At 44.3% G+C, this 103,587-nt stretch overlaps 2 protein-coding genes across 8 annotated transcripts; one reads left to right on the top strand and one right to left on the bottom strand.

The window, feature by feature from the left end:
• Positions 1-16,858: 16,858 nt before the first annotated feature.
• On the top strand, positions 16,859-92,171 carry pcsk5b (proprotein convertase subtilisin/kexin type 5b). Of its 6 annotated transcripts, none has more exons than XM_072708099.1 (37): positions 16,859-17,398; positions 21,634-21,738; positions 31,704-31,817; positions 36,055-36,198; positions 37,715-37,791; positions 43,694-43,782; positions 43,934-44,106; positions 50,313-50,525; positions 52,159-52,259; positions 54,899-55,002; positions 56,787-56,904; positions 58,235-58,423; positions 59,733-59,869; positions 60,446-60,571; positions 60,833-60,935; positions 62,648-62,841; positions 63,039-63,123; positions 65,131-65,234; positions 65,457-65,595; positions 66,204-66,319; positions 75,865-75,967; positions 76,447-76,583; positions 77,414-77,614; positions 78,920-78,988; positions 81,513-81,555; positions 82,150-82,292; positions 83,412-83,612; positions 83,783-83,866; positions 84,949-85,147; positions 86,159-86,373; positions 87,015-87,257; positions 87,374-87,607; positions 88,263-88,440; positions 89,015-89,232; positions 89,716-89,816; positions 90,078-90,267; positions 91,077-92,171. In XM_072708099.1, the coding sequence occupies exons 1-37, from the start codon at positions 17,219-17,221 to the stop codon at positions 91,490-91,492; spliced, it is 5,586 nt and encodes a 1,861-aa protein (XP_072564200.1). In that variant the 5' UTR covers positions 16,859-17,218; the 3' UTR covers positions 91,493-92,171. The 6 variants fall into 6 exon arrangements, with proteins under 6 accessions (XP_072564200.1, XP_072564201.1, XP_072564199.1 ...); XM_072708100.1 differs by having other exon boundaries at positions 60,446-60,592; positions 89,051-89,232; XM_072708098.1 differs by having other exon boundaries at positions 60,446-60,592.
• A 2,325-nt stretch (positions 92,172-94,496) lies between these two features.
• On the bottom strand, positions 94,497-101,033 carry rfk (riboflavin kinase). Of its 2 annotated transcripts, XR_002837077.2 has the most exons (5): positions 100,807-101,033; positions 99,823-99,974; positions 96,936-97,038; positions 96,028-96,224; positions 94,497-95,976 (listed from the first exon to the last, which is right to left on the bottom strand). XR_002837077.2 is itself a non-coding variant. In XM_023803165.2 (4 exons), the coding sequence occupies exons 1-4, from the start codon at positions 100,889-100,891 to the stop codon at positions 96,094-96,096; spliced, it is 471 nt and encodes a 156-aa protein (XP_023658933.1). In that variant the 5' UTR covers positions 100,892-101,032; the 3' UTR covers positions 94,497-96,093. The 2 variants fall into 2 exon arrangements, 1 of the variants encoding a protein (XP_023658933.1); XM_023803165.2 differs by having other exon boundaries at positions 94,497-96,224; positions 100,807-101,032.
• Between the last annotated feature and the right edge of the window lie 2,554 nt (positions 101,034-103,587).

Raw genomic sequence — 103,587 nt, 5'->3', positions numbered from 1 at the left:
CAACCCGACTGATGGGGCAGGGGGTGTGGAGGCCGGGGGGGGGGGGTCTCCAAGGCCTTAAACACATCCAGATGATGGCCCTGTGCGCATGGTGTTGAAAAACGGCAGCAGCAGGTACGGCATGCGTTAAACACACAGCTCAGAGGAGAAGAATGGCGTCGACAGAGCGGAGGTCCACAGATAAGGCGGCTCACACTTTGTCGGACTGAAGGACGCAAGCTGAGCCCTTGTACTCTCATTGCATCATCTGCGAAGCAGACGGCAAGAATTTCCTCAAGGCAGGGAAAATGTTTTTTCTTCGCTAGGTCACCCGCCAAAACCACAGATAGGTTGAAATAACAACTGTAAAGACTGATATCACGTCCTTCAGAGCAGCAGATGTCAGGCTTTGTCGGAGTTCTGTTCATCGGGGGGATTTGGCGATGTAATGAGATGAAACACAGAAAACGCGTGATCCATTTACGTGTTGAAAGAAAGGGATTCACTTAGGAATGACAATCTGTAATTTTAAAGAGGTCCGTTCTCAGCTGTGAAGTGAATTGTCTCTTCCCTGTAGAGTAGATCAGATAATTTACTTTAAGTGCATTTTGTTATCCTCAGTGGTGATAAGTTACCATGATCTGGCTAAACCTCTATCCACATCTAGCAGAAAGAGATCTCCAATATAGATAGAGATGGTTATATACAGGCAGTTCACTTAGGCCATGTGGATGTAGGTCTCTCAGTACTTGGTAAGGTGGAATGTTTGGCGATGTAAATAGGAAGCTGTGGAATATTTTGAAGAAAGACAGTCTAGTGGACAGCTGGATTCCAGGAGGAGATGGAAGTTGATGATGGCAGCAGGATGGAAGGGTGAAGGAGGTTTAGAGTGTCGCCAGCTGTCAGCTCAACCCTGGGGAGGATCCCTGAGGAACTCACCCTGACTCTCCCACCCCCCCCGGAGAAGCGGAAAAGTTATAGGAACGTGGGTTACAGGTGAACATGTGCCCCCCAGGTGGACTTTGAATGACTGATAGGTGGGGGTGGGGTGACACTCCAGATCACGACCTCTGCTGTCTCATAGAGGGGGCTCTGTGTGTGGGATGGGGGTCTCTGTGTGAGGTGTGCTCAACAGGAATTCTTTCTCCAGTCATAAACGCACAACTACACCCCCCCCCCCCCACCCCGGGAGGACATCATCATAAACCCTAGGCCTAATCTATTTTAATACATTACTTTCGTACTCATAAACCAGTTGGAAAACATTATGAGATGTGGTACAATATGTTTTGTTTTTTTTTTCTCGTATTTCAACTGTTTTAAAAGGGAAATTGGTTTAACAGAGTTTTCCAGCTTTTAATGCCGAAAGCCGCATTTAGTACTGGTAATAAAGAGAGAGTTTTACACTAAAGGGTGTGAGCAATAGTCCCTGATTTGGAGTAACTGGACTCTTTTTTTTCACATCAGAGTCCATGCCAGGTGCCTCGTCCAGTTATTTGAAGGTACGGTTTTAGCGCTTCTCCAAGGGCCCTGACACCAAAGGCTTATTTTCCGCACAAAGAGCCTGCAAAACTACTCGTCTTCCTTTGGCTGTTAAAATTATTATTCCACCCCACCCACAGTCAAAGTGTATTAGCATATTTTTCATTTGCATAGCTATTCATTGTGATTACTGTCGCTATATGAATTGTAATCCTAAGAAACTTTCCTTTTCAAAATTTCCCCACACACTCATTTTGCCCTTAGGGCAATAAGGAATTACATTTTTCATGCAGGTTAATTAACAATGTAAGAAAAAAAACCTTCAAAGGATTGTCCTTATACAGATAACTTAATGCACACTGACAGCTTCACACAGGGGTGTGTTTGTTTTTAATTTGGAGCAACAATATATTATATTGCATGAAGTCACGTGTCCTTGCCGTAAGGCCCCGTATCTGCACAAATTCTCAGAACACCTGGCAAGATACATTTATGCAATATGTATTAATCTCCTCAAATAATTTGAGTGTTAATTAAGCAGATGTTTCTCTCGAGTTTGACATAAACAGCTAATGGAAGTGACAAGAAAATGCATGACATCATGCCATAACATTCCAAAAACACCACAGCAATGCGTGGAACAAAAACTTCTCATCCCTTCAAAATCACGAGCGTTAATTTTATTTTATATATTTTTTTTCTTCTTAAACTAGAGCAGTGAAGAATCTTCTCAACGTAGAAAAGTGTGTATTAGTGTCATATCCAAAATGAAGAAGATAGATCTGACCCCTTTTCCTCTTTTGTGCTCGACATTATCAGAATGATCATAGTAGACAGATACGTACAAGTTTTGTTTTTTTTCTCCTTTTTGATCTTAAAGATTATATACGCTTATAGGTTCAGGTTACACAGAGATGGTTTGGCTGATAGGAGCTCCTGGATCAATTGAGCCCTGGTATGTGATCACAAACGATGGGCTGACTGATGGTTTGTACACAGCGACCGCAGAGAAAATGTTAATATTATCATCCTGCCAGAGAGAGAAGAACAGCAGGTGTCCCAAATGGGATTGAGGTTTGGGAGACCGCAAATGGCACGAGCCAGTGACCAGAGCCGAGTATGAGACAGTCTTCTGGTTGCAGACCAGCTGTGCACAGAGCCAAACATCTGGCAGAGGAGTGCTAACATCTGGCAGGAAGGGTCAGTGGCCTGTCTCAGTTAACAGCCATCATCATGACTGACAGTTAGATAAATAACTTTCAAAACCAAGATCAATCAATAAGTCCCCCCTACCTTCCGTCTGACTTGCCTGTTTACAGGAATACATGTGGTTTATGGATTGTTGGCTCTCGGAATTACTGCGGTTTATGGATTTAAAACTTGTTCTTTTTCAGTATCCTCCTTTTTTACAAAGCGCTCATCCCAAGAACGGCTGGAAATGCCATGACTTGACTTCCTTGTATTGCTGTCACCCCAGTCTGATTCCAGATGAGTCTTGTGTTCTGTGTTTTTCAAATCTGTGCATATATCTGTGTGTGTGTGTGTGTGTGTGTGTGTGTGTGTGTGTGTGTGTGTGTTTGTGAGCCACAGCGAAAATCCCAAAAGCCTTTTTTTCCAGTAAGGACTGCGATTCTCTCTTGCGTGCCGGGTGTGTGAGGTTTGAGTGCTGAACCTTCGTTTTGCATGGGTCTGAAACCCAGACATGTACATGCATTTAAATAACAGCCTCTTAAATTTCGAAGGGTTGGAATGGAATGTCTGAAGTATTGTCAAAATATTCTTCAAATCCCCAGTCCATTATTAAGTGAACTGGACCCGAGGGACATTTGTCCTAGATATTTTTTTCTTTTTCTTTGTTTATCTAACTATTCTGTGAGTGACTTTGAGCCCCTTCCTGGGAAAACTGCATTTTTACATAGGTTTCACCTCAAAAGTGACTCTGAACGCTGCTATGGGAAATGTTCAGGCATCGTTGATTCTGTCATGGCTCTCAAAATGATCAGCACCTAAGGTACGCTGCTCTTTCCTCCACCTTAGTGTGCGACACAGAATCAAGGGCCCTCCTAGCGGATTCCACCCCCGCCCACTGCACGCTTTCCCCGCCTTCTTAAGGAAATGCTATTATGCTGCACTAACTTTGACCGAATTCTCCGCCACAGAGTAGACCCTGTTTTCAATTACTTTCGTGAAGCAAATTGGAACATTATGCTTCCATAATTCCAGCTCACTAACTCCAGGAAGCATAACAGACGAGACTGGCTCACGAGGAAAAATAATATAGACGTTCAAGAATACAGTTATTCTGCAACACCATAATGATTCAGCGGCATTCTATGGCGTTCTATGGTTGGAAAGGGAGTTTCTGCAAATGTACTTCACATTATGATGAAATTAGGCCTTTACTGAAGGAAAGGGTGAAATTCAAACATGGCCAAAGGGCTGATACAAGTTGATTTTCCCTTAATGTTTCCACCTGGATCTCCTGTCTGTTTTTTTTCCAAAACTCCTGATTGTGCAGCTTAATATGAAAAGTATGTGTGGTACATAAGTTGAAAAGCAGCAAAATGTGAAACGGGCGATTTCTGCCAATTTTTCACTGCGACTCTCTAAGCGAATTGGCTTGCTTTAAGCTGTCGCTCACATGTATGATGTAAGGTTTAATAATCACAAAAGGAAAAAAAGAAAATAACTGTACCAAAAAGCGCCAGTGTGATACACCACACCGCAGCCGATTTAGGACATGTGTGGGGAGGAAGATCAGAGGAGGTGTGCGAGTTCATGGTAGTGGGTATGATGCTAGCAGGTGTTTACTCTGGAGACTAGATTTCCTACTTCATAACAATTAAATGGAATGTGAGTAACCAATTCAAACCTTATGCTAAACATAAGGAGTCCAAAATGTCGTGGCCCTATTGAAAATGTTTTTGAAATGGCAATAGTAAGACTTCATATTTGGTATGGGCCTTTTGTTGTTTTATTTTTTTTGTCCCAATTGCTCCTGATTAGAAATGAACAATTGTAGGTATGTGAAGAGCGCGACCAACATGGCCGCCTTTTTTGTTCCAGATTCCTGTTCCACCATCGGGTTATCTGAGCGCTGGGTATACCCCGGAAAATACGCATTCTTATTGTATCGCATTGCGGAATTCCGCGGTATTCCCACTGATAACATGGATGGGGAACCCCTCTTCGTCCTCCGTTTTGAATTTTTCAATTCTGTGTACATTTAGACCTTTTCCGGAAACGTTGAAAAATGCACTCGATTTCAACATACAAAAAACACTTCAAAGGATTAAGTGACGCTTTTGAAAGCTAAATTGACATATTGTTTATCATTTCATCTTTCTAATCCTGCAGTTTCATAGCTTTCTATGGATCAGAAAAAAAGTTTACTGACCCGGACCGGCAGCATACAGGATCGTCACGGGCCAAACATCCTGAAATCTGCTGTATGTTCATCAGTGATTTGTTGCATCAATATGCCATGATATTAGGGAAATATCTTAAGATGTGAAAAAGATGATTATATCCACTGAGTCGCATTTAATTAAGCAGAAGTTAAGAGATATTCACATGGTCACGTGACCTAAACCAACAGCGGCGCCTGTTGATACACCATTCCAGTCTTCACCTTCTATCAATTTTATTTCAGACTAAGGACATACTTGGAATATATATTATTCTTTCAGATTGAAGAATGTAAAGAGATACACCTTCCCTGAAAGTTTCATTGAGATATCTTGATTATTAAGGAAACTACAAGCATTTTATATAAAAAGTTAGGTATTTGGTCACAGTTTTCTACACACATTCCATTTTAAAAAATAGGGCTAATTAGCGAACTACTTTTGCCAATAATTTCCTTATTTGTTAAGATATCTGAGTGATTTTGGTGTCATTGTCTTTGTTTATTGAAGCTCTTTGCAATGGTACCATTGGCATTTAATTTGGTTGAGTTTGAAATTTTTCTTCACATACCTAACAATTGGCCCAATCAGAGGTCTCCCTCTCATCACATGACCCCCATGCAAACTTGGGTGTCATATGGACCAGTACTGCTCTGCAGGCCTCATCAGGTAGTGTAACACGCATGGTGTTTAGTCCTCTGAAGCTCCATTCCAATCATAGCTCCATAAGCATTCAGCCTACCTACTGTACAGCAGACACCGAGAGGCCTTTCAAGGGGATCCTGTCTGTCTAACTGTACAATATGGGAGCCTGTAGCCGCAAACTGTTAATTTCTGAGCCTCCTCACCACAGACAGCTGCTGTGGTGAAGCATGAATCCATGCCAGGCTCTCACTGCTGGACTGGTGAAGTCCTGAAGGCCTTTTTGGCATACAGTATATAACAATTTGTTATATCTCAGCACAAAATTCTAGAGTTTGTTGCCTTATAATGCTTTCTTGAATAGTTAAATAAGTCCTAGCTGTGATGTGTTTTTTGTAATTGGTTACTGATTTAGGGGTGGCCCAGTAGTTAATGCTCTTTCCTTGCACCAATAGGGTTGTGGTTTGAATCCCACCCCAGCTTTGTGTATGTAACTGGTGTCTCTACATCGCCATAGTGTTTCTGCCCTGTGATGCCCTGGCATCCTTCCCATGCAGTACCCCTGTCTAATGCTGCCTAGGATCTGCTCCAGTGACCCTAAGCAGGATATGCAGAGATGCCAGTTAAATATGTACATTTTGATGTTTCGGGGCTATTTAAAAAGCTGCATTTCAGAGCAAGATGAATGGCCCCTTGACCCTGACCAGCGTAAGAGGTTGGAAAATGGCAGCCGGAATTTAGCTTAGCAGGTCAAAGTGACACGTAGCTCAGAATTGTGTAGGTTTAACAATGTCCTTGGTCTGGGCAGATTCTAGACAAATCTTCCACTGGAAAGTTATTGGTATGGTCATATTTGGGTATAATATGAGATAAGGCTGGGTTAGAATATGCTCTTTGTCTAAATTGGCTGAATTCTCATTCATTAAAAGTTCATTTTGACTGCTAAAAAGCTGTACCATGCTTACAAAATCAATTTTGACACTCTCTCTCCTCATATTTTTGAATTTGTCCAGGAGAAAAAAACTGAAGTGGATCTGAAAGGCAGCACAAATTGGAGATGCTGTGTCAGTTTCATTTTCCCAAAATGGCCATGAGATGTTCCCTCACTAAACGCCTGTCTTTATGTTTGAAGGACACAGGGCTTTGTTTCCCTGATACTGTCATAGCGGCCTTGATGGAGAATATAAGAGATAAAACTATTAGGGCTTAACCTATGATGATAAATGTCACAGAGAAAGGACAGCATTGTAATACTTATATAAAAGTTATTATGTATCCATCCATCCATCCATCTATCTTCCAGTTGCTTATACTGGTTAGGGTGGATGGTGTAACTAAAGTTACATAGACCCCATGAAAACACGTTAAGGTGGGATCATTGTTTAATTATAAATTAAACAAATAGTTTGCATCATGTCCTGGGTGCATCTCTGCCATGTGCTGTGTACTGTCTGAGAGAGCCCCTCCAAACCCCCCCTCCCACCCCTTCGCTGAAGGATTAACAGTTATAAATTGGATGGATGGACAAATGGCCCACTGGGAGGAGGCCCCGAGGAAGACCCAGGACACGCTGGAGGGACTATGTCTCTCGGCTGGCCTGGGAACGCCTTGGGATCCCCCCAGAGGAGCTGGAGGAAGTGGCCGGGGAGAGGGAAGTCTGGGTTTCCCTGCTGAGACTGCTGCCCCCGCGACCCGACCTCGGATAAGCGGAAGTAAATGGATGGATGGATGGATGGATGGACAAATGGCCTGCCTCATTGCCTTTTATTTTGGACAGTGTAACTATTCCTTCGCTTTCCTTTATGACATGCTGCAGCTGGCATCGTGGTTACAGATTCTGTGGTAAATTGCACCACTTTTCACATTAGAATTCTGTAGAAAATGTACCCATACAATTTGGCTTTTTTCTTTACTTACCAGAATTTACTCACTCGAAAAAGTGCATGATCAATTATTATTTGATACAGCACAATGACTAAGCATGAAAAACCCCAGTGTTACATCAACAAACTGAGGTTTTATATGTTATCAATGATCAGATCCATAGGGAAAAATCAGAGAAGGAAATGAGCCCTTTTGTTCCCTTACATTGTAATGTAGCCCTGGTTATGTTGCGGCCCTGGTTATGTTGCGGCCCTGGTTACGTTGCGGCCCTGGTTACGTTGCGGCCCTGGTTACGTTACGGCCCTGGTTACGTTGCGGCCCTGGTTACGTTACGGCCCTGGTTACGTTGCGGCCCTGGTTACGTTGCGGCCCTGGTTAAGTTGCGGCCCTGGTTACGTTACGGTCCTGGTTACGTTGCGGCCCTGGTTACGTTGCGGCCCTGGTTACATTGCGGCCCTGGCATACATTCCCTCATGCTCTATTGTGTGTGTATCGTACCTTTCACAGTTTTCAAGTGTTGTTTCCATTCAAACATAAAACATCAATGTTATTTCTCTCTGACCAAACACAAACAAACCTTCCCTGTATTTTCCTCTATGCCACAGAAGACAATATTATTTTTATAATTTCTTGTAAACTGCTCTGAAGAAATGTTCTAAGAAAAAACATTGCTCCGAAAAATTATCCAAAGAATGTGGGCGGGTGATGGGGGAAGCATATTTATGGTTTAGTTTGAGAAGATCTGTAATCAAGGCTGTGTCTGCTCACACATCCTGGGAAGGCAGCCTGAAATAAATTGCTTTTGGCCACAATTTAAGACATTAGTAATGTTTTTCTAGAACAATTCTTGATATTTTTTGGAGTTTTCACTTCTCCTTAAACTCTAATACATAAGATGTAATACATTTACTGGAGTCTCTTTTACTACGAAAGTCACACGTGGATCTGTGGTTTGAAGCTGCATCTTTGGAGTCTGGAGCTTTGGCATAACTAATTGCGTGCAATGTTATGCGTGTCGTTTATATCCAAGCTCGACTTCAGACATCGGGAGAACACACACGTAGTACTCTGTCAAACTGAACAAGAGACGTGTGTAATGACATTACTAATCTCATGCAGAAAAAAATTGCACCCCAGCTATGTAACGATCTTTCGGGACAGCAGAAATAACCCCTGGGGGGTGGGGGGTAATTGAGGATATCTACTAAGTGCCATTTTGAAAAGAACAGGCTGTAGATTCAGCTTGTTTAAATATGTATGTGGATGGGAGGAGCTAAATGGCCAAAGTGACACCAGCCCTGTTCTTTTTTCAGGGTTTTCCCTTGCTGGCTTTTTCTCTCAGCAACAGCGTCAGATTTCATCTGCCAAATAACAAATACCCAGCTTTTGACGAACTGGCTCACCTGTAATTCAGTACCTGTTACACTCTGCCTTTAAAGGGACCCAGCGGTTATTCGGGTATTGCCTGGCGTATATTTAACTGGATCTTTCTTCTCACTATTTCTTTCGGCAAATAATCATTAGTTTTTTTTTCCCAGCGCAGTTTCGTTTCAGTGAAATACAGGGCATGATTCAAGATACTATAGCCATGTTGAACATGTCATCGTAGAGCTTTCTGTTTCCAAAAGAGCACAGCTTGACTTTGAGCCTATTTCTCAAAGGGTGCTAACACGTTAAGTCATGTCACCCTTGGTCGTGGTGTTCCTCGTCCTCCTACACACCACCAGGGATGGGATACAGGGTCCACTGTTTCCTTTTAAGGACGCTGTTGGCCAAGAAGCTGCAAAAAAGTATGAAATATAAAACTATAAACACGGTAGCGGGCTAAACCTCTATGCATGTCATCGAAAGATAAGCCTTGTCCTCAGGAGAAGCATTACAGCCCATGTCTGTGGACCCTTGAGCGAGGCGCTTAACCCCCAGCTCCAGGGGTGCTGCATGCTGGCTGACCCTGAGCTGTCACCCCCCAAGCGTGCTCTCACCCGCATATGTGTCTGTGTGTCTCACGGAGAGCGAGACGGGGCGGGCGAAGAGAAGCATTCCAATGTACCAGTACTTGTGCAAATGGAAATTAACGGATCATTTCATTTTAAGGCCACAGCCCCCACAGACCCTCTGCCCATAAAGCCACCTTGCCCTCTTCTCCTCTCTTCAGGTTTCTCTGTCCCTGCCCAAGGTCTCAGAAAGCTAACAGAGAAGGACAAAATGGGAGAAACATTGTCTAATGTTAATGTACATATTCGGTTACTTTTGAATGGCCTCAGTCTCAAACCATCTGTCCGCCGGCCCTCCATTAAAGGAAGGGAACTAAAGGGAAATGGGATGGTTTTGGCACACCAACCCCGTTAAAAAGGATGTTGGGGAAAAAAATAGTCCAATTAGCAGGAATAGGTGCAGAAGGTTGTAAGGTTTATTAACAAAAATAATAATGAAACAATAGCCCAAAAAAAACAGTCTCCCGGGAAAACCATCTACACTAAAGAAAACCAAACACAGGTTTAAAATCACAGCCTCACAGCAAGCTGCCCCCCCCTTTCTCTCTCCTGGCCTTCACCTTTACCACCTCACCTAACTGGAACCTACCACCTGTTCAGGTAAGCATGGGGTGAGCTGTGCAAAGATAAAACACAAAATTAACTCATACCAAACCAAACAAGCCATGGCAGCTATGTTTGACCTCCCACCATGCCTCTGCATTTGGCTGCAGTCTCATAAGGGCTACATAATTACTAACTGGTAATCTTTGATATTCTTCCCCCCCCTAGTATAACTCAAGTAAGCAGCACCCAACCTCCCACTGCTAAGAGGACCTAATAATCACCCAAACCTGTCTTCACTCTCCCTAATGAGCAGCTGACTTCCCTGCCTTCCCAGCAGCAGCACAACCAACCACCACATACACAGCAAACTCCCCTAGATAAAGAAAATACAAAACAATTATATTTCATAAACAAACCATATAAATAAGGGAATTGAATCCAGTGAAAAGGAAAAAAAAGTACCCTTTTCACACCATCCTTTTTCTGAAACTGCTTGTTTTATTGAGGGGGGAGGGGGTCTGGATCCTATCCCAGAGGCTACAGGCACAAGGCAGGGATCATCTTCTGTAGTATGTATTTCTTTGACTCTGACGTATGTGTATAATTTAGTTATGTAAATAAGTGGTCAATTAGGTTCAATTTAGGTTGATCTCTGTCTTGGTTTTGATTGTGATTGGTGTATGTTGTTTTTACCCAGCAAAAACTGTGTTCTGATTACTTCTTGGTTGTCTGAAACTGCTAACTTCGGTACATTCCATGGGGATGGTGTATCAGCATTCCTGGCTGGGACTAAGTACACACTAGACCATGAGGTAATAATGTAGTGCATTGCCACAAAATCACTCTAGATTCCAGATCCATCATTTGGCTCAGGTAGATTGGAGTTTCTATGGTTATGGTACATTATATAGTGAGAAACTGCTGTGCAGCCTCTAAGGCGAGTCAGTTGTAAACCCTACGGCCACTGACCTCCAGTGATCACATAAGCTAAGTCTGCATAGACTCTGGCCTGAGCCTCAGAGTCGAGTCAGCTGGAAATCCTACAGCCCCTGACCTCAAGTGATCAGATAAGCTGAGTCTGTCTAGACCAGGGGTCTCCAACTCCGGTCCTGGAGAGCTACTATCCAGTAGGTTTTCTGTCCCACTTGGCTTCTGATGAGCCACACCTGCTCCTGGTATTTACCTGAGAACAGCTGTGGCTCATCAGAAGCCGGGTATGATAGAAAACCTACTGGACGGTAGCTCTCCAGGACCGGAGTTGGAGACCCCTGGTCTAGACTCTGGAATGAGCCTCTGAGGCGAGTCAGTTGGAAACCCTACAGCCCCTGACCTCAAGTGATCACATAAGCTGAGTCTGCATAGACTCTGGCCTGAGCCTCTGAGGTGAGTCAGTTGGAAACTCTATGGCCTCTGACCTTGAGTGATCACATGAGCTGAGTCTGCGTAGACTCTGTCTTGAGCCTCTGAGGCGAGTCAGTTGGAAACCCTATGGCCACTGACCTCGAGTGATCACATAAGCTGAGTCTGTGTAGACTCTAGCCTGAGCCTCTGAGGTGAGTGTTCATTCTTATTTCGAAATGATATTTCCTCATACATTGTATCCCTTCTCATTTATGTATTATGGAATTATTCATTTTCCATCATCATTGTTCTTGCTGTATATTACAAGTGTGGTGTGTTAGGGCACTGTGCCTGTGATCGAACCAGGTTACCAGACTAGGGTGCTTACTTTAAAACATAAGATTAAAAATTAAAAAGTTATGCAACAAACTTTAACTCCATAACACAGAGTCCAGTCACCCCAGTCAAGGCCTTTAATGCAAACACTAGCAAACAAGCTATTTTCCCCCATCCTTCCTGCCTCAGTCAGAAACAGTCCTCACGTCCGTAATTGTTCATTATCTCAACTAATATGGGTTGAATTTACCATTTCTTAATTATAAACATTGTGAAGCATTTAATCTCACCCTTTAATGATTAGCCATAAATCATTTCAGAGCTTGGTGGGGTCGAATGCTGAAAGACCCAGGAATAACAGTGGAAACCAACTTTTTTAGATAGTCTGCCTCACATAATCCCTATTAGTTCTTAAGAAATGGTATGAAACCAAGTGCAAACTAAAACAAACTCTTACTCGAGAGGCAGAAATAAATCAAAAAGGGAGAGCGCTGAAAGAGATTAGAATGTAAATCTATTTGTTCTAACTGAGAACTTTAAGTCTGGCAGAAACTAGAAACCATAAATAAGAGAGGCATGGTTTTCCATCCAAATGTAGATGGGGAAAGGAGAAATAACTGAAATTACAAATAAAGTCGCTGAACGTCTGCGAGCAATATAAGAGCTTTCATCTTCTCTGACTCAATTGTTTCATATCTCACTCCAGACCTGTCATGATTCATATATTTGCAATTAAGATGACAACATCTCAGAAAAAAACAGCCCCGAGGCAACCTGCTTGTCTGGAGAAGCATTTATTTTTTCCTAATGCAGAGCAAAATGTCTGTTTTCACTTTTTAATAAAATATTTCATGTAAAAAGTAAGCAGGACATGTGGAATTCAGGGTTGGCGTAGGTCCCTGGGTGACGTTAAACACACGCTGGATTCTGGCGGTCCTGCATATCCCAACTTATCGGGAAAGTAAAACATTTTCAGACTAAGGCATGAACTCCACATTTGTACACATTTTATTCCAGTGATGTATTTGCATAAATATTAGTTATCAGGCTACAATTAATCACATTTTCAGGCTTCTCAAAAGGCTCAGTGTTATACCTCCTAGTCCAGTTCTTTCTGGTGCTAAAGTGTTTGACAAAAGATGCTTCCTGTAGGGCAGATGATTTAGGAAGATGCTGCTTCTCTGTGCTGCAAGTCACAGGTGGTATGGTGGGTGGAAGAAGAAGAGGATTCCTGAAAGACTAAATGGTTAAACAGGAACTGCTGCTGTACCTGCAGCCCAGTACATGACCAAGATGGTTAAACATTGCGGACATGTTGGTAATTAAATATAACTTTTCTTTGTTGAATTCTCTGCCACCCTCGGGATAAGTTGCTGGACGAATGGGTTATTATACATCGCATTAAATATGGACCTCCACAGAAAGTGGTTATTGAGGTGTGCAGTACAGAAGGAAAACGCAATTTACAAATTTTGAAGATTGCGTTGTGAAAACTCCTGCAGTATCAGCTTTAATAAACACTTTCAGGCGAGATGCCAGCAGAGATAGAGCAGCAGGTTAACACAGACTGACATGTAGGAATGCAGAAATATTTCACAGCCAACCACACATTTGAGTCTCTTTTTGCTGTTCCTGTTGCCGCAGGATTGTCTCGTACGGGCAACACAGTGATTAAAAAAGAAGCCTTTGTCATGCCATCGTCTCTTTCTCCTCTTCACGTGGAGGAAAGAACAGCTGTGCTGTCATGGCAGCCAGCCCAGGCGGATGGGGGTGTGGCTGAGGGGGTGGTCTAGTCCATTCTCCAGCAGCATGGGCTCCCACACTAATGTGAGGTCGGGGGTCAGGAACTCATTGGATTTGATCTCTCACCTCCCTCTGCCCACCCACCTGACTGAATGACAACTGAGAAACACATTATTAATGGAGCTGTGTATATTAGCATTATCAGTAAAAGCAGCGATACTTATTAGCATTACTGATGTCTATATGCAAGGTCTGTGGTTTCCCAGACTGTTAGCACACCATTGCTTCCAGATAGTATGGCTGTATTTTCCTATTTCAGGGTTGGTATGTTGCTTTTTATAAAATATTTTGTTTCAAAATCTTTTATGACATATTTAAGACAGTGGAAAGTCTGCCTTTCCCCAGACATAAGCACATGTGAAACTATACTCAGCTGTACATTTGTGACTGCTACATGTCATTTATCAATTGAAAAAATACAATATTTATATAGGCTTAAATAAAATCTCTCTCTTATTTTCCTCATATGAAAACTCACTCATTTCTATCAACCAGGCACCATGTCACAATATTTTTATTTACTGCATATTACAAAAAATGTTTCATAATTCTGTAAACTAATATGTGCAAATTATTGTCATTCTAAGGCAGCACAGTGGTTCAGTGTGTAGAATTATCGCCACAAATCTCCTGCTCTAGATCCCCGCAATCCTGACAGGGATAAGATGGATGAACAGAATTTTAATTCTTTTGTGAAATATTTGCGTTTGGAGCATCTTTTCAATTAATATAATCTTATAATACCGTTCATTATTCGTCAGCACTCCTATGGTACTGTTAATTAATCGTCAGCAATGCCTAAATTTATCCCCAAATAGGTAACTAGGCTATAGCGTTTGCTGCTGTGCTTATTCGGTTCGGGTGCAGTAATGTTCAGAGATGTTCTCCTTCCGCTCTTCTTTACAGTCGCTTGGAAAGTCTCCCACCGCCTGGGGGAGCTTCGCCATTGTTCTCTGACACCTCTATGTGTTGCTCGACTTACGGTAGGCTAGATGGCGAGATATCCAACAGGACTCAGCATGTTTGACAGCTTCACCCGTCAAAAAATAAATAAATTTTAATAATAAAAAAAGACATATCCCCGAGGCAGAGAAAGTTTGTCGATCGACGTCCCCAAAATTTCGGACGTAAAGCACTTGCAAAAATGTCCGCAATACCAGCTGATTTCGGTTTAACGAGAGAGTGATTGTCACCTTCAGATCGTGTTAACGCTCAATGTGTTCAAGTTCTTCGCATGTTATGTTGATGCCAAAGTAATGCATCATTTCTCTCGCAGCTGTTTCCCCCACTTTTATCTATTGCTTAATTCAGATCACTCTTCCCCAGGGGAACCACGTAAGTTTAACGATGTTCTTAGTTTTTGTCCGCAAGGGTTGTTCTTGGTTCTCCACATACGCAGCCAGCGTACGTCGCCTCAATATTTGCGTTAAGTATTGCTCCACCAGGAAAATCGTCTCTTTTTACAATATTGTAAGAACCATTAGGCCTACATTGCATCAGTAGTTTTACCACTTCAGAACAGCATTGGGAATGTTTCGGCGGACTATGAAAGTGAACTAGAAACTGACGTGGTCCCCGAGACGTAGGCCTACGTGTAAATGTCAGGCTAGGGCTACTGTGAAACAAATCATTGGCCCACAATATAAAAGTATTTTTGAAATAGATGTATTAAAATAATCTTCGCGTCTAGTTCAAAAACACATTTCATTAACAAAAAAACACGACTATGAAAAAACCATGTGGTCAATTTGTCTTCGAATAAACTAATAAAATTCACAAGCGGGTTTGCAATAACGTAGATAGAATCTATACCAGTCATATATGAACAAATATTACATAAGATCACATCTTGGGCTGTATATCTTAGAGCTTTTATATTAAAATAGAGCCTAACTATTTTTGTGTTTATATGTTCACAAGACTTTCTGTAGATTGTCAGTGTGCACTAAATTGCATTAACCAGTGCAAACTTCAAAGTGCAGCTATTTAAAAAAACATTGAAGAAGGAACTTATGAATGGATGGATTGATATTGTCACCTCCGATCGTTTCCAGATACCGTCAACAAAGATGTCAAAGGAAGAAGTTCACTCGGTTCGTTGTCGAATGGGGGCTGTCATGGGGGATTTCTCCCCCAAGCACTGAAACCTCAGATGAATGAAGCTCGCCCACTCCGTGAGCTGGGTAGTTGATTTAATTCTCAAATCATCGTCTGTTTTTCTACAATGCTTTAAATTACAAGCCAGTCCCTGGCATGAATAGACGTGGTCACGGGGTGTTTTCGTCTCTTTCATCTCGCTTTAAAGGACCGTGAGATATTCTTGTCCCTGACTTGTTGTTAGATTTGACAGCAGACCCATTCAGTGTGGAATTGGCCGCAATTAGAGCAATTATGCTGATTCGCACTTGTGTTAGTGATGGAACAGAGTTTTCGCTGTGTGTTAGTGTGTGTGTGTTCCATATTGGGCCTGCTTTAGGGTTACTACAGGCAACAGGAGAAAAAAACACACACAGTCAATTTATGAACGAAACGAACACATGCAGAGTAAGAGGATGGCTAATATATTATTACAGCGGTAGTTTCACTTATTTAGTCTACCGGCGATACTGAAAATCAGCACTAGTAGGATATTTTGACTAACTGCAGCTGTCTGCAGTTGGCTGGCAGATGCTTTATACCCATAGAGCTATTCCGGTTTGTTTATTATTCATCAAGTCATGTATAAAAGTAATTTAACACGTCGTCTTTGAAAGTCTAGTTTTATATATAGAAGGCTTTGCACAAATAACTCATCTGCAGATAAATCGGATGACACAGAAATACACACTGAAAGGACATAAAAGGTAATCGACTTACACTAAGACCAGCAACAGTAATCGACTACGATTTTCTTCAAAGCTAACTAATCCATAAGCATACAATCGGCAAAATATTACATTTATTACGCCTCCTATGTTATTCGTAAAGTATATCTATAGCATTTTCACAAAAAACAGCTTATAAATGAACATATAAAATATAGATAAATTGCCATATGTAATCCATTGCAGTGAATGGCCAATATATATGAAATCCGCATTTCTATTTTGGAATGTAACATTATTATTCATTCAAAAAAAAAAAAACAAGCATGTGAATACAAATTCTGCTGTATTTTACATAAGTTAATTCACTAACGAAAGTTAATCGAATATAAGTAGCGGAAGGATTTTAACAACACTGATCGTTTGCAAGGATGCAAAGCTCATGTTTTTGAAACGCGTCGCCTTGTTTTGCACCCAAACATCAATCGCAAACTTCACCGTCATTGAAGAATCCGGTCACCGAAAGGCCGAGGAGCGCAGCGCTGTAGATCTCTGGTGGAACTGGTATGCCTCTAAGACCCTGCGGAGCCCCGCGGAACTCCGCTTTAGTTGTCTATACTCTCCTGAGTGTTGCTAGTTATTTGGGAGGAGGCGCTGTAGCCATTTCATCACTTTAAAGGGAAAAGGAGCAGGGATCAGAGTCCCGGAGAAACAGTGTAACCAGAGAGCCGCAAACAATTGCACCACTCTCCGCTAAAACTGAGCACGGCTGAGGCGAAGGATAACTTCCAGCAGTGCATGCGGGGCGCATTGAAAACGCAGAACAAGCAGCGTCTGACGGCGGTTTACTATTGCATTTTGGTGCTTTTTTGTCAATGTGTAACGACCGGAGAACAGGTCTATGAGATTCTTGATCTGCCGTGAGAAGTTTGGTTGTTTGCCTAACTGGAGGTGGAAGAGAGAGGTTTGTTAGGGGGAGAACCTCAAAGCTCTGCAAAAGATGGTGTGGAGCATTGCTTTGAACAGAGTGTTTATGTGCGTTGTCGCGCTATGGCTGGGATTTATATCGCCCCTGTGCAAAGCTCGGATTTACACCAACCATTGGGCTGTGAGGATAACTGGGGGTCCGGGCTTCGCAGATAGGATAGCGGAAAAATATGGCTATAAAAACATGGGACAGGTACGTCTTTTCCGACTCGCACGAATTAAGTTCTTTGATCGTGTTGTGCACATGTATTTGCAAACCGCTTGCTTTGACGTTTTATTGTGGCTGCATTTTAAGTTTGCCGACCCCCCCAATTGTCAGACTTTATACTGTATGCTTGCCAATGCGATTCACTTTTGAGTGCTTTCCAAAGAATATGAATGATGTACTTCCCAGCTGTGCATATCTCGCTGCCCTTCGTCTTCTGTACGTATACGTACGTATTTCTTTTCGCTGGAATTTAGCTCTTTTATATATAATTATTGATCACTCTGTCGGTAGCGTGGAAAACAAGAAAATGCCAAGTACATGCACAACAGGTGTTCTACAGAAGTTCTAAGATCTTCCAGTGCCATGTATGACTATGAAATTAACGTGATCTGATATCGGCGGTCAACCTGTAGTTTAACGAATAATCGCGCAACAAAGTTACGCTAATCCGACGTGAGTCGCCTTGTCCTGAGATCTTGCATTATTATTGGGTTTAGATGATAATCTCTAAATTGCCTATTGTGTTTTCATGTCACGTATCATAATAGCGATTATGGGTTGCAATACTCGCAGTGTCTTACAGGTTGTTGGTGGGGATCCGGGTCTCTTTGCTGGATGTTTGTGTAATTGACAGGCGTGCATATTTATACGAGGACTGCTATCTAAAACTGTCCCCAGCGTGGTGGAGATAATGTCCCGCAGAAGGAGGTCACCGTCTCTTAATGCAGTCTCTCAGCTTCCTTTTTTGTGTCCGTGAAATGATGATCCTACAGAGAATACCAACTCCCCGTTTCAAAAATAACAATTTAAATTAAGTTCAGTTTTTATTATGCACTTCTCTCTTTGCCGCCTTAATATTATTTTTGACAAAGTTGTTTTATTTTTATGTCAGAAAGTTGACCCTATCTGTTGATTTGTTATGTTTTATTTGAGGCATCTGATGGAGTGTAAATTACCTTTCCTTTCTACCCATTAAGCCGGTGCCAGATAATGTCTGCAAAGCCAGACCAAGGTTGTTTTTTGTGATATCATATTAAATGGCTGGGGATTTTTTCAAATGTGTTTTGTCATAATTTATGGCTGTTGCCTTGATTTCATCAGACTGGTCTCCTACATCTCCTGCTTTTGTCAGGCCACAAAGGGCTATTTTTCATGCTACACTAAGAACGGAACAATAGATGACTTTTGAAGTTTCTCTATTCCCAGTGCTTGGCTCCTGTTTTGGTTCTTGGCCTGTTGGTAGACGTAATGTAGTCAGCTGAAGACGGGGTAGCCAGAAGCTACGTCGGAGGACACTCCTGCACCTTGACCAAGAGAAGGGAATTGAAGTCGAGACCCAAAGCTATTCTCTTCCGATCTGGTTGCGTGTGGTACCTGGAATACCCAGCGGGCTCTATAGAGTTACTCTACATGGTCTGTGGCTGACTGCCGGCACCCCGTCACTGATGAGAGAGCCCATAATTAATACATGCACGTTTCTCATGACCAAGCTCAGACTCCACACCCTCCAGTAATACCAGTCTTCGGCATCCGGTGCATTTCCGTGTTTTTGCTCTCAACTGGAACAAGAAGCGGGAGAGGCAAGGTGTGGGAGTCCCCACAGAGCCTCTCTGTCCCTCCTGTATACTCCCAGGTCCAATGCACATCTGATACTGAACCTAAATTATTATTATTTTTTCTAAAAAGGTTCTTTTTCCTCCAGCTTTGAAATGTAGATGCTGCCTGAAGACTCAGCACTACTATTTTAATGGGGCGTGGGGGGGGGGGGGGTGGGAAGCAATTAAGGAACAAAGGGTTGAGATAAAACTTTTGTTTTGTAATAGTAGTACCAGTGGTGGTATTATTATTATTATTATTATTATTATTATTATTATTATTTTATTATTTTGTTGAACAATGACTGTTCTGTTTAACATTCTAGCCCATGTTGTTTGTGATGATTTAGTTAAAGGAAATATGCATATTTGAGCATAATTTGCCTGATGTCAGCTTCTGCTAACAGTATGTTGCTATATGTGGCCAAGGGGAGAGAAACGTGGAACATTTAAATACCTCCCAGTAATATTTTTTAATTGTCGATTCTAATTATTTTTGATTAGCTTTTAATGTGTGAATTTTAGAAAAGAGTAAACTATTCCAAGCAGCCCCCTCTCTGTACTCTGGCGCATTGTTTAGAAAGATTTGAGCAATTGTACCGCACATTGAAATGTGGACCTCCACTGAGTCCAATTGAGCAAATCCCGGGCCTTTTATGAGGTTAAGTGCTAACCCCGGTGTGATTTGCATCTGAATGTTTTCGCTCGTTGTACTTTGACACTTAATAGGGAAGGGATTCCTTCACTTCCTGCTTGTGTCAACTTGTTCAGAGTGTTTTCCCGTGGGGTGATAGCTCCCTGTCACCCTCTTTGACCTTTGACCCCCTTGCCAAGTGTTTGCTGTTGGGGAAAACAATAAGTATGAATCGCATTGATAAAATGGACGTGTTTCATGGTCGCCTGGTGTCTAAGTATGACTAGAAAAGGAAATGTATGAAACGTTGTCACGCAAGTCGGCCCATGGACGTTAAGAATGGGGATTTTCGCATACTTTTGATGATTATTTATTGTGTGAGATGAGATTTGCTTCTTGTTATGGATCTGCAACCACAATCAATCTGTGGCTAGGCGATGTGGCACTGGAGGAAGCTCCTGGCCTTCTGGGATGAAGGGGCCGCTTTAGCTAGCTCCCTGGGGATTCTTCCCCCGATAGCGATCGCTGCTTTAATGTGTGGGCCGGGGCTGATCTCCGACGATAAAGCGAGCCGGAGGGGGCGTCAGCTTCAGAAGCGCGCTTTCATCTGGGGATAGCTTCATTAGAAGGTCCCAGCAGCTGTGGCATTCCTCACCTCCTCGGAGAAGCCCCTTCCTCTAGGTCTGGCAGGGCGCAGAAATGGCTTGGGCCGCGTTTGCCCGATTGGCCAGATAGGGGCTTCCAGACTAAATTTAAATCATTATGCGGTGTATTGAGTTATATACACAGACCAGTTTGACCTGTTTTAAAACGGTGATTGATATTCAGATGTTTTTCAAAGTTGGGTGTGAAGGGATGTTGATAAAATGCCGTTGTGAGAGGGGCACTTTGGGTCGTATGCAAATAGGCATTGAGTGGGATGATAGTCGGGGTCCCATTTCAGCAAGCTGGGAGGAACGTCTGACCAGGTTGGAAGCCTAGTGTGAAAACGTCACATGTGTCTCCCAGTTTGTTGGAAAGGTCCTCTTGTAAAGCCTAGAGCTTGCTTTGTAGGGCAGACCTGCCATTTCTCTCTGAACTAAAATGCCACTGATCATAACCCATTTGGCTCAACATATCTGGTTCTTTCCAGTCTAGTCTTTTTTTCCCCCACTTTCTTTAGTCTCTGCCAGAACTAAATGCTTCTGTGTACGGACTCAAAGAATGTAATGAAATTTAAAATCCCTGCCTGCCTCTTTAAATTTCAGGTTTTATACTGTGACCTCAGCATCATAAAACCCAACAAGTAGCTTCAGCTGCCATACGGTTTCACAAGGTGCTTGAGTGACATTAGATCCATAGAGACACGATCAATCACTCTTATTATCCGCAGTTGGTAATGATCAGGCCAGCGTGTCTTCTGTATGGTCACATCCATCAGAGACCTTCCTTTGTGCTGATAAAACCATGGAACCTTGAACATACCCCCCCAAAACACTGTAAATATTGCTAAAAAATTAAGAAGCAGAATTTCAATTTCAAAGAACATTCCAGATCTGTATGAAGCAAATCTTAAGGCGGTTTTGTTTGTGTGCCGAATGACAGTTTATTTGGCTGCACGCTTTGACATATTTATAGCGGTGATGTGTGAGCTGGAGTTTGTCCTGGAACTGGCTTGTTTTTTCGTCGTCAGGCTCTGCCGGCTCGGTAAAAAGAGCTGAGGCGCGGGATTGGTTAATTATCCAATGAGTCGGCTTCTCGTGTTTCGCCTGCTTGAAAAATGATCAGGATTCTAATGTGGCATCTTCAATGGCTTGCTTCAGTGGCGGATACATAATTTATGCAGCCTCATCAGAGACTTAACGTCTTCACAAAGTCTTATTACATGATAGTTTGATAACTGTCAAAGTTTAAGGAAGTCTCACAGGGCAGAATGTAGAGAAATGTGTTCCATTTTGTTGTCAATATAGATGTTTTTTTAAAATATGGTTTTCCCCTTTTTCTTTTTGTAGATCGGCGATTTGAAGGACTACTACCACTTTTTCCATAGCAGGACAATAAAAAGGTCAACACTGTCTAGCCGTGGTCGCCATAGCTTCATCTCAATGGAACCACAGGTAAGGAGATCCAGTCAGCCTGGCTGGTGAGATCTGCATTATTGATATGATATAGGACACACTAGAAGGCTGCATGGAACTAAATAATCTCTATCCCAGTCTCTGTGTTCCCCTGTCTCTACCTAAGTAGAGCCCTCAACTTGATTAGACGACCGACATCTCCCCCATGCATCTCCACCTTTCCCCCAAAGGTATGGGCAGAGTCGCCCATATCCCACATCGGCACGCCGCTTTGGCGTGATGAGGATGCAGCTCTGCTTTCTCTCTGGTACTCGAAGATATCTGCTGCTCTGTTTGCCTTTTCCTGGCTCGCTGCTCCTCCCATGCCAGGAGTTGACAGTATTGTGCTTCAGTCTTCCGAAATAATATCCAGCTGGAGTGACGACCCGGTTTTTGGATTTCATCGTGGAATGTGCGCAGGAAGTTAATAAAGTTTGCCAGCTTCAGCGCTAGGTCCTGGAGCCTTCACAGACCAACCCACCTTGGTTAGCTGTCAGTGTGTGTGGTTGATTTTAAAGACCTTTTTTTTTTGTTTGCTTCTATGGTATCATACTGCTTTAAGTACTGTCTGCCCAGTTATCTGAGTTAGGGGATTTTAGTCCTCTGTATTGAACCTGATTCTAGATTTGTAACATTGGGAGAGAACATTATTTTAATTACCATCAACAAACAAGATTTTTTTTTTCTTTGCTAAATGGATTACGTCAAGACGTGCATGATTCATCAGTAATCTTGACCCACCCAGAATTCCTCTTGTTTTAACGAGCTGATAGTTTTGCAGAGGGCAGGCTTAGGAAATTGTCCTTTGCCCTTGGTGATGCTGCATTGTCACACTTCAGCATTTTTCCCCCTGTTTCCTTGACCCTACTGCATTGACCTGCTGGCTGTAAATTTTGTTCATACAGTGCAAACTATTTTGAATAAAGGCCGTGTAAAAAGTTGTCGCTAGGGAGGCAGTTAGTCACGCTTTATGGGTCTTTATGACTGTCCTGGTCATGGGCTCAGGGCTGGGCAGGTTTCACAAGGAAGGCCTTTACTACAGGTGAACCGGCGATATCGTCACCCGTAATCTAGAGAGGCAGAGGGGTGCCGATTGTGACACGGTGGTTAGAGGTGTGGAGTAACGACAGTGTAGGGTTTTAGTATGAGGTACGCTTAGCATTTGTTCTCTTTTGGGGTTCGTCTCCTGATATCGGGATCAAAGCCAGTAGCTTGCAGTGTTGTAAATAGCAGCTGAGAGACTCTGTCACCTTGACTGCTATTCGGAGCCCCCTGCACTCACGGGACATGGAGTGTTTATAAGGCAGGAAGGGGAAGGGGGTGTCTCCTCATAGGGGAAGTTCTTGAAATATCACAATATTGGAACTTGTTAGAGCAAGTTCATTGGGGGGGGTGGTGACTGGACTGTTTGTAGCTGGTATTTATTTTGAGATATGAAGCTAATTCTGCTCTCTATAAACCAGTGTGCACTCTCTATAAATGATTTTACTGGCAAGTAATTTCATAAGGTTAATTTCACTTTTTGATGTGATGATAATTGCATTGATGTGCTTTTCACAAGGTTAATTACAATGTTTTTGGTCTGGCTGCATATGGTCTATCATTAGGAATGGAATAAAGCCTTGCTTTTGAATGGAGCACAATCCAAAACCAGGAATAGTTCCCAGAAATTCAGCCATTTTAATAGATAACTCAAAAATAAAAGAGACCGTTGTAAATAGTTTAGCACGGGGGGTCGCCAGCCTTTTTGAAACTGAGAGCTACTTCACGGGTACTGAGCCATACGAAGGGCTACCAGTTTGAAATGCCCTCCTAAACTTAATGTATAATAAACATGTTTTAAATGGTTTTTTAAGATATTATCATTTTCAAATCTATATGAATGTAAAATGTGATTAAAGAAGTATAGCAACAGGATAAAATTAAATTTTAGACTCTGCTCACTGGTGAGTTGTGCTATTTTTAGAACGGGTCTGTGGGCGACTAGTGTGGTCATTGGGGGCATCCTGGTGCCCACGGGCACCATGTTGGTGACCCCAGGTTTAGGGGAATGAGCAAGCACTTAGAAAATATAATAACAAATATTAAAAAGTAACAATATACTTTGGTAAGCTTCCTTCATCTGGTTCACCTACCAAGCTGGCAGAACCAGGTGTGTGACATCACGTCCTCGTTATTGGTACGAGCTTAACGTCAGCAGCATGTAGCAACTAGTAGCATAACCATTCTTGCAAGCAATAACTCCTGATTGTTTTCTTCCTAAAAGCATTAGCTGTCGGAGAGGCTAACCTACTGTTGGTTTGTGGAGTGTGGGCTCTTCGTGGCAGGAGACTGTGTGGTTTGTCTTGGAGCAGGACCTGTGTTTGTGGATCATTTTCTAAACCCACTATTGGATAGATAGGACAGTGTTCTGTTCATAGACTCTGATGGCATGCTCAGCTAGTAATGGCATGCCCCCGACATTCTCACACGCTAACCTATTTGCGTGGTTTCCTTTTGTCGTTTGTTGTCAAAGCGATAACAAACCACACCCTTGTACTTGAGTGGGATATGATGTGCGGTGTGACTCCTTGGTAACTCTGTCCACGTCGGTGTAAGCTGTGGGAGTTCTTGCGGGAAGAAATGCACTGCTATAGGTCACCACCATGCAGAAAATGGCATTCAGACTCAGCTAATGAAATCAGGTGTTACAGATCACAGGTTTTCAATGTTTCTGAAGCAAAATGAAAACCGACCAGAGCTTGTGACCCCCCACCACTAATACATGATTACATAAGTCAGAGCTGGGGATGCTTCAGTATTTCTTCAGAATTGCTTTCAAAGGTGTACCTTGAACATTTTTGCTCTGAAACGTTTTTTTTTTTTTTTGGTTTTCCTTGAATATTGAGCATAAATCAAATGATAACGCCAACATTTGACACATCTCTGTGGACCTCCTGCAACTGCTCTGCAGCCAGGCTGAAAACCCCACTATAGATCAACAAGAAAATCATTACCAGAAACACTTGTGTGTTTCATGCAGCACAGAAAGTGGAATTTTGTATCCTCTGCTAGATGGTAACCCCAGTACTTCCAACAAAGTTACTTAAAGCAGAGATGATAAATGACTTCACCGTTTTCTCATCAAAGACCATGTTAATACTTTAAGAAGTGAACCTGAGCCTGGAATTAATTAGGTGTTAATAATCCAATTAATGTCAGTTCTGTATTTTTCAAGTACCAGTAATGGCTGGGATGAAGTGACACCCTGCGGCAGGTCAGTGGAGATGGGTCATAAGCTCCTGGTCCGCGACTCGCACGCTCAGCCCCCGTTGGAGTGCTGGATAAACTTGCCTTATCTTTCCCCCCCACACCCGCACAGGCTAACCTTTGAAGACTGTCATTCACTTCACTCCAGCCAGTCTCTGCTGTGTGGCAAATGGCCGCCAAATTAAGCAGCGTGAGTGACAGGTGAAAATGTCTCTTGTTCCCGTATGGCATTAAATCGAGTGTGAGATTGTACACCATGGCACATTCTTCAGTGGCCTCTGGCGGGACGCGCTCAGCATTGTGATTTAATTCGGGCTCCGTCTCCGTTCCTCAGGAGACAGTCCTGTAGCAGTTGTGCTTCGGGAGGTTTGAGGTCTGTAATTTGGAGTCTGGGTGAGCTGACCCAGGTGACGTGTAAATGACAATAACGAGAGCCCTCAAGGCGGCATCTGAGGGCCCCCACCTCCCCGACTGGCCCCCCTGCCCTGAGGCACATGTCAGGCTGAAAGCCTCAGTACCTACTGTTTGCAGCGTTTTCCTCTGTGAGTGCAGAGGGGGGGCTGGGTGGACGTTGAAAGTTATGATGATGACTAGTTTATTCTCTTTTAATTGTAATGGATTCCTCTGCCTGAAGGCAGCATTGTCTTATAAATTCAGCAAATGTGCATTTTCTCATACATCCATGGTAGAGGATCATGAGATCTGGCATGCAAAACAAACAAACAAACAAACAAACAAAAAACAGGCACTGCTGGTTTGGTTGAATGTATTTGGTTTTCCTCCCAAACTTGGGTTTGTTTTTTATTTATTTATTTTAAAGCTGCATATTTTTTGGGGGGGCCGGGGGTTGTGTGTGCGTGTGTGTGTGTGTTTGCATGCTCATGATTATTTGGTGTCGCTTAATTCCTTGGAATGGAGTGGCGTGTTAATTGCTGCAGTAGCATTAAATTAAGTAGTCTGGTTTGTCAATGAACCTGAAGTATTTTTAAGGAGGGATTTAGAAAAATGACACTATCTGCATTTCAAAGTGTTGTCCCTTTTGTTGCGTGTCATCTCTTTTGCTAGTTGGATTCTTTTCAGAATGCTAAGACCTCCTTTTATGTAGACCATGGCTAAGAGAATGGGATGGGAGATTTCCTGGGTATATTCTGGCCATGAGTCAATATGCTCTAAGCTGAGTGTGAAAACAGTCTTGATTCAAAAGCCATCAAACTCGCCGGGGTTTTGGAGCACTGCACGATTAATGTATTCATTGTTGTAATGGCACACTGTCAAGCTTAAGTTGTGTGGCACAGATAAGGAGTGAATCTCTCCATGCTGCCTTTTCCATTTGTGAACTCAGTTGTAAAACGTTCTGTGGAGACTTGTCTCTTCCTTTGAGGTGTAATGGGCCTTTTCGCTGGTCCCTGTTTTGTTCAGCTGTCCCAGTGTGACTCAGAAGGGTCGTTTTTGCATTGTTGTTACATATAAAAATTTCAATTCTCCTGATAATACCTGCTGAGTCTGCAAGATAGATATAACTGTGAATCAAACTTGTGTTCACAAGTTTTATTTCATTAAATAAATGCAGGCAACCTGGGTTTTCCCAGTGTTTGCTAATGCGACGGTAATTGGACACAGGAAGCTCCACGTCAATGGCTGTCAGGGCCTTTCCGCACTCGTGTGTCCTGCGGTACGGCGTCTTGCTCGTGGTGGACCTCAGGGCCTTTCCGCACTCGTGTGTCCTGCGGTACGGCGTCTTGCTCGTGGTGGACCTCAGGGCCTTTCCGCACTCGTGTGTCCTGCGGTACGGCGTCTTGCTCGTGGTGGACCTCAGGGCCTTTCCGCACTCGTGTGTCCTGCGGTACCGCGTCTTGCTCGTGGTGGATCTCAGGGCCTTTCCGCACTCGTGTGTCCTGCGGTACCGCGTATTGCTCGTGGTGGACCTCAGGGCCTTTCTGCACTCGTGTGTCCTGCGGTACCGCGTCTTGCTCGTGGTGGACCTCAGGGCCTTTCCGCACTCGTGTGTCCTGCGGTACCGCGTCTTGCTCGTGGTGGACCTCAGGGCCTTTCCGCACTCGTGTGTCCTGCGGTACCGCGTCTTGCTCGTGGTGGACCTCAGGGCCTTTCCGCACTCGTGTGTCCTGCGGTACCGCGTCTTGCTCGTGGTGGACCTCAGGGCCTTTCCGCACTCGTGTGTCCTGCGGTACCGCGTCTTGCTCGTGGTGGACCTCAGGGCCTTTCCGCACTCGTGTGTCCTGCGGTACGACGTCTTGCTCGTGGTGGACCTCAGGGCCTTTCCGCACTCGTGTGTCCTGCGGTACCGCGTCTTGCTCGTGGTGGATCTCAGGGCCTTTCCGCACTCGTGTGTCCTGCGGTACCGCGTATTGCTCGTGGTGGACCTCAGGGCCTTTCCGCACTCGTGTGTCCTGCGGTACCGCGTCTTGCTCGTGGTGGACCTCAGGGCCTTTCCGCACTCGTGTGTCCTGCGGTACGGCGTCTTGCTCGTGGTGGACCTCAGGGCCTTTCCGCACTCGTGTGTCCTGCGGTACCGCGTCTTGCTCGTGGTGGACCTCAGGGCCTTTCCGCACTCGTGTGTCCTGCGGTACCGCGTCTTGCTCGTGGTGGAACTCAGGGCCTTTCCGCACTCGTGTGTCCTGCGGTACCGCGTCTTGCTCGTGGTGGACCTCGTAGCCGGTAGGGTAGGCTGGCTTGAAGAGCGCACAGCATGTGGTGTGTAGCTACCTGGGCACCGCTACTCACCCCTTTTTTACCAAGGATTCTTCTTCCTGATGAACGCCGATCTTCCATCCCTGATTTTGAGGGCAGAGGTGGGGTTGGGCGAGGCAGCAAGCTGAAGGGCAGGTTCTGTATTGATATATCTACATATTCATTATTCACAAACATATTATTGTGTTCCCCAACACGCTGCACTCTAAGGTTTATAAATGAGGAAATGTGAACTTTGCCATAGCTATTGCATACAACAGTAACCTTAAGAAATCTAGTTTCCCTGTTGTGTCTTGTATGCAAGACCACTGGGGAGAGTTTGATATGGGATGGGGGGGACAGCTTAATGATTTAAATGTAAAGGGCTATTATCTAGAGGGAACAAATGAAGTCAAATTAAATTTTTGGGGGTATACTTCTCCCCCCGTTACCCTGGTTCCTATGTCCCTGCCTATCTGTTTTAATTTAGTAAATTCAACACCTAAAATGCTGTGTTGCTCTTCATTCTTATGCCTAAAACATGTGGCTTTGTAGCTGTAATCGTAATGCTTGTTAGACACCAGAAAATCATGATGAATGTGTGTCATTAGTTTGATCCTTAGAAGCTCTCATTAATGCCTGCTTTGAAATGAAATAACTGGCTTTCCGGTCCCCTTGATGTCATTCGTTTCCTTATTTAAGGATCCGTGTTCCTGAAATTGATGGCAGTTAATGCCTTCATTTTGTTTCATTCCCTTTTCCCTGACTTGTCTTATCTCTAATGCAGACATAGCTGTTTATGGCCCTCTGAGTCAAGGGCCAGTAATCACAGCCCAAGTTTACAAAACTAGTTTAGCGTGTGTGTGTTTCTTTTACAATATTACTACTCCCTTGATATCTAGTGTATAATGTTAATGATCTTCATTCTTTATAGTGGCAGTGCAGCATTCTTCTTATACATTACAGACTATTTTTCTATAGAGGTGGGGGCAGGGTGTGAAATATAAAATATATGGATCCCAACCAAAACAAACATACAAAAATACCAATAACCTTGGCCGCAGCCTCAGAAGTTTGTGAAATGCTGCAGTTTAACCTCAGTTCTCTGAGTTCAAAGGCATCAGTGCATAGGTTTTGTGTAGCCTGACATAGGACTGGGCACATCTGTGACTGGCTTTTTAAAAACTCTGTGCCAAATCAGAATTTCTTCACGAGAGGGTAGGAAACCACACCCACACCATTGTCATTTCCATTTGGAGACAATAGTCCAGAAAGTCATTTTCCATAGTTTTTGTTCTGAAGAAAAACTCAAATTCGTTTTTTTTTTCCTTGTTTCATTTGCTCTTCTAGACTCATTAATTTTATGATTTGGGGGCTTGTAAAACCACCCAGTTCAACCCTAGAAGAGAATAGTATCTTAAACTTAATGCCTGTGATCTAAAACTATTGTGACTGACTGATTTGGTATTGTTTGTACATCCCAAATCACCCTTTATAGTCTTTATAGTAATAAGCTTGCAGTACAATGTGTTTCACACTAAAACATTATTATATTATCCCTTTGTCTTTTTTATTGACTTGTTGTACGTTGCATTGTTCTTGACATAAGAACATAAGAAATTTAGAAATGAGAGGAGGCCCGTCAAGCTCGTTTGGGGAGAACTTAACTAATAGCTCAGGGTTGTTAAAATGTATGACCAGGCTCCGCGCTCACATCTCTGATTTATACGTTAGAAGAATTTGGTATCCTCACCTTTTTGTCAGCTTCCTTTGTGTTGCATTTAGAATAATTTTCATTAAATAAATGCAGGCAACCTGAGTTGTCCCAGTGTTTGCTAATGCGACGGTAATCACCCTGAGCTCGGCTCAAAACCGATCGCGTTTATCAAAGGGTTATGGCAGCTTAAATACCAGCGTCTGAGTAAAACAATTATAGCGTTTCCACACAAAGAGTCGATGCCAGCAAAATCCTAAATCAAGGCCCTTCATTCTGTCATGCCTGCACCCTCTGAGCTTATGTTTATGTTTGTTTGTTATGTTGGAAACCAGCCACGGCGTAGACACTCTGTTGTGCCAGTTTTTATAAATTCACAGGCACGGGACAATGACCATCAGCTCCTGGGAATCAGAATCCATATCTGGTGTGTGAGGTCTGATTCGGGAGGCTGGCTGGCCACAGCATGGAATCGCAGTGATCTCTGAGGGTTTGCCTGTGTTCTGCTTGCCCCTGGTACTAAAGTATGGTCACTGCATCGCCGACTCATCCAGCATGGCTCTCTTGCCTCTTTTTGGTGCCTCCTGAGACAGACTGTCACCCTTACAGCAGTGAGACCTGCTCCAGACACACTGATGTTACGCTCATGCTGATTGGTTCTGACTCGGAGGTTGAACGGTGACACAAATTTTACACTATAGTGTATTGTAGTCACGGCTGGAAAATTTTGAACAGCTTTTGTTGACAACCAGCAAAAGTGTGTGTCATCATTTTCTAGCCACGGGCCCCGAGAGAGTCCAGGTCAGGTCCGGCCACGCTGATGGCCATGTTGCCTTCGGCCAACGTCCTCATGGGAACGAGACATGAAGATGGGATGGTGCAGCAGCTGACGAGATGGGCTTCACTTCCAGGGAGTCCAGAGGGACCCGTGAACTTGGGTGTTTAAAACACACCAGATGTAGTCAATGTTTGCCATGGTTAGATACGTCCTGAAATCCAGGAGCAAATGGGAAGTCCCAGTTGCGTCAGAATTTTAAAAATCACGATGTGCAAAGAGTAATTTTAATGTCTGAATTTATTTTTAGTTATTTTACCAGAAGCTGCAGGTTCTGCAAGCTTATTGTCTGAGTAAGTACACCAACTCTATGCTCTGGTTGTGGACCCTGACCCCCCCGGTTCTACTACTAAGCTGACAGATAATGAGTTTGCCGTTTGAAAAATGAGCAATCTTAAAAATAAAGTTTTTGCATTACTGTACTCACTCTTTGGGTGTCTAGAGGCCTCTGCCCTCTGCTTTCGTCGCTGCTGAGCTGTGATTGTCATGTTTTAGAAACAGTCACCAACTGAAGGTTATATAAAGTGGTACCTTTGTAACGCAGCTGGACGTTCCGTAGTCGAGCACTCGGCTCTGGTGACCCAGCACCCTTCAGATTACAAGTTAAATGGCCTTAATCTCTGCTCTACCCCTTGCCCCTGTTCCAAAGGCTTTTTTTATATGAACAGCTTGTGTCTGTTGTAACAGTTTCAATAAAGCACTGACTGACTGGTGAGATGTGTGCTTGATAACAGAACAGCATGGATAAGACGGAATTAAGCTGCCGTGGAAGGCGTTGCAATTTTGGCTCTGACAGCACCATTACTATAGGAACATATCGATAGCCGGACTGTTCTAATTGCTCTCTAGTGGAATTTCAAGCAGGACATTCCGGTACAATTTAGCTGGTATTTATTGATGTATTGGACAGGCATCACTGCTCTGTCGGTGTGGGCTTCTAATTGTAACTGTAAAGTTGCAATGGTAGTAAAGGCAGTCTTCTTGTGAGAAATATCTGTTCTATTCTTTTTGGAACCCAGGAAGTACAGCATTTTTCAGACTATCTTCTCTTGTCTGTGCATTTGAAAGCGGAACCCATTATCCTCTATTGAGAGAGTTTGCCTGGAACCATTGTACACTACTTTGAGTGCACCCCCACCCAGCAGAACCAAGTAACGGTCGTCTTGTCTTCCCCAGCACAGCTCCCACTCTTGCAGTGAGAGCCAGAGTCCCGATCCGTACAATGTGGTACTTTTCCGTTGTCTTTCTCTTTCTTTAACGACTAGCTGGCAATCTTCAGTCCCAGTAGGGCTGTCCAGTTTGCCTTCGTTTTTCTTGGCAAAGCCAGTCTACCTGATCCTCGCTTTCAGGACTCGGACAAAGTTTTAAACAGGCTTCTGCCCCCTTCCCAGCTTCTGAGTCCCTACGCAGGTGCGTGGCTGCCTGCGTCTCTCATGCTGAGGCTGGTGTGATGCAGCTCCTTCTGCTTTCTCTTGGCAGGTGGAGTGGATCCAGCAGCAGGTGGTCAAGCGCAGGGTAAAACGGGATTATAAAGCCGGCCCTTCCCAGTCCATCTACTTCAACGATGCCAAGTGGACTAGCATGTGGTATATCGTAAGTGTCTCTCCTCCCCCTCGACTGTGTGTGTGTGTGTGTGTGTGTGTGTGTGTGTGTGTGTGTGTGTGTGTGTGTGAGACACGAGAGGGCTTCGGCAATGTCTTCGTCCTCGCCGGGCCAGAAAAACGACGGCTTGGTTTCCTTGCGTCGTCCAAGCTGTGCGCTGCTTTCTGCGGAAGAGAGACTGTAATTTCTTACGGCCTGCGGGAGGATCCTCCTGGAATGAGTTTTCATTTGTCGTGCTCAGACTACATGGACGGACTTGCGAAGAAGACATGGTGCTTCTGTGTGCACAACTGAAAATTTTGTGTTTTTTTTTTTTTTAAATTATATATAAAAATAGCCCAGGGCAGTCAGTAATGGGAATTCCCGGGATCATTTTTGGTCGATTGTGCCACTGACCTCTGATTCTTAAAAAAAATATGTGGTGTAGGAAAGCTTGGGGTCGTGATCCTTTAAAGGGGCGGTAAGGTTGTCCCAGACGTGGGAGCGGCCTTCTCCGGGATCTCTCTATTCCTGAGATGGTTCACGCATTCCTCTGTAACGAAGACATTGCCGGTCACTCATTTGCCTCACTGCCCTCATTCACGTGTTCGCTGTCCCTCACTCTTTAGCTTCTCTCCTTTCTTTTGCGGCCTCATTCACTGTCGCATCTGTCATTGGTCTTATCCTTGATGAGGATAGATGCACACGTTACTTCTGCTCTAGTGGGGAGCTGTAGGTGGGGGTTGGGGGGGAGAGGGAGGGAGGGATCTCCGTCGAAGGGGATTTGCTTCCCAGTGAAGGGCACAGCTATTCATAAGGTACAAAGTCAGCCCCAATCAAGATGAGGGTGGGCTGCTGGAATCATTCTGAGCCAAAACCTTCGCCTTTAAAATCGGATGGTGAAGTGTGAAATAAATGTAGCAGCAAGTGTGAAATAAATGTAGCGGCTTGTGACATCACTGTTTATTGGTGTTTATTAGGCACAGTGATAGGTAATGAAATAGGAAATTCGTTTTTAGTGGCTGTAAATATGCAGTGCTGCCCTCTCCGGTTGAACTCAAAGGGTCGCTTTCCCCTGCCAGCAAGTACAATCTGAACAATCATTAACGCGCACATTCTGGTCAAAGTATGAACCTCACGTTAAATGTACAAGGTGAACAAACTGTTTGTTGCATTTGAGGATTTGGACTCTGAACATGTCTGCTGGTTATGTACCTAGTGAGGCGGTGGGACACGTTGGATGGATCCTGACATTTCAGTTCAGGGAAGCAAATGCTCAATAACTCTGTGTAATGACTGAGCGTTACCAGAAATGACCGGGCTTCCAAAGCAGCCAGAATGTGCCGGAGATGGTCTGCCGGGCACCCTGGCTATCACAGGCTTGGATGTGGACCCTGCAATGTAATTTCTGTTTTTCAAAGTAAGAGTAGAAATAAATATTGAATCTCTTTTTTTTTTTTTTTAACAAGTATGCAATGTATCATCTGACATTTTAAAAATGGTCATCTTGTCAGACTTTGTGTAAGAGTCTGAAGAATGTTCTGCCTCAGCTATAAATCTCAATCCCAGAACTAATGGAAATAAACCACTGTGGTAATTAGATTTATAGGCTGTGCTGCTTTGCTTCTTATTCAAGTCAAGAGAAGCACAAACACATGGACTGTTGGTTGCGTCAGGAAACAGAAACACTTATTTTTTATTTATTGTTTTTTTAAATAAAAAAAGATCAATAAAGGGCAACATGAAGAGCACAAACACATCCCGGTCGGGGGGGGGGGGGGGGGGGGGCAGTGTCCTCTCATACGTCAGACTTGAGTGTCCTCCAGTGTCAGAACTTGCGTGGCTCAACCCAATGTGTCACATTGACAAATGGGAAGAATTATGTACATGAACTGACAGGGCGTGAATCAAACAGTTTAATTGTGTCCAGCCCTATTAGTGTGATGCAACCATGAATTTATGACAGATGCCACATAGTATGTTACTCCTTTCACTGCTTTTCTGGTTCCTCACATACTGTAAGGCACTTTCACACCGCAGCAACTTTTATCAAGCGCCAGAGGTCTCACTTATAAAAAATGTTGGTAAATTCTCGCTGAGGGAGAATGTCCCTACGAAAACTAGAAGTCTGATTTATAAGACCTTGCGTAAACCACGATGTAAAACGTATGGCTTATAAATCTCATGCATCAGAGAAACATTTGCATGTCCGCTTGCCTTAGAGGCCGGAGCGTTCCCGCCCACTAATTACCCTACTTTGGCAATGCAAATTAGCCACATGTACATATAAACACGCACATCCTACATCTGCGATGCCATTTCAGAGACAATGGACCTCCAATCAAGGGGAAACATTGATTTCTCATTAAAAGAAAAAAAAAAAGCCGAATGGCAGAATGTAACTGCTACTGTAAGTGTGGTCAGTTCAACCAGCGGGATGAAGACAAAATTCTTAAAAATGGACTTAAGATCAATTGAACCAGTGTTCGTCTATTCTATGAGGCTGGTGAAATAGGGGTGATGTATGTGTGGCTGCAGACATTTTGGTGCCGATATGTACTTCGACTTTTCAGTACATACATATCTAATCTAGGCCTACATTTCATGCAGTAAAAGTATTGGTATAAAATTTATTCATTAAAACAACTAATGCTGAATGTTAATTGCGTATCGGATATAGTAAAAATATTTTTGTATTTATGAACGTGCATTTCTCCAAGCACTAAAACTAACTGTGAATGCTACTCAGATATGAATTTCTATCTGACCTATAAATGTCATTCTTTTGTTTCCTCCAAAATGTTCTTACAACTGCTCCAGACCATTTATAAATGTGCAAACTTTTTCAGGGTATGTTATGCTTATGTTGCGCCTTCATAAATCCAAAATGTGCGTATGAATGTTTCATGTCTATTTTATTTGCACAAAGCCTTTATTAATGAAGCCCCAAAACCTTTTTCAGAAACTTCTATTCCCACCACAGGAACTTGGTTGCAGTGAAGAACCTTGTTTGGTATCTAGAGTAGATACTTTTCTCTGAACAGGAACTATTGGGTGGGGCTTATACCTATAAACTGTGCTGATTGGTTGACCACAAGCATCAGCACTAACTTGGAAGTTACGCGGAAGTATGGGAAAAAGGGATGGAAGTAGTGGAGCAAAAATTGTTCTACCTCAATTACATTTAATGCATTAAACCTAATTAATGCAACATTTTTACTTGTCTCCATATTTATGCATTGCAAAATTCGATCGATAACCAACATACTTCTAATATTGCTGGTTTCCAATTCTTATTAGTGGGGTAACACTACATAATTTTTTTATTCTGTGGAAAACAAAAGATTGACCTGTTGGCCAGATTTAATAATGAAGTATAAACTTGTAGTGAGTCCTATAAATAAAATATTAATTAAATGTGATTTGTCCCTTATTTTTGGACCATGCAATTGATCCCCTGATAACTAACAAAACAACTTGTTCGTTTTTCTTGGTTTTGGGGTGGTGGTGTAGTTTTAGTCAGAAATTACGTGCGACTTATGAGCTTTTTGCGTCTCCCATGCGCATTAAGCATAAAGGAAAGTGGTCAGGAACTACAAAAGTCCCCGGTCGAGTTGGCCCAGGAACTAGGAACCAGAAACCTGAACAACAGTGGGAAAGTGCCTATAGGTTCCTAGACCCAACGCTGTAGTACAAACATCTATTTGTGTGTTTTGCTTTAACATATATCTTTACCTTTTTATTGCATGCAGTGTGCTTGCAGAAAAGCTTAATAATATGTGTTCGTCTTTGGGTACAAAACCATCGTCCATAGATGTTTTATGTAGATAGTTCCAGGAATGGCCCTCATGTGTCTCTCAAGTGCCACAAACAAAGCTGATTTTCAGGCTTGGATAATGGATAATCCAACACAATCTGAGCTTTTATCTTGGACAAAACATTGCTGAGCCAGTTATCTTTATAAAGTATCTGAATCCCCCCGTTCAAGTCCCAGGACCGTGCAGGTAAGAGATCTGCCCAGAGATGGCCCACTTTGCCAGTGTAGGGTATCTCTTCAGAGATGGCTCTAAGGCATTCTCCTGCTTTGATTCGTGTCTCTGAAATCTCTTGGTCTGCTTCCAGCTTCATTCCTCTGATAGGCTAGATGTGTGATCTGCTAATGTGTCTGCATTTAATCCTTTAGTGCTTCTGTGGTTCATGTCTGCTTCTCATTAAGCATTGTCTCTGCATCCCCCCTCTGTACCCACAGCACTGCAACGACGACGTCCACAACTGCCAGTCTGACATGAACATCATGGGGGCGTGGAATAGGGGCTATACTGGAAAGAATGTGGTCGTCACCATTCTGGATGATGGCATTGAAAGAAACCATCCTGACCTTGTGCAGAACTACGTAAGTCTCGAGCTGCCGTGTCTGGGATTTTTTTTTTTTTTGCAAAAAAACACTAACTAAATGGGGAGCTGATGTGCGCTCTACCTTTTATTAAATTACTTTTATTTTTTGGGTCCTCCCCCCATGTCATTGCACCTGCTTTTGCTCAGCCTGCTCTGATGGATTTTCTGTGACTTTGTACTACCCCCGTTATCCGCTTTTGCTTCTCTGCTGCGTCAGCCAATCAGGAGCAGCCCTCAGTCCCCTAAGCACCGTGTGATGCGGCTTCTCCCCGTTTTTTCCTTTTTGTGTCTTCGTGCACCAGCCTCCTTCTCACGAGGCCTCCATTAAGTGCACATGAAGCTGATTATTATCCTAGCTCTCCGCGTGCCTCCCACTCAGCTCTGTATGTCCCCAGCTCGTTTTCTACCGCAGCCTGTCCAAGGCTTGGAGTGAGGAAGACTCCGCCCCCCAGTTTGGGTACACGGGGAATTTTGATATCAGCTTTCGCTTCCCTCACTTATCACTTTTGAGTTGAAATAAAGTGCTGCCTGCGGTTCAGTTGTTTAAAGTCCTCTGAAGATGCACTTAAGTCTTTAGGACTTTAGGACTTTGCGTTCTGGAAGAGTTTGGTGCTGAGGGGTAGGAGTGTGCTGCTTGCTGTAAATCTAATGGCAGCTTTTAATTGTGATTTATAAGGGTTTTATGCCCTGAAAGCAATTCATCCCTGTCAAATATTTTGAAATGTGTTAAGATGTAGCATTTTGAGTTATTACATGCAGCTTCAGTGCTTAAATGATGTAGTTTCAGAGGCTTGAGACCTAAAATGTTTTTCAGTCTGTAACAATGAGAAGTATTCAGCAATTTATGTGCTAGTGCAGTGTTGAAAATTGATTTAAGTCCGTGCAGTTGCCGGCTGCGGGTCTCCTTTTGAAAGCCCTGTTCCAGCAAGCGAGGGACTTCTTCAGAATTTCTTCATTCATGATACTGCTGCTTAAAAGGTGTGAAAGGGGAGTTTTTGTGCTGTATAGAAGTCCTTGCTGGAGGCTCCGCTGAGGCCCAGCGGGTGAAGGGATTCCTTCTGACAGCTTACTGATTCCTGTGCCTAATGCTGCAGCTGTGAGTCCGGGATGGGGGGTGGGGGGGGGAGTTCATCAGGCCGCAAGCCCACTAGGTTATCTTGGCCAAACCGAAGGCCACATTTAGGCACCTCTGAGTGGACTTTGATCCTCCAGTTAGAAGCTGTCCAGTCTGTCGGCTCGGACTCAAATAGCCCTTGCCTGATGGGGACAGCCACATATGCCGACTGTAGTGCTTTCCAGTACATTTTAAGGTGATTCATACATATTCATAAATCGCATTTGAGTAAATCGAGAGTAATAATGGGGGAAAAAACGCATTAGAAATGTAATTTTCTGTGTTGAAAGAGTGTCAGATCCTACCCCCTTTTCAAATGGGGATAGGGGTCTTCGGGCTATATTATCGCCTGGAGTGCGCCCCCCCCCATTATAACCTTCCATGCGTTTCTCTGTTTCAGGACACACAGGCCAGCTATGATGTCAACGGGAACGACCTGGATCCAATGCCGCGATATGATGCCAGTAACGAGAACAAGTGAGTCCTGCCAGAGGAACCATCGCAGGCTTTCTAGAATGTTACGTAATGGCCACCGGCCGGCTCCCCCGCTGCAGCGCACTGGGCGCCGCTACCCGCCCGGCCAGCGCTGCCCTCTGCTGTGGATCTCCAGGTTCGCGTGTTTGCCAGGGTTTGTGGGAGAAGCGGCCGGCCTCTGACCCGTTACGTAACTCGGTCGCCTCTGTGTCAGGCGTATCCGTGAAGCCGACCGGATCATTGAACCTGATACGTTTTGCAAGTCTTTCCCTGAATGCGCTTTTCCCTGAATGTGTTTTTATTACGGGAACATAGCATAAGTTGTGACTGCAGCTTCGTCCGTTTCTCTGCTGTGTAAATGTGGCCAACTCTCGCCTTGTGAGCCTCTGCCAGTTTGGCTGTTACACTGTTTTTTGGACGGTTAGGGCTGAAATGCTTTGGCACGCGTTTCATCCCTAATAGCGCTATGTTTTCTTAAAGAGACAGGCCTTTTATAAATATGCCATGTTGGAGATGGATGGTGGGCAGCCCCCCCCAGTACCCCCTCTGCCTTTCTCTTGCTGCTGGTATATATCTTCCATCACAGTCCTATCATCTGAGGTTCCTGGAATCGGGCTTCTCCTTACCCCGGCATTTCTGCCACATTTATCAGTCACATGATTATCATGGTGGATTTTACGTTTGACAGCGCGCGCACACACACACACACACACACACGCACACACGCACGCACACACACACACACACACACACAACAAGGTTCATATCCCAGCCATTTAGTTCCTGTTCATTTATTTCTCTCATTTCTTCTGACAAATTGGCATTTTTTTCCCCCTGAAATTGATTGGATGGTATTTTCAAAGTGCTTGTTTCCTTTTTTCATTGGATTTGTCCCTGAATGTGTATAATTTCTACTAATTAGATTTTGGTTAGGGTCCTCTTAAAAGAATTAAGTACGTTTTTGTTTGTACTGCGTCCCACTGAAGAATAGGGTTGTAAAATAATGTCTTTTATCTGTAGCCTTTATTTTGTAATTTTATTTTTTTTTGTTTTATTTTTTGCGGTAGAGATTTTGGATTGCGACTGAGTTTCTGGGTGTTTTTCCTGGCAAGATAATTTCCGGTGTTTGCTTGAAGGTGACCTGCGGATGAAGAAATCTCCCCCAGGGAAATGTGCTAACCCCCTAAACTCTGTCACTTCCTGATTTTTAGAAACTCTTCTCGGGGGTGAGGTGGGGGGTGGCGGTGGACCTCTAATCCCTTTCATGGCTCAAAAGTGCAGTGGCCTTTGCTGATTGGATATTATAATTTGGCTAATCCTTTCATATTCAGACAGGATAATTAACGCTAAAATGCCGTGTGCGTGTGATCATGTTGATGTTCGTTTACTCATTTCTCTAGTGATTCCCAGTTACATATTTTATGGATTACAAAAAGGTGCATTACATCTTAATTTCTTTGTAGTCAACGTTTTATAGAGACATTCCATATAATACACATTGGATATAATAACATTATAGACACCCCCCCCCCCCCCCCCAAAAGAACAGAATGTACTTTCTGGCACTGTGACCATTCCTGTTGCTGGCTTGTTAATGTTTGAGTGACCACAGTAGATCACATTATGAATGTTATAGTATTGTGTCTGTTGGCTGACCTTCCATATGTCAGGTGATGTAGAGCTTTGGTTTAGCGGGGGTCGTCGAAGCATTACAGCCAGCCTGGACAACCACCCCCCCCATTCACAGATCCCTCTGTCGGCTGGCAGAGGAGGAATGGGGGCACAAGGAGAGTTTGCGAGGGGGGAATTGGACCTGCATGGCCATCATGCTCGAGGTGTGAAGCTGACACCGTCGCCGTGGCGACCTGCGTGCCGTGTTCTATCATTCTGACGTCTCTGTGCCAGAACTCTGGCTTCTGATTTGGATAAGGGAGACCCTGGAAAAGCTGTAGGGGGAAATTTGAAACAAATTGCCAACTCAATCATGTCAAAGAGTTTATCTCACCCCTCCCCAAAACGGAAAATGCTTGTAGAATACTATGTTTATCCATTTCGAAACCTCTCCTAAAATCTCCCCAGCGTTTGCAGCAACTGTCCAGTACCTCAAAATATTTTTTGACTCAACCACTAGCTACTTAGTTATTTAGCTAATTAAGTTAAATTAAATGAGCTGGTGGTGAAATTTAACAAATACATGGAATGCCTAGGTTGCCCCTGAGGGGAGGTTAGGGAACCAAAGTAGTGATATTCTAACCATCCAACAATATATCAGTGACTTTTTGGAGAACAAAAGAATTTTTTTCCCCCTTTCTGTACATTTGCATATGTTCTAATCTTAAATTCTGTGCAAAGATGCACTTCCTTCCCAGATAAATAGCCTTAAACATTTTCTTTAACTGTTCAGTCAGCTTTACTCGCAATATGAAGTACAGTGTAAAGCGTCTTATGCAGCCACTTAATTAACGAGCTGGCTTTCAGCCTCACTTCAGCATAACGTGTGTATGTGTGGTATTACGTTCTGCTTGGGCACCTTAGGGGTTTCTTTCAACTTAACTATGCCCCTCTGCACGGGGACTGTATTGTTCACATGTAGTATTTCGACTTGTGTGTAGATAGCTGATATGGTGGAGGGTCTGAGGAGTATGTGAGTTTGAGGGAAGCCCGTATGTAAAGGACAAAAATACAGGCGTGAGTCTCCCCGTGGGGGGACGCGTCCATCTGGAGTGGAGTGTTTGTGGGCTGTGGCGTCCATGTCCCCCCCCTTGGGCTTTTGGAAAGATTCCCGAAATCGACTTCCTGGGGATACAAATGTTGACGTTGTTCCCACTTGAACTGTTGTCAGGGAGCTCCGTGCGTCTGCTCCCCTCTCCCATGTCGCATTAAACGATTGCCGAGCTGTCATTTGAGGGGACTGAAACAGCATGGGACCGTGACGAGAGGAGAAAGGGCGGATTTGGCCCTTGGTGGACGTGCGGGACGGGGAGGCCAGCGTGATGCCGGGGCTACAGCAGCCGCCCAGTGTTTCCAGTGATCATAATCGAGCAGGAACCTTGGAAGTGCCTCCATGAAAGCGTATTATCCTCTGCTGGAGATCGAGTTGAAGAATACACACAGTTACGGTCATTATGTATTATCTAGGACAGAAAGCGTACTCCTGGCTCCGGAATTCAATTGAGGGTTGTGAAATAACCTCTGGCCACTTGGCGGGACCGACACAGCCCGTCTGTGTTTGTGTTGGAAGGAAGATTGCTGGTCGTCACGGCAACGTTGACAGTCGTCACATACGCCAGGTCTTCTCAGCTGCTCGCTGTCGGAGGCTGTGGTTTGCCGTCGTCTGACCCGCTCTCCCGACTCTGAATATCTCGCCGGACATGTTTGACCGATAACGTGGTGAGACCGCTGTGTGCAGCCCCTTGTAGATATGGATGTTTTCCTTCATTTTCAAAATATTTACGCGAGTGTTTCATTTTTGCTGCAGCTGTTTTCATCTGCCCCAGGATAGGCCTCTGCTGACTTTCTCCAGGCAATGTCAAGTATCCGTCCTAAGGATCCTTTTGCGTGAGAAGTTTGTATTACAGAGTGGTAAAGCAGAAAATATGGCGTTCTGTGAGGAAAATACTTAACTTGGATTAATTCAATAAATATTTGGTTGTGTAACACCAATAGGGCAAATAGAATGGACTGTAACTTGTCCAAACTGCTTCAGACAGACAACATTCACTAAGCGAATAATGTAACGGATATGTTCTGTGCAGTGAATGATATGTATTTTGCAAAACTGTTACTATGTTAATTTAATCTCACTTCTGGTCCTGTGTTTTCCAATTCATGACCGTTTGTTTGGTCTCGAGTGAGATGTGAACCTTGTAGCTGTGGACCATGGTGACGGTCTCGTGTCATGCTCTCGCACGTACCTCAGATATCCTGGGAACACAGTAAAAAACTTTATGGCTGTTTTCTGACGGCAGTGTGAGGCTGAGCCGAAGGCCAGATTCACAGGTTCTAGTGCAGGCCTTCAAAATGGATCACCAGCCTGCCAATACTTGCGACTATCCTGGGGACACAGAATTTCCTATAGCGCTTCAGCAGGCATTGTCCTCGCTATTAAGCATGTTTCAGTTCACTGTAGTCCTGCGTTAAATAAGCAGTTGCGGGAAATGGATGCTTTTATATTTGTGGTTCTTACTTTGACTTGTGAAAAGGTTCCCGGTTCTGAAGTAATTGTCCCGTCTCACATTATTGGGCATAGATGTGTTCCTGATTTGATATTCCAAACAATCTAGGCAAGTAACACATTTGCAGATCAGAGCACAGCTGCCCTGAGAAGGTGAGTGTTTCCTTCAGTCAGGGAAGAGCTTTATGCAGGTTGGTGAGTTTCACTAGCGGAGATGGTGATGGATGTGCACGGAGCAGTCTGCAGGGGGGTGCACGAGTGTGCCGCACCGAATCTAAATGCATGTGTTGAGGCGTGACATATAATTTTGTAGCAGCATATTATCTTAGTTGTGGTAGGAACTTTAATCCTGTTCTTTTAACATTAATTATGGTCATGGATAAATGTGTAAGAATCTGCAAGATTAGAAAAAAAAAATATATATATATTTTTTAACTAATAATCTTGTTTGTTTGCTTATTGAGGCATGTGGTGTTGGTCCGCACTTCCTGAAATCCACGCTGTATGAGTTAGCATTTTCAGGTCAGACTGCTATCATGTAGAATGTGAATCGGTTATCTTGATAACCTGGTGGAATTAAAATGGGGTGATAATGACAGAGTGATTGGGTGCACGTTTATATTACAAAGCCAGAATGTAGGGAAATATTTAATTTGTGACGTTTTCCTGACTCTTTTTATATTGACTTGCAAACTGCTTAACGGTAGTTTTGGTGAAACGTCACCTGGTCGCTTAGCCGTAAAACACTGCAGGAGGGATCATGGGTAGCTGCTCCATGGGGCAGGCCGAATCCGCACTGTATTATATCTTCAGAGTCGTGTCCCCCACATGCTGATATGAATGCCCACTAACGAGAGCGTAATGGCTTTGGAAAGGGGTAATGAGGCCCCGTGACAGGTGCTAGTATGGCGGTGGGTGGGGCTGGAGCGGGGTGCTCACAATGAGGGTAATGCCATTGCAAATGACGGGCTCTCTTGTTCGTCCTCAATGGGCAACCTCTGAATAGCCCAAGAGGCCACCCAGTGCAGACACACACACACACACAAACACACACACACACAGTGATACACACGGGTGCACCAGAGCGGCGTCGCTGACATCAAAGTGTCCCCTGAATCCTCGGAGTGGGCTGCCAAAAAACAAAAAGGAACGGCGCTGGTGCTGTGTGGTCCGGAAAGGCTTCACGCTTCGGCCCTGCCTTCAGCAGCCCCGGCGGGGGTTTCCCATCAGTCAGTGGTCTAACCCAGCCCCCCCCCCCCATTGGGTGGATGCCTCATAATCGTGTAAAAGCTTTGCCAACCTTTGACCTCATTAAGGAAGCTTTTGTCCCCCATAGTTTTAAAGAGCATTAACCCCTTGTTAAGCAGTGTCTGTTAACGAAAACCGCCGTTTCATTGAAGGAGATCTGAAAAGGGCCACTCACACTTCACACTTGATTTTTTTTAACTAGCGCTGAAGTGGAAGTATTAGCTTTTACTGTCGTGAAATGTCTAAAGCAGATGTATGGCGGGGAGATGATGGCCGCACAAAGCTTTCAGGGGAGGTGGCTAATGCACTGAAATTTGCTCTGTGTCAGTGTCCTTACACCAAAATAACTGCTTCTCTTGTGAAATTATCACGTTGTGCTAAGATGTTTGCAGTATGTTCCTTGTTCTGTCACATGATACTGGCATGGTCGGCCTACCCACTTCACTCCTCGACCACCGTATCGCCATCCTTGTCGCCCACCAGGCACGGCACTCGGTGCGCCGGGGAAGTGGCCGCTTCTGCGAACAACTCGCACTGCACCGTGGGAATTGCTTACAACGCGAAGATCGGTGGTGAGTGTCTTTGCACTGCAGTACCCTCCCTGCCCTCCGGGGGAGCCTGCTGCTACTTGTCATTGGGGACCAGGCAGCAGGTAGCTGTCTTGATGGGAACGGATCCCTGGGAACGGTGGGTGACCTCGCTGACCAGGTCCTCCTCGCGTAGGTGTGCGCATGCTGGACGGCGACGTGACCGACATGGTGGAGGCCAAGTCCCTTAGCCTTCAGCCCCAGCACATCGACATCTACAGTGCTAGCTGGGGGCCAGACGACGACGGCAAGACCGTGGATGGTCCCGCCTCCCTCGCCCGCCAGGCTTTCGAGAACGGCATCCGTATGGTATTTGTTTGTCCGCCGTTCTCATTCCTTTCCGACAATCCGCGTGGTTCCTGGCGTGCAGAGATCCATCAGACGCCCAGAGAATGCCTAGTGTGAAAATGAGGTTCTCCAAGGTGCTTGGAGTTCTTTCTCCTGCTTAGTTTCGACCCCATAGTCTTGAGTGATGCTTTCCTTCTAGTAGTCGTGTCTGAGAGGACGCTGTGTGAATTTTATGAGGTTACATATTGATCTCTCAAGGTTCAGCAGAGTCTGATATTGTTCCTCTTTAATACTTCGGCAATATGTCCAGAATTACATGTGAGCGACTGCAGAAAAGCCTCCAGAGAGGTCGGTTCAGCCAAAGGCTGGGCTGTACGTAACAGGACAATCTCTGTTGCTCTTCATTTGCAGACAGGCTAGACTGATTAACATTTTATTACACTATATTTTAAATGGAGGACAGAAGGTTTGAATTGACCCAAGAAAATGGTTCGGTACTTCAAAAGTGTGCATGTGTCTCTAATGAGAGGAAGTGTGAAGCTGGAAAAGGGGAATTCTTTCGGGGCTGTGTCATACTGTTGTCCTGAGGGTGCAGGTAGCATGGCGCTTTCTGTAGGGGTAGAGGGTGTTGTTAAGGAAGCCTTGCATTGCTGTTTGCGTTCATATGTCCACATGCTGATCCGGTGGCTGCAGAGGTGAGACCCAGGCTGAGGTGGCTGGGTTTAACAGGGTCAAACAGTGGAATTCGGTGTAACCAGGTATCTTAAATCCTGATATCGTCACCGGTTTCACAGCCTTGTGTTTTTTTGTTTTTTTTTGCCTTTGGTCATCTGTGGTGTCGATACAAAGGCGACGACATGCACTGTCCATGGAAATTAAGCTAATGTGAAATGTCACTTGGTCTCAAAGGCATTGTGGGACTTTAAGATGGATTGTGAAAGTGCAGTTGCCCTTGTGATCTGTTTCTTTTTTTATGCTTTTAAAACTGCATTACGCACAACTACTGCATTTCGCATGAGCATAACGCAGATGATTTAGGCTAATGTGCGTACATTTATAGGAACTATATAAATGTTGTACCCCCGCTGTTGAGAGCTTAGGGTTCCGTTGTTGTACAGTCACATATGGGGGCCGCATGGTCTAGAACTCCACCTGAGGTTCCGAAATACTGCAGAGTACAGCAGCACCATCTTTGCTGTGTGCGACTGTAAATACCCAGACGTGTTTACTATAGATATAATGCACACGCGAGAAACATGTCTCGGGTTGAGATACACAAGTGTGAGTGAAATGCTGTTGTGTATAGTTCTTTGGCACGGCAACGTTTGTTTGTCAAAGCTTTCTTTTAGCAATTATTTACACTGCAGTTGCAAGCAAGATGTAGAGTACAATCACTCGCCGTCTTTGACAGTGCATGGCAATAGACAGTCTATTAAGTCAAGGCTGATTTGGTGTTATCTGTTACACAAGCGAGGTGTCGCAAAGCACTTTGAAATGAAGTTTACCAGGGAGTATTAAAAGAACTGGGATCCAAGATGGAAATAAAAATTATATAGAAAAATTTAAATTGTCCCCCAGAAGTGGAAGACAGTGAGTTAACAGTATATAAAATTAGCAAACAAGTCTAGACGGCATATAAAATAGAGGTGATCCATGTGTTTATGTGGACAGCTGGAGCCTGGGGTCCGTGACTGCGGTGTGGCTGCTCGGGGCGGCGTTCTGTGCAGAAGACGGTCAGTACTCTGGATTGTGCCAGAATGTGGATCCCTTCCATGGACGCTGTTGCGAGCCGGATGTCTGGGTCCAGTTGATGATCTGTTAGCTCGACCAGATAGCCCCAAGGGGGAGACAGAAGGGAAAGTGGAAAAATGCCCCAAGTATTTTTTTTTATCTTTTTAAAAAAGTTTTTTTGATGAATAGGTTGTACTGAAGCTGACCATGTGCAGTAATGAATAACCCCAGTGAAATATGTTATGGTAGAGTAATAAAGAGAGGTAGGCGATGTTCCATCCTTCGGATGAGATGTAAAACCGAGGTCCTGACTCTCTGAGATCATGAAAGATCCCTGGCCATCTTGCGGAAGAGTAGGGGTGGTACCCCCATGTCCTGGCTAAAACTGCCCACTGTGGCCCTTTCAGATCTGGCCTCCTAATCACCCCCTATATCTAACTGGTGAATTCTCTCCTGGCCCTTCACCACCTTAGCTACTGTGTGGTGAGCATACTGGTGCAGAATGGCTGTCTTTGATCATCCAGGTGGGGGCTACACAGTGGTGGTGGTTGAAGTGGCTCCCCATTGGTTCTGTAAAGCAATTTGTGTCTTGAAAAGCACTATATAAGTCAGTCATTCATTCATTCGTTCATCTGTGTGACCACAAGGGAGACTTGAGACAGTCATCGCCAAAGCGGGCCATGCAATAGCCAGTAGGCTTAGATCTTCTGCGGTGGAAGGGTGTCTTCCTGCTGAGGCCTATGGTCAAAGCACAGCTTCTGCTCAGCCCCCCTAACTCTAGGAGACTTAACCAAACAGGCTTTTATTCTACATTTTAATGTAGACAGTGTTTGAATCTGAGGCATAAGCAGGTAGATCATTCTGTATGATCGGACCTCTGTATTACAGGGCTGACTTTAAAGTAAGAAGAGAAATGATTTGAAGTAAGTTCTAAGTCGTCTTGATATAAGTCCTTTCAAGGCTTTTGAAGTGAGAAGTAATATTTTATACTTTTCCTCTCAATTTGAAAAGCAGCAGGAGTTGGGAGGTCAGTATGGGACTAATGTTCACATTTTTAGTTAAAAAAGCTCTTGCAGCTGCTTCCTGAACCCCCTGGGGACTGTTCCGGAAAACACCTGGAACGGCATGGACCAGCGTGTCTGAATCGCTCAGAGATGGTATATTTCTCTGGAAGCTTGCAAAAAGAGAAGGACGTAAAGAATTTCTTATTTATGAATGGGAGGTTCTTCTCGGTTGTCAAACCGAAGTCTCCTGACTGTGGTATCCAGACAGGTTCAGCTTAAGATTCAGCTTAAGACGATGTGCCAGAATAATTTGATGTGCATGTTGTTCTGCAGATGCAGTAACAGCCGTCTTGTCATATCGGAGTTTGCCAGAAGGAAGTTCTGCTTCATCCGGTCCCTAATGTCCTTTACTCGGGTGTCAGCCTGCCTTAGTTCCTACTGTACCTTTGCCGCATTGTCAGGAGACCATTGAGGAGTTTGCCTTTGTAAGATGCATTTCCTCACACACTACCGGGGAAATGTCATTCCTGTCATGTAGAAAGCTTAGCTTGAAAAATGGCTGCATGGTGTTCAATTTCAGGATATAGTAGCGCCGTGTTGTTCAGCTCTCATTGATGTTTAACTTCTAAAATGTAGCCTGTGCTTTCTTGAAAGGGTCTGTTAATTTTTATTATGATATAATCAGATATATCTTGGCATCCTGTTACCAAGGAGGATTTATACGGCTGGATAGAAGGGATGAGATAAAAGGAAGCTTTTCATTTTATGCACTTTTTTCTTAACTAATGAAACATCCACAGTGGTGTTTTTTTTTTCTCTCTCTTTTCTTGCTCTTTGTTTTGGGAACATTTCCTGAGAGGGCGGCATGCAGCAGTGTCTCTCGCAGCGGTCACCGTCGCAGGTCCAATCGCATCGATAACTTTAAGCTCAGGGTTCCATGATAACTTTCCGCCGTCTCCCCTGGTCATAACAGAAGTTTGTCATCATCCACAGGTTACTTTCAAATCATGAGGAAATTTTTAAAGCAAGATTAAGGGATGGAAGGAAGGCCGTGAGCTTGTGAGATGATAATACGCAGCAACTCTTGCACCAGCGGGGAGGCTAAACTCAGCTTCTGTATTCGGCTGCCTGATTTGCGAGAGTCGCGTTCCCTGTGTCTTCCCCCTGCAGTCAGGCTCGTGATGTGCCCGTTTGAAGATGGGAGGCTCTATTGCGATGATCCCCAGAATTGATGGCAGGGGGCATTTTCCGTCTTTGTGCAGCTGGTTAGCCAGTCCCTGTGAGGCTCCCCTACCGCCGCGTGCGCTCGCACGGGCATGCTAAACCGGCAGCGTTCACATTTGCATAATATATTTTTAAAGAGCTTCTGAATAAGCGACCCGGAGCCAGCTCACGACAAGCCTGCCTCAAGGAGCCGCATACATTAATTGTCTCCGTCAGCTGAGCCAGGCAGCCAGCACTCAAGGACGGAGATGACAAAGATCACATTCAGCCAGCGTCCACAGAAAACCTGGAATGAATCGCACTTTGAGGCCTTTGTAGGGGACGCGTGGTTGTGCGAGGCACGGAGGGTAGCACTGGCCGGAAGAAGACCTCACCAAGACATCCCTGTCGGCCATGTTGGCTACATAACTGCGTCGGAAAGGTCTTCGTAAGCATCTCCCACCCATAAACGATGAAGGTGATATGTTCATGTCTTACTGAGCTTCCGGATTGGTAGGTCTGCTTTTCAAGTTTCTCACAAGCGAATGGCAAACGGGAAATATTCCTATGGGGTGATTGAAAGATTACTTCACAGCTGTCTGTGTTCAGTGACCCAAACAGAGTTGCAACTTTGGAAGTTTGCAAGGTCCAGATTCTCAGTGGTCTGAAATATTAAAGCACTAATTGGTTTACCATTAGTTTTTGTGTATGTTGTCTTGAACATTCAAGGCTATTATTGGTTCTGTCAGCCTCTTTCATTGTATATATCTGTTATCACATCTCTGAGAAGTTAAAATTTCTCTCTGTTGCTCTCTCCCATTGAAAAATGATTTCTACCACAAATAATTATTATGAAAAATTTTGATTTGGGTTCAATTTGTGTGTTTCAGTTAGAGAATACAGCAGAATACAACTGCTCATGATTTTGGGCAGGTGATATGGATGGCAGCCCAAATCAGACTTCACAATTTTATTGTAAACAAATATTTGTAAATGGGGGGGAAAAAAGTAAGATTTACTCAAAAATTAAATGAAGTTTGAATTTGGCATGAATGTACTAAACATTTAAATTGTGGGTGCAGGGATAGTTTTACATATTGTTTTTAAATCTGTGCCTAAAAAGAGGTTGGATAAGTGTGGAGAGACTCGTACAAGTGGGCAAATGTCAAACCTTTATTTTAATGGTACTTTTGTGTTGTCTGGCATTGCGGCCAAATTGCCTAAAGTATTGGTTGCACTTTTAAAGAGGTTAATGTGTTATCTGTTCCCAAGAGGAGAACACTGCTTTTATTTTATTCACTATAATTATAAGGAACATGGTTGAATTGTTATAAAAAAATACTTCAGAAAATAGGCATCGGAACTCGCATGTTTATACGTAAATTATCCTGATCATCTAAGAATGCAGCTCATCAACTGTGTTGCAGGGCGTTTGCATAAGATAGCAATGCTTTTATCTTGTGTGCATTCAAATTCTGTGGGATCTAAGGGTTTTGACAATAAGCGGAGTAAATTGCTTTTATTGAGGAGTTGTCATTGGCAGCTGTTTCCAGATCTTAGTCATAAGGCATGTCTGCAGTTGATGTCAGCCTCCTGTAGAAATTCAAAGGGTTTCTCATGCAAGTTGCCTAGTTGGCATCTATAAGCTGTGTGTGTGTGTGTGTGTGTGTGTGTGTGTGTGTGTGTGTGTGTGTGTGTGTGTGTGTGTGTGTGTGTGTGTGTGTGTGTGTGTGTGTGTGTGTGTGTGTCGGCTCCAAGCCCAGCGAACTATAATGAAAACATCGAGACGCGTGGAAAAAAAAAAAACCTGTACAATGTGGAGAAAACGGTGACCCATCAAAAAAAAAGTTGGGTCACCTTAAATTTACCGATGGGGGGGGGGGTTGCTGGCAACGGTTAAAACTGTCAAACTTCACCACACTGAAATTTTGGTCCAGGTTCATTAGATGGTAACATGCACTAAAAGAAAATTTGAGTCTCATGGGTTAAACCCTGACTTGTTTCTCTGCTCAAGTCTTTTTCTTTATTAGGAATTAGTTCTTATCTCCAGGTGCAGTTTATCTGTTGCAGTTGGGTTTGAATCCGGTTTTCATTGCTGGTTTCTCGGGACCGTACCCCCTAGGGCATGTGCTTTACTTAGCCTGGAAGTGGATCCCTGTGTGTTATGGTGACAGATGGCTTTTATGTATGGATAGTTAGGGCAGGCTGGCTGTATAAACCTCCTAGGCTCTCATGGCACTGAAGTGTACGGTCCAAGGCCGCAAACCTGCTGCTGTCGTCTGCTGACAGGGACGGAAAGGCCGCGGCTCCATCTTCGTATGGGCGTCCGGAAACGGAGGGCGGAGTCGAGACCATTGCTCCTGTGACGGCTACACCAACAGCATCTACACCATCTCCATCAGCAGCACAGCAGAGAGTGGGAAGAAGCCCTGGTACCTGGAAGAGTGCGCCTCCACCCTCACCACCACCTACAGCAGCGGCGAGAACTACGACCGGAAGATCGTGAGTTTTCCAAAGCGATGCTTCTTTTGCGAAGTCGATTCAACCAGGCCCCTCCTGGTAAATCCTGTTCAGGCTTAAGGAAATTACATCAGCGCCCAGTGGTTGTAACTGCTCAAATGTCAGCTGTTGTCTTACGACATGGTAAGAATTTGAAAAGAAGTTTCTAAATTAGTTTCAGACAATAGCAGCTCAAGGGTGAAATCCAGCAGTGTGGAACTTTACAGCCTCTAGCCATGTTCTTGCAGACATCTCTGCCTGGATTATAAGATTCCTGCATATTCTTGTAGTCCATGACCGTTTTAAAGTCATTTTCTATTTGCCTTTCACTGAATCTTTCCTCACATTATTAATGTATCACATCATAACACTTGTTGGGTTCCTGTTTTCATCACGTGCTGCAACATTTTGTAGGAGTGGCACTGATTTCCTTTATGTATTTAACTGGTAGAATATATGCTGCTTGAGATGCTAGTGGACTCTTCCAAAAGCAAAAGACTCGTCCAGAAGGTGGACGGACAGAACTGGCTCTCAGTGCCTTTCGCTGTGATGCTGGAGTGGGCATTGCCATGTACTGTAATGGAATGACAGGCAGTTTAGAGCTAATTAGAGCTAAATTTCCCAGGCAGGAGCAATTAGCATCTCCGATATTATCATTCTACTGTAATCGCTTTGAACTAGCAGAGCATTTTCCGTGTATTTCGTAAAATCCCAAGCATTTATCTACCCGGCCATTTAACCGTGTGAACGATGACCTATGCAGCCGGAGGCTCATATCCACTGTTTTTTTTTTATGAGACTCATTTAATGTCGGGGGGAAAACCTCCAGAGACCCGAGCAGCATTTCTCAGGGGAGACGGCAAATGCAGCTGCAGAGCACCTGCGGTTGGGGGAGATGAAGAACATGGAGGCTCGACTGCCCGTGAGCTCTCACCGCCGTTTCAGATAAGCAGAGCTGGCAGCACGAGTCGGCTTGCCTTTTGCTGCCCCCCCCCCCGCAGCGTTTATGGGGAGGCTCGAGTTCAGCACCACAGAAGTAGCAGTTCAATATAAAATCGGAGAAGTACAATTTCTGGTGCGTCAAGAACAACCTTAGAAGATGAGATGAACCTCCAAAAACTCTGGAAACATGTGGGGGGGGGGGGGGGGGGCAGCAAAAGGCAAGCCGACTCGTGCTGCCAGCTCTGCTTATCTGAAACGGCGGTGAGAGCTCACGGGCAGTCGAGCCTCCATGTTCTTCATCTCCCCCAACCGCAGGTGCTCTGCAGCTGCATTTGCCGTCTCCCCTGAGAAATGCTGCTCGCTCCCCCCCCCCCCCCCCCCTTTCATACGACCCCCAGCATGATTAAAAATGAGTTGCCCATTTCATTTTTAAAGAGTTTGTTTTTGTTATTAATTACGTGAACAGTTCATTTTTGAGCCAACTTTTTAACATACATTTAGTAGTACAGCAGCACAAGTGTTTATATATTTATAGATTTAAATTATGTATGTTAATGCAGCTCTTCTGCTGGTGATTTCCTAGCGTTAAAACGGCCTGACGTTTGGCTTTTTCCCCCAGAGGATTTGATGGTCCCTGCAAGAGGCCTCTCTGTTTGTTCTCACCCCTGTACTCTTTCTCTGCCTCCGCCTGCAGATCACGACGGACTTGCGGCAGCGCTGCACGGACAGTCACACGGGAACGTCTGCCTCGGCCCCCATGGCAGCTGGAATCATCGCCCTAGCCCTGGAAGCAAAGTGAGTCCCCTTCCCCGCCGGGTCTCCTCAAGGCCGCCGCGGATGTCACTGGCTCCTGAAGCCGCTCCCTTCAGGCCTGGGCAGCCAGTACCGCGCCGCCTGGTGACATACCACTGCATATGCAGCTCTTTGGACCTCGTCTTCCTCCTGCTTATTAAACAGGACGCTCATTTGGTAGCGCTGTTATATCGGGGATGTAGAGAAAGGTCATGACTATGGAGAAACCCCTTTCATTAGCATTTCATATTTGAAATATCGTTCAGCATAAGTGGACCTTTAATATCCTCAATGTGACAAGCTTTACTTTTATTGGAGTCTTTTCCCAGAAAAAAACAAAAGGAGGTTTTTGGGCTTCTTGAGAGAATATTTCACTAGCTGTGGCCCCTATAAAATCTCTGCCCTTGTACCAAAAATTCATCTTTTTTTGTCGCTTATCTTTAAGACCCATGAACAGCAGTTGGAATCACATGAACAATATCAGCATCGCTTTGTGAAAGGGTCTGGTTTTGTGGCTTGGCGGCTGTGTGGGACCATGTGGATAGGAGCACGGGGCCTCTGTCTGAGGAGACCAATGACATGCCTGTCAGGCTGCTGAAATGAGACCAGCTCTTTTCTCCCAAGAAGAGGGGGCTGGGTGAGGGGGGTGGGTGGTTGAGACAGAACACATGGTCCCCCCCCCATATCCAGCATTCTGCAGCTGAGCGGATGTCACGCTCTCAAACGTGGCCGCCGGGTGAATCCCTGCAAGGATTTTTATTAACCGATTCTGGTGTGACAGTGGTGTGCAAGACCAGATATGGGCAACCGGCTCCGTTTCCAAACTGCCACTTCCAGACATGCCGGCGTGGCTCGTTCCCGACCTGCATTCTGAAGGACTAAAGGACGTAGAATCTAAAAACTTTCTGGAGTCCTTGCTATAGATTGTATGGGTACAGAACATATCTTGGATTTCTCTACATATAGGGGCAAGGAGTTTTTAGACTAAAAATATCGGCTGTCTGAATAAAGATGCGCAAATGCACAAACACTGCACACAGCGTGGCATGATGGTTTATAGTGTAGTAGCTCTCAGAGGAAAAACCCATCGGCCTTCAGAAAATAATGAATTAGTGCACATATTAACAAGGTGGGAGCCCGTTTTCGTTGTGTTTGTTTTTAGAGTTTTTGTGACACCGGGCGGGAAACTAACAAGATGGGCGTGGTCCTGTGAGAGGGGAGGGGGATGAAGGGGCAGCCCGGGCCAGCCTCTGCACTATCACAGCTTTCTGAGTAAAGGGGGTGAATTCAGTGAGGGGGGGGGGGGGGCACGAATAACACACAGCCTGTGCCATCTGCCCAGGACCGAGCCAGCATGCAGCAGCAGGGCCAAGCAGAACATGAGGCTCGCTGTCAAAATAGACCCCCCCAGTCTCACACTGGCCAACAGTGGCCAATCCGTGCAGATTAACAGTCACACGCATGCAAAGTGATGATTGCACAGACACACACACACTCAGGTTTGTAATTATGTCTTTGTGGGGACTCTTCATTCCTACGGGGAAAACTCTAATCCCAACATGACAACTTAACCCCTAACCAGGCCTAACCATAAGTAACCAAACAAAATATTAGACTTTTGGACCTGAAAAATAGTCCCCACAACATCAGAATAACAAGTTTTTATCACATTGTGGGGGGCATTGTTTCCAGAATGTAATATAAACATAATACTCACTCACACTCACTCACTCACTCACTAACGTTTTATAGGTACGCATCTGTCCCCCTCACCCAAACGTCTCAGATCCAGATCAGCAAACTCGAACCCATCCTGAATTGTATCGAACAGGAGATCTTTCTAGCTTTCACTGATTATTTTTGCCAGCAATAATGCCCTTTAATATTACAGATTGCTAAGGTATGTTTGGGAAAAAAGAACCTTTGTATAACTTGAATAGTCAGTATGCACAAATTCACTCCATATGTTGTTTCTCAGAACTGGAAAGAGGTTGATTACTCCCTTAAAATGTGGAAATAAGACCAAAGAAGTTTATTTTGCTTGAGTCTCATATTCAGGATTAAGCAGTAACTGCGAAATTTGTCTGGATTCATTAGACCATCCCTCAGATTGGTTTTCTTTTCAAAGCTGACTTATAATCCAAGTTTATCCTGCCTGCATATCTGCTTTTCTCCCAATAACCTCTGCAATACGTAGATTGTTGTCTCAGAAGCTCTTAACTCTGCATCTGCTTTCACAGTTAAAAGGTCTTTTTATTTTTTATTTTCGTACTCCGGAGCTTCGCTTGGCACTGATCAGTCCCCGTTATTTCAGTGAGGAAGCAGCAGTCTGCCGGCCATTCAGAACTTCCCTAGAACGAGGTCCATCTCCCTTTTTATAAGAACCATTTCATGTCAACGACCAAACGGTTCACAGTTTTGAGAGCAGTTTGGAGAACTTTCTGTAACTTGGTAATCGATAATGGGATATACTCATACATGCACTCCTGGGATTCTGCTCACTATTCCCTGATTGGCTCATTGTTTTAAACTAATAATATGATATTTAGTTGGAGGAGCTGGAAATTGTCCACCATACCTCGGTTCCTGGGTTAGCTGCTTTTTATTATTTATTTGACTTCTTCTTCCCCCATCTATCACAGTCCCCTTCTAAGCTGGAGAGATGTTCAGCACATCATTGTGAAGACCTCTCGTGCTGGCCACCTGAGCGCACCTGACTGGAAGACCAATGCTGCTGGATACAATGGTAGGTTCTTCTAAACCAGAGGTGGGCAATCTTGTCTGCAAAGGACCGGTGTGTGTGTGTGTGTGTGTGTGTGGGTTTTCACTGCAACTCCCCAATTAGGTTACCAATTAGAGGACCGATTGGCTTCATCCTCCTCGCACCTGGGTTTGAACAGCTGATCTATAGGTTATCCCAAAAACCCATATACACACCAGCCCAATCTGGATAAGACTGGAAAACCCTGTTGTAAACGCTTGATGTCGTTTGACGTTGACATCTCTTAACCTTCTGATTTGTGTGTCTGCTACGTGCTGGATGCTTCACCCAGGTTAGGTTTCGGGCCTCTGATCTCTCTTTCCGCTCCGTGTGGTGCTGCTGCCAGTTGGGATGGATCCAGCGCTGCCTCCGTGTGAACACAGGGCAGGTTAGCGAGACGAGCTGGAGAGCACTCTATAGGGAGCGCTACGCTAACTGTGCTGGACTTCACGGGCCTGTGTTAGCGTAGCCTCACAGGAAGAGTGGCACTACTGATCCAAAAGCCTCGCATGGTGGGGATGCGGCTTCTACCCCCCCTCCCACTGCTGGCCGGCTCTGTCGGTCTTCCCCCGCGACTCTCCTTCTGAGGAAGCGGCTCGCTGTTGGCACTGGGCGGCGGTGTGTGGACTGAGCGGCAGCCAAGCCGCACTTCAGACCTGTCTGGACCTGATCCAGCAGCCTCCACTTTCGAGGGATAGAGAAAGAGAGAGAGATTAAGCAGGAGGTATTTGGGGGCTGGGTGTTCATATAGGGCCTCTGACAGGCACAGCAGAGAACGCCTGGCTTAATTACACTGGGAGTAAGACCTTTCACTCCATTATGCTTCTGTTACGTGTGGAAGAGGCCTTTTGGTGCCTGCCGCTTTACCAGACGGAGAACTTCCGATGGCCTCCGTGTCTGTCCTTCTCAAGATCTGAGATTTGTTCCTTTTCTGGTCTTTTCATTTCCTAACTGACCTGGTCCCTAGATAAACCGAAAACTTTGTAGAGGTTCTGCCACAGATGTGCTGTTCCTGTTTTTACTTTTAAGATATTTCTGTCTGTCTGTCTGCCTGCAACAGTGGGGAGGGTGTCCTGCTATGTGGAGCCCATTCCCAACACCTGGAGCAACTCTTTGAAGTGTAAACTACACAGACAGGCAGCTAAATAAACGGTGCCCTGAAATCGCCCCATATGGGGAGCAGAGCTGCAGCCTGTTACTCCCGGGGAGCAGTCAGCCTGCCGCGTTCCCTCTCTCCTTCCCCCCTCCCTCCCTGCACCTCTGCTCTCCCTAACCCTTCACTTGCGTGCCGCACTGCCGACGTGCTTCTCTGCTCGTGCTCTTCAGGTGCCTCGGCTTGCTGGGGAGCATCGGCATTCAGTGCCTCGTGTTTCTGCTTCTCTACCTACCATGGTCCCGATTCCATCAAAGCATTTGGCAAGTGACTGAACTCTATTGCCAGTTTGTGGACATGGTGTTAAACCCATCAACAGGCTTTGAGGAATCACAGCAGGATTCTAATTAATCAGATGACCCAGAACTTACAGTGTGTAGGAATGGCACCATTAATATTGCTAGTGATACTGAAGAAGATTTGAGTTAAATCGCATGAAGCTGGTGTGCAAATTATGAGAAGACATTTGTACCAGCCTACAGGGGATGGTTTCCCTTTGCCAGGTAACGCTCAGTAAATATCTGCTACTAAATCCGTGCTGGGTGGTCGGGCCCCGAGGACGAGGCAGCTGGTGCTCGGGTGGAGCTTGCTGACCTTTGCCTTCTCCTCTTCCCAGTCAGCCACCTGTACGGGTTCGGGCTCATGGACGCCGAGGCCATGGTGAAGGAGGCCGAGCGCTGGAGGCAGGTCCCCCCTCAGCACGTGTGTGTGGAGAGTGCTGACCGCCAGTTCAGGTATTCCTGCCGCCCCGAGGAAGAGCTTCCCAGAACCTTCCCTGAAACCTGTCAACGGTTTATTAAATCTCCTGTCATCCCAGCCTGCTGTTAATAAATCTAGAGTTTGTGATGTTGCGTTCCACCGTGGGTCAGTTTCGGCTTTGCCCTTTACCGTCCCCTGCACCTGAAGCATTCCCAGAATCCTCCTGGGTACCTGTGTTGCCGCTTATCGTGGATTTAATGAATCTTCTCACCCTTGTATGTTGTTACAATTCCGGAAATGAGTTTCCCTATATAAATGTATGGTATACATCAAGAATTATTACTGAACACAAAATTAGCTTCTGTCTGTCCCATTGCCCAGAGAGATCTCCATACATACCTCATGGGCTCACTTTTATTACAGAATGTCTTGCTGCTGGGATGAGTGTTTGCCTATTATATGTTGAGGGCTGTAATTTAACAGTGACACACACAAGCAACTAGTTTCAAATTTAGACACGCATTCAAGACTGGATGGTGGAGATTACTGTGTCCATGATTATATCGCATTGCATGTCAGCAAAGATTGTTGTCTGGCGTTTTAAAGGGTAAAATATACTTTTGGCATGTTTGCTAACGCTCAGGAACAGGTAATGTTTTAGGGTGAATTGCCTTTGTACTTTCAGATGCAAGTGTTTTTTTTTTTAATAAGTTGGTCTGAAATTTTATAAGTTGGTCGGAAATGATCTTAGGTGAAGCAGTTTTGTTTTGAATTCTTTGCTTGCCTTTTTTGTCTCTAGGTGCTGTTGACATTGTGTGTTGTTTGGAAGGACATTTAATTTAAATTGTCACACCAGTGAACCCTGGTGGCAAATGTCAACACTGGCTCTTAAAGCGCTAGCAACTTCTGTAGCGAGACGAAGGGTAATTTATAGCTGGGGATATAAATCATGGTGGAATGAAAATGTACACACACACAGGTACAGGACAGCGGGCCCTTGATGTCACACACACACACACACACACACAGGTACAGGACAGCGGGCCCTTGATGTCACACACACACACACACACACACACACACACACAGGTACAGGACAGCGGGCCCTTGATGTCACACACACACACACAGGTACAGGACAGTGGGCCTTTGGTGTCACACTGGGCTTGGGGCGTCTTGCCCCAGTAGCATGTTCTGTCCACTTGGAGTGTCGTGGTTAAGCCAGGTTCATTGGGATGACTGGTTCAAGCCAGTTCCACATGCACAGGTCTATACTGTAGGCGCACCAGAGCCTATAGTTTGGATGCCGGAATGTTCTTGCAGTCTTGCTGCTATGGGGGATCCCACCGGCCATGTCGTTCACAGGACCATCCGGCCGGAGCATGTGGTGAGGTCGGTGTACAAAGCCACTGGCTGCTCTGACAACCCCAACCACCACGTCATCTACCTGGAGCACGTGGTGGTACGAATCACCATAACCCACCCGCGCCGTGGGGACCTGTCAATCAACCTCACCTCCCCCTCCGGCACCAAGTCCCAGCTGCTGGCTAACAGGTAATGTTTACCCGCTTTGTCTCCCTCCTCCATCCAGGCTGCATGCGACGTCGCCCTCCCCGTCCCCTCTGATGAGGGCCAGTGGGGGCTGTTGGTCACAGCAGCTCCTGGCTTAAGAAGTCCCACATGCACTGGTCAGTTTTGGTCCTCCGCCACTCTAATTGTTTCTCAACTCGGCCCATAAAACCAAATGGGGGCTGTGAAAGTCACTAGGATATGTGGTGGGTTGCAGAGAGCATGCCTCTGCTCTAATTGGCTGGACCAATGCGCTGTGTTGGCATGTGGACCACAGCATTCATGTGTTTTTTGTTTTTTTTTTTTACTTGGAAGCTGTTCAACTAGTGTTGGGGAGGAGGAGTCTGAGGTACATACAGTATCAACCCTTCAGTGCACAGCGCCTGGCCTTTCACACATGCGTGTGGAAACGTGGAAGGATGCCAGGTCTAAAGGGGGCCGCCCTGCATACTGTGCCAGTTCCCTGGGGCTTCAGTGCATTTATCCTCACTTTTATAATTTGAGCGGAAAGAGGTTATGGTTTTGTTTTTTTGGTTTTTTTTGCGGGGGGGGGTGGGTGGTTAATTTAAAAAAACCTCCTTTTATCAGTATTATCATGAGCTCCTCAAAATTCCTAGAACTTAACGTTTGCGCTGGAGTCTTGCCCAGCGCTTATGGGGCAGCTGGCAGATTTGGATGACTGTAGCATGATGATATACATATTTCTTAATTTATTTTCCCCAGGATCCCGAAAAGATAAGACTCCACCTTTTCACGCAAAAGGCAGCGCGCACCCTGCTCTCACTCAGAGTAATCATAGCCAGATAGATCTCAGTGTTAGACCAGAGGTGTGATGACATCCTCAGTGGATGATTGGTCGAAGCTGTGTGGATATTCTCCATACTTCTCTGGCTTCCCTTGGAAAAGTTTGTTTCTGTCTCAGTTGCCTAGAATGCTGGGAATTGTGTGTTTTTACCTTCAGCTGTGCTGCGTAGGCCGTCTCAGGATCTGCGGTATTTTTGGTGCCTTGAGGGCACAGAGCTCCAGGACTGCCCTTGATATTTTTTAAAGTCAGCACCCAGGCCAAACCACGTGTGAAAAGAATTGCACAAGGTGTAATGATCGGCCATTTTGTTTAGCTGGGAGGCTGATAGACATGCGAATGAATGATGTAGGTCTTTGGGCCGTACGTGTCATAAAAGTGCATTTTCTCAAGTTTCACGTTCCTGTCTTCGCATCTAAGAATCAAGTTTGCTTCGTTTTTTCCCTTGCTCTCTCCTCTCCTGGCTTAGTTTGTTCGTGTATCCCTTTCCAGGTTGTTTGACCACTCCATGGAAGGCTTCAAGAACTGGGAATTCATGACCACTCATTGCTGGGGTGAGAAGGCAGCTGGGGATTGGGTGCTGGAGATTTATGACTCACCATCCCAACTGAGGAGCCAGAAAGTACCAGGTACTGAACCATTATATAAAAAAAAAAACACTACAAAACATATAAACTAAAATCAGAACTTCAGCAGTAGACAAGACCTTATATTGCATTGATTGCAATGATCTTTAAATTAATTTGCTTTTTGCTGTATTTACAAAAGTACAGGCAGGTAAGTGTGTATCATTTTCAACGCAATGCTCCAATGACCCAGAATCACCCACCACTCAAAGTACTACACCACAGTGTTGATGCAGTAATGACTTGCCACTATAATACAGAACAGCCTCTCTTGGCTGATACCAAGAAGGGTTAGTGGTACCAGCATGGAGTGGGATAGGGAGTAACTTATACATTTAATTAAAATGAGAGTCAGAAGGTAGAGATCAGCAGTTAACCCACCAGCGGGATATCTGAAGACCATTACCCACCAAATTCATATGTCAATGCACTACAGCCTGCTTAACAATATTAGGTTTAAGAATAGTAAAAGAACAATAATGCATTTAGCACGTTATATGCTGCGTCTTGCCATGTCATCAGATTTATTCTTCCTAAGACTGATGGTCATTCCTGCGGTGATATTCTCATCACCTGCAGGCAAACTAAAGGAATGGTCTCTGGTCCTCTATGGGACATCCGTCCACCCCTATTCCTCCCTCCGTTATGAGAAGACCCGCTCTGCTGAGCCCCCAACCGACTACGACCTGCCAGAAGAGTACAACGGTGAGCTGGCGTCTTGGGGCGGTAGGATCCTCTTTCTTGTTGTTCATCTTGTCGCGTAGGTTAAGCGTGTGTCAGCCACCATCTTGGCTCTCCGTATAATCATCCTCTAAGTGTTCCTTTTAAATCTACATTAAGGACTCTGTGTCCTACAGCAACAGAACCGAGCATCGTTCTCATGCTGGCAGTGATTTGCCATATTTAGTCATTTTCGGTAAAATCGCTCGCCATTCGCTAATTTTGCTGTGCATTGGTTTCTGCCAGGACTCTGTCACCCGGAGTGTAATGAGAATGGCTGCGAGGGCCCCGGACCTCATCAGTGCATCAACTGCTTGCACTACTTCCTCAAATTCAAGAACAACACCAGGTGAGAGGCAGCCTTAGGTTACTCTGTCAACACGTGTGTCTGCAGGGTTATGACACAACACACTTGTGGAAATCTTTGGGCATGTAACTGTAGCAAACCAGTTTTGTTAAGATTTTTGTATAAGGATGAGGGTTTATATTTTAAGAAGAAGCAACAGTGCACATCAAAGACAGTGGTGTTATGACCATTGTTATTGCTGTTGTATCCCACTGGGAATTAGATCCTGCGACTGGCATGGCTTTGAGATGTGGGAGTTTGGGAAGCAGAGCTCATTCTGTTACCCATTAGACCCGGGTTCCCCTTAGGCTAAAGCCCCGCATTTCCACATGGCTGTCTCCTTTCACCCGTTGACTGAGGGAATGTTGCTCGTCAGTCGCAACGCGCGTCTTCAAAGCCTGCATCTGCTGCGTCGGACCCCCTTTCAGGGCCCGAACGTGGGACTCATACGCGTGACTTGTTTCCAAAGCCCAGCCGCCAGGATCAAAGGCCGCAGTCACAAACAGATGCAAAAAGCCGGCCTCTCCCCTCTGTAACGGTGTAAGTCATTCCCTGGCCGGCCTGTTAAATCGTGGATGTGTGCCATGTAAGCCGTGCGTGAGTCACCAGCTTGGGTGTTTTTTGGGAGCCTTGCTGATTTTTATGGCTCTCCTTTAAAGCAAAAAAAAAAAAACCCAAAGTCACAATATTGAAGTAAAATTTCCAACCTCAGTCACAGTTGAACCCCTTTGCCCAGATCTCCAAGCGTGCGTGTGGGCCGGCTCTTCACGGGTGCCGGTGCAGGAGGTGCTGCCTGACAGGTGTAGCGGCTCGGCGCTCGGCACAGGGACCTCGCCGATAGATCCGCATCTCTGCCTTAGTGACGCCAGCTTGGCCCCGGGGCCCGAACGTGAGGTCGGCCTGTCAGAAGGCTGCCGTGCGGCTGTCAGGGCCCATCACTCGCAGCCGCGCTCCTTCGCCAAGGGGACAGATGGGCGGGTGGCATCCAAGAGGCTCTGGCCCGAGGCTGAGGCGGAAGCTCTGCGAAGGGGGGCGGAGGGAGGGGAGGGGAGCCTGGCAAGCGGGAGGTCAGCCAAGGGAGCTGCGGGAGGATCCGGGCCTCACGAGGCGCCTAGGGCCGGCCGCTCTCCATGGGGCGCGCGTAAACTGCACTCCGTAACAGGCCAGTGGTAGGTCCCACGGTGATCAGGGGAACGGGCCAGGAGGGGTCACCTGGAAGGTCAGATGGGGGGGGGGCATACTTCATTAAAAGGATGTTGGATGATGCCACTGATTGCAAGTTAACGCCCCCTTGGGGGATGGTAATAATGTTTATTAGGGCTGTGAATCGATTAAAAAAAATGAACCAACTAATTGCATGTTTTCTGTGATTAATCACAATTAATTGCACCTAATGTAAACATTTATTCATACTAACTGAATATTTTGATTTTAGCTCTGAATTCTGGGTCACCACCTAAACTATCCCATTGTTTACAACCAGGACAGATATTATTATAGGTCTCTGTTCAAATCTGTGCTCATGCTGTTCTCCCATTTGGGTAACGAAATACCTTATACATTAACGCGATCAAAGAAATAACATATTATGGCTTTAAAATTAACACAGTGCATCAATATCATAAATTTCCTTGCCCTGATTTTTATATTCCTGCACGATGTGCACATTACAGAACCTGCCAATGACCTGTTGGATTTGCCCCCCCCCCCCCCAGGATGTGCGTGTCCGAGTGTCCGTCCGGCTTCTTCCGTGATGATAAACGGCGCTGTAAGAAGTGCTACTCGCTGTGTGAGAAGTGTATGGGTGGCCGCAGTGACCAGTGCACGTCCTGCAAACCTGGGTACCACTTGAATGAGGGAACCAACAGCTGCGTATCCAGCTGTGCGGACGGATACTACCTCGATGACGGCAAGTGGATCCTTCCCCTTTACAACCCACCCATGGTCATGTGACATGGGGCGCAATGACCTCCTCCTCCTCCTCCAGCATATAATATACAGGTCTTTTGTTGTGTATGAAATGAAATACATGCAACTGGATGAAAAATGTGTTCCAGTATTGCCATGTGTTTCCTCACTTTGACGGCGCCTCCTCTTGGGTTACAGATGCAAACGTTTGCCGAAGGTGCAGCGAGAACTGTAGACGCTGCACTACTTCCACCATCTGCACAGAATGCAAACCAGGCTTGAGGTAAGGAGCCCGGCAGCCTTTTAAAGAGCCCCGACGACGCGCTGAGGCTCCAGTGGGACCCTGTTCGGAGAGAGGACGTCCATCAAATCAGGGCTCGCGTGTCGGGCACACAGGAGCTCAGAGGCTCTGACCCACATGGGGGACTGGATTGAGCGTTTTTCTGAGGAAGGTGCAGAAATCAAAATAAAAAATAAAAAAACTGCTCATTTTTGAGAGACTTGTGGCTGGAAGCACATGCTGTAACTGCTGCTTGTGTGAAAGCAGGCCGGCGCTGGCGCATGGCTGTAAGCACATGCTGTAACTGCTGCTTGTGTGAAAGCAGGCCGGCGCTGGCGCGTGGCTGGAAGCACATGCTGTAACTGCTGCTTGTGTGAAAGCAGGCCGGCGCTGGCGCGTGGCTGGAAGCACATGCTGTAACTGCTGCCTGTGTGAAAGCAGGCCGGCGCTGGCGCATGGCTGTAAGCACATGCTGTAACTGCTGCTTGTGTGAAAGCAGGCCGGCGCTGGCGCATGGCTGGAAGCACATGCTGTAACTGCTGCTTGTGTGAAAGCAGGCCGGCGCTGGCGCATGGCTGGAAGCACATGCTGTAACTGCTGCTTGTGTGAAAGCAGGCCGGCGCTGGCAGGTGGCTGGAAGCACATGCTGTAACTGCTGCTTGTGTGAAAGCAGGCCGGCGCTGTTGCGTGGCTGGAAGCACATGCTGTAACTGCTGCTTGTGTGAAAGCAGGCCGGCGCTGGCAGGTGGCTGGAAGCACATGCTGTAACTGCTGCTTGTGTGAAAGCAGGCCGGCGCTGGCGCGTGGCTGGAAGCACATGCTGTAACTGCTGCCTGTGTGAAAGTAGGCCTACCTTGTCCCTCCATTTTGGTTTTGGAAAGTTGAGTCCCAGTAGTAAGTAATTAAAATATTTACGGTTGAAAACAATAACCCCCTAACGAAAAGGAGTTAAAATAGTAACGTGGCTCAAGTACCCTGCTGTAAATAATTAACGAGTCGCCTTTGGTCATCGCTGACACGGCGCTGATCTTTTCGCGCTCTGCCCTGCATTCTGTCCTCTAGCCTGTGGCCATTTTCAGCCTTCATTTGTCGTCCCTCCCAACTCCCAGTCCCCCCCCCCATGACTCTAAATGTCACAACATACTGGAATTGACATTTATATTCCATCAGTGTGTGCACCTGCTTTGTGAGAATTACCCAGCCCCCTACTATGACCTTTCTCACTCTTCTCTTTTCCTGGGATGTCCATCTTCACATGTGTAATCTGTGCTTACTGACTGCATACTTTCGCTAGCCCCCCCCCCCCCCCCTGCCCGCTCCCGCTGCCTCAGAGGCACATTTTTGGCAGTCAGCCTCTGCTCAGCTGCTGTTGCTTATACGGCTCGTGCCGCATCCACGTGCTGCGGGCTCCCAGCCCGTCTGTGGGAGATCAGCATTTCCGGAGTTTTACCTGCTTCCTAACGGTTCCACTCCGGTTTTTCGGCACCCGAGCCGCAGCTGTTGCGGCGACCCTTCGCACGGAATGAGAACGGCCACCGAGATCGGCTGCAGGCGCTGCAGAATCACCCCAGCAGCTGAGGAAATGATTGTGGGCTTAACGTGATTTAATTCTGCATGGATTAAGTGCATTCCTAGTGGACGATTCAGATGAGGATGTGGGTTGTGCATGAAATCGTAAAACGGTTCGTCTAAATAGAAGGAGCTGAGAGGAGCCCAATTTTCATGTTTAATTAATGTGATGGTTTTGTGTTTACGAGACTTTGCAATGTTCCAGGAAGATAGGATGTCTGGAATATTAATATCTGAATGAAACTGATCACCTGAGACTGACTGGGTTACCTCGTTTATCAGTATTTGCTCTGTACCTTTTTGTTTTGTTTTCACTAGTCACTTATGCAAAACATTTTTGAAAATTCTCAGAGTTAATGGTTGTTAAAATGACATTGTTGAAGGAGTTTATTTTTTCGTCTGGAATAGATCCCGTCAGTACTGACTCACTCTCTCTCTCAGCCTTCAGGGTAATAGGTGCCTAATGAGCTGTGAAGCTGGCAGTTACTATAACGGCCACCGGAGGACGTGCGAACCCTGCCACCGAGCCTGTGCTACCTGTGCAGGTGAGCTGGGGCTGCAGGCTTATCTGGGAGGGTGGAGCCCCATTTCCCCAATCGCCCCTGCCCTTAGGTAGCCAAGCTCTTTGCCTGGCAGATGATGTGTCCATACGGCACAGAGGCTTGGTCTCCTCTCACAGGCTTGGCTGAGGAGAGCTTGGCATCGGTCTGATCTCGTTTAGGGCCGACTCATTCATGTATGTGCACATGTCCCTCAATCTTCCACAGGCACTGGCATAGAGGCGTGCACCAAATGTGCCAGTAACTACTTCGTCGAAGAGTGGAGATGTGTGTCCGCCTGCAGCGTCGGCTTCTACCTGGCCGAGCAGACCTCGGAAAACGTCGAGGCGCAGAAGGCCTGCAGGAAGTGCGTGAGACTGCATCAGCACCCACAGGAGCATTAGATTCGAAGGGTTGCAGTGGCTGCACAAACTGCTGCACGCTGCGCAGATTCTCCAGGCAGGCCGGTGCACTTGTAACTTGACCTGAAAGACCTAGATTATGCCCGTGCGGGCAGGCCGCTTACAGAGCGGTGCCATGAATTGAGTCCAGATGGACGGTCCCAGATGATGCTGACGTCAGTGATGGAGTCTACCGATGTGTGAATGTTCCATGCGGCCTAGAGCAGACCACACAGATTGCATAGCGCTCATGTTTGCACACTGTAGATGCCGACTTGCTGTCCTGGTCTTAAAAGACACAGGCTTACAGTATAACTGATGTTAGCCCCTCCTGGCAGTTGGCCCAGTATACAGAACCAGTGTGGCCAAGCTGTCCAGCCCATTAAAAAAGCCCAAGTTCATGCAGTAGAAATGCGCTGCTGAACTGCTGAATGAATCACTGTGCATGATGAAAGAACATCTGCATTCCAGAGATTCAGGCAAGAATTATAGTGTAAGGAAAATAAAGTGATTCATTTAGGCAGCCGTCTGATCCCCTGACTGATCATACCCGCCTTACATGTTCCTCGTCCAGGTGTGACTCCAGCTGCTACACCTGCTCCGGCCCGGGGGACAGGAACTGCACGTCCTGTGTCAACGGCTATAACCTGGAGAGGGGAGTCTGCGCCGTCAGCACCATCTGCAAAGATGGTGAGCATGACCCTCGCCGGTTCCAGGTGGCTCTAGCCCCCAGACGTGATTAACTCGTGCTGCATGCGAGTTGGCTTTTCAACATGCTTCTGAGGTTGCCTGCGATCAATTTGGATGTGAGGTTCTGGCACACGGGTGTGATATAGAGAAGTGACTCAATGGTATCCCAGTTAATTAATCAATATCAAGTTAATGATTGATTGAGTATGTAGCTTTGACTCTTTTACTGCATCTCAACCCAGATACCTTTACAGGTTGAGGGGAACGTGAAAGAGTGCAGGGTGATTTGTACCTTTTCCATCTCAACACAGCATATCTCAACAATGGTGGGGGAAAAGGCATTGGATTATATTCTTATTATGCTTGTTTTAGTTATTTTGGACAATCTGGGCTTTAGCTGGCTTACAGACTTAAGAAAACTGAGAACAGTTGCATAAATGCAGCATGGATGTAGGATTGGATCATTCCTTTGTATACTTCTGGGATTCCTACTTGTATTTCCTGTTCTCTGTGTCATTCTTCAAAGTATTTGTACAACTTACACATTTACTGCCATGGTTCGCATTTTTCAGATGAAATATTTCCTTTTTGTCTCTGAAATATTTTGCCATTTTCCCCCCTCATTTTCCAGTAACAAAATTATGAATTGGTATAAATGATTCTTTAATGTTACAATGTTTTTATCCAGTTGCACTTGTACAGTTTCTAATTTCTGATGTTTTTCTCTTTTTTCCCCCAAAATTTGTTCTGTCTGTCAATGTTGGATTCCAATCACTTCCTGCTGGACCACAAAATCCCTTCCTGTCGACAACTGTTACTGTGATGGATCAAAACCTCTTTGCTGTCACCTGACCTGGTCACCTGACTCCCCCTATCTGCCTGTCTGACCAATCAACCTCTTCTCCTTCGATTCCACTGTCTCTTATTGCCTGATCTGTGGAAAGCAAATGAAGAATCTTGGGCAGAAGGAAGCTTCTGCGTGTTGGTCAAAAAGAACAATCTGTGTCAGCGGAAGGTCCTGCAACAGCTGTGTTGTAGAACGTGTTCTCTAAAAGGGTGACCGGACGTCCCGGGGGGTGCTGTGCTTCTGTATGCATTTATAGTGATAATTTATATGAAAATCTCTGCCTCCTCCACTCCAATTTTTCTAAGGGAACATGTCAGAGACTCAGTGACAGGACTACAACAAACCTACCTTTTTCTGTACTGTGACGTGTCATCAGGGTGGAGCGTGTGGGAATTTTTGTCAACGTGTCGTTATTTTGTGACCAAAGCATCGATGCCAAATTGATTTTTACCTGTTCAGAGTAGGATTCGCAGTTTGCTGGGGGGGCCATCCTTATAGTGTTTTACTATCACTGCCCCCACCCCCCTTCTCCTCCCTATCATGAGTGTGGCGCAAAGATGAAAAGCTGTTGAATGCTTCCCATGTAAATAAATACGAAAAACTTGCTGATTAACATGAATGTTTTGAAGCAGGTGCATTTCAACTTGGAAAGTTTGTTTCTAATCCGCAGCTGTGAGTGCATGTCTGATGACCTCCGCTACCCCACCAGCATCCCTGTTCCTCAGCTTAGAAATTCCTCCCTTCTCGTTGAGTCTGGGGACTCGGACACACATTGTTTCAGTTGGAAATGTTTTATTTTAGGGGCTCTGACTTATGTGGGCTGGGTAAGGGCAGCGGGTTGTTTTTTTATATTATTTTTATTTTCTATTATTTTTTTGCTGCTCTTGTTTTAACCTTGATGTTGGAGGCCTGGGTCATGCGCCACGAGGGCTGGTGATAATTTTGCCCCTTGCACATTCACACTAGAAAAACTGACATTTTTGAAAACCTGTCACCCCCTCAACGCTGATGAGTGGCCCGATCCTTGCTCTTTGTTCATTGATTGACACAGCGCACATGTACACACACACACACACACACACACACCCAAGTTTGCCTGCAGTGCAGCTCGGGGTCTCACAAAGCCGCTCTGTGCGGAATCCTCGCCTGGCGGAAACAATTCCAGCACTGTCTGATTCTCGCAGATTACAAACCGAAGATATTTCGTTTAGATTCTGAACATGCTGGAATAGTCTCAACAGTATTGAGTTTTCATATGTTATGCCATATGTTCAATCACTGATTTGTGCTCTTCATAACCATCAAGCTTTTATACGGTTATTAATAAAGTGTAAGGTTTTAATATTCATTGGCTGCATGGGAATGACAAAAAAATTTTCAATGTACATTTGAAGTTTGTAAGACAACGATTGGTAAACCTGAACTGTCCCGGGTTACTGACAGGTCAGGAAACCTTTCATTGGCCAATGGCATAATCGGGTGCTAAAAAAAATCTTTCACACGCGGATCTCACTCTCATTTGTGTCTCTGGTTCTGAGCCTTCATTTAATGTATTTAATAAATAATTAGTAAAAATAGAAAAAGATTCAAGTTCAGTATACGATCTTCAAAGATAACTTGCTTTGCTTTTTAAATGTTAGTATTACTGTCTGTTAGTAATCACGAAGTGTAACTGGTTGATGTAGCTTTCATTGAGGCTGATGCCGTTTTGCTTTCTCAGCCCACAAAGCCTAGCTAGTCCAGCACAGGCTAAAGGGAGAAAGATATCGAAAGAAAACCAAGAAAGGAAGCAAATGCATAACTGTGTTATCCAGTCTGTCATCGTGTCATGGCGTAGGCATGAGAAGCTGAAGGAGACTTTGCTCCTCTCTGTCACTGTTGGGTATGAGAGTGAAGGTCACGCAGCCAAACAATGCTTTCCTTACTGTGCTTCTGAAGACACTGTTTCACGGTTGAAGTTAGACTTCATTTTAGGTCATCTCAGAGTTGCTGTGTTAATGCACACAGTTCCAGCTTGAGGGCTTCTAAAAGCTTATGTTAGCAACCAAGGGTGTCTTTAGGCCTATTTTAGAGGGGCTAAATGTGTTTTTATTAGCTTGAGTAGTTTGACATCAGCCCGCCACCCCCAGTAAAGACTCAGCCCCCCTATTCATTCATCTCTAACGATACCCTTGTTAGGAACCTACCCTACTCCCTTATTTTTAATTGAGAATCCTTCAGTGTAAATTTATGCTTGGTGGAAAGTTCTTAGTTTTTTAGTGTGGTATTCTACTTTTGTGCAATCGCAATAAAACATTAGAAAGTTTAATCAAAACCAGATAGAACCATGTGGAAAGAAGAGAAGCAGATACTACAATGCAAAAGGAAAAAAAGAATGGGGGGGGGGCTTTACATTCATGCTTTTACCAGAAAGACCATGTTTGCTGCAGCTTTGTAATACTTTATAATAACTGTCAGCTTTGAAGATTTTTTTGTTTTTGTTGTTTTGTAATAACACCTGAGTTTTGTCATCGGTCACAGCGAAGTAGTGTAGCTAGAAACATGTTATTTCTCCAAACCATTCTTTGTATGGAAATCATAGAATTATTGGCGTAGTTAATAGCAATAATTGGGTTCGCTTGACTTGTTTGTGCGTCTGGAAACGGTTTGGGTAATTTAATGAAACCCAGGCAGAGGTTCGTATCAGTTTATCTTCATTGAGTATTTGTAATCTGTTTGTGAAGAGGCAGGGCTATAGCCAAGATGCTAAATAAACTATTTTGTCATTGTTACAATGTTAGGGCATTTGTCTATTTTTAAAGCATTCAGAGAAATCCACACATCTGTTATGTACGAGCAAAGCAACCTGCCCTTTTCCCAGTGGTCCCAGTGACACGCACGGCTCGCTCCGCTTCGGTGCGTTCATCAGCGGCCACAGCATGTGTACGTTTATGGGCTGCGCGGCCTGCTTGTCTTAGGAGAGTCCGTCCCAGACATTGGGCATTCTAGAACTTTGACAGGTGCTAATCAGAGTCTGAAAACGCTGCTCCAGCATTACCTCATGTACTCGCCGTTTGTTCCTATGAAGCCACATTCGCACGCGGACACGTCATTCGGAGGTGGGACGGTACGGAAACATATCATGGGTTCGCTTGACTTGTCTCTTGGAATCCACTTCATCAAAAAGCTGGAATTGTCATCTTTTGCTTAGTTTTTTTGTTTTATATTTCATGAGTTTTGGACACATGGTCATTAAATCACCGTTTTCACATTTTCATTCCAGTTGTAGGAATTAAAATTAAATCTTTTTTTTTTTAAAGGGTGTGAGTGCTAGATTCCATTTTTATTTATACAGGAGATTTATGAAACGGTTGTTGTGTGATCTCTTCTGACAGAAGGTTCTGAAATTGTGTGGTACCATTTGAGTATATTGCTGCCTCATTTTATATCAGTTTTAATTATATATTCATGATTAAAATATTATGGTTTGTAAAGATTATGTGCAAATACATTCAAAGTCACAAAACTAATATTATGTAACTAATTATATACATTTACTATTTGCTTTAGGGGAAAAAATGTTTGTCTTTCTGTCAAATTAATGTACATTTGTAAAATTCAGTCTACATGTAAGATATTTGAATCCAGTTGTAATTGATAATGGCCAAAAATTGGTGTTTCATATGGGGAAAAAACACTTAATTACTTTTTAACTATTCAGTCTAATATAATGGTTTCTTTGTAGCTCATAAAATGTATTCAAAAAAAAAGTACAAATAAGTCTCCGTTGTCCCAAGATTATGGTAGTTTGATAGTGAACATTGTAAAATTGAAGTGATATAAATACCTTTTAATAAAATAAAAATATGTATTTCTGAAAAGCTGCCTACACATTTAATGATATTGTTTTATTTTAGAAATCCTTGCTTTGCTGTTTGGGCAATTTTCAGGGTGCTACAAACACTTCATAAGGTTCAAATGTCACAGTTAGCAAATGAATTATCGAGCGTGTGTTTGTGTCCCGAGCATATAAGCGTTTAGAAGGTGCTTGGATGTTGGTGTCCAAAATATGAGCAAAATGGCAGCTTCCAGTCTCAGAAAGCACTTCAAGGTCAAATCATAGCAAAAGGTCAAATTCTGTTTATGCTGATAGTCAGAGTGTTATGGCACATTTTAATGTTTAGTGATCTTTCTGTGCTCATAGCTGAGGTGTCACTTGATATATATATATAATATATAGGGCAGGTATTAATATAAATATATTATTTTTCCTCATTTAGTTAAAAATAGTTTATTAATGAGTTGTATAATGTGCTCATCACTATGCTTAATGAACATGACAGATGCTCCTCCATTCATACTGTCTGCATTTGGTTTTGTTTGGATTATTTGGAAATGATGGACTCAGTAGGAAAACAGTACTAAGCAGAAAAGCAGTATATTCTATAACAGTGGTGTCCAAGCTTTTTTTATAGGGAGAGCTACTTTTATAAAGAAAATACTCTGGCGAGCTACCAGATCGCAACCATACATTTTGCTAGACAGGGTCTCCCCCTCGCTATATTTTCCCGATCGGGGGGGATGATTGGAAGTTGAATCGCAATCAACTACAAATGTCCTGCCGATGGACCTGTGACAATCACTGCTCTCAAGGGGGGTCATTGCAGGGGAGGATTTTGGGCCCCAGGTAAGACATTTTTTGGTAACCAGAGGTGACTTTATTGCTGAGGTGATGCCCATCAATCTTTGTTCAATCAAAATTAAAAGATCCATCAGGTGATTAGAAATCAGGCCACCACACACTGAATGGTGAGGAGCGTTTGCCTTGGAAAGGTGACCCTGAATGGCTGTATCTGGCAAAGCTGTTAAACTAGAAGTTCCTGTGACTAAATTCAACCAAAATATGTGCACCCTCTAGAACAGTGAACCTGTTTTGCTCCTGGAAATCTGAGTTACAGCAGTGAAAGGTGAGCACAGATTTATGGTTTTAATCCCTGAAACAAAATTAATTTTTTTTTTCTTTTTGCAATAAATCCTGGATGCATTAAGTTGGACTACTGTCAGATGAAGTGAGGTTGGCTATATGTTTATGTTATGTAATTTTGTTGCTATGTGATAATACATGTCAATTAGCAAGAAATATATGATAAAAGTCTGGCTGGGGTTATGCTGTATCACCTTTTGTGTGTGTGTGTGTGTGTGTGGGGGGGGGGTGATGTTATAGCAATCAACTTGAACTTCTTTGTGCTTTTAGTAAGCAGCAGTTGCACAATTATAGTTTTTGTTGCACAAAAATCACTGCTATTTTCTAATTAATTGTGTGTTCATAGTAGGGCTGTCAAAATTAACGGGTTAACGCGGATTAATCCATCATCATGATTAATCTGATTAAAATTTTTAATGCAATTAACCCATCTGCAGAGCAGAATAAGTCAAAATCCCTGAAATGTCTCTGTCAACCCATTTCGGGCAGTTTTGCTGCGTTCCATTTGCCCTTGGAACTCGTATTCCGAGTCGGATTCCGGAGTTTTGAAGTCGGAAGTGACGATATGCGCGCTGCTGTTTCTCGGAGATCCGAGAAATATCTCAAAGCAGCACAGAGGATCCCGAGTTCAGAATCCAAGATGGCTGCGCCCTTTATCAACAGAAGGGAAAGTTGTAGTTTTATACCGTTCAAGCACTACTTCTTATTTGTGGCCATTAAATCGGTCGCACACACTATACCATCCAACTTATCTGTGGACGTGTTGCTACGGAGTTTTATACATAAAGCACAGTGCGTAATGTGTTAACTGATATTGCTAACAATGGCAATTAACCGGATTAGAATTGGATTTCATGATTAGTCGGATTATTTGTTGGATTTACGGTAGTTCGGGCTAATTGTAAGTGAACGAAGATAAAGACAATTTAAACTGAGTTACCTTAAATCCGACAAGTTGTCCGGCAAAGCAAAAAATCTTGCTTTTTGATATGGGTCCATGGTATTGCACTTCTGTGGCAGATGGAATGCATCCGACTCCTGTTCAAGATGTTCAATAAACATGTTAAGTGCATATATATATATTCCCTTTTTTCTTGAGTGTGTTTGCTCTTGCAAAATGAAATGCGATTAATATAGATTAAAAATGAATATTTAATCGTGATTAATCGAAATGAATCCACAGCAACCCTGTGATTAATCTGATTTAAAAATTTTATCGTTTGAGAGCACTAGTTCATAGTCATTTTGTGTTTATATTCTTGTAATTTCTCCTGACAGAGGTTCTGGACTTGATTATTCCTCTAACAGCTTTGTTGCTTGGCAATCCTACACTGTTTGTGTAACTTGGAAAAGTTAGCTATAATTTTTCCAGTATAATATGTGTATACCTAATTACTATGCTTTATTTGTCATGTTTGTTTGTTACACCATCACATTGAATCACTTGGTCGTGTGACTGAGTAGCTGTTCACTATCATTATTGCTCCCTGCAGTATTAATTTTACACGTTAGGACTATTTTGACATCTCTATCTTGAAAATCCAAAAAGTTAAACGTGTTTTTATTTGATATTTTCTTTAATACTGTCACATAAAAAAGTTACATCATAAACACAGGGACAGCTGTCTCAGCAGTTGGGTCGGCTGTCACAATATTTCAGAGTATGTTTGGCAGGTGGTCACTTTTTGTTGAATTAAATAATCAGGATGATTTTTGCATTGGAGCCTTCAGCCCCAGGCTGCCCTGTGCTGTAGTACAAGGTATTTCATTTTGCCAGCAAAAATGATCACTTTGGTACCTCTGTATCATCAACTAAAGCTAAAGGAGACAAAGATCTCATTCTCCTGCACGATTCCGAGGGGCCTTACTGACAGAAAAGTGGGCCACAAAAATTGCACTAATTCTGGCCAATTTGTACAGGGCAAGGATCATTTGGGGATTTGAAATATTATATCTATGATTGTGATTATGGAAGTTTGAGCCTCCAGTGCTCAAGGTTCTTGTAAACAGAGTACCTGGGTCTGTTTTCATTCTTGGTTTAAAATTTTCCAGTCTCACATGGGCTTATGGGATCATTATGGCAGATCGATAAAATGTCACCGAAGGGTCCCTCTGTGTAAAAATCGAACTTGTTAAATCACTTGCTCACTCTGTGAGTTTGTCTCAAACAGACCTGTTTAATGAAAAGCAGCTGTAACATTTAAAATGCGTACTTATGTTATAAATATGGAAAGCTCTGAAGAAATGTAATGGTGCTTGAATTTAACACACCTTTTAAATTCTCTATGCATTTCCATTGCCATTTTTTTCTTGCCTGGTGGATCATATTTTATTCATTTGTTATAATATGTCGATATGGATATGTTCAACATGATTTAAACCCACAGAATTCCAATATGATTTCTTTCATTCTACAGGCAATATATTTCTCCCGAAAATCTTTATCATGAAGTTTTTGAATTTGACTAGGTACTCTTACATCTGCAGGTTTTTTTGGGGAGCCCTGAAAAAAGGGCTGTTTATTGTGTCCTTCACGGCATCCCAGGCAGTCAGATTTTAATATGGTGATAACAAGTTATCTAGCATCCCAGGCTAGCTAGCACCCATAATCTACTCCAGGAACAATGAAAATTGCCCCAACGTGGAAATTACCCTGTTACGGTAAACAGGATGAATTGCAAAACTTTTTACAGTCCAGTCTCTTTTAATAGAGGATTATTCAGGTAATTCCAATTTGATTTAAACAGTTGGTATTATCCTGATCTGATATGCAGCTTTGCATGAAGGTTAATTTTGTCCTTTATCCAGCCCAGGGGATTTTAACTCTTATATCGTCGCCGTCCAAAGAAAAACATCAATCTCCAAAAATCCATTATTTCAGGAGCATGAAAAGATGCAGAAACTACTTCATAATATACCGTAAACTTAAAACAAGGTAACGAGACACCACAAATGGAAACCTATCTCTACCCAGCTGTCAGTGAACAGTTTCTTGTTTTACATGGAGTTGCTTGGATTGTTGTCTGCGAGGCAAATATGTCAGTGTCAACAAGATATAAACTAATCTAGCTTTATATTCCCAATTAACAATAATGATAGTAGGACCATCATGGCATGAGAATGTTGTGCTAATAAATGTATCTTTTGGTGAATGGAGGGAGGTTAACCATTTGGGGATTACAGAAAGATGTGGTCTGTTTTTATTCCTATAAAGTCTGTCTAGTGGAAATGAGTATCTTAGGAATACCAAGAAGTCTGGATGAGTGAAAGAGTGTGGTGTAACGCTGATAGAGCCTGACCTCAGATGATGGCTTTGCATGGAAGCTGTGGAAGTTTCTGAGAAAGTTTCTCATGCACAACGGTCTGCTGCTGGGTTGAACAACATCACTGTGAGTAAACCCAGTCTGTTCGATGCTCCATTACAGCTCACAGCAGGGTCTGGTCACACCACCCAAACTTAAACTCATCTGCTCTGTACTTTCTTACTCTCTCTTACTGTCTCTTACTGAACCCAAAAGACCACAGAGGGCGAGATGAGCTCTACCGTTGCTTGCACTCCTCACATAAGCACTGAACTCGCAGCTATCCAACATAACCAGGAATAACAGATTCCTCATCTCAAGTGGAGCGATGCAGTTTTGGCTCATGGGTGCATGTGAATATGACAGATTCAATACGCTCACACTGGGTATCTGTTTGTATGAAAGGATGGTTCCCTCCATCTCTGTCTGGCAGGTGAGTACCTCAGTGGTCGCGGGAGATGTCGGCTGTGCGATGCCACATGTTACAAGTGCGTCGGACCAGAAATCATGGACTGCATCAGCTGTGTTCAAAACAAGTGGGTTTCAAAAACATGTCCCTAAAACATATATGAACCTAACCTTCATTTTCTGCTTGATATAGAAATATTCTGACTGGATGTGCTAAAATATATTTACTTTGTATTTTGTAAGTTCTTTTTCTAATCTTGTAAAACTATTTATTACATCAAACATTTTCCACATTTTGAAATGCGTGCACATTTTCATTTTTAGGATGATAATATGGAAATTAGGTCTAAATTTCCCACTCTGCAGTTTGCATACTTTGATCATAAGTAGTCTTACTTTTTTTTGCCAGTTTAAGAAAAATGTGAAAATGGCATTTCAGCCTCTAGCAAAAGCAGATTTTAATGAATATGAAATTCAATTAACTCTGCTGTGGGGGAAATAAATGGGGAAAAGTCACAGATAAGGAATTAGGGGTATAAGTGTGACCCATGAGACAAAGGACTCTTCTGAATGTCATGCCTTTTGGTTCCTGATTTCTTTCACTCAGGTACTATAACGATGGTCGCTGTGTGACCCGGTGCCCTGCTGGAAAGTACAATTTTGCCGGGCAGTGTCACCTGTGCCACCACACTTGTCAGGAGTGCAGCGACGCAGGTCCTGACAGATGCACCTCCTGTGACAGAGGTGAGGCCACCCCCACCCCCAGCACTCGTTTAAGGGACCGGCTCACGTTCAAATGAATTGGTCACTGATGAATCTGTGACCTTTTCTTCCAAATTGCCCGCAGAAAATTAGAACTATTGTGTCCTGTGAATCAAATCAAGATTCTCTGATACAATGAAATTAAAGTATAAAACGTCTTGATGTATGACATAAAACTTCTTATTGGACAGCTTGGAAATCATTCAGCTAAAAATAACCAATCATGAGCACTCTCATGTTGCCCCCCACCCCGCTGGATCCCGTTCATTTCACTGAACCATTTGTCCAGGGGTTAGAGTAATTCTGCAGACTATTTATTTTAAAACAGAAACTTTGAGACTTTCAAGGGGGTCATTTCATTTGTGCCCTCGATCCAGCTGTTATTTTGGACCTTTTAATTCCTCTGGATGTTAAATAAAATGAAAGTGTTTCCTAAAGAATGTGTGTGAAACATGTAAACATGCTGTGTTTTTGTTTTTAAACACAGCAGACACCTCATCTCCACTTATCTTTATGATGGTTCATTTAAGCTTATCCTCTTCAGAAGATGAATATCACTGGACTAGTGCACATTGTAGAACTGCACATATGTGCAAACTAATTGTTCAAGGTGAACAGTATAATAAAAATAAATATCTTAATGAAAGCAGGTAACAGATGAACTTAAGGTATCAAACACAAAGTGTAAACAAACTGTATCTAAGCTGAGCGTTTGAATATCAGGCGTAAATATTAAAGTCAAGGAACCACGAGCATTGGCATTTGCAGCATAATGATCACTGTTAAATATAAGCTGACTGTTTGGCACACAGATAGGTTTGGAATGGAGAGATACCTGTTTCGAAGCCAGTGCCGGGAGGTCTGCCCCACGGCGTACTACCACTCCCAAAGCAGGACCTGCGAGCCATGCGCACAAAACTGCGACTTGTGCACGACGCCAAACAGGTGCCTCAAGTGTGCCTCCCACTACTATCTGGAAGAGGGCTCATGCACCAAGCTAACATGTGGAGAAGGTGGGTGTGGCCTTCAGCTTTGACCCCACCCCCATTCTAGAGCTGGGCGGTCCCTGCTTTTTCTGTCCTTGCCCTTCTGGCTCCAGGCCCATTGCTTTCTGGGGGCTGTGAAGCATGACTGTATTCCAAGGCGACAGAGACAGTGTGAGAGATTTACAGTGGCATTTTAATAAAATCCAAGGCACTGTGGAGGAGAACCGGATCTTTAGGCAACCATCCTCCCTCGTGGTAGGGCTGCAGACCCAGAAGCGTTAATGAAGATACCACGCTTACCTCCACAACCGTGCCCTTTAAAAACACGGAGGAGAGCATTGATGCTGAGCTGATCAAGGAGCGAGCAAACAGCTTCTCTGTGATTCAGGACTGATGCATCCTGTAACAAGAAGTGTCGAGTACTGCGCCTGTAAATACTTTGATTGTGATACATATGGACAAAAGGCAGAGCAGACACATGACTTTTGCCAGGGACAATTAATTAAATGACAAATCTTGTTTTCCCTTTCAAGTTCCTCCCTCCAGTATTAACACTGTAATTTGAGAAAACTTGGTTTAATACTTGACCTTGCTGTTGACTGTCTATTACCTTCAAGAACGTTCATTAATCAGACTAACCGTTGAGAACATTTGCCACTACAATCACGTCTTCTCTTAGGCTGAAGTCAATGCAGTTGGCTTTTCTTATCTCAGGAAGAGGAAATAAAAATGAAGCCATTATTCATGTTTGACAGAAAGAACTTCTCAGTCCCCAGATTATAACACTTTTCACTGTTTGATTGTATAAAAATTACTGCTTTATTATTCCTACAGTGAAAGATGAAAATGAAGTGGGAATGACTACCATTTAAGTCATTTTATCTGTATTAGACATCTCACAATTATTTCACAGTTGCCTCTGTTGAAGCAGGAGAATACATTGATATATGATGTAAATGTCCAATTTATTTTTTGATTTCTTATTTATATTAAATTCACAACTCTGGTCTGTTTTTAAATGTGTCTGAAGCAGCTGCTGTGCTGTAGCGGTTTCTGCTATTTTCTTTGGAAATACACTGTGGTTAAGAAAATTCTAAGGGAAATTGTGAAGTGGGATAAGCAGTAGGAGACCTTAAACATTATTTTGGGTTAGAATCTTGGAGGGTTGATGGTGATTTACTCCTGAACATGGTTTCAATGTAATGCAGTGGATATGATACCTGCAGTCAAACCCATATCTGCTTTTATCAGGATGAGACTGCAAAGCAGTCCATTGCTCAGTGTCTGTAGTCTCGCTGCCTCTCATGTCTTCCACCTCATGTTGCTTGTCAGATGAGGCAGAGGATTCCATGTACGACGACTGCGTTCCCTGTGCGGAAGGATGCAAAAAGTGCCTCCAGGGTAAGTCTCCTTGTGTCACTCGACACCTGCTGACTCTTCGGCGACCCCTCCCCCCCCCCCCCTCCCTGCCCTGCTGATCTCCACCCGTAATGGTACAGCACACATAACACACCCTCTGGATTCATTAAACTCGGCTGATTTTACTGTTGCCCGTCCCGATGCTCTGCACACGCCAGACGGTCCCAGCCACCTGGGAATTTTCCGGCACATTGATTGCTGTAACAACTGATGACGCAACAGGGAAGGAGAAGAAAACACAATGGGACACATGATGAAGAGATGACTGCTGATGGTGTTATTGTCAGGAATCAGGGCAGGAACCCTTCAGGGGGTTGGAGCAGGGTGGCCGGCTCTCCGGTTATTACCTGCTTGGCAGCAGAGACATCAGGCTCCTTCTCGTTGCCCTTGACAGTGGCACATCTTTTAATTTTACATGAATGGAAGGAGATTATCCACACAAAGTACTAAATGAGCAGTATTTCTGTGTGTGTGAGGGGGTGCTGGCTTTCCATCATGCCAGAGAGGCGGATAAGGGTTGCAATGATCCCGTTGATAAATGCTTTTCTTGGGCTTGATGAAAGAGCTCATGGCCAGCTCCCACCTCCAAACTCCTCCAACTTGCCAGCCTCCGATAGCCCACCTCCCTGCTCCTCCAGCCTCTGATAGCCCACCTCCCCGCTCCTCCAGTCTGCCAGTCTCTGATAGCCCACCTCCCTGCTCCTCCAGTCTCCGATAGCCCACCTCCCTGCTCCTCCAGCCTCTGATAGCTCACCTCCCCGCTCCTCCAGCCTGCCAGCCTCTGATAGCCCATCTCGCAGCTCCTCCAGCCTCCGATAGCCCACTTCCCAGCTCCCCCTGCAATCACTCTGTCACTCACCGATACCAAATGTGCCTTTTTTGTCCTTCTGATGTGCTTCATGTGTCACTGATCTGAGGTGCTTCTGTAGTTCGCCGGGCTGTTCCCACCTCTGTCTCCTGGTGCTGCCAGAAGCCCAGTTCCAGTAATGAAAGATTCGTCTCATGATTCTCTGCAAAGCCTCAGCATCCTGCAACAACTGAGGTAGCAATTGTGAGGACCATTAGTCAAACATGTCAGTCTGGAATGAGGGTCTGAAAATGATCCTTCCTTCCTTCCCTCCCTCCCAGAGAATGAGGATGAGGCTGATGTAGACGGAGACACATTTAGTCCCCACATGTGCTGTCCCCAAGCAGTAAGGGTTGACCATGTAAGAGCTGTGGTCAGAAAGCCCACCACAGTGTGCGTGATTCACCTTTCAGATAAGATAACGTGTCTCTTCCTGTCCAGGTTTTTGAGAATTGTGTAGTCAGATTTCTTTGGGAATGGGGAGGAGGAGGCACACTGTTGTCATGAATACTGGGCAAATCCCTGAAATAGCTATAGCTGCTATTGTGTCACTCTACGTTAACCTCGCTGCTGGAGCTGGCATCTCTCCTCGCTGCTGGAGCTGGCATCTCTCCTCGCTGCTGGCTTCATGGATTTACTGGGACCTTCCAAGACTGTGCCGACTCTACTCTGCAGTGTGAATATTTATGACAGATTTTTCTCATTCAAAAAGTCCAGGCTTCCAGGCAGGCTTCCCCCACCCCACACTTACCTCCATAATAACTAAGCTCACAAGAAGGAACTTGTTTGACAGAAACTTCACCAATGTTAACGGCTGCAGTTTAATTGCCTGACTATGCGGTGGTGTGGCATTCAGTCCTGACTAATTCTAAATGGAATTGCCTCGAGGTAAATCAGAGTTCCCCCCCCCCCACCCCCCCTCAATATTTAACACCTTTGAGGTATGACTGAGCAGGAACTACAAAGGTCAATCTTTGCGTTACTTTCATTACTCAGAATAACGTAGAAGCACTTTCACTTGGCTAGCTGTGAGCAGGAGGTTTGTGGGATGAAGCTGCCAGACCATTGAGTATTATGGAGCCCCTCAAAGCTGAAACTGTCTAAGCACTGCCATTTGTAGTCTTTGGCGTTATCTGACCTGACTACGGAAATATTCTAGCAAAAATGTGAGAATGGCAGACAAGTTACCTTGATAGTCTGACACTATCAGGTTGAGTCAACCTGGTCAAAGAGCACATAGATAATCTCTGTATAGTATTTTATTTATCATACGTATTTTATTTATATACATTTATACAGTGACCTTGATAGTCAGACCCTGTCTGGTCGAGCCAATCTGATACCAGAGCACATAAATAATCTCTGTACAGTATAGATAACTACAATGCTGTCCCTAGACGAAGCAAAGGGACGCAGTGCCAGCACTGCAGATTTTAATGGTGAAAGGCTGCCATCTGCTGTTCGATAGTGGAATCATTTGTTGACGTTAGTTCAGAGGGACCCACTTGGCTAAGTGTATATATAAAGAACTAATAATTGAAACTATGCCCATGATGAGTGGACAACTTTTTTGTATGTGAAGAAACAGAAAGGAAAACATCGACAGGGTTCATGAATTACAGCAGCAGGTTTCTGATGCCGACTGCTGTTTCTTTGCAGGAAACCCCAAACATTGTATCTCCTGCATGAAGGGCTACTACCAGTGAGTCCACCACATTTACTGCACCTGCCAAGAGGCGCTATTTAAAAACATGCAGTGTGTTGCTTTTACATATCTATGTCTGCTTCTCATATATGATTATTTCAGATTTTTTTTCTTTTTCTTTTTTTTTTTGTTATTTCCATGTATAATTTGAATACAATATGCTTCCATATGAATGTGTATCTTCTTGAAAGTGTCATTTCTTTTAATCCATGTTGATTTGCATGTTGGTGTGTTGCGTTAATGTCTGCACCATAGCAGCTTAATGAGTACAGGCAGGGCAAAGTCTTAACTGGGTGTTTGCTGATGAGTTAACATGCTGTTGCTGGGCTGCCATCTACTGGCCCATAAACCAGGCTTAGGCCAAGTGTTGGATGGAGGTGGAGTCTAAAATTGTAAACACATGTTCGTTGTTTGATGATAGAATTTCCTTACCCATCCTTTCTTCACCTCACCCCCCATCACCATACCATTAGAGGAATGGTACATTCTCACCATCAGCACAGAATGGATGCATGCTTTGGTCAGTTCTGGACAGGCACATGTTGCCTTGCCACAGCGGATTTTAAGGGTTTCTCTGCTCTGTCCCATGAGGTTTGAGTTTCAGTGCTACAAGAGCTGCCCTGATAAGACGTACAGCGACAGTAACTCGATGACTTGTGAGCCGTGCGGTGACCAATGTGTCACCTGTGATGATTCGGCCTGCTTCTGGTGCGAGGATGGATATTTCCTGTCCGGTAAATGTCATTCATGCTTTTCACTTCCTTTTACTCCTGAAAAAACAATACAAGCACTAAAAATACTGAAAAATGTAGATTTTCTTTTTGCATATATAAATATACCACTAGGGTGACCAGATCATCCATGTCAGGGAGGACATTTTAAGCTACTTCAGGTTTTACAAACTACTTGAAGACTGAAAGACTCCTGTGCTCAGCTAAATAGTCCAGTTCTTCTTGTGCTTTTACTGGTTTGTTTTCTTGATTGAAAGATTGTGACACATGTATGATTGTAGGAGACTGATCAATCAGCACACAACAAGAACTCAGTTATAAAGTTAAATCCAGGTCTTTTTAATTGAAATGGTAGTTTACAAATCCTGTCCTGGCCCAAACTGTCCTCATTGATATGGATTATCTGGTCACCCTAATATACACTCAGTGGCCTATAAATTTAGTACAGCTTTTACCTCCAGAACTGCTCCAAGGGTTGTCGAGGTTTTTCATTCAGAGAAGCCTTTCTGCACACTGTTGTACTGAAAATTACATTGTGTATTTTTGCCCTTGCTAGTTTCAAAAAGTCTGGTCATCCTTCTCTAACCTCTCTCTTTAACAAGGTGTTTTTAACCCACAGAAATACCAGTGACTGGACATTTATTTATCTGTGTAAACTGTATGCACTATAGTGCGTGAAAATCCGATGAAGTGGCTGTTTTTCAGATGCTGGAGCCACCATGTCTGGCACCAACAATCATGCAACGATTAAAATCACTTAGATCAGATGTCTTAGTCATTATAATGCTTAGTTGCACGATAACTGAACCTCTTGACCCTGTGTGTGGTGAATGTGTCGAGTTGCTATTTGGAGAAAGATGTTGCTTACAAGCAGTAACAAGTAGATTTAGCTAATAAACTGGCCTCTGAATGTGTATACAAATAAAATTGGCTAGTTTTGAGCTGCATGAAATATCAATGTTCTTATCTGATTGTACTCTAGCTGGATTTTCTGTGTATAATGATCAACGTGAGAATGCATGGAAGGTGTGATCAGGCTCAGGGTAAATTTATCTGTGTTCTACCAGCCTCTAAGGGTGTCACAGTGACATTCACACGTGGTCTTGGGTTCCTTCGCTGCAGATGACAAATGCGTGCAGGAATGCGAGGAAGGTTTCTATGCCGATGAGGAGAGTCAGGAATGTGAAGCCTGCCATGAGGATTGCGAAACGTGTCTCGGGCCCAACTACGATGACTGCAACTCCTGTGACGACGGCACGCAGCTGTTGAGCGGCGAATGCGTCGCCGAAAGCCAGCTGTGCAATGACAACAGCTTTGTGAACAGTGCGTTCATCTGCCGTGGCCTACGCACCTAACAACGCCCAGTATTCCTGTGCTAGCACATTCACCTCCCTGATGCCTGTTTCTCAGCCGTGCCCTCCCCTCTCTGATGCCTCCTCACGCTCCCTGTGAGCACCCCTACCCCCTCCTCACCGTGCTGCTTTCACTTGCAGGCAATGAAGAATGTGAACTGTGTCACTCCAGCTGCAAGACGTGCTCAGGTCCAGGGAAAAATAACTGTGATAGCTGTGAGAAAGGTATGCTGATTATTATTTTTTTTTTAAATTAATGGGTGTGGATGTTTCCTGTGTTGCGGCTCTAATATTTGTTGTTTGCTTATACACTATATGACCAAAAGTATGTGGACACCATCTTGCCCACTATATCATTCTGAAACCAAGGGTGCTATTTCAAGCTGGTCCACCTTTTGTAGCTGTCGTTGCCTTTGTTCTTCTGGGACCGTTTTCCATTATATGTTGGGACATTGTGTGGGATTTACTGCCATTCAAGTTGGGAATTGATGTTGGATGATCAGGTCCTTTCCTGTCAGCTTGTGTGGCCAACCATTTAGGCTACTTGCTCCCAGACATTTCCATTTCAGAGTTGCTTTGCTAGGAGTTGATCAGAGTAGCAAATTGCTGAACTGACTTGTTGGAAAGATGGCCTCCTGTGATGGGCCCAAGTAGAACATCACTAACCTCTCCTGTACAGCCACCCATTCTTTTGGCCATATTTGTTGCTGCACATAACATAGCTGTGTGCTTAATTATACACGTCTTTCAGCAATGGGTCTTACTGAATTAGCCAATTCCTATTCCTACACACTTCTAGCCATATAATGTATATTAATGTATAATGTTGAGATATGTATAGATGCATGCGTATATATGTGTGTGTCAACATTAATTCTGTATGAATTTACATTAAAGCATTCACAGGAAGATCATAACTTCCTTGCCTTCAGTTTGATTTAACCCTTTGTGTTTCAACCATCAAAAGTTTAGCTTGGTGTGGCTTCAAGGTGATTAACATCCCACTGAACTTTCAAAGCATGGAATTATCTTAATATATAGATTTCTGACAGCCAGGGAAAAAAAATTCTGTAAATTAATGGACGAAAGAACAGAAAAAGTTCACAGCTGGTTCTCTGAATCCCACCTGTCCACCATCAGATCCTTGACTCTGCATCTGTGAGCAGATCCTTTCCTTCCAGTGTCCACATTTCCCACATTCCTGTTTCTGTTCCCCTCTTCCTGATTGTGTTCCTCTTTCCCCCCCTGTTTAAGGTCAGGGTGTTTCTGTTCTGCGTGTTACTGACTGTTCCACCTTATACCTGCAGGACGGTACCTGACTTCCCGACGGTACTGTATGGAGAAATGTCCCGATACCAGTTTCGCAAACAAAACTACGGGGTGGTGTGATGACTGTCTCCAGGGGTGTTTGCACTGTCGGGACAGCACCCAGTGCCTGAAGTGTCTCTCAGTTGCCAAGAACCGCCTGTACCTGAAAGATGGCCGCTGTGTCCACTTCTGTCTCAGGTTCCTGTTTTCATATCTCATTCTCAGAGAAAAACGTCCCTTTGCAAGTAGAAAATGGCTGCATTATCAAAGTCTTCAAACATTTTGATGTGCTTTCTTTTCACAAATGATTGATATGGGTAATTCTCTATTCCATATACAACTCTGGAAAAAATTGACACCACTTGATATTTTTAAACAAATCTGCATTTTTAAATCCTGGTTTAATCCTGGTTCTGCTGGCAGAAGGCTACTCTGTGCAGCAGGTTGCTTCCAGATTCACTATTTCTAAGACATCAGTACACAAGCACAAGGTGAAACAAGAGACAATGGGAATGATCAGAAACCAGCCAGGCAAAGGGTGGAAGTGACTTCGTAATGCCAGAAATGATCATTAACTTATCTGGCAGTTTGTTATGAATCAGACGATGACATCAAGTGACCTTTAAAAGGAATGGGAAACATTAAGTGCAGGTGTGACGTTGCTAGGACAGTTTGTATCAGGGTCCTAGAAGCAGGACTAAAGTTCCATAAAGCAAAGAAGAAGCTCTTCAGTAATGAGAAGCAGAGAAGAACCAGGCTGCAGTTTGCTAATATATATATATATATATATATATATATATATTATTCACAGACTCACACCCATAAACTGGGAAATGAGTGAAAGAAAAATGTTGCTGTGGTCTCTGAATTTTTCCCCAGAGCTGTATATATAATATGGGGCTTCAGTAATGGATCTGGTGTTTTGGATTAAATGAATGTGGATGATCAGACAAGAGCAGGCATACTTAGAAGGGTATGGCCATAAGGAGGAGGTTTCAGGCTCCTGATCAGGGTAAGTGCTGGAAGGATGGATGAGAGGGTTGTGAATGACCATACAGGCATTATGCTTCACTGCATATTCTCAGTTTGCTCATCGATCTGGTCCCTCCTCTCAAATAATCTTGAGTGGTCTGGGCCCTCATCCCAAGTGGACTTGAATGATTTTGGCCCTCCTCCTCCTGATTGATCTGGACATCCCCCTGTCTGCAGGGGGTTTCCTGATGGCGACGTATGCAAGAGCTGTGCCCCGCAATGTGCTTCCTGTGAGGGCAACGCCACCTACTGCCAGACCTGCGTGGAGCCCTATGTGCTGCATGATCACGAGTGCCGGGAGGGCTGCCCGCCAGCGCACTTCTCCAAGGCGGGGGAGTGCCAGCAGTGCCCGTACGCCTGCCAGGACTGCACTGAGCTCGGCTTGTGCAGAGGTGACAGCCCCATCCCAATTACACGAGTCCTCTCCACAGTCCCGCTCTGTAGCTTGCTGATTAATCTAATGGGCCATCTGTAGACTCCCTCCAAGTTGGGCGTGTCCCCTTGCTGAGCATCAAAGATGTGGATTAGCGCTTCAGCATCAATTGCAGTGGAGTGTTTTTGATACTCTGTGATTAGTTATAAATAGGACTCTTAAGGTGGGCGGGTGGATCACTGGGTAGCAATAATGCCTCAGACCTTTAGGGTTGGGTGTTTGGAGGTTTGCATCTCCCGGTGTTCTGTGGGTTTCTTCCCCCAATCCATAGACATGCAGTTGGGTCTTGAATTTGTTTGGTGTCTTAAATGGACTAGCATCCCATCCAGGATCGCATTGTGTTCTGTGTTGCCTGCGACAGGCTCCAGATCCAGGATGAACATCCAGATTAAAGTATCCTTTCATCTGTGTTTTCTGTATGTAAAAACCAGTGGGTTGCAAAGTCCAGGCAAAGAGGTGCATTGTGGGAATGGGGGTGGGAGATTTTGAGGTAGGGTAGACATATCACTATGGGGTCATGTGATATTAATAGGCCTACAAAAGGAAGGGTGAACTTCCTCTGAGTAAACAGCCTGCTTTGCATCTCTATCGCTCTCACAGAGTGTGAAACATACTACTTCCTGCACAATGGTGGCTGCGTGGATGACTGCCCATCTGGGTTTTACCCGGACATTGAGCAGCAGGACTGCGTTCCATGTCACGCTGACTGTGCGTCATGTGACGGGCCAGACGTGGACGACTGCAATGCATGCCTGGACCCGAGTGCCGTGCGCTACAAGGGGAAGTGTTTACCTGAGTGTCCTACCAGCACGTTCCATGACATGGACATCGATGAGTGCAGGGGTATGGCTGCATTTCCCGCACCTCACAGACATTTTGTTCTGGAGGAGAGTGTAATACCTTATGGTCTCCATGGAGATAGAACTCTCATCGCCCATGTGCTCCGCCCTTTTCCGCAGATTGTGACGAGTCCTGTCTCACTTGCTCTGGCCCCCAAGCCTTCGCCTGCAGAAGTTGCCGGTCTGACATGAGATTGGACAACCACGGCCACTGTGTCTTTTCCACTGAATGTCCCTTGCGCACTTACATGGACCAGGAGGGTAGATGCCTGCAATGCCACGCCATCTGCCAGCAATGTCTGGGGCCTGGCAAGTCCCAGTGCCTCAGCTGCAATGAGGGCCACTTTCTGCTCAGTGAGTGCTAACCCATCGTAAGAGGCATCTTACAGGCCAGACAATAGGAGACACGTAAGGTGCTTTCATTTTGAAGTTCAGGAACCTAGTTCCTGGTTCCGAGTTCACAGCCAGGAACTGTTATAGCTTCTGGCCATTCGTGTCTCACTTTCCGACTGCACAACAGTGACCTTTATGCTAAATAGGCATGGAAGATGCAAAATGCTTGTAGATTAAATTTCACATGTAATTTCACACAAAGCTACACCACCACCCCAAAACTATGGAGGATGAACAAGTTGTTTTGTTAGTCATAAGAGGAATCAATCACGTAGTCCAAAAATACAGGACAAATTGTGTCCCATATTGATAATTTATTTATACTAATCTTTTGATTAGTGAATAATTGTCATTGTTGACACACCACAGCGAAATGTGTCCTCTGCATTTAACCCATATGTGACCATGTGACATAGCAGGGGGCAGCTAATTCAGCACCCGGGGAGCAGTGCTTGGGGGCGGTATCTTGCTCAGGGTACCTCAGTGGTGCCTTGCTGGTCGGGGATTCAAACCTGCAGTCTTTCAATTACAAGCGTGGATCCCTAACCATTAAGCCAATTAAATTCACTAAATTCACTAATTCATTAGGGTGTGGTTGTTCCTCTGCCCTCCGCAGACCGCACGTGTGTGGAGCAGTGTCCAGCTGGCTTCTACGAGGACATGGAGCAGCGACTGTGCGAGCGCTGTCACCAGAGCTGCGCTTCATGCCGGGGCAAGCACAGCATGGACTGCGTGAGCTGCAAGCCACACTTCTTCCGCATGGGCAGGGCATGCATGGAGAGCTGCAGCCCCAGGTACAGCCATCAGACAGGGCGGCGTTTCTGCACAGGACCCCACCCAGCTCACACCATAACCTGCTCTATCGTGGAGTCCGGTGGCTCCCAGCCGAAGCCACTTACAGTTTGACAGGATTTCTGCTGTTGTGTCACATTCCAACCAAATCAATATATGAAGCATAATATGGAGTAGTGTTTAAAGTTAGTTATTTCGGAGATCGTGCCTTTGTAACCCACTGATTAAACACTTTGGTCAATACGTAGTATTTCTGCTTGTTTGTTTAACAGACACTTTTGTCCAAAGTGATGTAGAAGTGAGGATCAAAGAGCAGGGTCAGTGTAACTTGAGCAGATGGGGTTAAGGGCCTTGCTCAAGGGACTAACAGTGATGTGATTACTCTACCAACCACGGGACCCATGATCTTCCTGTAGTAAGAATTCTGAAGCACAAAACCACACACTGTTCATGTTTAGCCAAGCCAACATGCTGATGACATCCAAAGCAATGCAGGTGTAAAAAATGATGGGGAGAAAAGTCACCATCCAATATCACCATTCTGAGGAAACAGACCACCTGCTTTTCTACCTGCAGTTACTATGCCAACATGTCTTCCATGATGTGCATAAGATGTGATCCCAGCTGCGACGAGTGCGACGGTTCGGGAAACGCCCACTGCCGCAGCTGCAGGAAAGGATTCTTTCTCATGAAGAATCAAGGACGATGTCACCCATCCTGTCCCAGCGGCTTCTATGAGGACAACGCAAAGAATACCTGTGAGAGATGTCATGCCACCTGTAAGAGCTGCAGAGGTACGAGAGCTGGCAGGGAAACCAGAGAGAGTGAATTCACACAGTTTCGTCAGACTCCTTTAAGCTCCTTTACATAACATAAAGTGAGGGTCTGTATTACAAAGGTCAGAATGTATATGATCATTTTCATTTGCCCTGAATCAAGCCCTTTTCTGGCAACTCTGAATAAGCTAATTGCTTATTGTATCTGGTATTCAATCAACCTAGGAACATGCTATGCTATGCTATGCTATGCTATGCTCATACCATTCATATCCACATATATTAACTAATCGTGCCCTCATCTTATAATGTTTGGTCATTTTGTTTAAATATTAATAAATTCTGATGTTTTAGGTTATTGTCACACAGTTTTGTTTCTTTGGCACTAACAAAATAATGATAATAAAGAAATCAAATCACTGTTCTGCCGCACAAACTTGACTGGGTTAAATGTTTTCAGTGTTTGAATGCATTGCACTAAGTATGTTTTTACATTCTCAGATCAAAGACCTCTGTCTTGTGAGTCCTGCTACTTCGGCTATTTGCTTGCTGGAGGAATATGCCAGTCCCAGTGCATGTTGGGAGAATATGCCATTTCCATGGTAACTAATCCTTGTTACACGACACACTCCTAATCTGTACACCGTAAATAGACTGAATCAGCTTCACTTGTTTGTTGACAAAACCATTTTGCAGTAATGATAACTGACCACTAGGGGAGCTTCCATTCTCTTTTCCTGTCTTCTCCCGTAGGCTATGTCAAATGGTTTGCAGCTCTCTTGTGATTCTTTTCAAACTTATGAAACCTTAAGTTCTTACCGCAGCATGGCCTGTGTCCGACATCGGTGTGATCTTCCCACCAGAGCCCCAGTCTCTCTTGTGAGCCGTGCGATGGCTCCTGCATAGCGTGCAAAGGACCCAGCATCTACAACTGCACTGCTTGTCCTGTCTTTGAAATCCTGTCTGATGACGGCCGCTGCCTTACCTGCTGCAAGGAAGTCCAAGAGGGTTCCCCGCTGCCGTGGGAGTGCTGCAACTGCACTGCATCCAAAGGTGAGCAGCTTCTCCCCAGCCCGCTCACCTCCCTTCCTGTAACTGCACTGTATCCCAAGGTGAGCAGCTCTTCCCCAGTCAGCTCACCTCCCTTCCTGTAACTGCACTGTATCCGAAGGTGAGCAGCTCCTCCCCAGTCTGCTCACCTCCTTTCCTGTAACTGTACTATATCCGAAGGTGAGCAGCTCCTCCCCAGCCCGCTCACCTCCCTTCCTGTAACTGCACTGTTTCCCAAGTTGAGCAGCTCCTCCCCAGCCTGCTCACCTCCTTTCCTGTAACTGCACTGTATCCGAAGGTGAGCAGCTCCTCCCCAGTCTGCTCACCTCCCTCCCTGTAACTGCACTGTATCCCAATGTGAGCAGCTCCTCCTCCGCCCACTCACCTCCTTTCCTGTAACTGCACTGTATCCGAAGGTGAGCAGCTCCTCCCCAGTCTGCTCACCTCCCTCCCTGTAACTGCACTGTATCCCAAGGTGAGCAGCTCCTCCCCAGCCCACTCACCTCCCTTTCTGTAACTGCACTGTATCCCAAGGTGAGTGGCTCCTCCCCAGTCAACTCACCTCCCTTCCTGTAATACCCCCATCACCTCACAGTTTCTATACACTCAGCAAAATGAACACCTTAACCATAAGCAACCAAATAAAATAAAAATTTTTTTTTTTGATTGGTCATTATCACAGGTTATCATCACACAATGTGGACATTTGGTCCCCACAATATAATATATACATTAGCCTCCCCCCCTACACACACACACATACAGCAGAGGCAGGATTTCACCGTGCCCCCTTCCTTGCTGTCTCCTTGTAGATGAGTGCGTTATGAGCGTGAACTTTGAGTTCCGCGACGAGGAGGACTACGAAGGGAAGCCGGCCCTCTTTGCCACCACCTCTGTCCTGCTCATCGTTGGCATTGGAGTCGGCGTCTATCTTTTCCTGAAGTCGCGCTCTAAGGAGGCTCCCAAGCCCAAGCCTGGGGGCTACGAGAAACTGAACAACAGCGGCACCGGGCCCTACAGCAAACCCATGACCTCTTACGAACCCAGCCGCTCGGAACAGCTGGTGGAGTTCAATGACCGTGCTGAGGAGGAAGATGATGATGACGATGAGGACATTGTGTACATGGGCCAGGATGGGACAGTCTACCGCAAGTTTAAATACGGGGCTCTAGACGATGATGAAGAGGACGAACTTGAATATGATGATGAGAGCTATTCATTCCGATAGTTATACAGATGGAATCATTTTTACCCTTGTAGTTAGCTCATCCTCATTAAAGCACTCCTGATTGTCTCCCACCCCGTATTTAAAGGTGATGACATAGTCTATTCCAGTTTCCCAACCCAGTCCACGTTTTTGCTTCCTCTCAGCTCCCAGCGCACCTGTACCAGGTATTCAGTGTTCCTGATTGTCTGGGAGCTGGGAGGGAGCAAAAATGTGGATTGTCCAGGGTTCCCCAAGGACTGGGTTGGGAAACACTAGTCTACTCTTATTGCCTGTCTCCCCCTTTTATTGATTTCTTTTTGACCCATGAAAATCCATTGACTAATTTACATTTACACCCAGAATACAATTACTGTCAGTTTAAATCCTTTTAATTTAGACGTGATACAATCAAAAAAGGATTCCTCACCCTCCATGCCACCTTAAGACAGGAGTTTACGTTTTCCACGCGTGACTTATTTTTCCATTTAGGATGAACGGAACAATACGAACCAAGAATAAAAATATTTAATTAGGTTGAGGGATGAATTCTTACATTTGCTTCTTGCACTATTCTGTAGAAGTGATGGCGTTTACAGGCTGGATTTTGTCTATGTTGATTTGTTTGATCAGTGTTGTTTATTGATGTGAAAGTTATTTGTTGTAAATGTTTCAAGAAATTAAACCAGTACGTTGAATTTTACGGGCGTTCCTGTTAATATAAGGATATTTATTTCCTAGTTATGTAATTTTTTTTTGTACTCTCTGTGGTACTCTCTGTGGTACTTTGCACGGCTGCTGAGTGCTGACATAGTGCAGTGTTTCCCAACCCGGTCCTCAGGGACCAACAGCAGTCCATGTTTTTGCTTGAGCTGGCAGGCAGGGGGGGCATTATCTGGCAGGGAGCAAAAACATGGACTAACTGTGGGTTCCCAAGGACCGGATTGGGAAACACTGACATGGAGGTTAGACAGAAATGAAAACCAATAACAGTTAACATGCAGTTCTTTATCAGCTTAGAAATAGTTTTTTTTAAATACATTTTTAAAATAGTACCTGTTGCTACGTTACAGTACTGTTCCTTAAAATGCTGACATATTTTATGTTGAATGTTAAACCTTTTAAAACTACATTTGACAGCAATTAATACAAAACCATTTATACATCTTAGCTCAATCTATCCTAAGACTATCCCCATCTCACAGGAGTAATCTCTGTCCATCCATCCACATACACATTGCTGGTAGAGATGGCAGGAGAAAACCACAGCAGCTAGAAGTACAAGTCCAGACCAAGATTTTGTTTCAACCGGCCAGTTGAGTATAAAGAGTCACATTCAAAGTGTACTGAACTGAATGGTTGAAACAAACACTTGGTCTAGATTTGTATTTTATGTACCTGAACTTTTCATGTCTGCTGGGCAGGACATGTAATTGTAGATTATGAAGGAGGGTGGATGTTCTGTCCAAGTGATTTCTTCCCATGGTGCACTACAAAAGCTGTGCAGTCCAGAAAGTATTCCAGGTCATAGCAACAACATATAGAGTGTGGCTCCTATAAACCCCAGAGGAGCCTAGAGCCTGAACCAGGAAGTACAGCACACGAGGTGGGGCATGCACAGGACGGGACGCCAGGAAGTGCAGCACACGAGGTGGGGCATGCACAGGACGGGACGCCAGGAAGTGCAGCACACGAGGTGGGGCATGCACAGGACGGGACGCCAGGAAGTGCAGCACACGAGGTGGGGCATGCACAGGACGGGACGCCAGGAAGTGCAGCACACGAGGTGGGGCATGCACAGGATGTGTTACCAGTCCATCACAGAGCACGCAGTCATGTGCACAGGAAATTGCCACATGCAATTATAGATGCCAATCTATGTAGGGCATGTTTTTGGACTTTAAAAAAAGCCCCATTTTCTGCTTATATGGTTATGTTGTCATAACGATCCATATACAGGCAGTCCCCAGGGAACCATTTAAGTAAGATTATTAAGGTACCCAGGTAACATCCATTCCCTAAGTCTGTCTTTTGAGTCAGAGCAGATAGATATGGTGTTAATTTAGCAACAGTTTGTCAAGTGTTTGTCCTAGTAAGTATTTTACATTTCTATGCACTAATATCCTAAACCTAATACAGTATAAAATAGTACAGTAATAACAATAACTACTTATGGTACTGTACTGCACCTCACGCCTACTGTAATTGTCTTTTTAAAAAGCGTGAACGTATACTCAGACTGACACTAACACATACATTGTGTGCACAATGTTCATTTAGCAAAAGCGGCATAATAAAAATGGTTAACTACATAGGCACACTAGTGCGGACTCGAAGGTCAACCGCTGAAGCAGCACAGTTTTCCAGGAGCATAACTACGTACCGCGTGCGTCCGTAATTATGAAGCATCGCATTTATCTCATTTTTAATATAATAGGCTTTGTGGCAGTCCGTTCATAAGTATGAGTTGACTAAGTTGGACATTCTTAACCTGGGGATATCCCTGTATTCTCTTTCCTTACCAATGTTCAAAAAGTTAAAATGTAACATTTCTATGCCTTTCAAGAGGGCAAAATTAATTGCCTCCAAACAATTATTTAAGATTTGTGTATCATATTTCTACGCAAAATGTGTTCAGGATTATGACTTACATAATGGTTTGTGATAACCCTTTTTAAAAGGTGCCTACAGTTTCAGCATTGTCCACCCCACAGGTGTCAGACTCCAGTCCTGGGGGGGCCAGAGCCCTGCACATTTTTGGGTTTCCCCTCGTTAAACACACCTGATTCAACTTCTTCTGCTAATTACCACATAGCTGTTGAGCTGAATCATTTGTGGTGGAACAGGGAAAGAACTGAGCTGCGGCCCCCCAGGACTGCAGTTTGACACCCCTGGTCTACCCAATCAAAGGAAAAAAATAAACAAGAAGTGACAATGATGTTTTCCTTTTTGTGACCAAAGAAGGATCTAAAAGAAAACATCTGAAGGAATTAGCAAGTCAGACATAAAAGACGAGCAACTACACTAATTGCAGGTGCATTCATTAAATGTTTTATTTTTAGTAGACAATTTCTTTACACAGCTGAGTACAGTACTTTTGCTTGAGGAACAATTTTGTATGTAATGTCATAGCAGTTACAGACAAATTCCAGATAACAGTGTCTGATTTGCACGACAGACCTAAGATGTGGAAGCAGAGCCTGACTAAAGTGTAGCTACTACATAGCCGGAACAGCAACAGCTGCCCTCTGTCACCTCTGCATGTTACATATATAAGCCAAGAAGAATATGCTAAAATGTACTTTCTGTTCAAGTTGCCTCTAGATTATCTAAAAATAAAAGGCTGTTCCCTTAATTCAGGCTAGGGGGTCTGTTAGCTGGAGAGGAAATTTGAAAAACTCGCATGCCAATTTTCATGCTGTGTTTCAAGGTCCTCCTGCCACATTGCACAATTCAATATGAGTTAATCTTTTACATTTCAATATCTCATCTTCTCAAAGTATGATAACCTCAAAACTGACAGATTTTCATATAGTTATGCCCTGATACAGAATTTAAAGTAAAATCTAGTTAATCCAGATCGTATATTATACATATGATTCAAACCGTGAGCCATTCATTCCCACTATCTGTTGCACACTTCTGCACAGTAGAATTACAGATATTTCTTCAAAGCAAATAAATAAAAACGTACACATCCCACGATAAAATGGGAATAAAATGGAAATATAAAAAAACTTGAGTCCTGCCCTCTTCTTCCATTCTGCTCTTTGTAAACACCCCCTCCGTGAGCAAAGGTCTCCTGTCTTCTCTTACAGTCGATTGTGTGCGTTTCTACTCTCAGGGGAAGTGATGAGTCTGCATGAAAGCTATTTCTGACTTTTCAGAGCACTGGACTTTTTGAGCTTTCCCATTGAGAAGAAAAATCTATTCGGAGTTAAAATGCAGCGGAAGAGCAGGGATGTTTCTCTGCTGGAGCTAATCTGCATTCGACCACCATGTGACAGAAAGACAATAACCAGTGTCAAAAGCAGGCTATTGAAAAAATAGCAGGGATTTAGAATTGGGAATTGAAACATGTGCACGGTGGCACATAGGTAGATACTGGCCAACAAGCCAAAGGCAAATATTTCCCAGTACTTCCAGCACTTAACCAGCCCCACAGACAAAGCAGTCCTAGGACTCTGAGCATGACGCCGACCCCCTCACTCCTGACATCAGGCTGGGGTACAGGGGGTGTCATTTTGATCCTGAGGTCTTCACCTTATCGGTCCTGGACAAGCCCGCGGCAGTCATTGCGCTGAGTACAGCGGCAGGTTACAACGAATGCTCAGGAGGAATGGGGTGGCCTTTCACCTACAGTACTGGGGTGGTACAGTAAAGGGTGAGAAGATTATCGTACCATGACGACATACATAAGAGTAACGAGACAGGCCAAGGAACAAAGAGGTCTGGATGCACTCACAGTGGCTTCTGATATTGCAGTGTGAACCAGCCATGAATGACAAGTAAAACAGGTCAAAAATGCTTGTAGTCAATCGTTTTACCCAGAAAGGCTAAGAGCAGGAGGCAGACAAACAAAGGGGTGACGACTGCGTCATGCTCCACGGTCCCTTGGCCTCCTGTCAGTGGCCGTTGACGACGGGGTTGGCGCATTCCCTGAAGAAGTTGTCCTGCTTTAACTTCTGGTGATCTGGCAGGTCCAGCCTCCGCTCAGCCTCCTCAATGTCACTTTTGATTGCTGCTATCAGTGCATCTGGGAAGCAGAGGGATGAGGAAGCGTTTTCAAAGCTGACAGCACAAGCAAAGGTAAGAGGCACCAACCCTTTTTCGAGGTATGGCTGAGTGGCAGCATGATTAAATGACGCAACATCTACAAGGGAGTCCCTGAGGTCAGGTCTGATGACCGGCTGTGTTTTCTTAATACTAGTTCAGAAATGAGAGTTACACAAGGGAATGATTAGGACCACTACTGCAGACAAAACAAGGGAAATGTTTCGTTACGAAGGGCAGCCGAAACTATTCACTCAGATCAGCAATAGAGTGTAACGTTATCGTAATTCCATCACTTTAATTTAAACGTGGCTCTCTGAGACAGACTCACACCAAAGGCACAGCAGTATTTTAGCCATGAAAGTGCTGCTCTGCAAGCGATTAAGGCACAAGATTTCGTTTATTGTTAAATATCTAAACCAGTTGGGCCAGCAGGGTGTAAATAATGTAATGCAGTATGATGCAGGGCTACCACACACCCAGCAAATACATAAAAACCCCAAGCTAGAGACCCACCACACACGGAAAAGCATTGTTTTGTTTCTACGGAACATGGCACTTATTTTCTCTTAAAATATCACCCAGCCAACTTACGCTACAAAACACAAGCCACACACGCTAAACCCAGTTGCCTTACTTCTGATTTTAAGAGTGAGAACTGACACCACATCACACGTGAGTTTTTTCTCCTTACCAAGGGATTGATAATTCTTCTCTGGACGAATGTAGCCAACCAAAACAACGCTCAGGGTGGCTCCATAGAAATCCTCCTTAAATTTGTGAATCACATGTGTTTCCTTCAAAACAAACAAGCATGGAGACAACAGTGACATAAGATTGAAAGTAAAAATAGTGTATAAACATTGAGATGTGAATATGAACAGATATTCAACAAATATCAGTATGTCCACTGGCAACTCTCAAAGCTTACTATTGATATATACTAATTAAACTTTATTTGCATTGATATTGGGCACAAACTCAAACATAAATTAGACAATCAAATTAGTATTATTTCTAAATTTGAAACACGAGGTGAAAAGTGCCATAACACTGAAGCCTTAGCAAGCGGTTAATCTTACTGAGTGTTATCTGACCCAGTCTGGTCAAATATCTTTTCCCCCCACCCCATTGGATTAATAAGGAAGCAATAAGCTATAATAAGTGAAGGGAAAATTGCCTGATGACTAAAGATGGCTTCCACATGTCCAATGCTGTGTCCCTTGTTACTGTGAGCCAAAAAAAAAAACCAACACGATTTAAAAGTCTGGGAAAGAAATGTCATGCATGAATAATACTACTCCAAAAACTGACGAAAGATCAAAAAAGTCAAGTTGTCAAAAGCAAATTAAATTGCTTTCAGCCTGCAAGCCACAACAGCTGAAACATGCTGCACATTAACCCAGATGGTCCATATTGTGTGTCAGCTGAGGAATAACACTATTTTTTGTAACATTATCATATGATACAAAGTACTATAAAGTACAGTTATAATTTTACTAGCACGATGTAATATTGTTTGTTTTTTTTCTGTGTGGACTTAAAGTCCAACAAATTAAGGAAATTTTGAAAGTTCTATGTAAACAGTGAAATGTGGGGGTTGGGGAGCTTTTCTAGGCAGTTTGTATCAGGATTTAATGTGTAGAAATCAGGTGATCAGATAAGCCTCTCAGCAGTGAAAAGGACACATTCAACTTGTCTTTTTGACCATCACTGACTTAAACTGCACTTTCCAAACAGAAGCTGAGGTTTGATCTGAGCAGCTCTGCTCTTCCTTCGGTTGACTTTTTTGAACGTATTACGCCAAACCTTGAGATGACACACCTCAAGATGAACAGCTCATGGCATTAAACTTGATTGTCTTTGTTCAAATTGAATGCATGTACTTCATATGCAGTAAACGGTTAAAATCTTCCAAAACTAATTTCCATGTTGTTTCAAGAGTTAACTGTCACAGACAGGATCCTTTGCGTTTGTCAGTTTTTGACCAAGTTTCATTAAATCATCAAACAATGATTGTAACTCATCAAGTAGGCTAATGAGCACACCTACATGCCACAATAGGTGTAGCCAAAACCAAAGGTGATTTCTCCTTCAACTGCATTTAGCAACATTCCATAGCAAAAACAACACACCTTTTAATGTAAACACCTGCTCTATATAATGTCATTTCATTTGACCTTAAAGACCTGGATAAGCATTCAAAGGACTATTAGATAAGACTGACACCATTCAGACAGATAGATGTCACTTAGACACTTGACTTGAGTGACTAGATGGGAAAAGGTAAAACAGTATAAAAGTGCCAGTCATCACTTATCCAGTAAAAATGCAGAATAAGAACATAAGAAAATAAGAAGTTTACAAACGAGAGGAGGCCATTCGGCCCATCAAGCTCGTTTGGGGAGAACTTAACTAATAGCTCAGAGTTGTTAAAATCTTATCTAGCTCTGATTTAAAGGAACCCAGGGTTTTAGCTTCCGCTACACTAGCAGGAAGACTATTCCATACTCTAACTACACACTATGTAAAGAAGTGCTTCCTCAAATTTGTTTTAAAATGTTCTCCCGCTAATTTCCACCTATGGCCACGAGTTCTTGTATTTGAACTAATGCTGAAGTAACTATTCGGTTGAACAGCATCCAAACCTGTTAGAATCTTATACACCTGGATCATGTCCCCCCTTAGTCTTCTTTGCTCAAGGCTAAACAGATTCAGCTCAGCTAACCTCTCCTCATAAGACATTCCTCTAAGACCAGGAATCATTCTCGTAGCCTTCCGTTGCACCTTTTCTAAGGCAGCAATGTCCTTCTTAAGGTATGGTGACCAAACCTGCACACAATATTCTAGGTGGGGTCTTACCAAGGAATTATATAAATGTAACATCACCTCCCTTGACTTAAACTCCACACACCTAGAGATATAACCCAACATTCCATTGGCCTTTTTTATTTCTTCCCCGCACTGGTGAGAATGATAAACAGATATAAATGATTTCTCATGCATTGAATCGTTCCTTCAATAATCGCAAATCAAATTTCCGATGATTTACTCCTGATTGAACAGTGATCCGTCATTAAATGTGAGCATATCAGCCTGGCAAAGGACTAACCAACGCTTGACTGCTCTCCTGTTTAGGTTTGATGAGCCCAAAATTCCACCCAAAGCTTGTTCATATGTTCAATAGGCCAAAACATTATCATTAGAAATAAAATAGCCTGTACCATATCTGTCCCCCCCCCCCCCCCCCCCCTCACAGTTATAGGGGTTTTCATACATAAAGGATACAGGCCAGAAGGTAAGGAAAAAACACTTCAAATTAGTCTTGCCCAACTGCTATAAGAAAAATGTAATTATATTACAGCTATTTCTATATTGCTTAAATGAATGCATATTTTCCCAATTTCCAGTCCCTTATTGATTCTCTGTGTCTGTACATGCATGTATATAATTAACTACATAAAAGGGTGATTTACCATTTCACCCAGAAAGCAGATGGGTGGGTGTGTGTGTGTGTGTGATTATTATTGATGTCCTGGTGTATAAGAGGTTTCAGGCTGTGTGTTGGACTATCCAGTTACCATGGATTTTTTGGTGTTCTTGAAGTAAGGGTTCCAGCCAATGCTCATGACCATCTTATGCACATCCCCATTCCCGAGGCTGGCCCAGCCATAGTAGATACCAGTGCTGATGTCTGCTGGGAGATGTTCCACCACAGAAGCAGGGAAATTTGCTGTGGGGTAGGACAGAGACAAACTGTCAATCACACAGTTGCGAAGACGGCTTGGGGACTCACATTAATGGGACCACAGCGTGCAGCCTGTGGGAATACCAAAGTGGATCATAACGAGCAGTCACCTTTCCCAGTCCTACTATTACAGTCAATACATGTATGCACAGATGCACTTTAACTTGTTACACTGTTACATCGCACATTTTTTATTTGAAGTTTTCATTTGTACAGTCTAGTTATGATTTTATATATCTTTAAAAGTCTTTACTGTGTACAGAGACTATTTCTGTGACTAGCATAAATACCGCATACATTTTATATAAATTTATAAGTAAATTTTACTCAAGTTATTTTGCAATGATCAATGTATAACAAAAGAACAAAAACCTGTATTACACAACTGACCTGAAAAAAGCCAAAAATATCGCAGCAATTTTCTGTTTTTAGGAAAAGCTCGAGTACTGCCAACAGGACTGGGTTCATGATCAATCTTAAATCCAGGTGTTGACCATTTCCAGTTCTTATTACGACTACGCTGCCCTTAAAAATACATGTAGGCCTATCGTTTACAGTAAGTTTTATGTCGAAGGTCAGACATGTTAATTTTAAACACATTTAATATTGCTGTAAAACAGTGGCGGTAAGATATGAATGCGATGTGCTCGGCTTCTGGGATCCAAGCTTGGTGGCGGAGCAGCCCCGATATCGGATCCATAAATTTAAAATCCAAGCAATCTAGGCAATTGCTCCAATCAACCAGCCAGCCATCTAGAGAAATTTCTAGCTGAACTCATTGGCCAGTAAAACACGGGTTAGTCAAATCGCCGCTTACCTGTGGGTATTCCCAGCTCCTTGCTCCCTCGTCCAAACCCTCGAACAACTTCCCCACGACAGAAATATGGGAGACTCCTCATCATATTCACCTTCTGGGACTTCACTCAAAAGTCGATCTCTAACCACTAACCTCACATACACCTATTGCTTGACATCTACTTCCGGTTGCGCTACTACAGAGTTCAACTTACAAGAATAGCATGTTCTCTGTTCCTACAGCGCCGTATAGTGATGAGGAAGTAAACTGCACACTAATTCTATTCAAATAGGTGAACCTCCAAGAAATCTGATTTGGTGGGGAAGGGGGTTTCATTAAGCAGACGATCCGTAGACACGCCCTTGGGAGAGACAGGGCTTAATTGTTTTAAGACGAACGGCTCTATTAAAACATTAAATTAAATTAAATTAAATTAAACATGGTGTCTTTGGAGGGTGGCCTTCAGAGGGAGGGGGCACAATGGTTCAATGGGGTGGGGGGTTCATGGCCACGAATTCTCCGCTTGATGCCAACTCTGACTTTGACACAGGTTGCTATGTCATTTATTTAATAACTGTGTGCTGTATATACTCACTGGCCACTTTATTAGGTACACCTTGCTAGTACTGGGTTGAACCCCCTTCACCTTCAGAACTGCCTTAATTCTTTGTAGCATAGATTCAACAAGGTGCTTGAAACATTTCTCAGAGACTTTGGCCCATGTTGACATGATAGCATCATGCAGTTGTTGCAGATATCTCAGCTGTACCTTCATGATGCAAATCTCCAGTTCCACCACATTTCACAAGTGCTCTATTGGGTTGAGATCTGGTGATTGTGGAGGACATTTGAGTATAGTGAACTCTTTGCAATGTTTGAGATACCAATCTGAGATGATATGCGCTTTGTGACATGGTGCATTATCCTGCTGGGAGTAGTCAATAGAAGTTGGGTACACTTTGGTTATAAAGCGATGTACATGGTCCCCAGTATTACTTAAGTAGGATGTGGCAATTAGACGAATCTCGTTTGGTACTAAGGGGCACAAAGTGTGCCAAGAAAATATCCACCATACCATTGCACCAGCAGCCTGAATTGTTGATACAATGGCAGGATGGATCCAGGCTTTGATGCTGTTTACGCCAAATTATGACCCTACTATCTGAATGTCGCAGCAGAAATTGACACTCATGTGGTAGCGCTGTGAGAGATGTGTACGCAAACACATATTTTGGTTGATTCTGTTGTAAATTTCATTTATGTATTTTTTTCCAAGAAAGGACAATTAGAGACAAGGAAGGATTTACAACAGTGAACACTGAATGTAGACATTAAAGTGATGTTAACCACTTACCTCTCTCCAATTTTTTTATTTCAAGCTTCGGTTTTTTTATTTTCAGTTGTGTATATTCAAGGTGTGCTTTTCGGACTTCTATTTCCTGGATCAAATACCTCTTGTAAATAGCACGGATATCTGTCTCATTAGAAGGAACAAATAAGAATTATTCATTCATTCTTATTAATTACATTAAACAGTTTATCACTTACCTTCTTCCTTTGACTGTCTGAGTACATGCGGGCTATGCTGATGAGGGCTGAGAACATTGCCCACCTGGTTCTTCAAACTCCTGTACACAGCAAATACTGCATGGGTTTATAAGAAAGAGACAAAAGTTATTCGCTGCAAAATAGTTTCAAGTTCATACGGCTAGCATTTCTGAGCAAACAAAAATTGTTTCTTCATCCTTCTGTGTCGTGGATGGCCCTGCGATCTGCAACAATGGAATGTTTGTTGGTTATATTTATTTACCATGACCACAATGCAATCAAATTCAATTTTTATTTGTCACATACAAAGTATGACATGCAGTGGCCTGCTTATTGCTGTACAATGACCATAAGTATTAACAGTAGAACTAAGAAGTAAAACTATTTCCATTAGAAGCGGGACTTAACTTAGAAGAATTAACTTAAGTGAACAAAAACCCACAATACATGACAGAATTAGCAGCAGATGAAGGCATTGGACTGATAAACATTACATATAAAACCCACAGTTATTGCAGTGTATTAAAGTATATGATTAAATACAATACTCACAACAGATTCTAATAACTGTGGTTCGGGATCCAAGAGGGTCAAGACACCATCCACTACTGTAATGCATTAGAATATATGTTTAAGACATTTAACAGAAAGCAAGGCAGAAAGGGGGAAACAGTAAAGACCTACCGTACCTTTAACATAAGATTGCACATGACTGGAAGGAACAACGTCTGAGGATGTTCCTGCCTCAATCCCCTCAATAATAGGCTGTGCACGGTTCTGTGCAAGGGCCATCACCTCGGGCTGGGGTACAGGCTGCTGTAGGTGGGCCATCACCTCGGGCTGCGGTACAGGCTGCTGTAGGTGGGCCATCACCTCGGGCTGGGGTACAGGCTGCTGGAGGTGGGCCATCACCTCGGCTGGGGTACAGGCTGCTGGAGGTGGGCCATCACCTCGGCTGGGGTACAGGCTACTGTAGGTGGGCCATCACCTCGGCTGGGGTACAGGCTGTTGGCGGTGGGCCATCACCTCTGTTGGGGTACAGGCTGCTGGAGGTGGGCCATCACCTCTGTTGGGGTACAGGTTGTTGGCAGTGGGCCCCCACCGGTTGCAGCAGCCGCAGCTCTCTTTTTGGTGGCTAAATTATACAATGCAACGTGGGCTTTAAATGAATTCTTTAAAAATGTAGTTCTAATTAGATTTACTTTTTACCATTCTGAAGAATATTTTTGTATTTAATCTTCACTTGCTGCCAGG

The sequence above is a fragment of the Paramormyrops kingsleyae genome, chromosome 2 (genome assembly GCF_048594095.1).
Source record: "Paramormyrops kingsleyae isolate MSU_618 chromosome 2, PKINGS_0.4, whole genome shotgun sequence".
NCBI lineage: Eukaryota > Metazoa > Chordata > Actinopteri > Osteoglossiformes > Mormyridae > Paramormyrops > Paramormyrops kingsleyae.
This window is presented reverse-complemented; position numbering and strand designations above follow the sequence as displayed.

Bases quoted from the DNA above. Each gene is read 5' to 3' on its own strand.
- rfk (XM_023803165.2), bottom strand. From the start codon at position 100,891: ATGATGAGGAGTCTCCCATATTTCTGTCGTGGGGAAGTTGTTCGAGGG. The intron at 99,975-100,806 runs GTAAGCGGCGAT...CCTACCCCACAG, and splicing joins GGAGCTGGGAATACCCACAG to CAAATTTCCCTGCTTCTGTG. The intron at 96,225-96,935 runs GTAAGGAGAAAA...TCTGCTTCCCAG, and splicing joins GAAGAATTATCAATCCCTTG to ATGCACTGATAGCAGCAATC.
- pcsk5b (XM_072708098.1), top strand. From the start codon at position 17,219: ATGGTGTGGAGCATTGCTTTGAACAGAGTGTTTATGTGCGTTGTCGCG. The intron at 82,293-83,411 runs GTAAATGTCATT...CCTTCGCTGCAG, and splicing joins GGATGGATATTTCCTGTCCG to ATGACAAATGCGTGCAGGAA. The intron at 87,258-87,373 runs GTATGGCTGCAT...CCTTTTCCGCAG, and splicing joins GGACATCGATGAGTGCAGGG to ATTGTGACGAGTCCTGTCTC.